This window comes from Uranotaenia lowii, chromosome 1, assembly GCF_029784155.1.
Source record: "Uranotaenia lowii strain MFRU-FL chromosome 1, ASM2978415v1, whole genome shotgun sequence".
Taxonomy (NCBI): domain Eukaryota; kingdom Metazoa; phylum Arthropoda; class Insecta; order Diptera; family Culicidae; genus Uranotaenia; species Uranotaenia lowii.
In genome coordinates, this window is record NC_073691.1 from 112,672,847 (window position 1) to 112,817,025 (window position 144,179).

The 144,179-nt window shown below is 37.2% G+C and overlaps 8 protein-coding genes and 6 long non-coding RNA genes across 23 annotated transcripts in view; 8 read left to right on the forward strand and 6 right to left on the reverse strand.

The window, feature by feature from the left end:
* Positions 1-15,192: 15,192 nt before the first annotated feature.
* Positions 15,193-18,209, reverse strand: LOC129757734 (uncharacterized). Of its 5 annotated transcripts, none has more exons than XR_008739782.1 (4): positions 17,906-18,209; positions 17,618-17,843; positions 16,520-17,545; positions 15,193-16,458 (listed from the first exon to the last, which is right to left on the reverse strand). It is a non-coding gene; the product is annotated as an uncharacterized LOC129757734 (long non-coding RNA). The 5 variants fall into 5 exon arrangements; XR_008739783.1 differs by having other exon boundaries at positions 15,193-15,722; positions 15,789-17,545; XR_008739781.1 differs by having other exon boundaries at positions 15,193-15,420; positions 15,482-17,545.
* Positions 18,210-30,993: 12,784 nt separating this feature from the next.
* On the reverse strand, positions 30,994-34,824 carry LOC129739044 (protein split ends-like). Its single transcript, XM_055730418.1, has 8 exons — positions 34,636-34,824; positions 33,380-33,422; positions 33,024-33,299; positions 32,548-32,811; positions 32,198-32,485; positions 31,564-32,131; positions 31,208-31,501; positions 30,994-31,150 (listed from the first exon to the last, which is right to left on the reverse strand). Exons 3-6 carry the CDS (start codon positions 33,283-33,285, stop codon positions 31,596-31,598), a joined length of 1,350 nt encoding a protein of 449 aa, XP_055586393.1. The 5' UTR covers positions 33,286-33,299; positions 33,380-33,422; positions 34,636-34,824; the 3' UTR covers positions 30,994-31,150; positions 31,208-31,501; positions 31,564-31,595.
* Positions 34,825-39,176: 4,352 nt separating this feature from the next.
* Positions 39,177-42,431, forward strand: LOC129738915 (uncharacterized). The gene is made up of 4 exons (XR_008735680.1): positions 39,177-39,387; positions 39,769-40,080; positions 40,149-40,393; positions 40,789-42,431. It is a non-coding gene; the product is annotated as an uncharacterized LOC129738915 (long non-coding RNA).
* Positions 42,432-44,743: 2,312 nt separating this feature from the next.
* Positions 44,744-45,748, forward strand: LOC129740326 (uncharacterized). The gene is made up of 2 exons (XM_055731970.1): positions 44,744-44,809; positions 44,872-45,748. Exons 1-2 carry the CDS (start codon positions 44,782-44,784, stop codon positions 45,405-45,407), a joined length of 564 nt encoding a protein of 187 aa, XP_055587945.1. The 5' UTR covers positions 44,744-44,781; the 3' UTR covers positions 45,408-45,748.
* Positions 45,749-53,885: 8,137 nt separating this feature from the next.
* On the forward strand, positions 53,886-54,236 carry LOC129738390 (leucine-rich PPR motif-containing protein, mitochondrial-like). The gene is made up of 2 exons (XM_055729574.1): positions 53,886-53,933; positions 53,996-54,236. Exons 1-2 carry the CDS (start codon positions 53,915-53,917, stop codon positions 54,232-54,234), a joined length of 258 nt encoding a protein of 85 aa, XP_055585549.1. The 5' UTR covers positions 53,886-53,914; the 3' UTR covers positions 54,235-54,236.
* Positions 54,237-57,176: 2,940 nt separating this feature from the next.
* Positions 57,177-57,985, forward strand: LOC129753349 (uncharacterized). The gene is made up of 3 exons (XR_008738926.1): positions 57,177-57,304; positions 57,384-57,568; positions 57,722-57,985. It is a non-coding gene; the product is annotated as an uncharacterized LOC129753349 (long non-coding RNA).
* A 1,526-nt stretch (positions 57,986-59,511) lies between these two features.
* Positions 59,512-59,985, reverse strand: LOC129737816 (uncharacterized). The gene is made up of 2 exons (XM_055728977.1): positions 59,869-59,985; positions 59,512-59,790 (listed from the first exon to the last, which is right to left on the reverse strand). The coding sequence occupies exons 1-2, from the start codon at positions 59,980-59,982 to the stop codon at positions 59,512-59,514; spliced, it is 393 nt and encodes a 130-aa protein (XP_055584952.1). The 5' UTR covers positions 59,983-59,985.
* Positions 59,986-62,000: 2,015 nt separating this feature from the next.
* Positions 62,001-63,576, forward strand: LOC129738861 (RNA-binding protein 34-like). The gene is made up of 3 exons (XM_055730177.1): positions 62,001-62,611; positions 62,665-62,985; positions 63,051-63,576. The coding sequence occupies exons 1-3, from the start codon at positions 62,170-62,172 to the stop codon at positions 63,506-63,508; spliced, it is 1,221 nt and encodes a 406-aa protein (XP_055586152.1). The 5' UTR covers positions 62,001-62,169; the 3' UTR covers positions 63,509-63,576.
* Positions 63,577-63,680: 104 nt separating this feature from the next.
* Positions 63,681-70,797, reverse strand: LOC129738860 (serine/arginine repetitive matrix protein 2-like). Its single transcript, XM_055730176.1, has 6 exons — positions 70,587-70,797; positions 70,444-70,519; positions 70,293-70,388; positions 69,931-70,200; positions 64,178-69,869; positions 63,681-63,981 (listed from the first exon to the last, which is right to left on the reverse strand). The coding sequence occupies exons 2-5, from the start codon at positions 70,493-70,495 to the stop codon at positions 64,195-64,197; spliced, it is 6,093 nt and encodes a 2,030-aa protein (XP_055586151.1). The 5' UTR covers positions 70,496-70,519; positions 70,587-70,797; the 3' UTR covers positions 63,681-63,981; positions 64,178-64,194.
* An 8,412-nt stretch (positions 70,798-79,209) lies between these two features.
* LOC129738864 (uncharacterized) lies at positions 79,210-79,946 on the forward strand. The gene is made up of 2 exons (XM_055730179.1): positions 79,210-79,595; positions 79,659-79,946. The coding sequence occupies exons 1-2, from the start codon at positions 79,494-79,496 to the stop codon at positions 79,875-79,877; spliced, it is 321 nt and encodes a 106-aa protein (XP_055586154.1). The 5' UTR covers positions 79,210-79,493; the 3' UTR covers positions 79,878-79,946.
* Positions 79,947-80,692: 746 nt separating this feature from the next.
* LOC129738870 (uncharacterized) lies at positions 80,693-83,460 on the forward strand. Of its 2 annotated transcripts, XR_008735667.1 has the most exons (4): positions 80,693-80,750; positions 80,835-82,218; positions 82,909-83,059; positions 83,127-83,460. It is a non-coding gene; the product is annotated as an uncharacterized LOC129738870 (long non-coding RNA). The 2 variants fall into 2 exon arrangements; XR_008735666.1 differs by having other exon boundaries at positions 80,835-83,059.
* A 35,773-nt stretch (positions 83,461-119,233) lies between these two features.
* LOC129738865 (uncharacterized) lies at positions 119,234-137,443 on the reverse strand. Of its 5 annotated transcripts, XR_008735660.1 has the most exons (9): positions 137,377-137,443; positions 135,627-137,314; positions 135,459-135,566; positions 133,370-135,400; positions 132,996-133,138; positions 130,334-130,458; positions 130,116-130,264; positions 120,003-120,174; positions 119,234-119,658 (listed from the first exon to the last, which is right to left on the reverse strand). It is a non-coding gene; the product is annotated as an uncharacterized LOC129738865 (long non-coding RNA). The 5 variants fall into 5 exon arrangements; XR_008735659.1 differs by having other exon boundaries at positions 133,370-135,566; XR_008735658.1 differs by having other exon boundaries at positions 135,459-137,314.
* Positions 127,743-129,351, forward strand: LOC129738871 (uncharacterized). Its single transcript, XR_008735668.1, has 5 exons — positions 127,743-128,018; positions 128,270-128,634; positions 128,693-128,933; positions 129,007-129,146; positions 129,209-129,351. It is a non-coding gene; the product is annotated as an uncharacterized LOC129738871 (long non-coding RNA).
* Positions 137,444-137,943: 500 nt separating the features above from the next.
* LOC129738863 (solute carrier family 23 member 2) overlaps positions 137,944-144,179 on the reverse strand; it is a 59,685-nt gene continuing 53,449 nt past the window's right edge. The window contains exon 4 of the mRNA XM_055730178.1: positions 137,944-140,266. Coding sequence (XP_055586153.1) covers positions 140,212-140,266 — 55 coding nt within the window. The 3' untranslated portion in view covers positions 137,944-140,211. The remainder of the gene's footprint in view (positions 140,267-144,179) is intronic.

Genomic DNA, 144,179 nt, shown 5'->3' on the forward strand with positions numbered 1-144,179 from the left:
AGTTTTAGTATTTCTTGTAGCACGGACTCGAACAATTAGTCCGTGCTCAAACCGCGGTGGTTTATTTGGTGTGTTTTTTCGAGTTCGGTCGTTCCCGATTTTTAAAGCGAGCAATAGAAAAAGAAAATAGTTGTTTCTGTTCCGTTTATCGGCTAATGGTGATTCCGTTTGCTGCTCGGGGAACTCGTCCCAGTGAAGCGTCTTGTAAACATCCGGTGTGGACAAAGTTTTTGCATGCTCCGTTCAAGGCTGTACATTCGCCTGAGGCTTACCCCACAAAACAGCGTCCAGAATGATCACGTTTAGTTGGAATCCGGATCGGGAGAATCTTCAGAAAACTAGTGAGGAACCGGTGAAAGTTCTGGTGCTCCCACGTCCCAAAGATTCGAGCCGACACTGCTCCTTGTTGCAATTGAATTTATATTTTACTTTAATAGTCCCTAAACTGATATGATATGAGCAACAAGGCAACAACTTCTTTTAAATAACCCATCCCACACTAAAGCAACACTACCGTGTAAGAACATTGAACAGGCTTACGCAAGAAAGAGACCCATGCAGAAAATATTTAGCGGAAAATGGGTAGAAAGAATGCCACTTATGGATGGAAAAAAGTAAGCGTGTATGGGAAGAACTGTCAACGAGGATTCCCGCGTGGCGAGAACAACAAAAAAATCTAACCGCGCAGTGACCACGTTGAAAGCGCGCGGAGTGCACTGTTCGGACTTCTCCGGGGAAACGGATTCCGTCTCGTCCGAATCAATCAAGAGCAAGATCTGGAATTCAGTTCAGGAGGACGGAAGGTCGACTCAAATACAGAGAGTCGAACTCCAGCCCGGCACACAAGCGACCTCGCAAGCAACGTGGCACCACGGAGCACCCCTGTCGGAAGGCCAGCAAAGGAACGGTCGGAAGGAATAAAAGCCACCAAGTACCACAGGCAACTTCAGTCGGAAGACCACCAGAACGGGCGGAAGGAAGCAAAAGCTCGAATAAGGGTCGCTTTGCGGCCTCTTTTTTCTTCCGCTATCTGTGCTGGCACCATCAGCACCACAGGCCTTTCATCGACAAGTGCGACGACCGACAGTACCAGCTACGGCCAGCGAGACGCGACGGAGTCGCGTGAGCCATACGGTGTCGGGAGGGCGCTAGCAGCGCAACAGGTGCTCCGAAAAGGAGTGTGGCAACCGGCAGTATCGGCGAGAGACGCGGAAGGCAAAAAATATCATCCGAAAGAGGCGCTAGCGGTGCGAGAGGTGCGCCAAAATCGAACGTGGTAACCGGTAGGATCGGTTACGCTCGGCAAGCAGACGCGACAAGGTTGCCTGAGGCGAGGCATTGTCCGAAAGAGGAGCCAGCAGCACAACAGGTGCGCCAAAATCGAGCGTGGTGCTCGGCAGCGCCGATTACGCTCGGCAAGCAGACGCGGCAGTCGCGTGAGGCAAGGCATAGTCCGGAAGAGGCGCCAGCAGCACGACAGGTGCGCCAAAATTGTGCGCTGCGACCGGCAGCACCAGCTACTCTCAGGTGAGAGGCGACGAAGCGTCCGGAAGAGGCGCTATCAGTAACAAGGCGCGCTTCAGGATCAAGTGTGGGGGCCAGCAGCTTCGCTTGCACTCGAGCAAGATCCGACAGAGTCGCGTGAGGCGAAACAGTGTCAGAAGAGGCACTATCGGAATCAACACCATCGAACGCTGGGCTCAGCCATTTCTGTTGCGCTCCGACGAGGCGCGACAGGGTCGCGTGTGGCGGCCTCCGCCTCCTACGGAGGAGCAGCACTAGTGGAGGATCGCGCAAGCATGAGGCGACGCTGCGAGACGAGCGACAGGTCCCGGGTGATAACCCCAACGAAGCGTAAGTGAAAGCCTAATGACACACATGTTCTAGCTGGGAAAAGGGGGTTTGAAAATGTTGCCAAAATAGAAAATTTAGCTCAAATTTTGAATTGTTTATTTATGTGGCACCGACCACAATCTGCTTCCATTACAAATGGCGCCCAACTAAAAACGAACCGTATTATTTTGTTCGTTTAATTTAATAAATATCATTAAATGTTATGATGATATTGTGATGATTATTATTACAGTTGAATTGTAAAAGCAACTGTTAGGTTTATTTTGATTTTCGCTCAAGTTTTTGTATCGTATCAAGTTGTTATTTTAATCTGTAAGTCCACTGAAAATATCTGGTTTTTGATCCAAATAAATGATGATGAATAAACAAATTGAGTTGTATCATCTTAATGATGAGGAGATGGAATATGAATTGGCCTTGCGCCATGTTACGAATCTAGCCCCATGCTCTAGAAGAGCTAGGGTGGTCAAGTTAAAAGCCCTTGTCCAAGAGGACACCCTTAGAGACACCATTTATGTTAATTCAGAACACGTAATGTCGCCGGAGTTGAACATCGAGGTCTGCCAGAGGGCAGTTGTAGAATTGAGGAATCATGTTGATTTAGCCACGCAGAATAGAAACGCCGATCAAATGGCTTGCGCGAAATCGAGATTGCTTCATTACCGGCAAAGATTATCACTGATTCCAGTGGTCGCGAGTTTAGAGGAAACGCGTAGGGTCGTGTGCGAGCTTGTAGAGACGCTGCTAGCTCAGATAGAGTGCGTGAACAGTGCAGTCAATATGGTGCTAAGTGAAACAGAAAACACTAGCCTTTCAACTAGTGTCCCAACCATCCAGGCAGAGAACAGTAGCAGTAGGGATGCCTGCGATGCGTTGACGATTCCACCGAGGCCACAAGCAGCCGGAAATGATGAAGGAGCACGAGCACGGATGCAAGAGGCGGATGTTGAGCCGTCTTCTCTTCCGTTCCAAGGAGGCAGACAAGGACAGAGGGACTCGGAGGAAGTAATCATCCGGAGGTCGGGTAGTTCGGCTGGTCTAGCTGCTGTGAACGTTCTGGACGAACTGCGGTTCGACATTCAACAACGACAAAGGAGGCAGCAGCAGTTGAACGACAGCTTTACAAACCGAAGTGGTAGCAACTACGACAGGCGGATGCAGAAGGCGATTCACAATTGGCCTTTCAAGTTCCGAGGCGAAAAGGACACCACGTCCCTCAACATTTTCCTAGACCGAGTGGAGACGTTTGCCAGATCAGAGGGAATCGACGATCAGACACTTCTGGCTTCCATAAAGCACCTGTTGCTTGAAGACGCACTCGACTGGTACTCCAGAGCACTTGCCCAACGTCGCCTGTATTCCTGGCAAGCATTCAAGCAAGAAATTCGACGGGAGTTTCTGCCAAGCGGGTATGCTCAGATCCTGAGGCTGGAAGCCAGCTTCCGTTTTCAAGGTGCCAACGAAACGTTCGATAAGTTCTTCCGCGACATCTCTACACTATTCCGCTTCATCGATCCACCACTTACGGAAGAGGAGAAGTTGTTCATAGTCAAGAAAAATATGAACATGGATTATGCAACAATAGTAACAGCCGCTCAGCCAAAGACACTGATGGACCTGGTCAACGTCTGCAGCAACTTCGACGAAACAAGGCTCTTACTGAACCAGCAGCGCAGAATTCCAATTCCGCACAACCACTTACTAGAACCAAACTTCGCAACACCAGCAACAACAAGTCGACCTCAGCAACACCAGCAGCAGCGGTTCGGGAGATTGCAAGCAGTAGAGGCGGACGAGCAGTTGTACGGAGCCACCTCATACTCAGCACCATCGCATAGGCTTCCAATACAACAGCCACGCCTCAACAGAGTTTATACGGTGGAGAACGAGAGCCAGCAAGGTGCGGCTTCAACGTCAGCTATCCAAACTGAAGCAGATCTAGTGGATTCAGAAGAAGCAAACGGTTTGCAAGGGGACTTTAACCAGCTGTACGAGCAAGTTTGTGCCATGAAGCTTCAACTGGAGCGCAGATCGAATCGTTTCAATACAGGACTACAGCAGCAGCACTCTGTACAACGACCGGAACAGCGTCAACAACCGCCTACAACTTCGGCAGGTCAGAGCAATTTGGTGAATCGGCAAGGCAGTCAAGCGGAGAACTATCGAATACAACATCCGTTGCAACAGCAAGCTAAATGGGCGCCGCGGCAGCAGCTTCAACAACAGCAGCAGCCTCAACAGCAGCAGCTTCAACAACAGCAGCCTCAACGGCAATTCCAACAGCACTATCAACCACAGCTCCAGAACCAGCAGCTTCAGCAAGCAGGCAGCAATATGTACGATCTAGATCCTGTTCAGCATGCAGCGTACCGTCCAGCGCTTTGCTGGAACTGCGATGAGGAGGGGCATAGGTTTCCGGATTGCACAAAGGCACAAGCAATTCTCTTTTGCTACAGATGCGGTCGAAAAGGTTACACGTTACGCAGCTGTCTTGTTTGTAACAGTGAAGCGGAAAACGCCGCAGCGAGGAGGTGGTAGATGGAGGGCCAGATTCTTCGCAACACAGCTATCAACCTTCAATACCTCCCAATTTACAAGACATCAACTCTATCATTATCAATCCCGGACATGACAACCGTCCACACGCCGTTCTGGACGTTCTTGGAAAGAAAGTTACAGCTTTGTTGGACAGTGGAGCGAACTGTTCGTTGCTAGGTGGTAGTAAAGCACAAATTGTGGAAGAGCTTGGACTACGAAAAGAAGCACTGAACGGTGGGATCAAAACAGCGGATGGAACACCACACAAAATAAACCACTTCACTCGTCTACCGATATCATATAACAATCGAAATGAAATATTACCAGTCCTTCTTGTGCCGAGTCTGCCAGACTGCGCCATCATGGGCATGAACTTTTGGCAAACGTTCGGAGTCAAAGCAGTATGCTGTTCAATGATTACTGAGCAAGAACTTGAAGCAGAGCCGATGAAGGAACTATCGGTAGAACAACGCCAGATACTGAATGAGACAATCAAGCTATTTCCGAAAGCCGAGGAAGGGAAATTGGGAAGAACGGAGCTTTATGAACACCGTATAGATGTGGGCAAAGCCATGCCACGGAAGCAGCGATATTACCCAATGTCCCAATATGTCCTGGAGGAGGTCAACCGCGAAGTAGACAGAATGATCTCGTTGGATGTGATCGAGGAGGCAGTTTTTTCGCCGTGGAACAACCCTCTGGTGGCAGTCAAGAAGAAAAACGGGAGTTACCGCGTCTGCTTGGATGCAAGGCATCTTAACTCCATTATGGTCAACGAGGGCTACCCAATCCCACAAATTTCATCGATTATCAACAATCTGGGAGGCTGTTCATTCATATCGTCGATAGATCTCAAAGATGCCTTTTGGCAAATGCCCCTTCATGAGGAATCAAGGCCACTGACGGCATTTACAGTACCTTCCCGAGGGCACTTTCAATTCAAAGTGGTCCCTTTTGGGCTGTGCACAGCCAGCCAAGGACTGGCGAGGATTATGACTCACTTGTTTGCGGATATGGAGCCGTACGTTTTCCATTATTTGGACGACATCATCATATGTTCTAAATCGTTTGAGGAACACATTACAGTTCTTAGAGAAGTTGCGGCAAGACTACATCGAGCTAAGCTCACTATCTCGGCCGAAAAGTCCAAGTTTTGTCGGCAGCAAATCAAATATCTGGGATACATTCTCAGCGAAGGAGGTTGGAAGGTGGATGACGAGAAAGTAGAGTGTATTGTAAAATTCCCCGTACCAACAACCAGGAAGGAAGTACAACGGTTTCTGGGAATGTGTGGGTGGTACCGTCGTTTCATCTCCGATTTCTCCCGTATTGCAGCTCCCATCACCGAGCTTACGAAGACCAAAACGAAGTTTCGTTGGACAACAGCAGCCGAGGAAGCTTTTCTCAAACTTAAGTCGGCCCTTGTAACAGCTCCAGTCTTAGCCATGCCAGACTACACGAAGCCATTTTCTATTTCTTGCGATGCCAGCGATATGGCAATTGGAGCCGTGTTGACGCAGACAATCGACGGTGACGAGCACCCAATCTGCTACTTTTCACAAAAACTTTCTTCAGCGGAAAGGAAATACACCGTAACTGAAAAGGAATGCCTGGCCGTAATACGAGCAATTGAAAAGTTTCGTGGCTACGTCGAAGGAGTACGCTTTGTGGTCTACTGTGACCATTCCGCCCTCAGTTACCTGAAGACCTTGAAGAATCCAACGGCCCTCATGAGCAGGTGGTTGTTGAGGCTCAACGCGTTTGATTTTGAGATACGATACAGGAAAGGCAGCTGTAATATCGTTCCAGACGCACTGTCCAGGATAGTTTGTTCATTGGTCTTCTCAATCACGCAGGTACACGATCCGTGGTACAGAAACCTCATCAGGCAGGTGCAGAATCAAGGCGGAAAATATCCGGACTTCCGAATAGCGAATGAAGAACTCTACAAAAATTGCCAGGTCAAAGACGAGACGGGCGTTATCAGTCATCGATGGAAGAAGGTCGTTCCAGAGGAAGAGCGAGCAGAATTGATCCGTCGTTTTCACGATTCGCCTTCAGCCGCGCACTTAGGTTTCTACAAAACATGGCACAAACTTCAACAACACTATTATTGGCCGAAGATGCAGGACCTAGTCGCTCGTTACGTGAAGGCTTGCGCTACGTGCAAAGCCAGCAAAGCTCCCAACAAACAAATGATGCCTCAGATGGGGAAACTCAAGCCAGCAAGGGTACCATGGGAGTTAATATCCATCGACTTCGTCGGACCGCTCACCAGATCCAAGAAGGGCAACACAGTTCTTCTGGTCATCGTCGACTGGGTCACCAAATACGTCATTGCCCACCCGATGCGGGCAGCCGATTCAACCAAGATGGTCGAGTTTCTCGAGGAAAAGGTTTTCCTGAAATTCTCCAGGCCGAGGATAGTACTGTCAGATAACGGGAAGCAGTTCGAGTCACAAGTCTTTCGAGCGCTGCTTAGCCGTCACAACATCATCCATATGAAGACAGCATTCTACGCACCGCAGGTCAACAACGCCGAGCGGGTGAACAGAGTTCTCATTACATGTATTCGTTCTTTGCTGGAAGAAGATCACCGCGAATGGGACAAGAACCTGGCAGCCATTACCGCCGCTATTAACAGTGCGAAGCACGAATCCACCGGGGTCAGCCCACACTTCGCCAACTTCGGTCGGGAACTTTTGCTGCACACGGATCTCTACACTCAGCAAGACTTAAACGTGTCAGATGATCCAAAGGTCGCGCAGGAGATGAGGTTATCCACGATCAACAGGATTCACAAGTTCATCCAGCAGCGAATCAAGAAGAACCATGAGAGAACGAAGGAACGCTACGATCTACGGAAGCGCACGGTCTCGTTCCAACCGGGCGAGCTAGTATGGCGTCGTTCGTTTGTACTATCGTCGAAGGCGGACCACATAAACAAGAAGCTGGATCCGAAGTTCATCGCTGCCATCGTGAAGGAGAAACTGGGAGCGAATTTGTATGTTCTAGAGGATGTCGTCACAGGAAAGCGTGGGCGCTACCATGCGAAGGACATCAAACCCGATTAATATTCAAGCTATGTAAGCAACAACGCTGACCACAAGCTCTCTCGGAGCACAAAACACGAAATGGAGAAGGCTGTAGGACCAACATCATCTTTGAAACCTCGCCCCCAACAACTCGGAGTAAATTATGCAGAACTCTTCCATTCGAATAACTCAATGAAGCACAGCTGATGCTATTTCGTCGCTAGGACACCGACGAACACGACGAAGTAGGCGTTTATGAAGGAGGCAACGGCCTTGCGCGGATCCAGCGTCGGCTGAATGGACTCTGAGAACTCTGCCAGGAAGTTCGTCAGAATTTGGAGAGGGCTGGTAACCTTGCGTGGGATTGCCGCCACTCATTGTCCAGAATGCAATCCTGTCATCTTGAAGCAGCGTAGCAGCGCTGGGGATAGTAGCACTGATGAGCCACCGTAGCCAGGCGCTACACACCATCGCAGAGAACCCATCCAGGTTCGGGATATTGGAATGTTCGGAAAGTCAAGTACAGCAGCTCCAAACACCACGTCGCTGCAATTGAAAGGATTGTCAGGACATCAAGAAGAGGATTCAGCACCATAGAATACAGTTATGCGAAGAAGTTGTGAGGAGTAGACATCATGACGGCCGCTACTACCATATCGACTCTCTCTCGCTAACTGTCAAAAGCCACACGCCCATAATCCAGCTATGACCGCTACCCAAGGTAGTCAACAAGAGCCTCTCGAGGTCAAAACACGCCAGTCGTTACTACCACAAACAGGAGATCATCCACCAACCTCAAAAATCTCCGAATCAATCCAAAAACCATCAGCTATGACCACAGCCAAAGCCTGTCAACCAAGCGCAACAGCGCAGGAAATACCGTTAGGCCGATCGGGAAAAATCGTGCATCTGGAAAACGCAGTGAGCAATATCTCTCATCTACCTCCTCGTGAGTACAGTAACAAGTCTAGCTATGTCCGCTACCCAAGGTTGCCAACAAAAGCATCGCCGATGCGAAAAACACGTTCATCGTCAGCACCACAACCATCTGCTTTGCTCGACGACTCCGGAAGATGGGCCCGTCTGAGGGAGCTCATTCGCAGCAGCAGCAACATCCGATTTTGTCCCACAAACACGAACCCTGCTTATTCAGCACAGTATCAACAGGACGAATCAGGAAAACGCCCAGGGTAGCTTGAAAGAGGTTGCAAGATTCCTGCTGACTTTCTCCTAGTCCGGAGGACCATAGCTGACCAGGCTTCCCAGAAATAAGAAAACCGAACAAGTACATCCACAAGGAACTCCCGATTAAGACCTAAGACCTCACGATTAAGACTACCCGATCAAGACTACCCGATTAAGACTACCCGATCAAGACTACCAGATCAAGACCATCTTCAATCAACTATGACAACTCCCGATTAAGATTTCCCGATCAAGACTATCTTCAACCAACCATGTCAACTCCCGATTAAGACTTCCCGATCAAGAACATCTTCAACCAACCATGTCAACTTCCGATTACGACTTCCCGATCTAGACGAAATTCTCAAAAGCTATCTACCAACTTTGTCAAGACCACAAGCTATGAGATCACCATCTACCACGGTCCACACCCTAAAATACGCGCGGAACCACAAATTACCCTTGCCTGAAATGGTGCCGACAGTTCAACTGTCCGATTCAGACTTGACCACAAATCACCAACCTCACAAAATGATACAAAATGGATCATGCACAGTTGTCAAGGGGGTTGCCAAGGAAACATCAAAAGGAACGCGATCTGGAGGCGCGGTATAACCTCTATTCCGGGCCCTTGGTAATTAAGAGGATTAAATCCCTCTTTTCCTTAGACTTCTGTTGCTTTTAGTATAAACCAGTTAAGTTCCCACCTAAATTTCGTTTGTTAAGTTCTATTTGTAAGATCTAGGTTATTATCTCTATCAATAACCATTTGATTTTGGATTTTCGTATGCTGCTGAGGTGGATGTTATTAAGTGGATTGTTTTAAGGATTCGAAGGAGTTTCTTTCTGCCAGATATACTGGTAATGATCGACACATTTGCCATAACTTGTTGGCCTAAATTTTGTTGGATTCTGCCAAGATTCGTTGGCGTAGAGATATAGTTTATTGTTTCTGTCCTTAGTCTTCGAAGATACTCACCACTGCAGGGTGACATTAGTACGAGGTTTCCTCGACACAGCAGTCGATTTCCATGTCTCCTTCGAATTCCTAGTGGCGTGATTATGAATTTTTCATGGATCCTGATCATGATCCATGAACAATTCTACCAAAGCAGCAATGTTGTGTTGCAATTGAATTTATATTTTACTTTAATAGTCCCTAAACTGATATGATATGAGCAACAAGGCAACAACTTCTTTTAAATAACCCATCCCACACTAAAGCAACACTACCGTGTAAGAACATTGAACAGGCTTACGCAAGAAAGAGACCCATGCAGAAAATATTTAGCGGAAAATGGGTAGAAAGAATGCCACTTATGGATGGAAAAAAGTAAGCGTGTATGGGAAGAACTGTCAACGAGGATTCCCGCGTGGCGAGAACAACAAAAAAATCTAACCGCGCAGTGACCACGTTGAAAGCGCGCGGAGTGCACTGTTCGGACTTCTCCGGGGAAACGGATTCCGTCTCGTCCGAATCAATCAAGAGCAAGATCTGGAATTCAGTTCAGGAGGACGGAAGGTCGACTCAAATACAGAGAGTCGAACTCCAGCCCGGCACACAAGCGACCTCGCAAGCAACGTGGCACCACGGAGCACCCCTGTCGGAAGGCCAGCAAAGGAACGGTCGGAAGGAATAAAAGCCACCAAGTACCACAGGCAACTTCAGTCGGAAGACCACCAGAACGGGCGGAAGGAAGCAAAAGCTCGAATAAGGGTCGCTTTGCGGCCTCTTTTTTCTTCCGCTATCTGTGCTGGCACCATCAGCACCACAGGCCTTTCATCGACAAGTGCGACGACCGACAGTACCAGCTACGGCCAGCGAGACGCGACGGAGTCGCGTGAGCCATACGGTGTCGGGAGGGCGCTAGCAGCGCAACAGGTGCTCCGAAAAGGAGTGTGGCAACCGGCAGTATCGGCGAGAGACGCGGAAGGCAAAAAATATCATCCGAAAGAGGCGCTAGCGGTGCGAGAGGTGCGCCAAAATCGAACGTGGTAACCGGTAGGATCGGTTACGCTCGGCAAGCAGACGCGACAAGGTTGCCTGAGGCGAGGCATTGTCCGAAAGAGGAGCCAGCAGCACAACAGGTGCGCCAAAATCGAGCGTGGTGCTCGGCAGCGCCGATTACGCTCGGCAAGCAGACGCGGCAGTCGCGTGAGGCAAGGCATAGTCCGGAAGAGGCGCCAGCAGCACGACAGGTGCGCCAAAATTGTGCGCTGCGACCGGCAGCACCAGCTACTCTCAGGTGAGAGGCGACGAAGCGTCCGGAAGAGGCGCTATCAGTAACAAGGCGCGCTTCAGGATCAAGTGTGGGGGCCAGCAGCTTCGCTTGCACTCGAGCAAGATCCGACAGAGTCGCGTGAGGCGAAACAGTGTCAGAAGAGGCACTATCGGAATCAACACCATCGAACGCTGGGCTCAGCCATTTCTGTTGCGCTCCGACGAGGCGCGACAGGGTCGCGTGTGGCGGCCTCCGCCTCCTACGGAGGAGCAGCACTAGTGGAGGATCGCGCAAGCATGAGGCGACGCTGCGAGACGAGCGACAGGTCCCGGGTGATAACCCCAACGAAGCGTAAGTGAAAGCCTAATGACACACATGTTCTAGCTGGGAAAAGGGGGTTTGAAAATGTTGCCAAAATAGAAAATTTAGCTCAAATTTTGAATTGTTTATTTATGTGGCACCGACCACAATCTGCTTCCATTACATCCTCCAGGCTGACTCCGATCCGGCTAACATCAGGATCGATGCCACCGTCGCTGCCGCTATCACTAAATAGTACAGCCGCTGCTTCAAATTATGCGTAATAATCGCTGCAGAACCAAGATAAGACACAATACTTTGCTGACTTGATCGGTAAGAAAACATTTTCATTTAAAATAAAATTGATTTTAACTAAACTTTACTTTTCAGCTAAGGATGAAATAGGTCCAAACGAAAGGACACGACATTAAGTGGAAAGTTAAGCAATTCTTGACTAACGATTCCAAAAATTGTACTTGGTTGAAGTTGGCGGAGGTGCGTTACGAAATGGCGTTTACCACAATCGGAAGTATCTCGTTCTTATATGGAGTTGGTAAGTAATTTTAAAGGGTATATATCAATCCCGCAATGCCCTCCGTAAAACTCAAATGGGCACAGGGATATTTTTTCGCAGTTGGCAGTTACCAACACATTATCTCGTTTTCGAACGACCAAAATCCTATAAATTTGAAAGAAATCATTCTAAGATGTCGTGATCTCAGCTATTCAAGCATCTTTTACAGCACAACCCGCATCACCGTTTCACAAAACTACATCTAAAGTGACACAAATCATCACAACGATTTTTTTTCCTCGATCAACCGAACTACTTCCATCTGCTACAACATTAGTTTTCAGAATGACTCTTTCAACTTCCAACAGCACACATGCAAATTCTGAATCAATCATCCGTGTGGTGAAGCGAGACGAAATCATTCATACAGCTCATCTGTCTCCCTTTTTCCATTCGGCCTACCACAGTTTATGCCATTGACTCGTATAAGGCATTTCCCCACTTGTCAAACGAACAGCTGATTTCTCATGTTTACATTTTCTCGGCATATCGTGGTAGGGTAAGCATAACAACAACATTAAGCATGTTCAATGACCATATAGTAACGAAATAAAATTTGCAATGCAATTGTAGCTGTTTTGCAAGCACACCTTGGTGAGGAGAATATAAACTCTTTATTTTTTTAATTGTAAATTCATAACAAGTTGAGACATGAAGGTATGTTGATGATTTTAATTAAAACAGTTTTTAAAAGAAAGCAATGAACAGTGCTTATCGTCAAAGATCAAAATGGCGACCAGTTGGTGTTTACATTTTTCATAACAAAAACAAAAAGCTATCCTACCACAATCTGTCTCAGGAAATACTCTACACTCTAATTCACCTTGACTCAGATTTGAAGGAAAACAATTCAAAATTCGTCAAAACTGGGAAAACTCAAATTTTGATTAGAGCAGTACAATTCAGATTTGAATAATGGTGGTTTTCGCGCATTTTGAGTTGTTTTCATTCGGGCACGCATAGATGCCGTTTTAATGGTCTGAACGAAAACTACTCAGAATTTTATGGAATTTTCGAGCAGAAATAAATCTAATTTTCGATTTCAATATCAAACCGAGTCATTTGCGGGATGAGCACCATTTATTTTCCTAAATTATATAACCTACCTACATTTACAATTTTATCTGTTGGTTGCAATTTTTTGTCTCCTGCAATCAGTATCCGGCAAACAAAGTTGTTTATATAAGCTGGCCGCGTCTTTTAGAAATTGGTCGTCCTCTTTCGACGGATCCATCGATCTGGTTTCCGAGCGTTTCTGCAACGTAGATGATGAACACAAAGCATTAACGTGTCGGCTGCTGACTCTTCTTCGGGGTTTTCAGTTCGGGAGGATGGATCTTGAAGCGGCATCCGCACACGGCACACCATGGTGTTGCTGAAATAAAAAAAAAACGGATTAAAACTATTCGTACTTAATAAAAATGATTATTTTAATTACTTTCTTGAATCATGGGGAAAGTTTGGCTGGAGTCACTGGGGCGGCTGGTAGCCTCTGTTTGTTAGTGCCTGCTGTCGTTGGTTATAGCTGCTGATAATGGGATCAAAATATATAAAAACAAATCAATCAAACAAATTTTCGAATTTTACCCGTCGCCCCGTCAAACCAATGAATTTTGTTTTCAACCGCTCTGAGTTGTTTTCATCTGTTTGTGCTCGAAAAAGTGTGCGTCTTAGCTAAGTCACAGAATTTGGAACTCACTAGATGAAAACAACTCAAAATTTTGAAGGTTTTAAACTCAGTTGTTTTCATCTTCATACATGATGCGACTCCTGAACGGAAACAAATCAGTCTCTGAATAAATCAAAATTACCGTGTATTCTGTTTTTACACACTAAATCTCAATGAACTATCTTACATTTTTCTTACACTACCATTATTTCATACACACTTTTTTCTACACTATACTATTATTTCCTACATAAGAGTCAACTATATTTTTCAGGTTATTTCTCTGATTGCTGTGGCTGATGTTGGGTGTATTAACAGCTTTGGTGGAATGGAAGTTGGGTAAGTCACTATCAATATGTTTTTATTCTTTTTATTTTATTGATCGATACACTGCACTTGAGACCAAATGCAAATTGATGCTGTTTCCTACACAGAAAATTCCATTAAGAATTTGGAAATTGTTTTTCCTTTTTTTTCAATCATATATGGAGGTTTGTTTGTTAATATTGTTTTCCCTTATACTAATGAAAATTGTGTTATCCAACAAGTATTCAGATCACAGTGTAGTGGATGTGACTTTCTTTATGTTAAATTTGGTTCACTAATGATCTTTGATTAAAAAATACCCAGTTGTAGAAAAACCTTCACACCAGTTAAAGAATATGTGTGCTTGATGTTTCTTTCTACATTTGATATCATAAACCATAAGTTAAGGTTAAGAATATAGTTCCGAAATCATTATGCTATCTATATGCATATATTTTGCACTAGCGACAAATAATCGACAACATTTTGTTTGTAATTTGGAGAAAAAATTGTTTAACGAGTTAATTTAAGAATGATGACGGAAGGACCTGAGACTCATCTTCGTAAAGGGGGCGGTTCTCATCTCAAATGATAAATTATCAATTTAAGATTTGAATCTCATTTTGGAATTTAAATCTGAATTTATCCAAGAATAACCGATGTCTAAAATATGCATTTGAAATTCGTACCTGGTTGAGTTTGAAAAAGGTATTTTAATAACGAAAATTATGATTCTATTCATGAATTCTGAGTTTTTAATATTTATTGTTTTATTGTTTTAAAAACCATCTGACATAGTTGTCTTAATGATATACTTAATTTAAGGTTAATTTAATTGTATTGATTGTATTGATGTCAACCATGTTAAATATTTTGATGTAATTTTTTTTTCAACTATACTTCCTTTTTATTTTCAGCTTTCATCAGCGAATGCGAACTTCAAGAGAGTATGTTTTGCTCGAAGCACGGATTCGGTCGCGCTGAACATTTGGGTGACAAAAATTGCATGAAAATAAACTAAAAAAATATTTCTTGGCTGTACTGCTACATATATTCAAGTCACAATCCCTCTAAAAATGCAAATCAACGAATAAATTAAAAATTTTAATTTTACTTAATTCCTAGTAATTTTTGGGGGTAAAAATATTTTTGCTAAAAATTTTAGCAAACAAAGATTTCATTTACTGAAAAATTAGTAAAAACTTAGTCCAGACACTTTTGTCTATTTTGCTAAAATTTAAGTAATTTCTTTTTGCTAATTTCATTGCTAACTTTTTAGCTGGTCAAATTTGAGCAAAATTTTGCTAAATTCCGGCCTCAGAAATTTTGTGTGTACACACAAAATTTTCGAGGCCGGAATTTAGCAAAATTTTGCTCAAATTTGACCAGCTAAGTACTTAGCAATCAATTTAGCAATTTTTTATTACTCAAATTTTAGCAAAATAGAAAAAAGTGTCCGAACTAAATTTTTACCAATTTTTCAGTAAATAGAAATATTGTTTGCTAAAATAGTAGTATTTTTTGTTTTTCTTCAAGATTGCTGGAATTTGAGTAAAATTAAAGATTTCATTATTTTGAATATGGATTCCCTTTTTCTAATAAAAAGTAATTGAGAATTTGTTCCTGTTTGTTTAGATTTTCTTTTTTATTTTCAAACGTGTAGAGATGACTTTTTTCTTCAGGAGGTTCCTTGCTACCAACCATTACATTAAATTGCCGAGATGGATCAATTTATTCCTGCAAAAATAATAAGAAGTTTTTAGTTTCCTTTTTCCCCTTCCAAACTAAGAAAGCAAACCTGAATAAATACACCTGTCTTTCGCCCCACGATAGGACAGCCTTTTTGTGCTTGAGGCCGATGCTACTGATTCCACTTAACTTAGTACTCGAGGGTAGGTTTGGGTGTCAACTGAAAGAGGTGCCTGAGAAATCACGCAAATTTCCGAACGTCTGTTTGTATGGTGCAACTCCACAATGTTAGCTACTTTTTTTTCCGTATGTCCATGGATTTGGGGATGATTATTTTTCGAGCCATCTGGCTGAAAAATAAGTTTTGTTTCAAATTTCAGTTATTATTTTCCGTAAAATGTGTGGTAAAAACTTACCGATCAAAATTTGAAGAATATTTTTCACCCCGGTCGAACAAAACAATTGAAATCTTGGCGCTGATTCAGTTGCTTCAACTGTATCAATCTTCCGGATGAAGGACGTTGTTGAAAGCAACATGAATACGTCCTAGAACTTCCATGTCCTGGAATCGCCATCCGATGTCTGAATGTGATAGCTGAGATCCAACCAGTACTTTTGTTGTTCGATGTTCAACGAGATTAGCAGGCAGAGGGTCACACTCGAATCTATACATCCGGAATATAGTACATATTTTCCGTAATCAGATGTTTCGAGAAGAAGCCGTGGCAGTTGATTGCATCAGGAGAATTTTTTGAGGTCGGTTACAGCAAAGGGCAATCAAACTTGATTTCATCCGGACTATCTTCCGTGTGGTAGTGGCTGAGATATACATCATCGAATCAGATAGACGTTTTATGTTGTCGTAGCAACCTTATGGGATAGTTCAGATTCCGCATAGAACTGGAGTAGCTTTTCGGTAGTTATGTCTTTCTCTTTCCCTTTTTCTAATAAAAAGTAATTGAGAATTTGTTCCTGTTTGTTTAGATTTTCTTTTTTATTTTCAAACGTGTAGAGATGACTTTTTTCTTCAGGAGGTTCCTTGCTACCAACCATTACATTAAATTGCCGAGATGGATCAATTTATTCCTGCAAAAATAATAAGAAGTTTTTAGTTTCCTTTTTCCCCTTCCAAACTAAGAAAGCAAACCTGAATAAATACACCTGTCTTTCGCCCCACGATAGGACAGCCTTTTTGTGCTTGAGGCCGATGCTACTGATTCCACTTAACTTAGTACTCGAGGGTAGGTTTGGGTGTCAACTGAAAGAGGTGCCTGAGAAATCACGCAAATTTCCGAACGTCTGTTTGTATGGTGCAACTCCACAATGTTAGCTACTTTTTTTTCCGTATGTCCATGGATTTGGGGATGATTATTTTTCGAGCCATCTACCTACCTACCTAAGGGTCCAGCGCCGATTAACCGGCGCATAGGGCTGAGATAAAAGATCTCCACTGCTGGCGATCCGGAGCCAGCGTCTTCACTTGCTGCCAGCCAAGGTTCTCGTCAACTGTGCGGATTTCAGCGGCTAGACTTCGCCGCCACGAGCCATCTGGCTGAAAAATAAGTTTTGTTTCAAATTTCAGTTATTATTTTCCGTAAAATGTGTGGTAAAAACTTACCGATCAAAATTTGAAGAATATTTTTCACCCCGGTCGAACAAAACAATTGAAATCTTGGCGCTGATTCAGTTGCTTCAACTGTATCAATCTTCCGGATGAAGGACGTTGTTGAAAGCAACATGAATACGTCCTAGAACTTCCATGTCCTGGAATCGCCATCCGATGTCTGAATGTGATAGCTGAGATCCAACCAGTACTTTTGTTGTTCGATGTTCAACGAGATTAGCAGGCAGAGGGTCACACTCGAATCTATACATCCGGAATATAGTACATATTTTCCGTAATCAGATGTTTCGAGAAGAAGCCGTGGCAGTTGATTGCATCAGGAGAATTTTTTGAGGTCGGTTACAGCAAAGGGCAATCAAACTTGATTTCATCCGGACTATCTTCCGTGTGGTAGTGGCTGAGATATACATCATCGAATCAGATAGACGTTTTATGTTGTCGTAGCAACCTTATGGGATAGTTCAGATTCCGCATAGAACTGGAGTAGCTTTTCGGTAGTTATGTCTTTCCATGTTACTACCAGTCGAAAGAACTTACTGTGCATGATATCTAAAATATGAGAGAAAGTAAAAGTTAAATAATATTGTTAGTTTCGGAAGAACATATGAAACTGATACATACCACCAGGAGCTTTATCCTTTTGGTAAGTCTTCCTGCTGCTTGGATTACCTGCTGGCTGAAGAATCCAACTCGGTTGTCCCCTATTGCCCTGGCCAATGGACATTTGCGTCGATATTGTGGCATTTTTGAACGAAAATGTCTGTTCGTGAAACGCTATTTTATGGTTTCTGAACGGGGAAGATTCCGGCCCGGCCGACAGCTTTTTTGAACGAACTGCCGTTAAATGCTGTTGAGGGTACACAAAGTTAATTAACCGTTATACTTTCTTCATTCTTTTTAAGCACTTACCAAATAAATTCCAAATTGTTTTAAATCAAAACAAAATTTTCTACTCGCATCGCAAACAATTAAAAATTTGATGACAAGTTCATGCACGCCTGTGTCGCAGAACTCAAATTCTAGTTATAATTTTTTTTTGCTAAAATTGAGAAAATTATACGTTGGTTTGAGTCCATACTAGCGGTTTTGGTACCAAGATATTAGCAAATGGTTTTTTTTCCTGAAATTGAGCAAAATTCACAACAAAATGGAAAAGTGCTAACTCAAAAGTAAAAAAATATTTTTGCTAACGGAAAGTAACAACGAATTTTTGCTAAGTGGAGCCCCGAAAGTTTTGTGTGCACACAAAATTTTCGAGGCCGGAAATTAGCAAAATTTTGCTCAAATTTGACCAGCTAGAAATTTAGCAATCAATTTAGCAATATTTTTTTACTAAAATGTTAGCAAATATGGGAAAAAGTTAGCCGCCGGAATTTTTTACTGAAATTTTAGCAAAAACCGGTGATAAAGATCGTGCAGGATTTGTGCCCTCAAGATTTATTATTTTTCATCTGGAAACACATGGAAAGTATCATATTTTCAATTAAATACAAAAATTATGTGACTTTCATATTATTATTCTTTTATTTTTTCGGAATTTACACTTTACACTTTTTTGTCACTTAGATACATTTCGATAACTTTCCAGCGGGGAACGGGTTATTTACATTTTCGGGTGGTTACATCTACGGCCAACAGGAACCATCGAAGTTGCATTCGGTCAGGACTTGACAACCTTCCCGTACATTCGCGTTTATGAAGTACCGCCACTGCTGGCAGCAGCAACCTGGTCGAAAAAAAAAGAATTCAACACTTTACAACCGAAAAATCTTCTATTTTCCGAATGTAATGTTCTTACCTGTATGCTTCCGTTGTCGATTCGGCCACCATTTTGTTGTTCACTTGGCCACTAAAGGTACCGCCGGTATCAAACTTCCAAGTAGCACTGACTTTTTTTCTTAGCGGCGGCAAAAACGGATGCTGCCAAAAAAAGAAAGCGGCCAACAAACTTAGTTTTTACTAAAATCAAGCAAAATTCCCTTTTTGCTATCGTGTTAGTAAAACGAGTCCAATTGCTAATCGAAAGTAATCGACTATTTTTGCTAAGTGGAGGCTCAGAAATTTTGTGTGTGTACACACAAAATTTTCGAGGCCGAAAATTAGCAAAATTTTGTTCAAATTTGACCAGCTAAAAACTTAGCAATCAATTTAGCAATTTTTTTTTACCAAAATTTCAGCAAAATACAAAAAGTGTCCCGACTGAATGTTTACTAATTTTCTAGTAAAAATAATTATATGTTTGCTAAAGTTTTAGCAAAAAAAAATCCCTCAAAAATTACTAAAATTTTAGTAAATTTGAAATTTTGAATTATTTGTTGATTGCTTTCATTAAAAAGAAAAAAATGCAAAATGTATACTTGATTGGTAGTTTTATTTGACATCTGATAGTAACAGATCAAGACGGTAATTTTTTTAACCGCAAAACTGCTCAGGTGACATCCAAAGAAAAGTTTTATCCGATCTTTAGAATGAAGTTCGCTTCCGCTGAACAAAACTGAAAATAAAATAAGTAAAAAAGAAACTGTAACAATGTTCATGGTTGGGAATATTTCCGATCATAAAGTCTGCTTCATTTAATATTGGAACAAACTCTTTTGCTCATTGTGGCGCTCCTAGTGGACGGATTTGGAAACTTTTTTCACCCACGTGTCGGGAAATTCATTACCTTTCACCATGTATTTATGTCATAACACCAAACGATAGCATTTTGTAAACAACCGCCATGGAAGCCGAACGGAGAGATCAAATTGTGCACAGTTTTCTTACGAGTACGAGTACGAGAATTTCTTCGAAACAGCAATGAATAATTTTTTTAATTTTTTTTTATGAAAGAGTAAAGAAAATGCTACATTTGTATGAAAAACAAATTATGAATTCGTTAATAAATGACTGAACTACACGCAATTGTTTGTGTTCCAATATTAAATGAAGCAGACTTTACATCCGTCGAACTTGGTCAGCACTTGGTCGTACAGCTTTCGAGCACGGATTCTGGCCACATTGTTCTGCTTCAGCGTCCGATTTGGCTGTTTGCTGGCTCGGAATGACCTTATTCCTTCCCGGAGACGAATTCGTCGCACCGTACTGTGAGCGGCCTGGAACTTATTGGCCAAATCGCGGTCTGAAAGATTGGGATTCCTCTTGACGGCCTTGATGACTTTCCCACGCAGTTTCCGGTCGACAGTTCCACTCCGACGCTTCGAATGCGGCTTCCGAGCCGTCGTCAATGTTTCCTTGTACTGCTTGATAACACGCCATACGGTATTTCTGGGCATTTTAAGCTGTTTAGCTAGCTTCGATGCCGACAACAATGGATTTTCAAGAAAACTGTGCACAATTTGATCTCTCAGTTCGGCTTCCATGGCGGTTGTTTACAAAATGCTATCGTTTGGTGTTATGACATAAATACATGGTGAAAAATAATGAATTTCCCGACACGTGGGTGAAAAAAGTTTCCAAATCCGTCCACTAGGAGCGCCACAATGAGCAAAAGAATTTGTTCCAATATTAAATGAAGCAGACTTTACAAGAACAATTATTCAACATAAATAGGCTCAGATTTATTATTAACATTTTCTTTTTCTCTGTTTCATAAATTAAAAAAAAATTAATTAATATTTTAAAATTAGATTAAGGTCAATTGAATAGTAATACAAATAACTTCTTGAGTCACTCATCTCGTAAGTGTAACCTTGAACAACCCAAAAATAAAACACAATAAACATATCACAAAATTGTTAAAACTGAGCTTTGTCAATTCCGTCACCGGAATCCAGCCACAGGAATTAAAAAATCTAGTTAAAAAAATCTTCAAATGTATTCTTTCAAATCGATTTCTTTTAAATGAAAATATAAATGTGCTTACCACACGCTGTCAGCTCTACCTGCGCCCTGGCCCCTGGTCGTCGATAACAACGATCCGCCGACCGGAACCAGTAAAAATTGTTGACCTGCAAATGAAGGAAACATAAAATAAAAATCATAATCTGATTATAGGCATTAGATTTTTTTTACCATATTTTCGGGATTGTGGGACTGATACGGGATTGCGAATCGATTTCCGGAAAAGAGCGTGAATGTTATCCAGCTACCACAGTCCCAGAAGCCACTCATTTCTTTGCGAGTCGTCGAAATTTTAGAATCCTGGAGGTGTTGTTCGCTTCTTTGGTCTCGATGGGCAAACTCTGAAAATGAAATTTGAAATAATTACCAAACAAAGTAGATTATTTTTGACTCCCTCGAATGCTTACCTTCCCCAACAAGGTGGGGCGAGACAACATCTTCGCATCTTCCGGCCGTTGTTAGAATACAATCTACCAGCCGGTTGTGGAACCTCCTCTCGAAACTAGACAAAATTAGGTTCCAACCGGTCCAAGTATATTCCAAAAAAATGTATCATCAGGAGGATCAGTCCTCCGGACAGGGAACATAAGTTTTAACCTGAAAAACTAAAATGAAGTTTGTTAAAACTTTGATTGTGTGACGCAAGTTGGGCCAACGTGGCCCTAGCGGTCACACAACAGGGACAACTTCAAAGAAAGAAAAAAAACATGATTGTTTATACAAAAAGCAGGGGGAAATAGATTATTCTTCCTGAGCGGTTCATATTGATACTTACCAACTCTTTTCCGTTTTCGGAATAATACTTCATCCACGCCAAGCAAAAGTTGATTAATCCAGGCTTCGAAGCGGATGCTATCGGACGCGGGCGGAACACAGCTCCGGTTGAATGAATGAAGCTTTTTTGGCTACAAGCTCCCGGGCACGAAGAGATTTTAGCAGTTTCAAACTTGCGGACCGTCGCTTAGATCAAACGGAGATTTCCTCTGGGTAGCGAGCAATCCGATAAAAACCTCCGAAAAATGACGTAGCACTGCTGTTGACAATCCGTGCACCCATTTAACTTCTTTGGGGAAAATTGCTAAAAATCGAAATACATACCAAATTAGTAACCTTTTACGTTCAGAAACAATTTTATTCACTTCCAATTTCTTAAATTACCGATCAAAATCGGGAAAATACACAGTAATTTTTCACTTTTTGTTAGACCCCGAAAAAAACAAAACACAAACATCTAAAAAAACGGCCATGGTTCGAGTATTAACTACCCTTAATACTAAGTTGACAGCAAATGGGTATTTTTTACTCAAATAGAGCAAAAGTCATGACAATTTGAGAAAATGCTAACTCGGAAGTAAAAAAGAAATTTTGCTAACAGAAAGTAAGGGTGTATTTTTGCTAAGATCAGCCTCGAAAGTTTTGTGTGTATAAGAATTCGTGCTTCATGGAACTCACCTACGTGAATTTTTAGTAAGTTCAACGCTGTGTATTTGTAAAAGGTACTGGGAATATGTTTAGTATCGGAATGAAATAAATGTCGCTGTTTTCCTTTGTATTTTCGTTTTGTTTATTATGATTAAAATAAAAACAAATTCAATTGAGAATAAACTTTATTTTCACCAAATTTAATCACTGTTACTACACTTCACCTCAATTTCTACAGCTCGCTTGGTTTGTCGAATCCTGCAAAAATTCAAAAGAATACTTTAATTAAAAAATAATTATTGAAATAAAAAAATAAATTACCTTAGTTGCGTTCATATGATCTGTTGAACATCTATTCTGGACAGTCCAACAATAATCGATCGTCACCAGGTTCAAAGAAAGATAAGTTGTATTGCTATAAGGGGATAAAAATCGAAAATTAATTCATGATAATCATAAGCATCATTACCACTTACCAAGAAGACAAAGCTGAATCAAATACAGGTGTATCAGTCATCAGACACTTTTTGGAGCAGCTATAACGAAATCAGTTGGCTGACAATTCCCTTTCCTAATAAGAATTTCCAGCCACACGCTTAAGACAAATGCAGAAAACGGATTTAAATCATCAACTTAGACTTTACGTGAAACGCATGTGTCAGTTATGTGAAAGTAAAGTAGTTATTACCAGGGCTTCCGTTACACACTGTGTTTACTAAAAACACACGTAGAATCAATATTATGCAGCAAAATCTTAGTTTACGTGAAAAATCCCATAGAAATAATTTCTTTATTATTTTGGGTGTAAGTTCTTGTACGTTTATGCGTGGATTTACATAGACAACTACCAACACAAGGTCTAACTTGGTCAATGTTATGCCTAATGTTTCAAACTTTTCTGTTGTAGTTAAATTCAGTCTAGTAAAGTGGAATTGATCACGCAAATAAATTCCAACTCCTCCATAAGAATCTTCACGTGGTGCTAAAATATTATGATATCCTGAAATGGAATATCGTTTTGTTGTAAGATGGTTTGGATCTATACCCATATCTCTGTTAAAAGTACGGCTTCAAATTTATTAGTATTTAGTTCGTGGATGAGTTCATTTTTGTTTTTTGATAAACTTTGAATGTTTGATTGTAGAATTTTAAATTTTTTATCCATGTTTGTGTTTGTTTATGTGCCATCACTATGGCTTTCAGCAATGTTTTTCATCTCCCCAACAATGCTGGATGTAATCTCTTCTCCTGCTATGCCGTGATTCTGAAGAATCTGCAATATTTTGGATTATACCTGCGATCATGACTTCGTAGTTTTGTTTTAACACTGATTGTGATTGTATTTCATGTCTAAGTTTTTCTGCTTCCGAAGTGCGATGATTATTTACAGTCCTTATTGTGTTCTTCCTCTTCTTCCTCAAGCCTCCTCTTTTTCAAAAAATCTCGTCTAGATAACCCTAACAAGCTAGCTACTCCAGCTTCTTCTTCTACTGTTTCGTTTGATTTATTTTTTCAACTATTTTTGAATATTTTGTTGTGTTTTTGGTAATTTGGTTTTGTGATTAGAGTAGGTTCACTATTTTTTTTTTGTTGATCGGCCCTGAGTCCCCCCCCTGAGCAAATGTTTCCGGTAGCACAGGGTATTCTTCTGCATTCCTGAGTACATCAAATTGGTTGATTGTTGGGATGTTGAAGTATTCTTTCGCCTCTTGATATGTCATGTTTCGTCTTGCCATGAGTATTTGCGTTTCCGACTCCTTTTTCCTACGGGGACAATTCCTGTCCGTCGTAATGTGGCCCTCTTGTTTACAATGGAAGCAATATGATTTCCTTGAGCAAGGCTCGTGGTCTTCTGCTGTTTCGGCAGTGCAATTCTTACATCTTAGTACGGAACTCTTACAGTTTTTAGACATATGTTGTACCTAAGACATTTAAAACAGATAACGGGACGTGGTTCGACTCGATTAATCACAGAAAACATACGTACAAACCTTGGCAATACATTGCTCCTGAACACTATACCTACAGACAAAATTTTCGAGGCCAGAATTTAGCAAAATTTTGCTCAAATTTGACCAGCTAGAAACTTAGCAATCAATTTAGCAATATTTTTTTACTAAAATTTTAGCAAACAAAAAAAAAGTTAGCCGCCGCAGTTTTTACTCAAATTTCTAGCAAAAACCGGAGAAAAAGATTTCCCGGATCCGTAATTTCATGTTTCTTTATTTTTTCTCTGGAGAATCAGGGGAATGTTTGAATATTGAATGGAAAACACAAATTTCATTCACTTGAAATTTATTTTTCATATTTTTTAATATTTTTTCACACTTTTCGTAAAACGTAAGTTCCGATCATGGGAACGCACCTACTGGCGAGCGAAATGCCATTCCATCTTCGTCAAAGAAAGCACCGGGATGTTTTCCGGATGCAGCTTGTTGAAATTCCAGTTGTCGGACTGTTGCGGGTTTCATGCTGCAGTTTGAACCTGGAAGAAAAAAACAAACACACAAATTAGAAATTAAGAAGTTGGAGTATCTAAATACTTCAAGATCGGACCTTACCTGTAAGCATCCGGTGTCGATTCAGCTACCAATTAGTCGTGGAGTTGGCCACCACAAGAACCACCAGCAACGAACATCCGGAACCGCACTTAATCGCGACAGCTTTTTATTTTTCTCCCAACTGGCTCGGCGGCTGGTGTCTGTGAACAAAGCGGCTGAAAAACCTTCGTTTTGCTAAAATCAAGTAAAATGACCTTTTTTATTACTAAAATCAGGTAAATTTAGCTTTTTGCTAACTCAACAGAAAAAAAATATTTTTGCTAACGGAAAGTAACAGCGAAATTTTGCTAAGTGGAGCCCCGAAAGTTTTGTGTGTACACACACAAAATTTTCGAGGCCAGAATTTAGCAAAATTTTGCTCAAATTTGACCAGCTAGAAATTTAGCAATCAATTTAGCAATATTTTTTCACTAAAATTTTAGCAAACCAGAGAAAAAGTTAGCCGCCGCAATTTTTACTCAAATTTCTAGCAAAATCCGAAGAAAAAAACCGCCCTGAATTTTTATTTACAAAATTTATAATTTTTCCTTTAGAAACGCAGGGAGTTTATCAAATTTAAAATAAAAAAAACACTGATGCTTTCACCTTTTACTTTAATTTATTTTCTGGATTTACACTTGTCCACCAGCGTTGTGAAAACTTTTTCGAACTTTGCCAATAATTACTTTTTTCTGGCGCCTGGATCGGGTTGTTCCGGATGTGGGTAGGTTGACCGTTCGTTTCCGGATGTTTCCATCGTCGACCAACATTAAGCATGTTCCTTTTTCGGAGACTTGGCAACCTCTTAGGTGAATCCCCGGCTTTGGTGTTGTATTCGCTGGGAGCGCCATCCTGGTAAAAATGGAAAATTTACATATGAAAAACTTAAAAAGTTTGTTTGCGTCTAGATTGGTCTTTACCTGTTTGCTTTCCAGTATAGATCCGCTTGGTCGTCGTCCGCTTGGTCATCAAAATCACCGCTGGCACCGAATTTCTGTAACCGAACTTATGTTTTCTTTTAGACGGTAAAGGCGACTGTTATTCAAAAGAAAAGCGGCCAGAAAAATCAGTTTTTACTCAAATCAAGCAAATTTAGCTTTTTGCTAACTCTAAAGTAAAAAAATAGTTTTGCTAACGGGAAGTAACAGCGAATTTTTGCTAAGTGGAGCCCCGAAAGTTTTGTGTGCACACAAAATTTTCGAGGCCGGAATTTAGCAAAATTTTGCTCAAATTTGACCAGCTAAAAACTTAGCAACCAATTTAGCAATATTTTTTAACTAAAGTTTTAGTAAACGAGAACAAAGTTAGCCGCCGCAGTTTTTGCTCAAATTTCTAGCAAAAACCGGAGAAAAAGATTGTCCGGATCCGTAATTTCATGTTTTATTTTTTCTCTGGAGAATCAGGGGAATGTTTGATTATTGACTAGAATACACAAATCATTAAACTTTTAGTTTATTTTTCATACTTTTTTCGTGACATTATTAAACACTTTTTTGTAAAATGTAATTAAATTAGTACCGTTCTGGAAATGTACCTTCCGGCAAGGGAAATGCCAAGTTTCTGACCTTAACTAACGAATTCGCCGGATGCAACCCTCAAAATTTCCGGACAGTTGCTAAAACCTGTCGTTTTCGCTGCCAGTTGTAACCTGTTAGAAAAAAACAAGAAATTTTCAATTTAAAAATCCAAAATTTGCGCTTTATATGATCGGCCCTTACCTGTCCGAATCCGGTGTCGATTTGGCTATCATTTTGTCGTTTACTTAGCCACAACGAGAACCGTCAGCATCGAACTCCGGAACCGCACTTAATCGCGTCAAGTTGTTATTTTATTGATCAACCGGCGGCGGCTGCTGTCCATAAACAAAGCGGCTAGAAAAATTTTGTTTTGCTCAAATCAAGTAAAATGAACCTTTTTATTGCTAAAATCAAGTAAATTGAACTTTTTGCTAACTCAACAGTAAAAAAAATATTTTTGCTAAGGGAAAGTAACAGCCAAATTTTGCTAAGTGGAGCCCCGAAAGTTTTGTGTGTACTCTGTTGGTTTTGATTCTTTCTTCGTTGAATTTCCTTGTCATTCTAAACACAGATTCCACTTTGACATCACTTATCACGTTCTCGAAAATTTCATTTATTTCCAATTCTATTGGAATATCACAAAGAACACCCGTTACGGTGACGAATTTTTTAGGAATGTAAGCTTTATAACCTTTTAGATGTAAACTTTGACAGTCAGCTAGTCTGTTGGCATCCTTCATGTTTCCAACATATACAGTAGCTTTGTTACGTCCGGTCTTTTTAATATCGTCGATACATTTGTCAAATCGTATTTGGTTAAGTAGTTTCCCGAATAACAAAATATTGTAACCAAACAGTTACTATAATAGTTAAAAAACTATTTGAAAAAGCGTAAAAAAACTTTTAGAAAACGATAAGTGACATCGTAAAAAACATTCCACTTATTGTGAATTCCAAAACGACGGTCTGTGGAATATGGCGTTAAGTTATGTTACTGTTTAAAACTGTTAAAACATTCATATGGAAGAACTGTTTTGTAAAAGGTAGATATAACGTCCAAACAACGCTCGCGGAAAACGTATTCTGGTTATAAAACTGTTTTCGTTACAGTTTTTTTTAAAGTTCTCTTGTAACCGAACATTTCCAGTAATAGGTATAACACGATTTGACAAAACGTTTCTTCCTACGTTTAATCGAATCATACGGGAACATGACACGCACACATGTGCAAATTTCCCTACAGGGTTTTCGGATCTTATTTTTATGAAGTCATTTTTGTTTGATAAAATAAATTTATTTAATTATAATTCACTTACATTGTTATTCAATTGGGTACAAACGGCTATGAAATCACCCGCCCATAAATTGTGAGTGATTGCCAGCCAACAACGGTCCCATCCTACAATGGGTGCAGCGAATTGAAGCCATAATTGTTAATGCGCTACCTGGAGCCTTCGTTTTCGCCATCCAATGTGATGTATGTGCGCTGAAACTAGGTTTCCAATCGGCTTCAAACTCACCTGTAAGGAATAACAAGCGGCAACAATCGCCAAAGACGGTTCTATCCGGTCATACAGCGAAAAAGTGCTATCCGTAGCACGGAGTAAAACTCTGAGGGCTCCGGTAGCATAATCTGAAACACATGAAACGGGATCATCAGATTTGTTTCTTACAAGAGTTTTATTTTCACTCACCTGGTACAACAATAATGTCCTCGGGTTTCGCATCCTTTCCCGTTTGAATGATACCCCGGCGAGATGATTGCTCCTGCTCCAGCAACAGGTTAAGGAAGAATCGAATTTCTACGAATAGAAAAAAAAATCCTCCCGAGGCAGCAAAACAAATGGAACACATGCTAACTTGCTTCAGTGGTGCCAGGTTCAATGTTTTATCGATATTTGTACAAATATGAGAAGCGAAATTTTAATGTAAATATAACAGATGATTATGCGTAGTAGTAACAGAATGTAATGATAACCTTAATAATCTTTAATTCAATTAAGAAATTCTGATTAAAGTTTTGAATCGCAAATGCCTCACACAATGCAAACGCAAATTGGATGTTTCGTTGTCGCCTGTTTGTATCTACCAGCCAATACACAAAACAACCAAAGTTCGTGTAATATTTTATTTTATTTATTGCGACTGATGTTTGATGAAATATATTGGAACCACATAAATAAAGTTGCTTAGGCCGCATTTTACAAAAAATTACAAATGAACTAAAAAAGTAATACACGCTTATAATTTTAATGAATGATGTCATTTAAAGCGTTCTTAAGAGTACGCCTAAAATTAGAACTATATAAACTATGTTAGGTAAGATGTAATATAAAGAGCGTATGTATGAGTCGAATCAGAAAAGAAAATAATTTTTAAAATATATGTACATAATTATGTGTACCGATTTTAACACAAAACCATTTGGCATCTCTGACAGGCGTTTTGTTCATTTTTGATAGAAGGAATGAACGGTATGGGTAACGGTTCAAGATAATTTTTACGATTAAAGAATATTTGACGGAAACCGTTCCTACCATTCTATCACCTTTCCAGATACTATATCACTCATTCATATGAACGTTCAAGTTTTGTTTTTATCGTTGTCAAGGTAAAGTTCAACATAATTTAAGAGGAGAAATCACCGTGAATTTGTTTTATGAAATGAATTTGCGGCTTTATCGGTGAGGGTTAAAGAATTGAAATGAAAGACGGATAGAAGATCAGAAGAAAATTCTAAGGTGGTGAAAAGAGCGAAGAGCATTTGAAATAGAAGCTTGACCACATACTAAATTCTTTGTCCCACACCAATTAGAATTTTCTTCTGATCTTCTATCCGTCTTTCATTTCAATTCTTTAACCCTCACCGATAAAGCCGCAAGTTCAACATAATAGTTACGTTTACAGAGACAATCACTTTTCATGGAGCCGTAGATGTATCGTTTAGACTGTTTAAGATATAGTTTTTTGGTATGCGGGTTTTCTATTTGTAATCTATTGACGTATTTTCTGTTGTCTAAGTCAGTATTTTCTATGATTACTCTGTAAGGTCTACTATCGTCGTCACAATAACTTAATCTTTGGTATATTCTCTTTGATTCTGGTTTGTTTCGATTTACTTGCTCTGGTTGTTCATTTGGTTTATTGGAATTATCTACCATCTCTTGGTCGTCTGGGATATGCTTTGGTTTGAGGTTAACATTTTCACCTGTAACCGCTGCCCCCACAGGAGCAGTTTTGTTTATGTTCATACCACTCAATACAATATATTTTTTAACAGCACGCTTATAAATATGATGACGAACAAAAGATAGTACGGATCAAAATTGGTTAATTCTAGTAATAAATAGCACAGTCACAGCTTAAATCTACTAAAATTGGCAACACACGTCTAGTCAGTTCAAAACCGCTGAGTCAAGTCCACTTGCACTTCGACCGTCGCATCCAAACAAACATTTTGTTTTTCGAATCTCTCTGAGTTGTTTTCATCTATTTTGCACGAAAAAGTGTGCGACTTTGCTAAGTCCCAGGATTTGGAACCCGCTAGATGAAAACAACTCAGAATTTTGAAGGATTTGAATTCAGTTGTTTTTATCCTCATACATGGTGCGATCCCTGAACCGAAATTTGCCGCAGCCCGTGGCGTAGAGGATAGCCTTGAAGTCTTCTAAGCCAGCGGGCATGAGATCGAATCCCGGTCACGGCATACATAGTACACTTTCTTTGGATTGGTAGTTTTAGCATTTGTAAGATGCTAACCATCATATCCTCGAAAGATGTACGCTTAGAGTTAAGAAAAAGGAATCTCTTCGAGGAAACATCAAGTTTCATTGAGATCCTGTATGTGTTTGTGTTCGTTTAAAAAAAAAAATATTCAGTCTCTGAATAATCTAAAATTACCGGGTGGAATATGAACTGGCCATCCGCGGAGTAAAGTATGCTAGTGGTAAATCTAGAGATGTAAAAAGAAGAAAATTACGAAACTTACTAAAAGACCAGAGTAACAATTTTAGCTTTATTACGGTCAGCAAAATTTCGTTTGGACTATAACATTAATCTTCATAAAAAGCTGAAGCGCATTCTATAACATCACCTGGACTCTAATAAAGCCAAAATTAGGCTATTTGGCCCTACCCTAGAAACGTCATCATGACATATCATTGTTGGTCATCAATGTTGGTCACCAAAGCTATTATTAAACATGTTAGGAATTTTTGTTTTTTTTCGATTCTGTGAGTTCTCGGAGTTTTATTTTTATTTTTTCCAGCAATCATGAAGGTTGATGAATGATGATTGCATTATTGAGATATGATCTGATAAAATTAATAGCCAAAATACCAATGTGTTAATCATATAATGAGCATCTTTTCTACTGCCATTCAAGATTTTAGGTAAAATGTTTATGAAATAGTACACTGCAAAAAATCCACATATTGGGGATATGTGTTTGCCTTATAGATTTTTGCAATGTGACTCCCATTTGAAAATAACGTGTCCCCACATATAGAAAACAAAATTATGACTTCTATATGCGTCACATAAAGGTTATAAAATTCCACACATAAATATTATTAGCTCACATTGCACTCAAACATCTGCCTACATCTAGGCGTTTACTTGCATGCCGACTCGAAGGCGTTTTATTTCGTTCGAACTAGTTTTTCGGAGGGAAATTATAAAAATTTGAGATGTTTGCTATCGAAACATTTATTGTCAATAAAAAAAATATAAAAATACTAAGCCTAATACGTACATGAATCTGGAACGTTTATTCCTGGTCGACCCGTTTGTTCAACATATCGACGGTTTTGTTCGTCACCAGACTCCTGATTCTGCAAAAAAAAAACATTTTCAAGGATGCTAAAAACTCATCAGAACGATCAATTTACCTTCAATATTATCCAGCTGACATCCTTGCACATCAACTTTTTCTTCGTGGTGGCCACTTTGAACACATGGAAATTTTCAAAGACGAAAATCATAGAATGTATGTGTCCATATCATATAAACTTCATATTTCGAACATGAAATTTATGTGTGGCATATGATGTTTATATGAAGTATATGAAATATAAGCGTATGCAGATTATTAGGGTACGTAGGGTACCGCACTCCAAGAAACGGGAATAAGCGACTACGAGAAGACGGCCAACGAGACAAGGAAAACCCTCAGATTACGACACCTATTTAAAACAAGGGAATGAATTTATTGCGAATAATTGGTCGAATGAAATTTGTTTCATACTTTCAATTTATTCAAATAGATTTTCTTCAAAGTCATGTAAAATCTTCTCGAGCTTTTGAATTTTTCTCCGCAGATTTTTTAACCCCGGCGTTACTTTTTCTTTGAACTTTCGGTTTCACACCAACAGCAGAACTGGCCACGCCAGTCTCCATCGTAATGTTAGCAACTTTCTCCATCGAAGTGTTGGCAACTTTCTTTTGAGTAGCTTTAGGTTTTTTAGCTGACCCTTTCTTAACAGATGTTGTTCCTGTAGTCTGTCCTAGCACATCCGGCGCAGTCGGAGAGTTAAGGCGATAAGCATTGTCCGCCATGTTGAAGTTGTCCACCATCATACTAGGTTCATTTTTCTGCTGTTGCTTCTGGTTTGCTTTTACCAAATTGCTAATGTCCAGTTTTTCGAAGTGAATTTTTTTGTTTCGATAGATGCGCTGGCCCAAGCGTTTGATCAAATCTGCGGAGAGTGGAGATTTGTAACATACGTAACCCATGTGCTGGTGCGGTATTTGATCCAACGTTATTACTTCTCCGAAGTTTTGGAAGAACATTCGCAAAGCATTGTTACTCATCTCTGAAAAAAATTTTTTTTTTGGAGAATCAATAATTGAAACAATTTTATCCAGATGACAATACTTACTGTTCGGGTCACAGTGCTTTTGGTAAGCAAGTTCAACACGAAGCTTACGATCACGGAAAATGTATTCATTCATATCCTTTGCAGCTTTGGCTTCTGCACGTCGACTAAATCTCACGTAGCAGCAAACGTAGCTTAGCTCCAGATACTCATTGTCGGTCAGTATCAATGATCCGTCTGTCGTTTCTAGCGTTATGTTCAAAATTTGACCAAAAGTTTTAAAATGATCACGAAGCTCAGTCTTTGAGACACGCGGTTCAACATTATCCACACGAATACTGTTTTCCTTTTCTAAAACAACAAAAAAACTACTGATTCATAAGTTCAATTTAACACTGTAGTGAAATTCTTACCATACTGGAAGCCCATCTCAACTATTTTGCCTATAAACTTGCCATCTTTAGATTCGCACGCTTGTTGAGCTTCCGCTTTTTTGCTGAACTTTATTACAGCCACAATCGGACTGTATGGTGAGATGTGTTGTCGGCCAACAATAGTTTCACCAGTACGCGTTCTCAGCTGTATCGCACCGATTCTACCATACCGATCAAACAAGGTTTTAATTTCGGACTTTTTAGAGCCCGCAGTCAGGTTGCTGACAAAAATACTTCGCTTCACTGAAACCGTAAAACATATGATCCATCTGATAGTGAAAATAAAATTCAAATATATTTAAGAAAAAAATTCTGATGACCGTTGAGCTGGAATATAGACATTCCTCATCCACTGGTATCGACAAAAGACGTTTCATGATGGTATTCGCTTAATTGCCATCAAGTTGAGCTTTCCAACAACCTATAGGTATGATTTTATTCAAATGAATGCTTACTTTGCCGCAGAAAATGTTCATCCCCTTCGCATGGTTCTCCATTGAAAAAGTACGTAGATGCAGAATGAGTTTTACCCGATTTATTGCCATTGCCATCTGCCGCCGTTACAGTTGCGTAGGTGAAGTAGTAGAAACTTTTGGCACCTTTATTTTTAATATTTACCTTACGGATCCTGTTCAACACTTTTTGTCGCGTTTGGCGACGCCTGATGGCCGCATTTTGCTGAAGCCCTTTGTCAGTACTAGATGTTACCATTTCCATGTTGTTGGCTATGGCTGTTAGAGGATACAGAATATGAATATCGCCATTTTATCTGTTTGAAACAATGTTATTTTAAAAAAATCAAAAAACTTACCAACAATCGCGAATGGCGGCGAGAAGTGTAAATATATTATACCGTACACGCTAATTTTTTTATAACCATTTTTGATTCAAAAATAACCATTTTAAGCCTTTTTCCTCAAAACTGCCAATATGGTTATTTTACAACATTTTTTCTAGTTTCTATTTCAACCATATTTCTAGTTCTCAAGTGATAACCACAAAATGGTTCAAATTTTTGGTGTTTCATCGCCATTTTGAAAGAGCAGCCGAACGCGTTTTTTTTTAAATTTTTGTGAGTGAACAAAAATAGCTGCTGAAAGGTAATAGATTTCATAAAGAAATAACTTATTCGATCCAAACCTAACAATTAACCAAATGTAATTTCAGATCACCAAATGAGCGCTCTGTTTCCAGCTCAAAGATCCAGCCGGAAGATGCAAAATATTGTGACGGAGAAGTCCATGCTCCCGGTTATTGTTCCGGCAAACAAGGAATCGATTTCTTTTTCTTTTGCACAAGATGATGGTCAAGATGGATCGTATATAAAAGTACTACATTCAAAAGTAGGTCTGGTTTTTTTGGAGAAAATTATTGACTTCCTAGGATTGAAAAGGTTGGTAAATTTATGTAAATCTTAAATGTTGAATTCTAAAAAACTTTCACTAACTTTCAGCTATTCCAACTTACCACCACATTTTGCCGACGCATCGTATCGTATTCATCTGACCAGTGAAATTCCGGGTTTGACCGTTTCTGATTGCGTGTTTTGGCTGATAGAAGCAACCGGGCAAATCCGGAAACATCCAAGGGGCGAGTTTTTATCTATCCTTGACCATCAATCTTATTATCAGATAAGCCATCAATTGGGCTGCAAGCTGCCAGCAGGGCTAGGAAACGGTTCAGGCAAGGAAAAGTGAACAGTAATTACCTTTTTCTTTGAAAATTTGTTCATGAAAAATGTTAAAAAAAAGATCTACAGTAAACATGCATGTAAAACAAAAAAGAAAATATAAAACAAAATTGAAAACTCGCATTTTTTTCTAAATTTTTGTCTCTAATTATGAAAATTTCACATTTGCTATTCTGCTTTTCATATTACGGTTCAAAAATAACCATTTTTAAATTTCTACGGTTATCTTCCTTGCGGTTGAAAAATAACCATATTTCTACTTCTCCCCGAAAAGTCATTTTATGGGTTCTCATAGAGAACTCATAAAATGGCATTTCCCGGGAAAAGGTCAAAAATGGTTATTTTTGAATCGTAAATGGTTTAATAGTTTCTAGCGTGTATTTGTTTATGCCGAGTGTTGCACTGGTGCACCACTAGGTGCTGTCAAACTGTTTGTTTATTCGGACGGTGTTGCACTGGTTTTGACCTGTCGGAGTTCTGCTTACGGACGGTGGCCCACCGATAATTTTGCCAGTGTTGCGAGAGAGCGTGTGAGTGAGTGAGGTAGCAATACACTGGCGACGATTTGTGTTTGTTTTTGTCGGGTACGGTGGAGCCAGGGTGAGCCAGGGGAGCACTGATCGAGGGGAGAAAACAAATACGGTATTAGAGTATCAGTACCGGTAAGTGCTATCCCAGGTGTTAACCTGGGACACATTTTCGGTCTTATTTTAGCTTTAGCAGCTCATTTGCGCACCGGTAAGTGCTAAACTGGTTTCCATTTTTGTAACTGGTGGCGCATCGATAGGTGTTGTTGTTTGTTGTTATTTTCTTTTGTAAATTTTCCCTAGACACTTTAGCACCTGTCAAATCAGGAGCTGGTCGGTATTCATATTTGACTCCTGGCTCGCTTTTTTAACACCCAGGAGCAAGATAACCCTGGTTTGAAACCTGGCGGTGCGCCGTCGAAGTGTCAAAATTGAGTGTTATTATAGCTTTGACACCTGACCGCTGCTGATACTCTTAAGCCTAGTCCACACTAGGCAACATGAACTGCGATATTTGTTATGAGACGAACTTTGTTGTCTGTTGTTGTTGTTGGAAACCTGAGACGGTCTCAGTGTCTCCCGAAGAAAATGGGAGACGCTGAGACCGTCTCGAGACGAACCGTCTCCTAGTGTGGACTAGGCTTTAGAGTATCAGCAGCGGTCAGGTGCTAAAGCTATAATAACACTCCATTTTGACACTTCGACGGCGCACCGCCAGGTTTCAAACCAGGTGTTATCTTGCTCCTGGGTGTTAAAAAAGCGAGCCAGGAGTCAAATATGAATACCGACCAGCTCCTGATTTGACAGGTGCTAAAGTGTCTAGGGAAAATTTACAAAAGAAAATAGCAACAAACAACAACAAAACCTATCGGTGCGCCATCAGTGGCAAAAATGGAAACAAGTTTAGAACTTATCGGTGCGCAAATGAGCTGCTAAAGCTAAAATAAGACTTAGAATGTGTCCTGGGTTAACACCTGGGATAGCACTTACCGGTACTGCCCGAATAGCCAAGACCATGGTATTAATATGACAAAACATTCATTTTCAATTTAACAATAAACTTCATCGTATTATCTAAATATTTATCAACCGGTTTTAATCTTGAAAGTACCATAATTTAGAAAATAACCGTTAAGTATATCGTTAATTCAAAATATTTCATAGTTGACATTTCTACCAGAAGCATGGTTGCACAGTTCTTTTCTTGCGATTTTTATTGTTACAATGTATTTTAAGGTAAAATTAAAATCCAAACCATACGAAAATTGATAAATTTTTTGCTTTTTTGCACTTTTACGCTTTTCCGTGTGAACAAAATTTTTGGCGCTAATATAAACAAACGCTTTTTTCAGCAATTTTTTGTGATTTTCGTGGCCGGAATCAGTTAATCCGGAAAAGTTCGGATAGGAAGGCGATGTCTTCAACATGCTGTGATGATGGTGAGTACCTTCTTGTATTGTTTTGTTCAATGATTTGTAGGATGAAAGAAATTTCTTTTATTCCAGAAGCTCCGAAGAAAACGGTTAAGTTCCCCAGCTCCAGCTTTAGGTCAGGCCCACATACAATGGTTGAGCTGGACAGGTCAGACGTCCGACGCAAACCCGTATCGCACGGATTGGTGGTCTGGTGGACTGGTGAGAAGAAATCTAGCCGGAAATGGATGTAGAAAAGAAGCCTCAAGAGCCGCCGGTGTTAAAGTGTAAATGGTTCGATAGTTTCCATATAGCTTTCAAAAAGTGACTATACTTTTCAACAAAAGGTACTTTAAACTTGAATAAAAAATTAAGCAAACCATGTTTTCTTTATTTTAATAAGAAATATAAATTGGAAAGAAAAAAAAACCAATGAAAACAATAATTCAAACTATGAAATTTCACGGTCCCGAAATTATTATAAATTATGAATTAACCTGAAAGTTCATGATCGTTGAACGATTAAAATTCAAGGGAAAACTATGAATTTTAATGTTCCGTCGAAAAAAATGGAAGTTGTAAAGACAATCAACTTTATCGTTTTGTGTTTCAAAATGTATGGATAAAAGTTGATTTTTTCATTGTTAAGTTGCTTAACAACCCCCTTTTTTCATGGTAAATTTTGCCAATACCATTAATTTCACTGTGGAAAAATATGAATTTAACAGTACAATCATGGTTTCATGTACCATGATTCGCATAGTGCCAACCATAAAATTCGTGGTTGTGTGATAATGAAATTCATGGTTTCTTCACAATGTTTTTCTATTCGGGTGATGCTCTTATACCGTATTTTTTTCACCTGGAGGCAAACTAGAGGCAACCTAGGTTCGCTCTAACTGCTGTCATCGTGCTCATTTATTGCTCGAGAGGCAACCTAGGTTCGCTCGAAAAACGGACGGAGTCGCCCTGAGAAGAAAGTCAGTTTTGCGAGAAGTTCACCAATACTCTCAACGTTGTTGTCAAAACATTAAACAGCTGTTTTAGGCTGAAAGCAAAACAGTTGAAATGATGAACGGGAAAATAATGATTGCCGCGATTTTGAACCTCTCAGCCAAGCAAAATCGTACTATCTGCTGTCCAGTGCAATCCGGACACGAAAAAAGGCAATCCGGATGTGAAGAACCGAGTGAAGAAATCCAGAAGGGAGAACGAAATGACAGCTGCATGTAAACATTGCGCTCGTTCTCACGCACACCTACGTATGGAATAACTCGAAACCCGAAAATCGTTTTTTTATTTTGACGGTTCCAGCGCCAAATCCGGAATAAAAAAAAATACGCCATTAGAAAGGGTAGAACTCCGACAGATTTTACCGCACTGATTTGACCAAGGTTCTTAGATACACTAGGTTCTCTGACTTTCACAGTAAGTAGGCGAGGAGTGAGCCGGGCTCTCAATGAGTTTGTTTATTTTTTGCTCAGCTTTTCTGTGGTTTGTTGGTAAACAAACTTCATGAGTTCCGTATAGTTGCATAGCCTATATAGCCAAAATGGCTGAATCGGGAATTTGTTATTCGGAAACACCTCCTGAATATATACCCACCTTGGATTTGACACACTGAACCAGGGGTGTCAGGTGTCCTGATTTATCAGGATTTGTCCTGATTTTCAAGAGACGGTCCTGATTTTTAAAAAACGCTTGAATTGTCCTGATTTTTGAAAAATGGCCCTCAAAATGTCCTGATTTGTCCTAATTTTTTAAAAATATCCTAAATATAACTAAATTAATTGTCAAATTATGAGAACATCAAACAAATCTTAAATAAAATAGTTTAACCAGTTAAACTAATGAGATTCTTTGATTCAAATGACATTTAAATGAGGTTTTTCGATATTAACTGCAGGCCAGCCAAGGTTATTCTCGCTTCAGTTGCATAATTCGAGGCGTCTTCATCACCTATATTTCGCCTTTAGTTATGCAATCTAAGCAGCACTGCATTTTGTTTTCATCAATTTGGTGGTGTCCTGAAAAATCCTGATTTTTTCTTCGCGGTGTCCTGATTTTTGACAAAACGACCTGGCACCTCTGCACTGAACCCAAATTCACTCTTAAAATACATATGATTTTTCACTTAAAAACAAGGATCCAGTGATTTTCTTCCATTCAAGTGCGATATTTCACCACTGACCATGCATACTGACTGGACACTCGATTTCGTTTTCTGGATAATTTTTCCAACAGTACGCAATGTCGATTCCAGAGTGCGCATCGATCGATTTGAAGAAATGCTCTCCCAGTTAGGAAATGCCTCCCAACTTTAAAAATAAAACACGCAATTTCTAAGACAAAATCGGGCTAAACAGGACCATTTTTCCTACAGGGCATTTTTTGTCAAATTTTTCAGGTTCGCCACCTGCCGTCGGTGTTGCGAACCTGCAAAATCTGACAACAAAAAATTAGACAGAAAATGGTTGAATTTTTGTTCTAAGTGTCATGTCAGTGTGGTCAGTGATTTCACTTGGCAGTCACTTAAATTTCAAGTGAATTCATCCACATTCACTTAAGTCGTCACTTGAATTTGAAGTGAGGGAAAATATTCACTTCCCCATCACTTGAATTTCAAGTGAATGTCGGGTTGTAATTGTGTTTATTTTCAGAGTTCAAAATGGCAAATTCTAGAGGGCAGCGTTTAAAGCTTATGCTGGATTTGGTTTTCCCCAATTCTTGTTGCAATTGAATTTTATTTTTAAGTTAATAGTCCCTAAACTGATACGATACGAGCAATTGGCATTATTAACTCAATAAAAACCCATCCCCACGTCGAATATAATCAGCGTGTATGGAAAATTAAACCAATACTAGACAAAAAATGCCAAGCGTGCAGGTTTGGGTTCAAGGCACCCAATTCGGGGAAAAGTAAACGGAGACAGGAACCGTCATGTTACAATATTTTCGTATTCGGGCGTGCAACAAAGGTTGTCAAAAATTGCCACGCGGAAAAAAGGAGTCATCGGCAAGACAGTGTGCGCTTCGGTTGTCGCTTAAACACGCAGGCGGCGGTATTTTCTTGTGGCGCGACGATTCTCCACACAAAAGGCAGATTCCGTGCTCTTAAATCGCGTTCTAGTTCGGTCGATCGGTTACGATTATCCCCCCGAAAGATACATCCCGAATAGCAAAGACCATGGTATTAATATAACCGAACAATGATTTTCAATTTAACAATAAGCTTCATCGTAATATCTCAATAATTTTCAACCGCTTTTAATTTTGAAACCACCATCATTTTTAACGTCACCGTGAAGTATATCGTCAATTCTAAATATTTCATAGTTGTCTTAAATATCAAAAGCACGGTATTGTTATAATTTTCTTGTGATTTTTATTGTGACTGTGTACTTCATGGTAAAATTAAAATCCAAACCAAAACGAACGTTGGTAAACTTTATTATTTTTTACATACTTTTAATTTTGCGTGTAGAGATTTATTTTGGTGGGAAAGTGCGCCATTTTCGCGTCTTTGTTTTCGAAAGAAATTTATAAAATTGCCGGTTATCTCTACTTCAAGATTTGAAACATTCTGTAACTGGGATTCCCTGGCCCGGGTGGACCATCATCCGTCGATTCTGTGCGGAGATTTCGATAACGCGATAACTGTGGTGCGCTGACGTTTAACGGCCCTCTTCTGACGGATCTGATGTTGACTATCCGGATAATCTGCGGTGGCCATCCTCTGGAAATCTTCCATCCGCCTCACCAGAAGCTGTTGAAACATGCCGCCATGGTGGTGGTTCCCATTCAGCCATCGACGACGATGGCTGGAATGGTATCCGTCGAGAGAGATTCCCCGTCGATTCAAGATCTATTCAAGGATGTTAAGGTACTTATTTGTTTGTAACTAGCCTAATTTAAAAATTATTCTTGACATTTATTATTTGCAAAATATAGGCTGCCGCACGCACAGGCAAGCGACCAACAATTTCTGGTGGTTGGTGCTTCGCTGACTACCCATCACCTACGCCGTCACCGAAGTCGAACAGGAAATCAGATTGAATTGCCTGGAAGCCACGCTACAGATCTTTAAGAAACCCTAAATCGGAGGCAATATTGGCCTTATTTAGGAACCAACAGAGCGGTGTAGCTTCCGGTACAACCTGTCCGGGATACTCACAATGGTGACGATTTAAAAGTTGGTAAGTCGGTCTCGACCCCTATTGAGTTTATTATATGGACTGAATTTTAACGACGAAAGAATTTTTAAAAGATATTTAAAATGATAGACTTAAGTCTGCTATCTAAATTAAGATATCTGAATAATCAAATTTAAAACCGCTCTGAATCTAAAATCTATGACTTGAAATTTAATCGGCGGTCTGTATTCTGATTTTAGCCCTGATCCTGAATCTGAATTTTGAAATCTAAATCTATCTGAAATCTTAAATTTCAATCATAATCTGAAATATGTTATCCGAATTCGAATTTGCAATGGTTATCTGCATTCTGGAATTTCGAATATAATTCTTAAATAATAAATCTCATATTTCTGTCTAAAATCTCAACTTATCGGAAATCTCTCGTTTACTTGCAGCTTCCACATCTGAAACGGGACGGGACACAGCATTGCTGAAGGGCATCACCTCCATCGAGTACCAAGCAAATTCTTTCTCGACCAAGTGCAAATAACTTGAGGCGCTCAGCGTTGAACTGACCGACTAAGGTGGCTGCCCGAACTTCAAACCAAAGGCCTGTATCTTTGAGTACAACTTGCTTTGAAATACTCGGGCTCGGGATTGTTCATCGTTGCAGGTGACTCTGAAAAAGTCGGCGGTCGAAACAGCTGTCAAATTAAAAGTTTCAATGGGCTAAATCACCTATACCACAATATTATAAAATAAAATAAAACTATTTTGAATTCCTTTTTTAATCAACCAGGTTGTTAAAGTTATTTCTTGTTTTAAGGAATAATATTCTTGATTAGTCGTGCTTTAAATAAACGTTTATCAAGTTTAGTTAAAAGCATAACTATCATGAATAAAATTCCTTAAAATTAGTAATAACTTTAGCAATCTATTCCAATCAATAAGAATATAAATTATTCATGGTAAACCATGAAATTCTATGGTTAAAACAATATGTATATACCATAGAAAAACCTTGATTTCCATCTTCGTTTTAACAATCGAAATAAACGGATTTTCATGGTTTTACCATGAAAAACTGAAAGCTGTTTTAACCATGAACTTTATATTTTTGGGCTTCCCAATGTATGGAAAATCGCCATTTTTTTCATGGTCACGCTGCATAACAATACCCCTTTTTCATGGTTATTTTCGCCAAAACAGTGAAATGTATGGTCGGAAACTATGAATTCCAATGTGTGTTCACGGTATCGTGGACGATAATAAGCATTGTGTAGACCATAAAATTTATGGTTTGTGAATCGAATCGACGGATGATGGTCCACCCGGGCCAGGGAATCCCAGTTACAGAATGTTTCAAATCTTGAAGTAGAGATAACCGGCAATTTTATAAATTTCTTTCGAAAACAAAGACGCGAAAATGGCGCACTTTCCCACCAAAATAAATCTCTACACGCAAAATTAAAAGTATGTAAAAAATAATAAAGTTTACCAACGTTCGTTTTGGTTTGGATTTTAATTTTACCATGAAGTACACAGTCACAATAAAAATCACAAGAAAATTATAACAATACCGTGCTTTTGATATTTAAGACAACTATGAAATATTTAGAATTGACGATATACTTCACGGTGACGTTAAAAATGATGGTGGTTTCAAAATTAAAAGCGGTTGAAAATTATTGAGATATTACGATGAAGCTTATTGTTAAATTGAAAATCATTGTTCGGTTATATTAATACCATGGTCTTTGCTATTCGGAAGTTTAGTCGAGTTTGCTGTGCCGTCTTCAAAATTGTAGATGTCGCACTAGTCGCGTTTGTTTACATGCATCCTGGGTCGTCCCTAGCAGCGGCAACGTTCATTTTCCATTGAAACCGCTTGATTTTGTTTCGGCATCCTTGGATGCAATTCAACTGACGAAATACCATTTTAAAAGGGCACATAATCAAATGTGATGCAAAAAAGAAAAATGAATAACTTTATAACTAAATTTTGAAATAGTTGTCAATGAAATTAGTAATTTTATTTCAATCTTTTTGTGTTCCATTCTCGGTTCCAAATTAATAAAATTTCTGTTTATAGCAAAGATTACAAAATGGCCATCTTTCATCCGAATCCGTTGTGTTTTTGTAACAAGGCGTCACCACCCGCATACTAAAAAACTATATCTCAAACAGTATATACGATTCATCTACAGCTTCAGAAAAAGTGATTTTCAGTGTAAACGTAGCTGTTCTATTAAACTTTACTTCGACGAAAAATTTGAACGATAAAAACGAAACATGAACCTTTATGTGAAAAAGTGATGGTATCTGTAAAGGTGATAGAATGGTATGAACGATTTCCTTTATTTTTTCTGTAATCGTAAAAATGATCTCTAACCGTTAACCCTACCGTTCATGACTGATGACAAACTTGCGTCAAAAAAGAGCGAAACGCTGGTCAGGGATGCCAGGTAGTTTTGCAAAACATCAATGCGTACTTATGAGAATATCTCTTATATTTTTTTGTATGTTCTGATACGACTCTGTAGAGTTTCGAAGACATTAATTTATCTTGGAGATATGCACATACATAAAGAAACTATAGTAAACAAAGAAGCGCAATCTGATCCCTTTTGAAATAATGGGCTTGCAACCCTGCTGTAGGCACAGATAACAGATAGCGAGCCCCGAACAAAAATGTGTTGAAAACGTGTGTGAGAATACCAACCTAAGTTTCAAACCAATTTGTAAGTGGACTAACATCCATAAGATGTCGCTACCAGTACAAAACTTTTTTTTTTTCATTTTTTCGACACGCTTAGAAATGAATACTCATCGCTTATCTTAAAGGGGTGCCAGTACAATATATGACAGTAACACATTTTTTGGTGCAATTATTTTAAAAACATCATGATTTTAAAAAAATTCAAATCATATTCCATATGCCTTGTTGTATCAATACTGGCGTTGAATTGAAAGTTGAATTCCAAGTTTTGGAGTATGGGCTGGGATTTTACTATCGGTAAATAGTTTTCTAGAACGGAAAATGTGAACATAAATGTTATGATTGTTAATTATGGGTCGATATTCCGGTTGATGTTACCTGAGATCGATAGAAGAGGACTTGTAAATCATGATTAATAATAACTTTATTCATTTCTACTGATTACTTATCCTGAGTTACAAGTCCTCATGTATCAATCTCAGGTAACATCAACCGGGATATCGACCCATAATTTACAATTATTACAATAATGTTCACATTTTCTGTTCTAGAAAACTATTTACCGATAGTAAAATCCCAGCCCATACTTCAAAACTTGGCATTCAACTTTCAATTCAACTTTCAATTCAGCGCCAATATTGATAGAACAATATGGGGCATATGCTGAGACATATGACAGCGATTAAAATATGATTGGAAACTGCTTTGCATTTTTTTTTAAATCATGATGTTTTTCAATTTTTTTACATGAAACATGTGTTACTGTAATATATTGCACACTCCTTTTTAAGATAAGCTGTAAGTATTAATTTATAAGCGTGTTGAAAAAAGGAAAAAAATAAGTGTACTAGTAGCGACATCTTATGGATGTTAGTCCATTTACGAATTGGTTTGAATCTGAGGTTGGTAATCTCACACACGTCTTGAGCTCCAGCCCGAACTCTGTTCTCTGTGCTGTAGGGCTGCCTTTAAGACTGCTAGGTTTTGCTCGATTGGAATGACACTGACAGAAAATCAAAAATTCCAATCGTGACATTTCGTCTCTTTGTTTACTATACACGGAGAAAAAAGACGGTAGTTGTTCCAATTATTTCAGCTTGTTATACCAATAATCGAAATGCAGTTGATTTTTTCGCATTCAACTGCTTTTATAATAGATTCAACTACAAACTTCTAATTGTCCTTACGCAATCAACTATCAATATAATGCGTTCAACTGTATGATTTATTTTATGCATTCAACTATAAATACAATAGATTCAACTACAAACTGCTGATTGACCTTATGCAATCAACTATGAATATAATAGATTCAATTGTAATGGTATAATTGATTCAATTGTAATGGTATAATTGATTCAACTGTAGATATGATAAATTCAACTACAATTGTATGATTGACTATAGGCATTCAACTATAAATATAATAGATTCAACTGTAGTGGTATAATTGATTCAACTGTAAATATGATAGATTCAACTGTAGTGGTATAATTGATTCAATTATATTATAATAGATTGAACTACAAATGTATGATTGATTCTAGGTTTTTAATCATAAATATAGTAAATGAAACTTGATTGTTATGATAGATTCTAGAATCTAGAATTTACAATAAATATATTTGGTTTAACTGGCATTAATGTTTACATTTTTCTCTTGCCGCCATTTCAGTTATTTGCATTCGCGGCGGGAGGTGACAAAATTTTTTTTTTTGCCGTACCAGAAATGCATCTTGCAGATTCGGATACGGGTGGTAATTAATATTAAACGTTAAAATGTTTTTGTCCAAAATCATCCGAATTGTTGTAATTTCAGGTAACATGCGGGAAGCAGACGGAAGAAATACTGGAGCAGCTAGAGGTTCAAGAATGATTTCTCCGGAACAAAATTCCTCTTCATCGACTTATGAATCGTCAGCTCCGGCCATCATCGGAACAACCACAGACTACTCGCCGAACCCAAAGCCACCGTTAGCACTCGAAAAGGATACGAACAGCACAGCCAGCAGCTACATTCCAGCATTCACAGTTACTGTACTCGAGAATTCCCAGCCCTCTCAGCTGACTTCGATTTGCCCATCTGTTGGCCCCGTAGAATCAACCGTGACTGCAACCGTTCATCAAGCTTCGCTACCAGCTGCGGCCATCATTATTGGAAGGCAAGTTTCCGGTAGTTCTACCGAAGGCAACATGCCATACAGTGGCAACGGGGGATCCGGTTTCCGTAGCTCCTTTAATGGACGCGTTCCATTCGCTCGTATGCTTTCCAGCAACCCTAGCAGTGATCGGCGCTCCGGGAATGCCGGTGCTGAAATCTATCCTATTTCGGCATCTTCGTCGATTGCCAGCTAGTGGATCCAAAATAATCCAACTGAAGAAGAAGGTTTTGGTGCAGCTCGCGCTTCGGTGATTTTAACTACCATCACCATCATCATCAATTCCAGAATCACCAGCCACGGTTCTCGAATAATCATGGTTATGATGGTAATTTTATGGAGGTGATGGAGGTTTAAGTTTGTTTACATATTAAAATGATAAATTTATTTTAAGAAATACAATGTTCCTACTCTTGCTAGCTTTTATTTCGGAACCAAAATTAAAGGTTCTGAGCCTAGTAAAAACCTATAAAACTTCCGAAATCTAACTTTTTTTAATTGTATACATGAAATAAATCATATAAAATAAACTTTTAATTCTATAATACACAATAATTGAATCGACTACAAATATAATTGAATCAACTGTTTTTGTATAATTAAATTTACTATATATATAATTGAATCAATCATACAATCAAAGTTGAATCTATCATATTAATGGTAGAATGAAGAAATTCAATCATACATATGTAGTAGAATCTATTATATTTATAGTTGAGTGCGCAAAATCAATCACATCGGTATAATTGAATCTATTATATGCATTGTTGGACACAAAAAAGCAATCCGAAAATCAATTGTATATATAATTGAAAGTTTGATATTTATAGTTAGCCGAGAATTAATCAGAAATATGATTGAATAAAAGTGGGTTATTGTTAAAAATACTATACTTTTTTCTCCGTGTAGGCTCGTTACACATACACCATACTAAACGAGGTTTTTTGCGAATCCATCTGGACTTAATAACAATTTTAGTTAAATTGTTATTTTTGTATGAATAGGACGCGTCTTGAGCAACCTTATTCAACATTAGTCGCAACAAATACAATTTCCTACATAATCCTATTATTCTTCATCTTATGTAAGGTAAAACAACGAGTGGTTATTTGAAATCAAGCATTCTTATTTGCATCAATAACTCATTGATGTTTCTAAAACATTCTTAAATTACTACCCATAATCAACCTGATCATCTAAAATATTATAATATTAAAAGTTATATATTTTAAATTTCGCATCCCAATAACTGTAGGTACAAATATTGATAAAACATTGAACCTGGCACCACTGACGCAGACGTTTAATCAGAGTGCCTCCAGTAGGGTGGGTGCATACTGAGGAAAAGTAGGCAAGGGGTACTAAAAGTTTCTCATTGGTGGGGGGTGGAGACGGTGCGCTTTTTGACAGCGAATTGTTCGCCTACCATGCCTACGATTACGATTGCCTGTCACAAGGGTCACAAGATGGACGATTCCGTGCATTGGTATAAGAACACACCTAGCTTTACCCGCCTTGCGTTTAATTTTTTGGTTGTCAACAAACGTGAAGCAGGAAGAAGAAGACGAAGCACGAAAAAATCGGTGTGGTCTTCAGCGGTGTCATATATACAGATTTTTCTGTATTATACAGATTTTTCAACGTCAATACAGATAAGATACAGATACAGATTTTTATACAGATTTTTAAACATTGATACAGATTTATACAGATTTTTTTGAAAAAAATCTAAATCAATTGTTGATTAACCGTATTTATGGACTAATTCAGTTGAATCTTTTCAAATCTTTCCAATTGCAGTATATACCGCAAATGCTTGCAACAGCACAAATAATTAATCCAGACCTTTAACTTCTACAAGTGAGCTTTGTGACGACTATAACCATCTACTTATCATTTATTCTAGGTTAGTAGGAGCTTCTATAGTCTCTTTTTTCCAGCAGCATAACTTAATTGTTTTAACGGCGAATAATAGCCCCCCTAACAGAGTACGCGAATTTTGATAATAAAATCAGTATAAAATCTCTTCTCCTTAAGTTTGATATCTATAAAGTAGGGTGGTATTTAAGATTATCACTTTAAGAGAGTTTTAAAAATAAAATAGATTGAGAATCATATAAAAATTCTAATTTCAATAAGGTTTGAATCAGTCAGTTTTTAAATGCGAAACTATATAACTGAATAAAGTAGGAGAATACCTTAAAAAAACAAATTCATGTCTTACACGATATGCAGTTAATTTTTTTAAACCAGCCCACTTATTTAAACGAGTTTTAGTTCATACAGGAACAAACATTCGAAATTTAATTTCATATTTCATTACGATAACAAAAAGGATTGGTCTTCATGGTCCATATACTGATTTGAAATTAACTCATTAATAAAAATTTATCAACTGAACTTGAAATTAAACGTGTTACATCTCGACAAGCTTTTGTTATAGGTATTTATAGTTTTTGAGTAAGGTACACCGGGGTAAGTGTGGACGCGGGGTAAGTGTGGACGATGGCTATAAAAACAATACTGTGCACTATTTTTTCAAACTTTTGATGCAGAATGTTCAATTTACTTGTAATCTATCCAATAACTGTGAAAAAGATACGATTCAGACAATAACGGTTGTTTACAGCGACTTTTTCGGAATTTTCTATTTTCAACTACGATGTCGAGTTGATGTGCATCTTTTTCAATTGCAAATTTCTCCTAAACTAGCTGGCTCTCGATGAAAAACTCTACATTGAAACAATCCTTACATTCCAAACAACCAGTTAGGAAAAGAAACGGCGGTTAAAAATTAAGAAAAAAGAGTTTGTTTACAAAAAACTAAAATTTTGTCTCCAACCCCTACCTGGGGTAAGTGTGGACGGCTTTAAAAAGACCTGATGTTTACACATTTTTTCAATTTTCTGTCTTTCATCCTTTATGAGTTGTATTATTTAGCTATATTAACATTCGGATCATGAAAATTTGAGTAAAGTACTTATTTGTTCTGTCCCAAGTAACCAATAAGCCTTGATAAATGGCCCTAAGTTGGCATTATAGCTGGATATAGAAAAGTCCTAGCTGAGCCAAATAGCTCTACATTCCTTTCAAGGGCTGATTGAAAGCCACTTTTGGCCTGCAATTCGACTGATATACGACGGCCTATGGGGAAATGTCAAAAAAATTTGCCAGTGGGTACAACCCACTGGTTAAAAAAAAAAAATAAAAATTTGTTTATGTTTTCTGTCTTTTTTCCCCCTTATTCGTTTCCTTTTTCTCCCTCACCCCTTTTTTCAAGTCGACAATTTTTTTTTGAAGATTGAAACATTACGGAAGAAGCGAGGAATCGAACTCAGAACTTTTCCGACCTTTCACTTGTTAGCGCCTCTGCTCAATCGTCAATCGAGACAACGCAAGAATAGGGGAAAATTTTGCCAATTTAAGCGAACTGGATATCATTTCCCTCGTTCGAAATTGAATGTTCCGGAATGAATAAAAAATGCAGTTTTGATTTTTCGTTAGAGATATATTTGTTAATCATCTACTGTGAAGTAGGTTAATACTTTTATTCTGCGCACTTATTTTCACTTTGCTCAAGTTTTTTTTAAGTATGGACACTGGACAGCAAATACCTGGTTAATAGAATCGGACCAGCTGTTTCCAGATGCCAGATGCAGGTTAGGACAGTTTAAGCGAAACCGTTCAAGATCCTTTCGCGCCTGTTGTTCCATCATGATGCCGACAATCCAAATTGCTGAAAAGGATAGATGGATTCAAAATTCAACATTATCAGGCTTTGATATTATTCTAACCAAAATACTTACATTTCTTCGCCCTCGTAGAGCAGCAACGATCCAAAGTAAACAAATTTCTAGTTTTTTTTTTCTTTTCTTCAAATGACGTTTAACCCACTAGCTATCATTTGCAGGGTTTGGAAGCCCTGAAGCACTGTTACGAACCTATATACGAATTATTTCCATGCTTGCTCCCACCAGTGCTTATTGGCACTTGATAAAGTCTTGTAGGGCTTACAGGCACTCGAGTGCTTTAATTCTCCCATTATTCGGCTTATCATAGTGCTTAATGGTTTGTTGGGGTGTTTTTGATGAAATCGGATCTCGTGTGTTGTAACATAAATTACACACTATAATTATATATCATGAACTTTTTCAAAATTTTGGACGGTTCGAGCAATAAAGTAACGTATTCAACCAAGAAAACACAAATTTTTTGAAAATTTCCTGAGAAATCAAAGGGAAAATCTACCGTCCACACTTACCCCATAAAGCGGGGTAAGTGAAGACACCAGCCGTCCATAACGATTTGCGTGATAACTTTTTTCGCTTTGCTTCTATCGAGCTCATCTCTTCACCTTTTTTAAAAATATGTTCTGCATCACATTGATCGTCAATTTATCAAAATTGCTCCACTGCTGATTTTTTAATGATTTTTTAAAGTTGAACTATACGAAAACCCGTCCACACTTACCCCGGTGTACCTTAATTTTTTAAAGTGCAACATCAGGCGTGATGTTTATAAGACGAAATTTTTCGAAGTTCTAAATGTGGTAAGGATCTATAAATTGGCTCTAAATTTTTTATCGATAACACATGGCAGAAACCTTCAAGCAATATAAGCTCTTATTTTAGATAGGAATACTAAGAATAGGTTAAAAAATGCATTCAATAAACTTATACGCTGGCTAAACTACATGTCAAAAATAAAAAAAAAACATCGATTTTCCCGAGAAAAGCGAGTAAATTTGACTTCGGAGGAAACAGTGATAAAAGTTTCCGTTTTGTCATTTTTATTCCAATTCCACAAAAATGGAAATTTTGACCTAAATTTAATGAACAAAGTACAATCTTTCATTTTTCTTGAGGCATGAGTAAACACGTTTTGTAGATTTCGGCAAAGTTGGGGAATAAGTTAAATAGAAACTTCAATATCAAATTCCCGAAGACTTTTTTTTTAATGATCCCGAATAGAAAAACATTGTGAAGAAACCATGAATTTCATTATCACACAACCACGAATTTTATGGTTGGCACTATGCGAATCATGGTACATGAAACCATGATTGTACTGTTAAATTCATATTTTTCCACAGTGAAATTAATGGTATTGGCAAAATTTACCATGAAAAAAGGGGGTTGTTAAGCAACTTAACAATGAAAAAATCAACTTTTATCCATACATTTTGAAACACAAAACGATAAAGTTGATTGTCTTTACAACTTCCATTTTTTTCGACGGAACATTAAAATTCATAGTTTTCCCTTGAATTTTAATCGTTCAACGATCATGAACTTTCAGGTTAATTCATAATTTATAATAATTTCGGGACCGTGAAATTTCATAGTTTGAATTATTGTTTTCATTGGTTTTTTTTTCTTTCAAATTTATATTTCTTATTAAAATAAAGAAAACATGGTTTGCTTAATTTTTTATTCAAGTTTAAAGTACCTTTTGTTGAAAAGTATAGTCACTTTTTGAAAGCTATATGGAAACTATCGAACCATTTACACTTTAACACCGGCGGCTCTTGAGGCTTCTTTTCCACAACCATTTCCGGCTAGATTTCTTCTCACCAGTCCACCAGACCACCAATCCGTGCGATACGGGTTTGCGTCGGACGTCTGACCTGTCCAGCTCAACCATTGTATGTGGGCCTGACCTAAAGCTGGAGCTGGGGAACTTAACCGTTTTCTTCGGAGCTTCTGGAATAAAAGAAATTTCTTTCATCCTACAAATCATTGAACAAAACAATACAAGAAGGTACTCACCATCATCACAGCATGTTGAAGACATCGCCTTCCTATCCGAACTTTTCCGGATTAACTGATTCCGGCCACGAAAATCACAAAAAATTGCTGAAAAAAGCGTTTGTTTATATTAGCGCCAAAAATTTTGTTCACACGGAAAAGCGTAAAAGTGCAAAAAAGCAAAAAATTTATCAATTTTCGTATGGTTTGGATTTTAATTTTACCTTAAAATACATTGTAACAATAAAAATCGCAAGAAAAGAACTGTGCAACCATGCTTCTGGTAGAAATGTCAACTATGAAATATTTTGAATTAACGATATACTTAACGGTTATTTTCTAAATTATGGTACTTTCAAGATTAAAACCGGTTGATAAATATTTAGATAATACGATGAAGTTTATTGTTAAATTGAAAATGAATGTTTTGTCATATTAATACCATGGTCTTGGCTATTCGGGATGTCAGAAATAAACTGCTGGTCAAAAGTTTGGGATCACTTCCTCAAAAACATGAAAATTTTGATCGCTCATATCTCAGCCATCTTTTTATATATTGGAATTCTTTTGAACATATTCAAGAGATCGTGAGCTAAACCTTCTTTGTATGTATTTAACAAAATGTTAATATTGAATTTATATGACTAAAATTTAGCTTAAAGTTGGGACATTTTTCAAAAACCAAACTTAAAATTTCAAAATTCGAGTTGCATATGAATTCTTTTTCCGTACTTATTAAAAAAAACATTTGTTTAATTTTGTGCGAAAAATTTGCAATGTTCTTAAAATATATAAAATAGCTACTCAAGTCATCGTCCAAAAGTTTGGGATCACCCCGTAGTATGGTGTAACGGCCAGAAGTTTAAGATCAGTCTTCTAAAACATGCACTCTTAGTTCGCGTATCTTATAACGCGTATCTCTGTTATCAAACAATGTACTGTTCATCTGGTAAGCTGATTTGGAAGCTAATGAGTTGAACCTGTTTTAAGGATATTTATTTGAAAAATTTTTGAAGACTAACTTCCCAAGCAACCAAAAGTCGCGTTTTTACTTAACTCCGAACTCCGAAGTTCACATTTGGCTGAAAAAATGTATTACGGGAACTTCAGGTGACTCTTGTCGCGTAAAAGTTACTCAGGAACTTCCATCGCCCTTTGAAAGGTTAAACTATCGATAACGGAACTTCTAAGCGCTTTTAATGGAACTTCTTTCAAGAAGGTCGATAACGTTCGCGTAACATTCTAAAGCGCACCATTAAGATACTTGAAGGTGTTTCAAAGAACCTATATGGGAATTCTAAGCGACATGTCAAAAATGTTTTTCAAGAAGGTCGATAACGTTCGCTTAACATTCTAAAGCGCACCATTAAGGTACTTGAAGGTGTTTTAAAGAACCTATATGGGAATTCTAAGCGACATGTCAAAAATGTCTGTCAATTTCTTGTCATGGTATTTGTTTTGTTTATATCTGTACTGATATGTACAAATGGAATTCAAGATTTTATCGAATTTTTCTTATAAATGTTAAATAAGATATTCGAATAAATTTTTGATGATGCGAATTTGTGTTATGATTCATATTGTGTACTGAAAGTCCTTTGAACGAAATAAGGTACCTTCTATTGACCAACCCACTCAATCATCTCAAATGACATTAAGTTTAAATACTTATTATTACAGTGGCAATTAGCTATTGCTGGATTGGTCGAGAGGCTGGTGAGTTTCATTACAACCTAGAGAGCAGCGGTTCAATTCTCTAGGCTACACGCCAGCTCCAGCTTTTGTAATCAAAACAATATAATTAAAATCAATGAGATAAAATATGATAGACCGGCAACCTAGCAATCTGACATGTGGTTGTCAGAGCAATCTGTCAGTCGGATTTTTTTTTTCGGCGCGTAGAAGTTGCTTGACATTCTCTTAGAAGCTGAATAGCGTTCTCTACAGCCACCTAAACGAACTTGAAAGTAGCTTTAAGAACTTAAATTTTGGGCTGATTAGCATTCTCTTCAGACACAAACGAGAGCTGATTAAGCTTCTATGGAACCTTTTTAAGGGAATTCTGGTTGCTTGGGTTCTTTAGAACTTTAGCTTGTTTTGACCATAACTTAGTTGACTCTCAAGTTATTGCAGATTGCAGGTTGCGGCCAACAAAATTGCATTTGTTCATCTGGTGTGAGTGAATTAGCCTTTAATAATAATCTTCATATCTAACAAAAAAAAAAACTAACATTTTATCACTCTACATTTAGTTCAAATAATGTAATAAATTTGAATTTTAAAATAATGAATACGTTAGAAACATTAAAACTGATATCCATATTGCATATTAAGCAATAATCTAACATAGAAATCAATAATAGCACTTTTTTGTGGTTTAAGTTCAAATACAGATAAATACAGATTTTTTCATGAGGCCGATACAGATTTTTTTAAAAACCATCTGACAACCCTGGTGGTCTTCTCGTATTTCATAATTCTATCATGGCATCGATATTGCGGTCCAGTAAATTTGTGCGCTATTTCGTCGGATTCGCACAGAACTTAGTTTTCAACACAGTCCGGGAGACGGAACTAAGTTTTGTTCAGCAGTCGCAATGTTTGTGCGGCAGTTCTGTGAGGTAAGTTCAGACAATTTCTCCATTGATGTGGGTGCCGGTTTGCGGCACGCAGTGCAGTGATGTACAAGTTCATGTTACGCAACAGATTCTATCTGTAATTGATTTTCTGCTCATTTCTCTACTGTGTGTTTAATTGCACTAGTTTTTAAAATAAAGTGTAAATATTTTGCCTTTTCAGCGTTCCGTTAGTTCCAGTCAGGAACTAGACCGATCTTTGAAGCGGCTGGATGAAGATGTAAAACGCCCTGGAAGAATTTCAAGCCGAGATCTGGAAGATGTTCTAGAGGAAATGAGAATTAACCGTTTCGCTTCCAGCGCTCAATCTTAACTGCATGGTTATTCGTTGTTGCGGTATGTTAAACGTGGTTTCATAAGAATTACCTTAGCAGAAAATTTTGGATTTCTCATTGCAGGTAACCTAGTTCCAGAAGAGCTTCCCGAGGTGCGTATAGCTCTGGTTCAGGAGATATGGAAAACGTTGAACAGCTTGAACGTAGCAATGGACATTTCCCACTACAACGCCCTTCTTCGGGTGTATTTGGATAATGAGCACTCCTTCTCGCCAACGGAATTTCTGGCGGATCTGCAACCCAAGGGCGTTGAACCGAACCAGGTCACCTATCAGCGATTAACTTCGCGCTACTGCCAATAAGGAGCAACCAAGATCCTGGAATTCCTGCGAGAGAAGCAGCTTCCAGTTAATAAATACGTTTTCAACGCTGCGTTAGGACTGCGTTGGTTATATTAAACGATATTCAATAAAATGTTGCAATTAGAAAACAATTTCCATTTTTATCCGAAAATTTCCCATGTACATTAAAAATATTGCGTTTGTGTGCGTGCACTTTTTACGAACGATTCCTTAAACGGTTTGAATAATGTTGGAATAAAGTAAAGTCATATCGTTACACAACCATTGACGTAAGCGTTTAGGAATGAGAGCTCCTCGAAAAAAACTATAACGATGACAATCCGATGATCTAAATACATTTTCAGCAATCGGTTTTTAAACCTAACATGGACTGCATGTAGAACAGTTCCTCCATACAAGTGCTTTAACGGTTATTAACAATTACATAACCTAACGACATATTAAAAATACTGTGAATTTGGAATTCACGATTAAACTAATGTATTTCACGGTTTGAATAATCGTTTGCTAAACGTTTTTTTACGCTTCATCAAATCATCGCTTTACTATTAAGGAAACCGTTTGGTTACAATCCTCATTTATGCGGGGTACAGATAAAATTTCGACAAGTTCATTTCAAAAAAAGAATAGTTCGTAGCATCAAATAAGAAGATTGCAGAAATGAACTTTTCAATAGTTTTATTGGCAGATTAGAAGTTAATGCCGATGTGTTAAAGGTGTGCACAATAACCGAGTTGGAGGTAAAAATTGTAGAACAAAATCATCAAAGTATAAACTAGCATACTATTATGATATCATAATGAATCGAACTCTGACACGGGTTTCAAATGATGCACGGGATGTTTTTAGAGGATTAGCCGTACACATTTTGGATCAAGATGCTTTATATAACCATCGAAACTTGTTGTTGAAATTAAGTGTTGATTTTTATTTGAAGTTTCGGATGGAGTCCTTCGCTAAGCACATAATGATTCTAAAGAATCTCTTCGAAAAAAACTAACAAAGTTAATATTGTTTAGAAATGAATAAAATCTAGAGTTTGTTTTGATTAGGTCGTATGAACCACCTGAGGTGTTTCGAGTAAATAGCTGCTGAAGTTTTACAACACATTTTTAATCCTACTTTTTAAAATATTGCTCAGAATTGTCTGAAAATTTTGTATGAAATTTAAAAATTGATGCGAAACATGCTAGTGTATACAAAAAATAGTTTAATTAAGTTGTTCGTATAATAATGCACTTACAACCTTTTGCATTACGTGTTTGGCGTAAACGTCGTTTTGAAAGTAGATAAAATGTATCTCAAAATTCGATTTGTTTTATCTTAAACTTCGCTTATCCCTGCTCCCTAGCTCCAATTACGTAATTTCTAACATAATATTACTTTTTTAAAAAGTGGCTTCATTATTGGCGAGTGATTTTGGAGGATTCTTCATATGTGACAATTTTCCAAACACCTCAAAAAAGAACAAAATCGAAAGAGGACTTACGTTTGAATCCTTGGGGTGTTGTCCGGATCCCTGCGGGTGATATGCGCTCTACAAAATCTTCGTATGAATTGCACAACAATTGTATAGAGCGGGCTTTGTCCAAATCTCTACCCGCTTCCAGCGAAGCTATCTTTTCTTCATGACTGCAACATCCTAAAATCGGTGCTGCAAGGAACTGTCCATCAGGTTTCCATCCGGATGTAAATTGCTTACCATAACTCTAACCGTTCAATTGCGAAAACTTTTCCGAATCTGGTTGCCACTGCGGTAACAAAATATCTTGTTAAAATTTGTTTAGCCATGAAACTATCGTTCATTTAACTTACCCAGCATGAAAATGGAACCATTCATCCTCCTAAAATACCTAGAACCACCATTGGTAACTAATTTCATTGATAATTTCAAACTTCTAACACTCATCGAAGTATTTTCTGATGAAAATGCATTATGTCGCAAGAACCAACACGCCGAGCTATTTTTTGCGACCTTTGTTTTGCACGCTAATTCAGTGCAGTTCAAAAAGTCGCAAAAACCAAATTGCACTCGAAAATGAGAAAGTCATCATGCGTCCTAATTTCAAATCATTGTGTAAAAGTTATTTTATGACAAATTGAAACCAATTTTTTACCAAAGATAAAATACATGTTTCTGAATCGTTTGCAGCAAATAACTCAATTATGTTTATATTGGTTCATACGACCTAATCAAAACAAACTCTAGAAATGTTGTTTTTAAACTTTACTATGCAATAAACCAATTACAAGGATTTTTTAATTTGCTTGTGTATTTCATAAATAAAAGCCATTTGAAACGCTGACTTTTTTGACCATATAAAGCATTTCCCGACTTGTCAACCGAACAGCTGATTTCTCATGTTTACAATTTTCGGCACCTGGTGGTAGGGTAAAAAAAAACAACAACACTACGCATGTTCAATGGCGGGATAGTAACGAAACTAAATTGGGGGTGCAAATGTTATGCATAACCATGGTAATGCAAAATTCTTAATTTTTTAAACTACCTAATATTAAATAATTGTAGACATGAAATACTTTGAAGATAATGTTGATGTTATGAAATGTTAATTTGAAAAAATAATTTCTTTTGAAGAAATAATTGAACAGTGCAAATCTCTGAAGTTCAAAATGGCGACCGGTTGGTGTTAACATTTTTCAAAACAAAAACAAAAAGCTACCCCCGAATAGCAAAGACCGTGGTATTAATTATAATCGAACAATGATATTCAATATAACAATAAACATCATCGTTATTTCTCAATACTTATCAACCGCTTTTTATTTTGAAATCACCATAATATTTAAAGTCACCGTGAAGTTTATCGTTAATTTAAAATATTTCATAGTTGTCGAAAATACCAAAAGCACGGTATCACAATAATTTTCCTGTGATTTTTATTGTTACTGTGCACTTCATGGTAAAATTGAGATCCAAACCAAAACGAACGTAGGTAAACTTTTGCTTTTTCTACCTATTCTCAATTCTTCGTGTAGCCATTTTCGAAAATAAACAACAATTATTGCGGTAAATTTTCTCTGCAGGCAAGAGGACCTATCTGGGATGGTGAGTATACCTTTTTAAAGTGTTTGTCTTTTTAAGGAACCGTATTTTGCACATAAGTATATTCAATTTATTTTTCTAGGTTCCCAAGGCTATATCGCTTGTGCTAATGGTAAAATTACCACCCGATCGGCGGAAATGGAAGTAGAAAACAAGCCGTCGGAAAGGTGCTGTGCTTTGACCCTCAATAGGATGGACTCAGAGGATGATCACTGGAAAAAGATCCGTATCAAGCGGTTGATATCGCGGAGTCCGGGAGGATCTATCGTAAGTATTCTTTTTTAGTTTTTCTTATCGGAGCAAGCAAAAATGATGCATAAATACTTAGTACCGTGCGAATGAAATTACGCTCGAAATCCATTTTCATAGAATAGTTTTTCTCCGTTTTATCATATCATTCGTTTCCTATTTTTTTTGCAGGCTGGTGGATTCTGTGCATGAAAAGCAGCTTCCGGGCAACCATGACGTCCACGAATTTTGGCGTCACGCACCACTCGCAGCAGGTCGGTCGGAGCTGCTCTCAAAGCCAATCAGGAAACCATCAGCTAACGAGACCGTCGTCATGAACGAGCTCAAGCATCGGGAGTAAGCCTGAAAATAAATGTTACAGCAGGCGTAGCCCAGATTCCGATCACTGTGCAAGCTTTTTTTAAAATTGTGAAAAACAGTTATGTGAAAATTTGTTAAAAGGAAGAAAATGAAAGTGCTTTACAACATTAATAAAATGTGTTCTTTTGAATAAGTGCATTTTTTTAATAAGTGACTTGCAATAGAAATTAGTTAATCAGTTTGTTAAAGTTATTCCTTTTTGGGGAATATTATTCTTGATTGGTCGTGTTTTGTAGTAAACACGTAGTAAGCACGACTAAAGAAGTATAATATTTCTCAAAACAAGGAATAACTTTAACAAACTGATTAATTTTGATTGAATTATTTCGAAAAAAACAAAATAAAATATCATGATAATATCGTGATTTTCATCATTGTTGAAACGATGAAAATACAATCAATTACAATAAATTTCACGGTTCCCATTAGAAAAACCGGAAGCTGTAATAACCATGAACTAAATTGTTTTGTGATTTCAAATGTATGGAAAAAAGTTGATTTTTTCATGGTTAAGTTGCTTAACAACCCCCTTTTTTCATGGTAATTTTTGCCAAAACCATGGATTTCATTGTCAAAAACGATGAATTTCACAGTACATTCAAGGTTTCAGAACCATGATATATTTTGTAAGTACCATTTTATACATGGTAGAGTGAAAATGAAAATCATGGTTTTTTCACCTTACTTTTCTATTCGGGCCCTACCATCATCTGTCTCAGGAAATGCTCTATTATCGTGTTTTTCTTAAAACATCAACTCCTTTTCCGATTAATAGGTTATTCTTAATCATTGTTCTTAAAAACTTTTTTTTTTCAATAAAAAATACATTTTTGAAACCTTTAATTGTCGAACATTTCATTATCCACCCTTTCGATATGTTTGTTGAGTGAAAATGAGATTTTGACAGAACCAGAGAACCAGAAAAACTGGCACACGCGATTAGTATGGGAAACGTCAAGTTGCCAGGGGGTTGATTATATGCAAGGACAACTTCAAGTGTAGATGTATGTGTGACAGATTTCAATTTCAGAGCTAAAAACTCACAAATACTAAGAACTTCGACTGTTGAACTGTCAGTTAACTGTCATATATTCACGCTTAAGAAAAGTCAGGTAGACTAATAATTGACTGGGCTCCTTTTTCATGTAAAGCCCTTGTACCCTTTATAGTGTATATACACAGCATGTACGTCAAACAGAGGTGAAAATTAGTAATGCCGATTCATTGAATCGTCGAACGAGATCGGTTACGGCAGAAAGAGTTCTACCCGCTTAATAATAATTCTACTAGGGCTACTAGAATTCTAGTAGCAGTTCTAGTAGAATTCTAGTAGAATTTCTGCCTGCAGCCAGGTAGAAAATGGCCCAACCAATTCTACTTGGAATGAATTTTGCGATCCAGAATGACAGTTTAAATGAACGGCGACCATGTGTGCATGTGTGAGTGAACGGAAGGCCACGTGTACATGTGTGTGTGTGAAGGCAAAACCTGTACTACCGCCAATGCAATTTTCAAAAAAAAATTTAAATCAAAATTTCTTAAATTTAAAGACATTTGTTTATTTTCATTTTATGAACTCATCAACAGTAATCACTTTTTAACTAATAATGTATATAACATTCTGCGAGCGTAGTCCCTCCGACGGCTGCACACGTAGCACCGAAAATTCCAATGAAGTTTGCCGCCTGCACCGCCTCTATTTCAATTTTTCCTACCACTGGATGGGGGGCTCCGTAAACTTCGCCAGTCGGTCCAATATCCGACGGCATCCCGAGCATCTTGGAAAGTCGACGAATGTTTAATCCGGAGCATTGTGAGCTACACATGCGGTCCTCACTGGTGACTATTTCGATCGAATGCTGAGGGCTTTTCACGGAATCCTGTACATGATAAATAAACAAAAAGGTTTTTTTTAAGTAAAAAGCCACACTGTACTGTGTTTTAATGTATCCTCTTACCTGATTTTTAAGAAATCCAAGAGAGCTGTAGCTCAGCGGCCATGCTAGCAAAAGACTAAATTTTTCATGCGTTTGCAGGAAAAAAACATGAACAAGATGAACAATCAGAAGCATGGTTCATCTTGTTTGAATAGCATACGCATGAACAACACTAAGTGTAAATGTATGCGTGACAGATTTCAATTTCAGAGTTAAAAACTCACAAATACTAAGAATTTCGACCATTGAACCACTGACCATACTGACTGGACACTCGATTTCGTTTTCTGGATAATTTTTCCAGAAAAAAAAACAAAAAAAAAATCATTTTTCCAACAGTACGCAATGTCGATTCCAGAGTGCGCATCGATCGATTTGAAGAAATGCTATCCCAGTTAGGAAATGCCACCCAACTTTAAAAATAAAACACGCAATTTCTACGATAAAATCGGGCTAAACAGGACCATTTTTCCTACAGGGCATTTTTTGTCAAATTTTTCAGATTCGCCACCTGCCGTCGGTATTGCGAACCTGCAAAAGCTGACAACAAAAAATTAGACAGAAAATGGTTGAATTTTTGTTCTAAGAGTCAAGTCAGTGTGGTCAGTGATTGAACGGTCAGTTAACTGCCATAAATACACGTTTAAAAAAAGTCAGGTAGAATAATAATTGACTGGGTATATTCTGAATGACAAGTTAAAAAACTACCCTTTATTTAGTAAGCCAGCTTTTCTAAATAATGTGTAAAATTGACTCGATGAAATGACACTTTTTTGACAGATCTCGGCAGTTCGCAATAATGGGTCAATTTTACAAGTTTAAGGTGTTGCGCCAAATGAGTGTGTAATATTACCCCGACAAAATGACCCGTTTTTTGACAGATGAGGATGACGGTGGTTCGTAAGAGCAAAAGTCCAATGGTGTTGGGAAAAAGTGGTAGGAATTTTGACGTCTGTAGCACAGATGGGAATTTTTCTATCGTGAAATATAGACCAAAAAGGTTGGCCGTCCACCGGTGTGATAGAATACGAAGGTATTAAATTGAAAGCAACCAGCGATGCCAAGAGAATTTGCTTTTCAGTAATTTTACTGACTTTTTTTATTTTGAATTCACCGTTTGAAAATTGAAATCAAATTCATTTTACTTGATCATTAACTCGAAATAGTAGCATAGTAGTGCCAATATGAAAATTTTATAATTTACGTGTATGAATAAGTATTGTTTAAGTTATAATGCATCCCAATATTAAACTGCAGAATTAGGAGTTTTGTATTGGAGGGCATTTGATTACACGAGTTGATAAAGTTTTTGAACTCTTTCTAAAACTTTCATTTTCAAAGTGATAATTAAATAAGTGACAAATAAAAAGTATAGATATTTCAGACACAAGCTGAATTTTACTTCCGATACGACGCCTTGCGTTTGATATGATTGACACTTGTCGAATCAACAGCGAGGGTTCCGTTTTCTAAAGATGATGGATCCATTAAAGACGGCGTTCCGAACTTGTTACCGGACATTCCGACGGAATATCTTTTTCAAATAAAAAAGCGAAACAATTTCCTACTCCCGAAAACCGCTCAAACAAAACATACAAACAGAATTTATTTATTCACCCAGCTATCTGGCATCTCTGCGCCTCAAAATGTATTCGATTGGCAAGGGCATGAAAAAAATTGGCTGTAAGTTTTAAAGAGTTGATTAACTTCATTGCAATTCGTATCAATTTAAGTGATAAAAGATTAAAAAAAAAGAAAATATCACTTTATGTTTAAATCCTGAAATTGCTCAATTTCCTTTATTTTCCCCTCAACTGAGGTTTTGAGCATAAGATAGATGGCAGCACCGAAGCGTTTCATGCACGAATACTGTATTGCAACGCCGACTATATCACTCGGTTCGGTGTTGCAAAACATCGTGTTTTTATATCACCCTCGGCCAAAAAGTGTTATACGATACAAATTTTGCAGCGCGAAACTGTTCGAATATCAGGTTTTCCCAACACCGGTGTACGACAAATGTGTTGTGATGTGTTGTAAACCTTCGAAATTTCTATCTCCATCTGAACCAGTGAACTTGCTCTAATAATATGGGTCAATTTTACAACGACCGAATTTTACACGACCTCCGAGTCAAACCAACCCAAAAAATTAGTTTTTTAGATTAGCGTGCAAAGTTCTACGCCATGGCGCACGTGTTGAGCGTTTATTTTGAAGGGTTTTGATTTTGATTCTTGTTAAAAATATTCAATCTTCTCGTTTAGTTGCAGGTATTTCCCTGAGCTTTTTTACTGCATACAGATTTCTCGATACTTGTTCAAAATGGGCAAGAAATCTAAAGATAGTAAAAAGAAACAGCATAATGAGGATAGTGCTTGTTTAGTGGGTCCTGTGGAAAATACTCTGTTGAAATTATCGAAAAAGTCCAAAAAAATTAAGAAGAATAAACAACCGGTAAAAACGACAGATTCGAAAACCCTCGAGAAGGCACTTCCGGAAAACGTAGTAGAAAATGCAGCTGAACCTAAAGTTAAAAAAAGCAAAAAAAAGAAAAATAAAGTACTCGCACTATCTCAGGAGAATAAAGAATCCATAACAGAGTCGATAGAAAATGTTCCAGATGTTCTTTTGAGTGAGAAGTCGCGAAAGAAAATTCTACCAGCAGATGAAGCCGTGGTGACCTCGGAAAGTGAAAGTTATAGCGAAACCGAAAACGAGAAGGAAACAAAGGGCCAGGAACCGCCGAAAGAGAAGCGATTTACAGGTTTGCTTTTTTACGCGACAATAGTTTGTTCACCTTCAACTATACAATTTCAGGACCAGAGCATTCGATTTTTATTGGCAATCTACCAAATACAGCAAAAAAGTCTTCAATGAAAGCTTTGTTCAAACCGTACGGTCGTATTCTAACAATTCGTTTTCGAACCAACGACGGGGTTGCAATGTTTAAGAAGAAAGACCGCAAGGAAGCAAAAGCCCTCAACTGTTACGTGCGTTTCGAGACGAAAGAAATGGCAGAGGCAGCGTGTTTTGAGAATGGAAAACTAGTAGACGGAAACCGCATCCGAGTAATGCTTCATTCGCAGAAACAGTACGGCCATGCTAATTCGACCGTGTTTGTGGGCAACATAAACAGAAGTATGACATGTGTGTTCTGATTATGCCTCAGAATATCTATAACTTTGCTTACATTTTATTTGCAGAAACCACCGACAATGAATTGTACGACTTTTTCAGTAGCGTTGGAGAGCTGGAATACGTTCGTCAGATTGCCGATAGAGGCATAGGATATGTTTGCTTTAAAAAAGGTGTTTCCATCGCCAAGGCATTAAAACTGAATCAGCAGCTTTTGAACGGTCGTCCACTGCGGATTATGAAGGTCGACCCCAACCATCAGTCCCAGCGGCGTAACAAAAAGGGTCATCTTGTGAGCAAGAATAGATTGCCACCTAGCGCCGGCGGTAATTCCAAAAAATCGATTCAGCAAAAGGTCTCGAGCGATAAAAAATCCGTGCCAAATCCTGATAATTTTCACGGCACACTATCAAAGGACAAAAATGGGAAAAAACAAAAGGACAAAAAGTTTAGCATATCCGAGAAGAAGAAGAAATTATTGGCAAGGAAGTTAACCGCAGCCGGGACACCTAGAACTACTTTGTAAAAAGAATATCTAGTTTTTTTTTGTATTTTACTGGAAAAAAATACAACTATCCTTCCTAACATTTTCAATTCCTGATATTTATTTCTGAGAAAATAAGTGCAGATTGGAAAACCGACTTTAAGTGAAGTAACCACATCTACTTCAACTGGAGATAAATGAAAATACAGAAACATTATGATTTTATATTTATTTAACGATACAAACAGTATTCACCACATTCATCGTTTGTAATTTTATCGATGTGAGTCTTAAAATAAAAAGACTATCCATTTAGATTCGTTCCTTTGAGGTTGACTCATCAAAAACCAAAACTATGTGTCTATAAACAAATTAAACTTACTAACACGTCTCTCTAAATAAGCTTTGTTTATAAACCACACTGGGTTCTTTACTTTCATCATAGGAGGTACAATTGCTGCATCCAATGTTATAATGTAAATTTTTCTTCCAGTACGATCCTTCATCCTTGAAATCTGCAAGTAGACGAAAGGAAAAACACGAAATTTAATTGCCATTTGATTTACAAATTAAATTGTAATCCAGTTGCGAATTATGGATTTTAAATTATACCATATCTGAACAAGGAAATTTTAATGATGCTTCATTAGACAATCATACTTTTCGGTGTTTTTTCTATACAAAGGGGGTTAACGGCAATAGAAAACTCACCAACTCGAAGCAATCAATTACATCCAACTGCTCCTGTTTCCTCCACCTCGATGCCATCTTCCATTTCCGCGTTGGTTGAAATTGCCACCAAACTGTTGCTGGAACATGTGCATAACCCGTTGCTCGTAATCCGATGGCTGCTGTTGTGAGTCGTCGAAATTGTCGTCATAATTTTGAAAGTTGTTTTCATAGCTGTTCCGCTGTTGATTTTGTCCGGGTTGGTTGAACGCAGGATCAACACGACGGAAATTATCCCAATCCTGTTGTGACAGTATTTTGTTCCTGTCATTGTAGATATCGGCTTCGTCATTCCGACGTGGATCACGTTGATACTGCTGGTGCTGCGGTCGTTGTCTTCCCCGACCTCTGCCACACCCGCGACCTCCACGCTGTCGAGGATCCCTCGGTGGGAACTGTTGCTGCATCGATGCACTGTCGACCATGACGTTGTGTTGCTGATAGTTTCTTGTCTCTTCAGGAGGAACCAAAGTTAACATGGGTTCGTTCACGATTGGTTCATTTGGCATGGGAACTCGTTGCCTATTTTGTATTCGGTTGTGAATTTGTTCCATAATTTCATTAGTAGAGGGAAAGTTTGGAAGGGACTGTGAAGATAATTGAACTTGTGGGGGTTTTGATATTCGCGTTACAATGGGATCAACTGTTTGCGATGGTATGTTCTGCGCATCGGAATATTTGTATTGGCCAATCAAGGGTTCTGAAGAAACCGTTGGAAAAAGAGGATTGCTTAAATTGGGCGGAGGTTTCGTGAAATCATGTACCGCTGCAGCAATTTGACCCATTGCAGGATTATTCCAATCAAGTCTCGCCTGGAAAGGAGGCTGTGGTAGTTGCGAAATATTGAAGGTCGCATCAGATGGTGGTGGTGGAGGTGGATCACAAGGAGGTGGTGGTGGTGGGGCATCAACTGGTAGTGGTGGTATAGAAGGGACAACTGGGAGCAATGGTGGCATTATTGGCATTGACGGTGTTATTGGTGCAGAAGCCGATTGCACCAAAGCAGCATTGATGACTACCGACGAAGACTGTTTCACACACAGCGTTGAATCGTCGCCGCCAAACAAAGTTTCGTTAGTTGACCCTTTTTCAATAATTGGCATTGTTTTCTTTTCAGGTTGTTTATCGTTCTGAAGCCTTATCTGGGTAAGTAACTTCTGACGAGCCAGTTTCATTTCTTCCAATTTCTTCAGTCGTTCAGCACGTTGCTTCAAGTGTTCCATTACACTTCTAGTTTCTTTAGAACCAGTTGATGGAATGCTTTCTTTAGGTGGATCATTGAGCGGAACGTTCAATTCGGGCAATATTTGAATGTTTTCAGACAACTTATTTTTTTCAGCCGACGATGGAACATCCGAAGTATTGATACCTGTATTCGGCTCGACGGTCGACTCAAATATTTCAGATTTGATTTTTATTTTTGGAATTGTACTGAATTGTTGCTGTGGTGGAGGAGATGGATTTCGAGTTGTTGATTCTGAAAGATCGTGTTTATTTTTATTTCGTATTGGATTCGCAAAATCACATTCTTCTTCGGAACTGATCGCATCGAAAGCATCCGTAGGGCTATATGCATTTAAATCTGGAGGTTGAGACATAACCGAATATTGATCTTCATTTTGTTTCTTACAAATTTGAGGCTCAGATTCAGTTGGCGACAATTCCCGTTGACTTTTTAGAGGTGATTGCGACCGGTCAAATGATGTAAATGAGTTTTGAGGCGAATTTGATCTTCTCTCAGACAAAATCGTAGATTGATTCATCGGTGCTACATTCCTTGTTGCATCTGGTTTGGGAGGTGAATTAGATCGATGAACATTAAATCGATCAAGCGGTGATCTAGATCGTTCTCTGACGATAGAACGATTTTGCGTTAAATGCGATCGTCTGTCGTGAGATCTTGAAAAGCGATTCAATTGTGCCGATCGTGAACTACCTTTAGGAGATCTTTTGAAACTATCCAAACGAGCAACTGGAGATCTGGAACTTATTTCGATCGACGATGGCGGCGTATTGCGTCCAAACGGATTATCATAAATAGGAATTGCCCAGGGATTGTTTTGCCCGGGAGAATGAGCCCTAGATAACCTCTCACCTGATACTGATCTTCGTCCCGATGGTGATCTCGATTTCGATCGAAACTCTGTCACCAGCTTAGACCTATCTTTTGAGTAAGACCGGTTCCGAGAATATCGTTCCCTGCTACTCGAACGACTTTTTCTTTCACGATGTTTCCAGAGTACCACAGGAGATTTACTCCTACTTGTGCGGGGAATTTTGGATCTATCAACTCTTTCTCTGCCAACAGGACTTCTAGATACACGCCGTTTTTCAAAACTTGGCCGTCTCCTCATTTCCGGTGATCTTGATCTACTAGGTTGACGACCGAACCGACGAGGAGGAGTGTTTCTACTGCCTCTTCTCCTTACTGAAAATTGTTTAAACGTAGGCGATTGATTTCGTCTTTCATTGTGAGAGCTCACTCTCGGAGATGCACTTCGTTTCCTTTTTTGTTCCGGAAATCCTAGGCGTTCTCGGACATCTCTTACAAAAGGTTCATCATCCCAAACAGCATTATCACAAATAGTGTTTCGGATTGGTTTCTCCATTTGTTCCGCTTCAAGATCCCACAGGTCACCGGAATCAATCGTTTCTTGACGTCTGTTTGATCTCGTTGGTGAAGATTTTTTATTGTTTTTGCTATAAAAGTCCGTACGATTCCTGTCATGCTCTTCTACAGGATTCATTCTGCGGCTATCACCAGAAATATCATTGCTATCAGACTGCCAAGGGTTTGATATTTTTCTACAGTCGGGATCTGAGTTTTTTATTTCTTTATCGTTTCGCCAAGGTGTTTTTGGAGACCAGCACTCATCATCGTCAATCAATGTACGTTTTGAAGGTTCTTCTCTTCTATCAGACATCACATTAATTCGTTCTGGTTTGAAACTTTTTTGGAAAGACACACTAGCTTCACTCCCACTGTATTGGTTTTCCGGTCGGTGCTTGTGACGATCTGAAGAAAATTCGTTCTCTTCAATTTGCTTATTATTGAAAAATACCGATGGTGGTTTTTCCCAAATCTCTGGAACTTTTTTAGGGATATCCCAAATATCATGAAAACTAAGTCTTCTAGCTTTTGGAGCAGGTATTTCGGTGTCAGAATCTTTCTGCGCAGTTGCCTCGTCTAAATCTTGCTGGACGTCCGGGGGTGGCGAATCGCACGGATCATCTAACGAAGGATCAAAAACATCCGGCGATGGTTGACGCTGTGGTTTTGGTCGTTCTTTGAATTTGGGTCTATTCTCTCGGATACCTTTGGCGCGGAACCGGTCATTTTCTAAACGTTTTGAACGCTCCTGATTTAAAAATGTGGAATCGGTTTGTTCCAGGCAGCCCAACGCGCTACGATTCTTTTCTTCTGCTTCAGGTTTTACCGTTTTCTTGGGGATTCGAAAACTGGTATTGAGATGTTGCGTTTTAAGAGTTATCGGCAACTCTGGTGCCGAAATATGATGTTTTTTATGTTGACTGCTTTCGAATTTTGATTTCAGTTTTGCCTGTGTTTTTAACTTTGAACCAGAGGGCAAAAATTTACTGTCAATCCTATCAAAATTCAATTTATGCGGTTTTTCAGAAGAACTTATATTGGTTTTTTTCATTGTATTCTCCGAGGGTGTTTTTAGCTTTTTACTGGTAGATGAACTGAACTTTGGACGAGTTCTAACCACTGAAATTCTATTTATTGTATGAGTGTTCAAACGCAATAGTTTGACAATAACTTTTGGGAGCAAATCTAAATATAACAGATTTCCGCTATGAACTTTTTCCTTTAAAATGTTGACACTGCCATTATCCAAAGTAGCGTACAAACGTTGAGAGACAGTAGGACTTTTAATGCTTGGGCAAACATTCTGAGGCTGCTGTTCCAATTCTACTGGCAGATCCATTACCAATCGATTTTCTTCATCCGAAAAGTAATCAGTAGTAAATGTTGCAATCTCTACTGTATTGACAATTTCGAGCTGAGATCCACTAGGTTCAACTATCGAATTTTCTTCCACCTCAATCGTATTGTCAATTTTTGCCATTGTCGGAACAGGTTGAGGTGTAGCTTTATCCAAAATCAGATCTGTTGATGGATCTGCTACTTGCTCGATTGGTGTGGATCCACTTTTCTGATGTGTATTTTGTAGCGTTTCTGCGTTCGCTTCGAGTTGTTCAGCTTTTTTGAATAACTTTTGTGGCTGTTTACTTTCGTTATGTTTGGTTTTGTTTGTTTCAATTCCTTTATTTTTCCCACTGATTGTATTGACAATGCATTCTTTATAATTCGACTTTTCGGAGTCAATTAATATAGTAGAACAGGCCTTTGTTTTTGTCTTGTTTCGTTTTTCATGTTTGCTGTTTTGTTCTGAGAACACTTTTTTCAACTCTTTCGGGTTTCGTTTTTCTAACAGAATAAATGGAATTTTTCCAAATCGATTAAGCTGATTTGCGTGACACGGATCGTTGAGGGGCAGATCTCTATTTATTTTTGATATAGCTAACGTTCCACTTCTGCTCTGTTTACCACTTTGAAGCGCACAGCTGTCAGCTTTCTCGTGTTTTTCTAACATTTTTGATTTATACTCTGGTTCCTCGAGCACTTTTGATATTGATAAAGAACTTTTATGAACCTCAATAAAGTTCTTTTTTATTTGTTTTTTATCAACCTTCAACTCACTTTGATGCGTAGTATATAATTTATTTTCGGCGAGCTTCTTCTTATGTTTCAACTCTGCTGATTGAATTTTCTTATCGTTAGATTTTCTTGTGTCACTCAATGATACAATGTTGCTTGATTCATGACTATCGTGATGCCCCTTGGCTTTATGTTTCTTTTTTTCTTTGAATTCAGGCTCATTTGATGTTTTTGGATCCGTTTTTTTCAGCGTTTCCGGTTTTAATGGTAGGTTTTGCTTTTTGAAATAATCTACCGATAAATTTGCTTTAACATGTTCCAATACATGCACTTTTGTTTTGCTCTTACTCAATTCTATTTCATCCCATTCAGCTTTAAGATCTTCCGTTGCGGGATATTTTTTTAACAGTACTTTACACGAAGGTAATTCAGAAAGTTTTATCCAATTTCTCGATAAACCGAAAATACCGGCTGAAAACTTGTCTATTGAAATGTTAGACTTATATTGTTCGAATGCTTTCTTTTCGATTGCTGCCACATCCGCATCGTTCAGGGAAGAATCGTCTTCAGTAACTATTATCTCCTCATTGCCAACCTCCAATAACGGCTTATTTTCCAGAAGTTCGGCCGCTTTTTCCCTTTCCCCCTCTTCTAAATACTCATCTAAACTATCCATGTCGAGCAATTGCACAAAGTTATGTATTTGACCTTCTTCTTCCTCGTCGTCGGCGTCCGTGTTCCCTAAACTTTGTCCACACAACAACAGATCCGCTGCGTCTTGGTCTATCTGTTCCAACAAATCAAGCGGAGTTGTGCTGCGTTCTAACGTACGTATCGTTACGGGGTATTCGTCCAGATAGTCGCACTGGCTTGCAGCATCAGCCGACGATTTATCTTCGAATAAAATGTAACTCGCAGTTGTTGTCTTTAGAATGAAGTTTATATTGCCAAAAACAGACAGTTGGTCATAGATAGCTTCCTCCGATTTAGCTGTAAGTTAAGATACTTATGTTAGAAATAATTGTAAGGCTAAAAACAAAAATAGACTTACCCTGAAATCCGTTAAGTTGTATAATATTACTACGATTGTATAGTAACTTTTCACTGCTTTTCATGAGCAAAACACGCTTTCCGTTCAGCGAGAGTGCGTTCACCACCTTGGAGCGGGAAGCCGATTCCGTCGAATCAAATTGAGCCACACACACTGTGGTTGTTAGCGATCGACTGGTAACTTTCTTTAGCTTAACGATGGTAGCAAAACCGTAAAAGAAACTTTTGAGATCGCTTTCAGTTACATCTTCGGGACAATTTCCGACGATAACTAAAATTATAGTATTGACGTTTTTGATTAAATGAATCAACATTTATCTATGTTAGTTATTATAACTACTCGGTTATAAATATACTACATACCTGACTCGTCCGGAGCAAGATCTTGTAGCTGGTATTCGATATCTGTTACCAACCGATCGAATTGGTAACTTCCAGTTTTGTTCTTCAAATCAGATTCTTTAAGTATCAGAAATCAATCAAAGCTAGCAAATAAACAAACCAAATAACTTACCGGTACTCCCGGAGGGAACTGGTTCGATGCAGGTTTCCTTATGTTTCGCCATTAGATTTTATTTTTAATCCGAATTCTAGAGCACAGAACGGAAAGAACATCTATCAGATGAAGAGCAAGTCGACATTGTAACCTATTCTTACCTGACCACGTAGATTGCATAATAACAACTGAATTAACAGCACCTAAATTCACCAGAAATCGTTTAGAAAACTGAATTAGAGGAAAATTGCGATGAAATCGCTAAAATTTGAGAAATAGCAAAATATTTTTCTTGCAAACCGAATGGTGTTGAGAAAATTTTCTTCTTCTTCTTCTTCTTCTCTTCTGGTGCTGCACGGAAAAATCACACGCTAGAAATCATTAAACCATTCACGATTCAAAAATAACCATTTTTGACTTTTTCCCACACAGCAAGAAAAATTCGTGTAATTTTAGATTGAAAACGATGCACGAAAACGGAACATCGTTTTCAATCTAAATTTACATCATCGTTACATTGAGGCGTGTAAATTTAGACCAAAAACGATGCACGAAAAGAGAACAGCTTATTGTCGTGTAAAAATACACAGCGATGTAAAATTTTATATTTTTTTCTCTATATTTGCAGTTTTTATGAAATATTCAAGTCTTATGTCAATGAAATACACTATATTACTATTATTAAACATTTATTTTTTAAACAAAAAACATCAATAGTAATGGAACAAAGTACACCCACCATCACGAGCACCGCCAGACTGAGGCAATGTTGTACACGAACATATATTGCGTATTTAGAGAAAAATTGGATTCTCGCAACGGTAGTTAGACCCGAAATTTGACAACCGTAATTTGACAGCTCTGCTGATGGGTTGCATTTTCGTCAGTGTAGCCGAGAAACACTAAAGCAAATCATCATACAATATGTAAATCGTTTTTTGAAGATGCACTATATTATTATTTGAATGAATAAATCGACTTCTCGGCGAGTTTTGAATATTATTAGATATCGATAAGAGTCGGTTACTTTAAAACATCTATGACATCTATGTTTCAAATAACATTCGTTGTACTGTATATTATGCGATAATGTTGAATGTTTGTGTCAATTCATTCAAATTTAGGATTTCAAGTTTAGTTTCTATTCAATATTTCTATCGCGCACTTAATTTAACTTGTTGGACTTCCAACGAAGAAAAAATATGCTTGTACTAGATTATTGGAAGTATTTGTGTTGTCAGTTCCCAAGCAATGCACAATATTTGTTTGAGTCGAATGGCGATTTGCAACAAAGCTGTTTGAAGTTATTGGCTTTTACTTAATATTTAAATAATTAATCACGGTTTCAGGATTTTTTATCATGAAACAATTTTTGAATAAACATGATAAAAATACTACGCAATCTTTAAGGTTGCATGCCAGCAATATTTTTCAGTGTTTTTTTGTTGGGGATTTTCATCCTCAAGGATAATTTATCGCTCAAGATTTTTCAATCGTTATTTGCGGATGAAAATCATTAAAAACAGCAACTTAGAGCTGACAAATGTAATTTAACTACTTTTTGGCATTTTTACTGAAACTAAACTCTGGAAGAAGTTTTTGACAATTTGTTCCGAACACAAAAATTCGCAAAAGATTCAAAGTTTGAAAGAACAATTTCTTATATTGTATGTTAATCCTTCGATTTTATGTATAAAGATGCGGAGAAAAACCATTCGAAATAAGCTTTGCTTTCTTTCTTTTTTTACCTTCTGATTGAAGTTTCAAATAAAGTTTACCAAAGTTCTTCAAATAGGTAAACGATGTTCCAATCAGAACGTTACCATGTGCAGTAATCATTTTAAATGGTTTGAAATGTTGCTGAAAAATCATGATTGATTCTGAAACATGATGTTTGTCTTATACCGTATTTGTTTTCTCCCCTCGATCAGTGTTCCACCGTACCCGACAAAAACAAACACAAATCGTCGCCAGTGTATTGCTACCTCACTCACTCACACGCTCTCTCGCAACACTGGCAAAATTATCGGTGGGCCACCGTCCGTAAACAGAACTCCGACAGGTCAAAACCAGTGCAACACCGTCCGAATAAACAAACAGTTTGACAGCACCTAGTGGTGCACCAGTGCAACACTCGGCATAAACAAATACGGTATTAGTAAAAAACGCATGAAAGTGTTCTGAAGATTTATTCCAGTTTCAAAGTTCGGTTTTCATGTTTGACGTTTGCGGTAGTGCTTCTTCTTCTTCACGAAGAGTTGAGAAAATCCAAAATAAGTCTGAAAGAGCAATACATCCTGTTGATATTATATTCCAATCGGTCGGCGTTACTGGGGGACCAAAGCACGCAGAAAAAAGACGGGGGGTCGGTACAACAAAACGTTTTTTTATTTTATTTTGCATATTTTGCATTTTATTAATGCATATATTTCATTACTTTTCATGAAAAAATCGATTGGAAATAATAACAAAATTTTGTTATTTTTGCACACTCATTTTTTATTACTTGAAATCGGAATTTGGTCTGTTTTCAAACGGAAACCTAGTTTTTTTTTTAATAAACGTGTAGTTGAAAAAAAAATATAAACATAGGTTGAAAATTGGAAAAAAGATAAAAATCGAGAAAGTTTTGCTTCATCATGATCATCAAACACACCATGGCGAAAACTTCCATTGAGGGTGAAGGCCAGCAGCAGCGGTGGAATCGCGGCCGAGAGTTGGAATCTGCGAAAGAACCGGCTGGAATTGGAAGGTAAGTTCTTTCTATACCTTTGAAAAATCTCATGTTTCTTTACTATAGATTATAATCAACTTTTATTTTGTTTTTGAACATGGCAGAATTTGAGACCCTTTGTTGAGTGGCAACCAACGACAGTTGCTGTGCACGGCCATTATCATGAACAAGTGAATGTGGACTTTAATCAGCAGCAGCAACACCGGATGGGCTGTTGACCAGTGCGTAGTTTTGGAGGAGATGCCGCTGCTGCTGTTGTTTGACGAGGATGACACGATTTCAGAGAAAATTAAAGTAAGAAAAATTAGAAGCAAGATTGAAAAATAAATTGACTGAATAAAAAATGTATTCTAAACATATTGAAAAGATCCGAAAACCAAAAAAATTATTGAAAGAAAAACTAAATTATTTCAAATCATAAACCCATTATTTTATACCTGATCTTTTTCGCTGTTTCGAACCTCACATTTTTTTTTAGTTTTTACCCAAATTTTTTTTGTTATTTTGACAAGAATGGTGGATCATTTTCAAAAAGGGTGTATTTCGTTTTCAATCAAACGATAACTTTAAATTAAATCGATAATTGTTGTCAGAGTTACCAGGAATATATTTGTGCATTTTCCCAACCAAAAATTTTATTATTTTCGTTCAAAATCTTATTGTATCTAAAATAAATTTTTCTGCGTGAGGGAATACCTTTCCGCACTGTCATGGTCCGGATTCACACGTCATCAGCCGGGTCAGGGTGTGTTTTTGTTAACAAAGGCCTTGGATCGTTCAGGCAAATTTCTCTCCAGACAATCTTATCGGATCTCTGCCACTCAGCCGACGCTGTAATCGAGACATAAGGTGGTATGAAAAACCCCTAGCAATTGCTTTTGCTAAACTAAATCGAGCATTCGAGCAGTCGCAGAAAGCAATTGCTTCGGTTGATATGAATAAAGTTTTTTCTGACAGCTGTTTTCTCAGTCAGGAGCTTTTACTTTTAGAACAAGCTGTTCGGTATGAATAAAGCCCAAATCTGAAGCAATCGCTCGAGAAATCTCCTAGCAATTACTTTATTTTCTAAGCATGCTTGGTAGCAGACTTTTCCAATAAACAAATTCTTCAACAACGTCATGAATTTATAAAATTAGCAATATTACATTTCAATACAATTTAAAAAGGCATTTTCAACATAGATAAAGAACAGTCGAAGTGATAACCCAACTTTTTTCATATTCCTGTCGTTGTATGAAATGATTCGTCTAAGATGAAACAAAACAAATCAATTAGTAAATATTTCAAATTAAAAAAATCCGGCTACAGTGGAAGAAGTCCCAATCGGCTTGAAGTTGGAAGAAAGTTGTAATAATTTAAAACATAATTCAGATCTCCCAAATTTATATGATTTTTTTTATAATTCTAAGATTAAAAAAAAACATCTAAGTTAAGATGCGCGCCTATTGCCTATTTTTTTATATATCGGATTATCCCGATCCGAAAACGTGTGGGAGAGCTTATGATAAATGTTAAAAAGCTAGGCCATTTTTATTTGACAATATTTAATTTTCTTTAAACATCAACATACGAGCGTGTATTGACTTAAATTTTTCCGATCGTTCTTACACCCACCACCCGCACCGTCGATTTCATGGCTATTTTAGCCGTACTTTTCAATTTGTTGATCGTCTTCTTTCATTTTACTTTAGAAAATTTCAGATTCTGCTGGTTGGATAGCTCTTTTTTTCGAAGCAAAAGCTATGTTCTAAGACTTTAGTACACATCTGCTAAGCAAACGTTTATTCATACCAAACTAAGCAAATGCTTTGGGCTTTTGCTTTGCTTGATTTCGAGCAAAGTAAAAGCTACCGAAGCAATTGCTAAACCTTATTCATACCACTAATAAGGTGGTATGAAAAACCCCTAGCAATTGCTTTTGCTAAACTAAATCGAGCATTCGAGCAGTCGCAGAAAGCAATTGCTTCGGTTGGTATGAATAAAGTTTTTTCTGACAGCTGTTTTCTCAGTCAGGAGTTTTTACTTTTAGAACAAGCTAGTTCGGTATGAATAAAGCCCAAATCTGAAGCAATCGCTCGAGGAATCTCCTAGCAATTACTTTATTTTCTAAGCATGCTTGGTAGCAGACTTTTCCAATAAACAAATTCTTCAACAACGTCATGAATTTATAAAATTAGCAATATTACACTGCAATACAATTTAAAAAGGCATTTTCAACATAGATAAAGAACAGTCGAAGTGATAACCCAACTTTTTTCATATTCCTGTTGTTGTATGAAATGATTCGTCTAAGATGAAACAAAACAAATCAATTAGTAAATATTTCAAATAAAAAAAATTCCGGCTACAGTGGAAGAAGTCCCAATCGGCTTGAAGTTGGAAGAAAGTTGTAATAATTTTAAACATAATTCAGATCTCCCAAATTTATATGATTTTTTTATAATTCAAAGATTAAAAAAAACATCTAAGTTAAGGTGCACGCCTATTGCCTATTTTTTTTATATATCGGATTATCCCGATCCGAAAACGTGTGGGAGAGCTTATGATAAATGTTAAAAAGCTAGGCCAATTTTTGTTTGACAATATTCAATTTTCCTTAAACATCAACATGCGAGCATGTATTGACTTAAATTTTTCCGATCGTTCTTACACCCACCACCCGCACCGTCGATTTCATGGCTATTTTAGCCGTACTTTTCAATTTTTTGATCGTCTTCTTTCATTTTACTTTAGAAAATTTCAGATTCTGCTGGTTGGATAGCTCTTTTTACGAAGCAAAAGCTATGTTCTAAGACTTTAGTACACATCTGCTAAGCAAACGTTTATTCATACCAAACTAAGCAAATGCTTTGGGCTTTTGCTTTGCTTGATTTCGAGCAAAGTAAAAGCTACCGAAGCAATTGCTAAACCTTATTCATACCACTAATAACCACCTTGAGCACCATTGGATGATATGCCAACTTTTTCCCTCAGGCTGTTGTTTTGGTCGATTGCTCGTTTCAATTCCTCGAGCAACTTCTTTTTGGATAACTTCCTGCAATTGGAAGAAATTGAAATTTTAGAATTAATCATATTCATCAATTTGACTGCGACGGTCAAATTAGGATCCACGCACCATTAATTTTTTTGCGTACTATTTAAAACGCACCAATACCACTGATGAACTGATGTACAAGCTAAGCCTTGAAACGTGTGTAAAGTTCCAACGGCCGTTTTCAATCAATTTTATGTGTTTTGGTTGAGCCACCAGATGTCTCCAAGGGCACCAGAGAGAACTGTCAAGAAGAAAGTGAAATGTAAACAAAACAAAATAACAAACTATTAGTCAGTTATGAATATGTCGAATTACTATTTGCCGAGTTTTGAGCAAATTGATGATAAAGATTCGCAACACATTTATGATTGACGTAATGAAATTTTTTAGCATTAAGCTTTTTTCTAATTGTTTCAAACTAGCACTAAACACAAAATAGAAACAGATATGATACAAGAAAATGCTCGCACAGAAAAGCCTAGAGTAGGTATTATTTCATGAGATTGTTAATTTTAAACTCAACTGGATAAAATAACTGGTTCGACTAGCTTGTCCGAAGTTCTTAGTTAGTCTTTTTTGGTAAAAAGAATGAAGGTAAAATGAACCAGACAAATTTACCCAAGTAACCATAAGCACTAAAACATAGCCCTTAATCAACACTATATTCCCATATATAACTCTGTATTAATGCTTGTTTTGCACTATATGCGTATATAATGCAGATTTAATGCTGAAAAGGCGAAATAGCGGGCTGATTAAATGCTATCACAACATAGCCTTTAATAAGCATTACAAATGCTGAATTAGTGCACCATCAAAACGTCATTTTTCGCAAGCCATATAAAAGCATTAACAATGCATACTTAAGGCACCTTTTGTTTACTTAATTATTATTTTTTTTGAATAATTAAAATGAACAAAAATCAAAAGAATAACTAATTATTATCAACAACATCAATCAACATGCTGAATGGAGAATTATGCCTGCTTAATGAATTCTTCTATGAAATAAGAAGTGAATATAATTGACATATGGATTACATTTGATGAGTCTCGAACCGAGGATCCCGCAGCAGCCTTTATCTTTCCTTGCGCCTTTACCATTTCGACCACTCTTGATGCTGATAAGGTGGGTGAAAAAAACCCGTACTTCAAGTACTGTCCGGGTCACACCACTCTTAATGCTTGTTAACTTTGTAGAGTAGCCCAAGTAACAATTTAAGTTTTATAAGAAACTGAAAGAGCGCTACAATACTTCGCTATAAAACAACGTTTAGTTATTTAAACCCCATTAAAACATTTATAAAAAACCTATAAGTGTAAAAAGGCCCACCTACAGGAGGTTCTGAAGTAAATATTATAAGTGCCTTATACAACCATATGGATTCAAAAGGGCTTTGCCGAAGGCCGGTTCAAGATAATCTATTCTAGTGACAGATGATAAAATCATTCATGAAAAAATATTTCTGAGAAAGGTTTTTAAATTGCATTTATCAAAATAAAATAATCCGACTCAGTTAAAAAAAATGTTTTTCTCAACTACGACTCATCAAAAATAACAAATTATCTCAATTGTTTTTTAGATTTCCTAATGAATAAAGTTACTGCGCTTTTAATTTTATCGGGTAATATTTCGAAATACTTTTAAATAATCTGCGCTCTCTTGTGATTATTCAAAATAAGAGACCTAATTTAATATTTTTTTAAATATTTAATGCATCCAATTTATTTCATCATTTTTATTTAGTTTACTTTATCAGTATTTGGTCTAAAATTTTGTTAAAATAACTTTATTTCTAGTAATTTGTGGTAATTGACAATGCAAACAATCATATTCGACGAGATTTTCATAAAAAATCTCATTATTTCATCAGAAAGTGGCCATTTTTTTTTAAACCCTTTTAGCTTGAAAAAATCATTTATAAGTCAATGTTTTCTGTACGAATACCATTTGAGGAGCAATTCTTCTTTCAAAAAACTATTTTACCCTTTATAAAACCAAAAGATCTTTTCCCGGATCTTTATAAGTGTTTTTAATCCAGTGCAGCTGTCAGTGCAAAATAACAACAAAACAAAAAAAAATCATTCGCTTCATCCAGGGATGCCAGGTGTTGAGGATAAAAAATCTGGGCAATTTTGAAAAAAAGTCTGTGTGTGTCTGTGCACAAGGAAGATTGAAATTTTGATACTGAATAACAATTTTTTTGATGCGTGTGAGCGGGGAGGGGGGCCATGCCGAAAAAAAAGTTTATGAATGATCATAGTACATGAAAAATAACAAGTAGGTCATTGCGCTTAACCTCACTCGAAAGCTCTGTGTATGTACACAGCATGCTTGCATATCAACAAAAATAGTTATGAAAATTTGTCAGTTTTATATGGAATAGCAATCAAAATTATTAATTTATCCGTCGATAGCCATTCGATTCTTTTGAGAAGGGCTTCAGATTAAAGATTGATTCTTCAGGCTCACCGGAAACTATTTTATGCATTGGATTTTCGGATCTGAACCATGAGTAATGAGCATTCAAAAGAAGTTTTCATCGTTTTCCCTCTTTTTTTGAAAGCAAGCAATGTAATATTTTCTTCTATCTATGTCAAACATTTGATAAATGATCGTAAATACTTCGTATATCTGTGATGAAAAGTCAAATTGTTTGAATTTTTATCCAAATCACAAAGGAAAAAGGCCACACAAGGTAAAAAATATCATCAAATTTTAGTTTTTAATCGAGAAAAAGCCCATTGCATATTTCATTTAGCGGTGTTGAAAAGCCAAATATTGTTCGTTGCATTAAAATGCATCAGTGCATATTTTTCTCATAATTTTATTTCTTGTCAATTTCAAGAAAAATATGATTTTTTGATAAATTCCATTTATTTGCCAGTTTTTTTTCATAACTATTTTTCGGGGCCTCTTACCAATACGTTGAAAAAGAGCGGAATGGCCTACTTTGTATATTTCAAAGTACTATGATGAATGATTGGTTTCATGAATACAAGCGAGATTTACAGTCTAATCTAGCACTTACGGATCAAATCCGATACATGAATATTGATTTCATCACTCAATTTCAAAAGTCTGTAAAATCTGGGCACTCTCAGCAAAAATCTGGGCAAAATCTGTGTCTGACCAATATCTGGACGAAGGGTCAAAAGTCTTGGTTTTACAGACAAATCTGGGCACCTGGCAACCCAGGCTTCATCAAACGAAAAAGGCTGCCGCAAATTTAGCCAAGGCTCGATATCCTGTTTTCTGTGCCCGATTCGACGTTGAAATATTCGATAAAATCTACGAGAATGATCCGAAATTCGTGGAATGCTGTTGCCGATCGGGACCGCTTTCATTCGGAACCAGAGCAAAGGCTGCACGGGAAAACCGCAGCATCTGTGATTACCCAGGTAAAAAGTATTTAATGCTTTTCATATTGAATATGAAAAAAATAATAGCTGTCCAATTTCCAGGTTCGCCGGGAATATGATTTTTGGGACACAGTTGACTGTCTTTGGATAAAAAACGACTTCCCAAACCGGGTGAAAGGATACTACGTGGAACGTGCCAAAAACAGTAGTAGGTATTTGATTTTTAGTGACCGAAACCGAGCACTACTGACCACTCGGTGTTTGAACCTCGAAGGTTCCGATACCGGTGAACCGACGAAAACAATGCAGGAAGCGCGATAGGGACAAGAAACAGATGCAACAAAGAAAAAGTATCATTTAAGCTTGTGCTGGATTGTAGTGAGAATTCGTTTGTGAACAATATAAATTTATAGATTGTAAAATGTGTTTTATTCAACTATCTTCTAGAGAAATATTTTTTATTCGGTTTACTATTATCGATAGAATCTAGCGAAACAATTGATAGAAATCTTCGGGTATGCAATGCAACAAGATAGTAACTATCGAAATAATGAATTGTTAGATTTTTAGGGATTTCATTTCTACCGAAATGTAGCATAAACATCATTCCGAATTGTATTCCGGGGGCTCGAAGTTGGGATTTAAGAACACTGTGCTTCTTTTCGGTGGAGTTTTTGCAATTACTTTCAAATGAATGGCCCGGCGAGTAACGGCTACCGCAAACTTGGCACAACGGTTTTATCCTTCCCTGTCGCGGTCTTATCTCTTCCTGCGTAACATCCGATCCTGTGGGGTATTATTGATTGTTCAATTGTTGCTAGCGGCCAGCTAAGTGAAAATTTTTGTTGCTGCCATTGTTGTTTACATTTGCGTCGGTTTTCAAGTGTCATTCTTAATTGGGTATTTTTCAAGTCCTTTTTGACTTATTTTTATTCCGGTCCTACACGGTAATTTTAAATTATTCAGAGACTGCTTTGTTTCGATTCAGGTGTCGCACCATGTATGAAGATGAAAACGACTGAGTGAAAAACCTTCAAAATTCTGAGTTGTTTTCATCTAGCGAGTTCCAAATCCTGGGACTTAGCAAAGACTCACACTTTTTCGAGCAAAATAGATAAAAACAACTCAGAGAGATTCAAAACACAAAATGATTGTCGGTATGCGACGCTCGGAGTGGTTGACGAAAAAATAATGGTGAGTATAAATAAAATATTTAGAATTCAAATAATAATAATGTGATTTTAAATGGAAATTCAACTAATTAATCTTTTCTTATAGGAATCGCTACGGTAGTCGGATAAAATTTCATGTTACGAAACTCGAGGTTCTCCGGAACACTAATGGCAGGGGCTGTAGCATCAAATGTTAGACACCGGCAATCTACCTGATGTAGTAGCAGGACTATGGCGAGCATTAACTAACATAGGAAGATCCGATGCGAGCAGTGGCCGTCTGTTAAATTTAAACGAACATCTCGCCCTGGTCATAAAGTTGAACATTAATAGTGAGACTGGAAGTGGAAACAGAGAAACTTCTCCGTTCAAGGAAACTGGGAGTTGCAGATGAAGTAACAACACTGAACTAAATCTGGCTATAAAGAATATCGGAAATTCCAATGCTCTTGCACTACTAGAAAATCCAATACTTTTTACCAGTACTAGAAAAAATTTATTCTATTGAAATGGTTGAAGGATTGATTTCATTGGAAATTCCGATAAATGCAGTAGTGTGGCAAGTTGATATGATTTATTATTTTTGCAGATGAAATGAAACGGTATCGTGGGGTCCAATGAAACTTACTAATGTTTATTTAGCTAAAAATTTGTTTTGCTTTATTTTACTTACTTTCCTTAAATTTAGTTTTTTTAATTAATATATATACCGCATCCTCCATATCATGCACTTTTGGATGTTCGCCGTACTTTCAATACAGCTGGTGTTTCTTCCTGTGTTGTATCGCTCATTGCCGTGTGGTGGTATCCATAAAATATGGTTAATGGACTTTTGTTCTGGAATGTATTTTAACACTATTACTTTTCCTTCAAAATAATTAAACTAATATGAACTTACCGACGAAATATGTACATCCTGACGTATTGCGATGTCAAAAAAAAGTCCTCTCATCGAGCGCTATGTTTTGATTGAGCCACACGAAGCTGCGAATATAGTTTTCCCCTCACATAGATCGTCTTCTTCTTGAGCTGGAGAAAAAATTTCATCGAGCGAAATTAAATAAAATAAATCCTGCTATTTCCGCATTTATGGATTCTGGAATAAAAATAATGACAATATTTCATTGCATTGCAGATCAAAATAAACTACTTACCAGTATTTTGGATTGAGCTTTGAAAATGAACAATGATTAATTTACGAACGAATAATCTTCCTTTTTAGAATCGATATTATTTAAATGGTTTAAATTTGATAAAAGTTATTGGATCTTCTTATGCATTTTACTACGGGTGACTGCCTTATAAAATTTATTGGATCTTTTAGCAGTTTCAGACGGATTTTTATCAACCAAAACCAAGTGCTAGAATCTATTGGATTTTCTTTTACTTTTCATTAGAAATGCTATTATCTTTTATCAAGACCCTAATTTATAGAAGTTATTGGATTGACCCGATATATTATATAGCCCGATTTTGTTCAGTGAATCACGGTAAGTACACTTTTTAGTTACTTACATAATTTTTTTTTTCAGGGATTTTCATCCTGTTGGATGATTCATCCCATTACTTACATAAATGATTTTATAAACGACAAAGGGAAAACTTGTCTATGGCTGGACAACATAAATATTTCCAAAACGCATTATTCCAATAATGTTTGACACCATAAAAGATAGTAAATAGTGGGCTAATATGGTTATCTGATCTGCAAAATTTAACCAATATTAGACGTTGAAAGATTTTGGCTAGTACATATTACGATAATGATCGCCCAAATATTCCTAAATTTTTGTGCCATTTGTGCAAACATTGATTGATCAAGTTATTTTTGTGACCATTCATCACTTTTGGATTTGATTGATAACTATTTTATTTCGTACTGCAGTGTCCTTATCGTAATATTGTTACTCTTCAAATCAGTGGAGGAAAATATAATAACAAAAAATATAATGTTTGGAGGTACATGACTCAAATCTTTAATTGTCCGGTAGTAGACAAGTTCCCCCTATATTCATAAAATATTTAGATATTAATTAATGTTATTTCAAATGAAGAGATAAAAAAAAAAAAACAAATTTATCCTTTTTTTCTATAGAAAGGAATATATAGGAATCATAACGAAAGCTGGAAAAATTTAAGTTTGTTTTGTTTTTTGTTCTATTTATTTTGTTCCCCTCTAGGTTAATTTCCAACGGATGCGGCGCAGCTTTTCGCCACTGGGATCGGTGGAAGTTCCGGCTGAACAGCAGATGCCTTTAGGACTGAGAATGTATTTGAGAACGAAGAAAATGCTGGTTGCTGATCATCCACTACGACGATAAAAGGCAACGGGTAAGATTTTAAAATTCACGAGTTTTGTTTATTTTCAGCCATACTCAATCTAGCTTTTCCTATACAGGTACATTCCAGTCGGATGCCGCAGGGGAATCTTGTTCCTATCCGCAGCAATCCTCAATCGATTAGCACGAAGAACAGCCAGGATCGGTACTACCGGAAGGTTAGGCAGATTACACGGTACATGAACAGTCGTGATAAAAGTACCGATAGAGAAGTAGACAATACCGTACGCTCCCTTGTACCAGTGCTTGTACATCATCGAATATTTTGTCGAATTGTCAGGAGTCAGAAATATGCTATACTCGTCAACATCAGAATATGGTATATGCTTGTTGTCACACATCAAATAAGGTGAAAAATTTACGACGGGAAATAAACTTATTTTCTGACTTTTTTTTAATTAATTTTGTTTCATTCGAAATTTCAATTTATTTCTCAAAAATTTATAAACCCTTTCGAAACCGTGTCAAATTTTAAAAATTCTGAGTTGTTTTGGCTCAGACCGTTAAGACGCACCTTAAAAATGCCTGATTGAAAATAACTCAGAATTCGCGAAAACCCCTACTATTCATTTCTGAGTTGTGCCGTTCTAATCAAATTTTGAGTTTTCCCAGTTTTGGCGCATTTTGAATTGTTTTCCTTCAAATCTGAGTCAAGGAGAATTAGAGTGTAGAGCAAGGTTTTGATATTGCTTTAAAGCGGCCTACAAAACCATTATACACACGGTTAAAAAAATATCCAAGATTTTGGGCGAGCACTTATAATGAGGTCATATAATGGTTGTGTAGTTATCCTGAAGACAGTTTATATAACGATCTTATCGAAATACGCTTCACAGCCATAAACACTTATTCAATCCCTTTAGAAAACTTCCTTTTTTTGTAATAAAACCATTATGGATTTAAATTGTTGCTTGGGTAGCTCTATATGTGTATATAGTGCTATCATTAGTGCTAATTTTCTTTATTGCTTCCATGCATTAATAATGCTTATATAAAACTAAAAAGCATTATGAATGTTGATATAATGCCAACTTGCATTAGAAATGTTGATTTCATGCTAACTTGCATTAGAAATGTTGATTTAATGCTGATTCAGGGTTTTGGCTTAATGCTTATGGTTACTTGGGTACCTTGTGAATATATTGAAGCCGTCCATTCTGCTACGATGTTAATTTATTAATTTTTGAGATCATATACGATTGTGCTCTTCCAGGAATGAGGTACTTTAAAAGTTTATTCGGCTTGTTTCAATGATAGCATTTGAAATTTTGCACTGGTTTCTGGAATATTAAAATTTAAGCTTGTACCACTGATAACTGATGTACAAGCACTGATAACTGATGTACAAGCTCGAACAAAAAATCTTCAAAAACTTGTGTAAAATTTCCAGTGCTCTCTTTTAAAGAAGCCGTTAAAAAGTGACGAAAAACAGTGCCATCTATTGCTTGATTTGTAACTTTTGAACGGCGCAACAGATGGCACTGTTTCTAGATGGCTCTTTTGCAAGTAAGAATTTTTCGAGAGGGCGAAATGGTGTTTGAAATCATTAATAAATAAATTTAAATACAATTAGATAAATTGCTCTATGTATATAATTAGATGAACTAAGAATAAATTTCAGCTGAGAAAAATGGCATCATTATAATATTGTCACTAGAGAGACTGACGAAATGACAAATATACAAGTTTGAATTATAAAATTCCAGAAACGTATTCATAATTTCAAATGCTATCATTTAAACAAGCCGAATCAACTTTTGAAGTACCTGATTCTTGGAAGAGCGCAATTGTATATGATCTCAAAAATTAATAAACTAACATCGTAGAAAAATGGACGGCTTCAATATATTCACAGCAAGGTAAATTCATCTGGTCCATTTTACCACGATTCTTTTTACTATAGAGGCTAACTAACAACTTTGAACAAGCCAGACGAACCAGTTATTTTATCCAGTTGAGCTTAAAATTAACAATCCAACGAAGAAATACAGATTCTAGGCTTCTCTGAGCGGGCATTTTCACGCATTATATCTGTTTATTTATTTATTTATTTTTTTATTTACATAGTATCTGTTTATATTAAGTGCTTCATGCTAGTTTGAAGCAATTCGAAAAACAGCGTTAAGCGTAAAATTTTGATCAAAAATGTGTAACGAATCTTCAACATCAATTTGATCGAAACTCGTCAAATAGATACGACCTTTTCATAATTGACTAAAAGTTTGTTGTTTTGTTTTGTTTACATTTCATTTTCTTCTTGACAGTTCTCTCTGGTGTCCTTGGAGATATCTGGTGGCTCAACCAAAAAACATAAAATTGATTCAAAACGGTCGTCGGGACTTTACACACTTTTCAAGGCTTAGCTTGTACATCAGTTATCAGTGCTTGTACATCTGTTTGTTATTTCGGCAGTCCCTGCGTAGTGAAAAAACTATGATGATGCTATTTTCCTAAGCAAAAAATTATTCGTGGTTAATCTAATTGTATAGAATAATTCTTCGTATAGTATTTAAATTTATTCATTTTTGAATTTAAATACCATTGCGTCTTTTCGAAAAATTGTTACACGCTCTTTTTTTTTAACTCAAAATTAAGTATGACCGAGGTTCAAAACATAGTTCGATTCTATGAACTTAAAGTTAAGTACTCTTTTTTCCTCCTTGCGATGGATCAAAACGGAGTTCGAACTGCGAACTCAAAATTGATCCCTATTTTTCCTTCGGCGAGGGATCAAAGCTGAGTTCGACCTTATGAACTAAAAATTGAACTCTCTTTGTTGGACTGAAAACACTTAGCGAGTTCAGTCCGAACCGGAACAGCAACCAACGAACACGTCGCAAAATTATGTCGTTCCGGAACAATTACCGGAAGACTATGAAGGAACTTCATAATGAAATGCATGTTCACCGTGTCAGCGTAAAATTCTGTCCGTCATTGTCATCATATGGTGAGCGGCTTGGAATGTCCGGAAACTTCCGGATGTTGTTTACTTCCCGTGGGAAGTAACATCCGGAAGTTTTCTTTGACCGGGAATGTCAAAACTTTCCACCGCTCTGTAATTACAATGCAATGTACCGGAACAGCCACATCCGGGTACAACAAATTTTAATCATCCTTTAATTCCCTGAAAATCAGCTACCCTCGAAAAAAAAAGGATAAATCCGAGTTCGGCTGCCGAACTTAGTTTTGAGTATGCCTATCAGAACTTAGTTTTGCTATTGCCCAGTCAAACTCAAAGTTGAGGGAAGCCACCGAAGTGCTGTTTTGAACCAAAAATACTTAATTTTGAGTTTAAAAAAAAGAGCGTGTACATCTAAAAAAAACTATCTAGAAACAGTGCCATCTATTGCGCCGTTCAAAATTTAGCAATCTAGCAATAGATGGCACTGTTTTTCGTCATTTTTTAACGGCTTCTTTAAAATAGAGCACTGGAAATTTTACACAAGTTTCAGAAGATTTTTTGTTCGAGCTTGTACATCTGTTCATCTGTGCCAATACTTTTTTTTTGCGTTTCGCACCTTTTTTTTTTGCGACTGTCAATGCGAACCTAACCCACCGCTTTTTAGGAGCAGCTGCGCCATTGTCGTGTTCCTTGCCGTCTTCCGTTTTTGCGTCCATCGGGTTGGTTGGTTTCGGAAATGTTCCTGGTTTTCGTCTGCTTTCTCCTAGAGTCGAAACAGAGCGCTCGGTAACTCCCACTAAACTCTTTCACAAAATGTGAGAGCTTACCGAACGACCTATCTCGGCTCTAGGAGAAAACTTGTTCTCCTCGTTCTTGTTGTTGTTGTGTTTGCTCTGCTTGCTCTGCACTGCTGGTGTGTCCGTATTCTTCCACTATGCGTAAACGAATGAGCAATATTCTTTTTTTTTTTTTCAAGTTTAATGTTTTTTATTTCCAGTATTTTCAGTTTTATCTGCTAATTTTACATGTTAAGTGGTAAGCCAGAAAGGCCCGTCAGCTTTATTTTATCTAATCATACTAAACATCTGTATTAGTTTTATTTTAGGGTGTCCAAACAAATTTGAAATTTCTCTTGCACGAAGAGTATTAGAGTTTCAATTTAATTAATTTGATAACCTACCTAACTACTACTATAAATTCTTAAGACTAAACTAGCAGATCATTTATGATCTGATGACTGGATCTAGCGCATGACTCTCTAAATCTAGACAGGACTATTGATTTCCGTTCTCCCAAAATCTGAAGATTAGCTAGTTGGTGGATTTCAGAGTTTCTAGTTCTTGGGGGACTGTTTAGAATCATTCGAAGGAAGTTATTCTGGATGATTTGCAGCCTAGAATGGTGGGTATTAGCGCATGTCTCCCAGACTGGCAACGCATACTCGATTAAGGGAAGGATTATTTGCTTGTAGACTGCAAGTCTATTTTTAAGGGTAAGGGAAGATTTTCTGTTTATAAGGGGATAAAGAGATCGTTTCATGATTGTACATTTTGTAGATATTTTATCTACATGGGATCTGAATAGCAATTTGCTGTCAAGGGTTAGACCTAGGTAAACTACTTCACTCGACCATTCAATGGGAGTGTTGGCAAGATGAATTTTTAAATGACCAGGTGGAACAAGCCGAGGTGATTTTGAGTGTGGAAATAAGATAGTTTGTGTGTTTGGCCGCGTTGATACAAATCTTCCAGCTGTTATAGTAGTTGGATAGAAAATCTAGACCTTCTTGTAGTTTTCGTGTCAGAGCTCGAATCACTCGACCCTTATAGATGATGGCTGTATCATCTGCAAACATAGATATTATGCCACCACCCGGAAGGGGAGGAACGTCTGAGGTGTAGATATTAAAAAGGATAGGTCCTAGGAGGCTTCCTTGTGGAACTCCTGCATCTACGATGAATGTTTCAGATTGAGAGCCGCTCAAGAAGACCTGAAACTTTCTATCCGCAAGATAGTTTTTAATTATTTTCACGATGTAGATGGGGAAGTTGGATTGGTGCAGCTTATATACAAGACCATCATGCCAAACATTATCGAACGCCTTTTCGATATCCAGAAAGGCCATGGCAGATGTTTTTGATACGGACTTGTTCCGCCTTAAGATGTTAGTAACCCTAAGCAACTGATGGACTGTGGAATAACCTTTTCTAAATCCGAACTGTTCTGGGAGAAATATGTTATTCTGGTTTGAGAACTCAAGAATACGGTTAAGAATCAGCTTTTCAAATAACTTCGAGATGGAGGACAGTAAACTGATGGGTCGATAGCTTTTAGCACTTGTGGGGTCTTTGCCGGGCTTATGGATTGGTATAATTTTTGCTAGCTTCCAACGAGATGGGAAATAACCAAGCTCAAGGCATTTGTTGAAGACCATACTTAGGTGAGCAAAGAATGTCGTACTCAAATTTTTCAACTCCAGGTTGAAAACACCATCAAAACCAGGGGCTTTCATATTTTTTGCTACTTTGATTGAAGCTATCACCTCATCAGCAGATATTCTTGACTCTACAGGGATTTCTACGGGAGTATCAGCGACGCTAGACATTACCATTTGAACGGCAGACTCGTGCGGACTGATTATGGCACGGCCTAAATTGTGGGAAGCTACGAAATGTTGGCCAAGAGCGTTGGCTTTTTCGACAGGGGTTAGTAAAATCGTAGAGTTTTGGTTGGGAGAGGAAAGGGGAGGGATAGGTCTAGGTTTGTTTTTCAAAATCTTAGTCATCTTCCAAAATGGTTTGCTGTAATCTGGGAGAGAGCGAAGGTGGTTTGCAAAATCTCGATTTCGTTGTTCCATGATTCTGACTTGAATAATTTTTTTGAGACGGTTCATGTTAGTCTTCAGATGAGGGAGACCAGAACGTTGATATTGACGACGATATATATTACGGAGCCGGATGAGATATTTAGTAGACCTGTCTAAATTTAAAGAGTTACTCACCAATCTGGAGGCTGGCACATGTTGATCCCGGGCTGCAGATATCGCTTCGTCGATTTCTTGTAGGCACTGGTCGATGTCTTCAGATGATTGCGGCTGGGTGTGGTAGTTTATGTAGGAGTCAACGCACAGTTGAAATTGGACCCAATCAGTACGATGATAATTCCGTCGCAGGATTTGATGTCGGTTCACGAGGGAGCCCACTTTCGCCACCACTGGGTAGTGGTCAGAGCTTAGGTCTTGGATGGTCATAGGATCGGAAACGTTCCTCATGTTGGTGATGAAGATGTCGATGGTTGAGTGGATCCCGGAGCGACTCAATCGGGTGGGAGAATCAGGACTCAGGATTATGTTATGACCTTCCTCAAGAACTTGTTGGACGATGGTTCCGTTGCTATTCCGTCGAGTATTACCCCAGGATTGGTGCTTTGCGTTGAGGTCACCAGCAATAATGTATTGCCCACGTCGTCGAGATAGTTTCATGATGTCTTGGCGAAATGCTGCAGCCGATCCGTCGTGAATGGTTGATTGCTTGGGGCAATAAGCTGCGATGATGGTGATTGGGCCGACCGCAGTGTCAATTTCAACTCCTATCGCTTCGATGATTCCAAGCCCAAAGCTGGGCAACAGCCGACAGTTAATGTTGCACCGCAAAATGATGGCAACACCTCCGCCCCCCGATTGGTTGCGATCCATCCTGGCAATGTGGAAACCAGGGATGTAGAGATTCACATCAGGTTTGAGGTGAGTTTCTGTGATGGCAGCGATGTCTATTTTTTGGTTTTCAAGGAAATCGGCGAGCTCTAGGGTTTTGTTCTTGATTGAACAAGCATTCCAGTTGAGGATGTTGATGCTTTCTTCAGGGCCCATATTGACTCATGAAGTTTAGCAACACTCTAGTTGCGGCTTGGATTTGCTGTTCCTTAGATCGGCATTGGCTGAGTCCTTTGTACATTGCTTGGACAAATTCCATCATCTGGTCTGGAGAAAAAAGAGTGTCATCAGCAGAGGGAAAGGTCGAGGAACCTGAGTTTCCCCAGGTTGACGGGGGAACTTGAAGCGCTGATGGTTCTGCGGCAGCGTTGGTTATTCGATGTTGTGCAGAGAAGGTTGATTGTAGGTTTTTTCTAGGTTGGTTCAGCTGGAGGGGTGGTAGATTCGGCACGTTGTACCGAAGAGGAGGGAAATTTTCCTCTGTGTTTGGCGGGGGGGAGTTTCGACGACGATTGTGACTATTCTGATTCCTGGTGGACGCTTTTCTCCTGATTTCAATAAATTCAGCTCTTTTGGGACAGGCACGGTTGAACCCTTCGTGATTAGCCCCACAGTTGGCGCACTTCGGTTCTGATGTTTCGACCATTTGTTCACAGCTCGATATTTCATGCGCACCGGCACATCTGCCGCAGCGGGGATTCATGTGGCAGTTCCTCGTCCCGTGACCGAAGGAAAGGCATTTTACACATTGCGTGACGTCGCGTTTCTTAGGGTGGTAAGACTCCCACTCAACAATAATGTTGAAGAGAGCTCGCACTTTGCGGAGGTCGTTCATTTTAATGGAACCTTTCTCAAGATGGGCCAGATACAGCAGGTCTCGATGATTTCCTGTTTCAGCACGTTTCATGGGGAACACTTTGATCGGCTTGAGGTTTAGGTGTTTCAGCTCCATCACGATGTCTTCCGGTTTAATTTCTGGCAGTCCTCGAATAACGACCTTCAATGGCTTGTTTCCCGGGGAGTCATGGGTAAAGTACTCGAGCTGCTTGGTTTTGAGATACTGTCGGGTTTTGTTAAAGTCGTCTTCAGTCGAACAAACTATTTTGGTGCCCACGCTGCAAAGTTTGAATAAGGGATGGATATGAGAAGCTGCGAGCTCGTTCCGGAGGGAGGCGATCTCTTTATTAGTTGTGAAAAGCGGCGGTACTTTCGCCTTTTTCAGAATAATCTGATCGGGAGCGGCTTGTACCGGAAGAGAGGCAAAACTGTTTCTGGCCAACAGTCTGGCATTGTGGTCCGATGGGCAGGAATCTTCTTCACTTCGAGGTCGTTTTGAACCACTGGATTGAGAGCTACTTTCAGCTGGGCGGCGGCTTGAGGCAGGTGCTTTTTTGATGCGCGTCATTTCAGCGGCAACTGGTGGCGACGGGTTAAAAGCGAAATTTTGCAGCTTATTTTTAATACTAGCCACCTCTAGAAGGTGGCCAAGCGACGAAGAAACAATACTAGGACCCGAAATCGCGATACGTACTTTCGAGCTTTACAATTGAAAAAACGCGGGAAAGAAAATAATCCGAAAGAAAACTGCAATCTATTTGCAACGGGAAAACACGTCTGTTCTGCTCGAGAGGCAAACACTTCATGACCAATGAGCAATATTCGAAATCGCCTCTGTATTTATACCTTCTTAGTCCCCTAGCGCACCTAGTCTGGCGCTGGACTTGACGTTTCTCATTCTTTGGTACACCCATAAAATTTATTTTTTGTGTTTTCTGCAAAGCATAACTTTTCGTTTATTTTCTTATTTTCTTTTTATTTTCTATGAAATGTGTTAGGAAAACCGAAACACTTTTTTTTTCATTTCTTTCGCATAAACGGAATAAATGAAACAATTTATTATTATTTTTTTTTTAACATTTATTTTATTTCTCTAACTTCTTTATCCATACTACAAATTGAAGATCCTAAAACAGATTTGATAAAGTTTTTCTCATGGATGTACTGCCTCCATAGTATGGCAACCCTAACTTTTGTTGTATTCCATAAAATTATAGTATACATAGATTTTTATAAAACTTCAGCTTTGTCGTACGTAAATTATTACTTTCTAGCAGTTTCAATGGAATTATACGGAAATATTGCCCAAAAAACAGAAATTTTGTTCAAAACATAAATAGGCGCATTTAGCCAGCACGGTTTGAGGTTCGGCATTTTAGACAACACTTACAATAAAATCGTTTTCTTGGAAACAGAAGGAAATTTTAACATAAAAATTACTCCATTGTATAGAAAACAGATGCCTGCACACGTGTATATAGTTTTTGTACACATATTCAATGTGATATTTGATTAAATCAGTGTTCTGCTTAATAGGCGCATATAGCCCGCTCCTCCCCTATATACAAAGTGTCGGTATGTTTAGTGTTAAGTAAGTGACAAATGAAAAGTATAGATATTTCAGACACAAGCTGAATTTTACTCCCGATACGACGCCTTCCCGCATACTAAAAAACTATATCTCAAACAGTATATACGATTCATCTACAGCTTCAGAAAAAGTGATTTTTAGTGTAAACGTAGCTGTTCTATTAAACTTTACTTCGACGAAAAATTTGAACGATAAAAACGAAACATGGACCTTTAAGTAAAAAAGTGATGGTATCTGTAAAGGTGATAGAATGGTATGAACGATTTCCTTAAATTTTTCTGTAATCGTAAAAATTATCTCGAACCGTTAACCTTACCTTCAAACTTAAACTTCAAACGCCGGTCAGAGATGCCAGGTAGTTTTACAAAACATCAGTCAGTGGTTATGAGAATATCTCTCTTAAAATAGCTTTATGAAATTAAGTACGATTACGAGTGATTCTTTGCAAATCCATCTGCACTTAATTACAATTTTATTTAATTTGTGATCCCTAAAACATTCTTAAATTACATACTACAATCATCCTGATCAGATTAAATATTTACCTTTAAATTTTGCATCTCAATATCTAAACAAATATTGATAAAACATTGAACCTGGCACCACTGATGTAGACTTTGTTTTGGTTGTCAAACGTGAAGCACACGGAAAAATTGAGTTATTCATAAATTGTGTTGCGATTATACCTCCAACATAACTAATCGGTTGTTGTTCAAAATTTGTATATCCTCAATTCAATTTTGGGTAATTTTGGGCTGCCGATATGCAAAAGTAAACTAAAATTTCATTATGCAGCTCTGTATAAAAAGTTGCTGTTGTTGGAATTATGTTGGAAAGGGATGCCCAAGCAAACTGGAAAAGCTTTTTGATGGTTGCGTTGGGAATATTATTTAAAGTGAAGGATTTATTTGTAAACATTCTTTGTTCATCGCCAAAAAAAAATAGTGAACTAATTGTAAATCAATTCTTTGTATGCAAGATGATAAGTTCGTACGTGTTGAAAATATTGTGCTCCGGAAATTGGTAAGTAAATATAAACTCCTTTTCTTCCGTCTTCCGATAGGAAAAAACATTCCCGACCTTCCAGAATTTAATTTGTTTTTGTTTTTTTAATCCATCAAGGCGTGGAAGGAGATCACCGGAAAGTAAAACATTGAGAATGGAAAGTGATGTGGTCGTTCCCAGACAGAAATCGAAAACCATCGAATCGGATTAAGGATGAAACAAAAATAGGAGCAGTCGGAAGGGTTTTTGGTAAGGTATTCTATGTATAGTCAGGGATCATTAATTTAAGGTCTTTTTTGTATCATTCATATGCTATTTTTTTTATCCGAACCCATGGATATGTGACATAGGAGGATTATGTCTTTCAACAGAAAGCTAGAAGGGCACCGCCGGAAGACAATACCGACCTGGTTCTGGTTTCTGTGAGTTTTTATTATTCAGTTGTATTGTTGTCTGTTTACTGTTGGTTGAATCGCAGCTATTTAAATCCAAATACCGTTTAGTTTACCTATAAACAAATCTCATTTTAGAAATTGGCCAAGATACCTTTTCGGAATCGGAAGAAGCTGCCAAAAGTTCTGGAAAAATGCGAAGAACGGATCCGCGCTAGCTCAAACCACCAAACAAATCGAATCCTGTAACGTGTCATAAATAACACTCCAATCCATTGGTTAGATCCTATTTATGGCGATGCAGCTCGAAGGATCGATGGCAGCCTTACCATCGGCTCTTGGGAAAACAAGTGAGAAATAAGCAGGTATTGATCTTTCTTGGTAACTATTACTTTTGCTTTAATCATCGTCATTAATCATATTTTGTGTTTATATGTGGTTTTATTTCTCTGATCACAATTTAATTTAATCAACAGGTGAAATTTATCTGCACTACGAATAATATAAATGTTTCCGAAAGAAAACCTCGATGAGATCGGAAAGACCCTTAGTACTCCTACCAGGTCTGGATCCCGTTCTATATGGACTATGGCGAGAAGCCGGCGGCTTACTTTTAAATGGTATGTTTTTGGAATTAAAATCTGATGAACAATCCATGAGTAATTTTTTTTTTGTTTTTTTTTTTAGTGGCTCTGCAATGTAATGCTCTAGTAATAGAGTGGCACTGCAGAATATTTTCCCTCTGGACACGTTCCTAGCTCCTTCCTAGCGGTGTCGTCGGTAAGGAACCGGTGCAGAGCCCTCGTCTATCAGCCTTCCAGTAAAACTCGCACATTAGCTTTCATGCGCCGAGTGATCACATACGGAGCACCTTCCGTGTGGAACGCGAGGATGGTCATATGTTTGATAGTTTCATTTCGCATTCAAATCATGTATATTGTTGCCTATCATGATGTATTTATATAAAATAAAGATTTATTTTTCGAAAAGAGCCTTTTTTCTAGAAATTTCTTTAATTTTACTTTTCTACACAAATTTTGAAAATGCATGGGCATCCCCATGTCAAAATATACAGAATTGACTAACTGGCTGAAAGCTTTCGAATGTATAAAAGCTTTTTGCTCACGCTCTGCGTAAAGCGCCCAAACATAAAACTAAGTGGAGACAGTTATCTTAAAACTGTATGGATTTTTATACAGAATAGAGTAACTTTGGTTACCGTGCACGAAAAAATCGGTGTGGTCTTCTCGGTGGTCTTCGGTTCAGCAAATTTGTCTGCTATCTCGCCGGATTCGCGCGGAACATAATTTTCAACACAGTCCGGGAGACGGACATTCTTGTTTGAGCCGCCGTAGCGCATGGACGTAACTGGTCATTTTCGTAAAAGCGTTAACAGAAACAAGATCCGAAGTTTAAAGTTATTTATTCGAAGCCCTGGGAAAACAATTATACATATTGTTATTGGCCATTTAGAATGAGTGTAGCTGCTGGTGCCCCGTCAGGGGCGCCGAAAGATAGTGATTTGCAAAATGGCGAACAAAGACTGAAACATGTGAACAAAGATGGCGGAAAGAGATCTTTTGAGAAGTGCCTGTACACACATAGTGACAATGGCCCGTACAAAGTGGTAGTGGAAAGAACGGAAGAAGAAAAGGAAAAAGAAAAGGAAAAAGAGGAAGATGGAAAGGAAGAAGGAAAATCAGTTGGAATTAATAAAATTAGCGTCGGTATGGTTTTGAAACAGAACGGTTTCACAAAATCCATTTTAGATATCCGGAAGATTGGTCGGTCTAAGGTTTTGGTGTATGTAGAAGATTGGAAAGAAGCCAACAGGTTGGTAAATTGTCGGAATTTGTCATTGAAGCGTTATACGGCATATATCCCGAAAAGTTTTGTTACCGTTAAGGGTGTGATTAGTGGCATACCAGAAGATATTGATGTAGCGGAATTGAAAAATGAAATAGAAACAACCAAGGAGTTAGTTGAAGTTTTTCAAATGTATCGCGTGGTCAATAAAAAAAAGGTACCAATTAAAAAGGTAGGTGTCATTTTCCGTTCAAATAAGCTCCCAGATACGGTGAGAATTTATGCAGTAAATATGAGAGTAGAAGCTTACATAAACCGAGCCGTCATGTGCTACTCTTGCTTGCGATATGGGCACATTGCAGATAACTGCAAAGGTAAGAAAAGGTGCAATAATTGCGGCAACATGGAAGGAGAAAATCACGACTTGGAAAATTGTATCAACCAGACTAAATGCGTCCACTGTAAAGATAACCATAGAGCATCCGACCCAAAATGCCCTGAACGAAATAAGCAGACGGCCATTAAGAAATTGATGGCATGCCAAAACCTGACTTACCAGGAGGCTAAAGACGAGTTTAGGTTGGAAACGCGAAACGGTTTCGATGTGCTTTCCAATATTAAAGATTTCCCAAGTATATATGAAAGCTTTGCGACGGTGACTGCCAAAAACGTTAAGACCATACCCAAATTACAAACAAAATCTAGGAAAGTTCTGACGATAGGGGAGAATAACAAACAGAAGTCTAGGACGAATATCGAACACTCAACGCAAAATAGCGAAAACATCACTGACGAAACAAATAAAGATCTTTTCCAATCCAAGAAAAGGAAAACAACAGCTGTACAAGAAAGAGATGAAGACGATAGTGAACAACAGATGCCCGTACAACAATATGTTGAACTACGCAGACGGTGGGAAGAACAAATGAAAAGTTTGGCAAACCATAAGGATCTACTGCAAACAGTAATGAGCAAATCATTTGCTGTGATTTCACATGTGATAGCTACAAACAGAGAGGATGGACACCTGGTTATGGCAGAGGTTTTAAAAGAGATGGGTAATGTACTAAGACATAAAGACCAAGTGGTCTCATATCAATCTCAAAATGATGACGTCAATTCGAATCATACAACATAATGTACAAAGTCTTAATAAAAACAAAATTGAACTCTCACATGAGCTCAATGAAAAAAAATACGATGCGGTGTTACTTTCAGAAATCTGGTCGAATCAAGATCAAGGACATTCACTAAATATAACAGGATATCATAAAATTTTAAAACCACGACTTTCTACGACTACGGGTGGTGGTGTTGGAATTTATTTGAGGGATGTTTATAATTTTAAAATGCACAATCTTAGTTCGAATGATCAATTCGAAATAATTGGAATAGAAATACCTAGCAAGGGATTGAATATAATATCGACTTATGTTAACCCAAGAATTTCGAACAACGACCTAGAAACAGGCATGAACAAGCTACTTGAGGAGTCAAAAAATATGAAAGGGCTTATTATAGGAGGCGATTTCAACGCACATAATATTAGCTGGGGTTGTAACAACACAAACAGAAAGGGGAAAATAGTATATGATCTCATAAGCACAACCAATTTGTTGATACTGAATGATGGTAACAAGACATACATACCGACTTCCTTGAACTTCTCACCTAGTGCCATTGATTTGACAATGTGCTCTCCGGACATATTCAATGGTCTCGTATGGAAGGTATTGGATCACAGTTTAGGAGGATCGGCACATATGATCATTGAAATAGAAATTAAACTGAAATCTTCCAAAAAACAAAGGCGTGCTATAAATTTCAAAAACCTAAACACTGACATAGCTACAATCGGACCAGATGATTTCAATAATTTAGAAGATCTGGAATCATTAGTCACGACAACTATAAATAGTAACAGTTACACAAGCTCTTTAACCCCAAAATACTATTGGAATCAAGAATTAAATGATTTATATAAAAACAAACAGTTGTGCAGAAAAATGTATAATAGCCTTTCAAATGAAACCCATCTGTTAGCTATGTTAAAAGCGAATGCGATGTTCCTCAGAGCAAAAAGACTCCTAATAAAAGAAAAGTTATGCGAAATCACCAAAGACATAGATCCCAGGAACTCAAGAGCGAATTGGAAATTAATCAAAAACTTGAAATATCACCACAACGACACAACTAAAAACAATGAAATACTAACATCCACAGAAAAGACTGAAGTATTTTTAAACTATAATTTCGGACCACCACAACCATGCCTGGTCACAGTTGAACCGAACATCCAATTAGAAGAACCGCGACAGCTTCTATCACTAGCATCGTGGAATCAAATAATTCAAAAGAAAAAAGCCCGATGTGCTCCAGGTACTGATAGAATAACCTATGAAATACTACGTTGTTTCGACTGGAAAGTGAAAGAAAAAATAGTGAGAAATATGAACTCGTACTTCAATAAAGGCACCTTACCAGATCATTTAAAAACAATTAAAGTGGTACCCATCCTAAAGCCAGGGAAGGATCCCAGTAAACCTGAGTCTTATCGACCAATATCCTTGCTGTCGACGATAACAAAATCTACAAATACAGCTGTATTAAAATTAATACAACAACATAGCGAAAAAAATGGTTTACTTCCAAACCTATCATTCGGATTTAGGTCAGGAAGATCAACAGAGGATTGTTTAGCGTATGTAGTCAATCACATAATGGAAGGTAAAAGGAAAAAAATGATCAACATAGCTGTTTTCTTCGACTTTAGTAACGCCTTCAACGCTGTCAGTGTTGAAAAGCTTAACACAATACTTACAGAAATGAATTTCCCCTCGGATATTAAAGTATGGGTCAGAAACTTTCTCAATAACAGAAAATTAACAATAACAACTGATAAGGGTCTGGTCACAACGACAATATCAACAGGACTACCACAAGGTGATGTTATGTCACCAACTCTGTTCAACCTGTACACGTCAGGACTTCATAACACCGATCCAGAAGATGAAGAAGTAGTAACTGTACAGTATGCTGACGATTTCGTCAAAATCGTTAGGGGAAAAACCCTGAAAGAAGCTAAAGATAAAGCACAACATGCTATTAACAGGTTCGCAGATAGGAGTGCATCGATTAATCTGCACCTTAACGCAAGCAAGACGAAAGCAATCGTATTCACCTCGAAAAATGTAGATCTGGGCCTAACGGTTATGGGATCATCAATAGAGAATGTACGAAACTATAAATATTTGGGAGTACACGTGGACCAAAAGCTCAATTTTGGTGCTCACGTTAGAGAACTGAAATCGAAAATAAAAGATCGCCAGAATATGCTAAAGATAATCGGAAGCATAAAGAAGGGGGCTACTCCTAAAGTGATGATCCACTTCCATAAGGCACTTTATGGCAGCTATTTAGCTTATGGTAGCGCTATATACGGGGATACACCAAAAACCTATCAAGAAATGCTAGCAATATCCAGCAGACAATGCCAAAGAATAGCCACAGGATGCTCTAGGACCACACCTATAAACACCCTTGCGGCTCTTGCAAATGAAGAACCATTAAACCTTAAAAGACAATTCTATGCAATGAAGAAGATAACGCAACACTTCAAGAAGAAAGATGCTATCGCACAGCAGCTTGACGCACTTCAACCGGATGAAAATGCACAAACATCGAAATGTTACTCATTCATGGAAAAGGTTTACTTGACCAACTCACAGACGGTGAAAAACGTATACGAGAATTATGACATGGAGGAAATTCCGACAATTGATATAAGACCCATTATACACGGAATTCCAATAAATAAGAAAAAAATGAGCACACCAACAATGAGACAAATCACCTTAGACTATTTAAACAAGGAATACCGACATCTGAATCAAATCTTCACCGACGCTTCAAAGACAACAGCTGGTTGTGGAGTTGGTGTCTACATTAAGGAACCGGAAACAATGATCAGTTTACGGATCGATCAATCAACCAGCATTATGACGGCGGAGCTACTGGCTATTCAAATAGCCTTGAAGGAAATCTTGAACTCAGAAGAAGACAGAAAAGTCATACTCACCGATTCTCAAGCAGCATGCCAACTATTACTATCTTGTCAGATAGATAAAAAATGGGATTCCTTGACGGGCGAGATTTGTCACGACTTGCATCAAACTAAAACCATCCTTCAATGGATACCGGGGCATGTCGGCATTTCAGGGAATGAACATGCCGATCGCCTAGCTAAAGCAGGAGTAGAATCCAACGCAGTATTGATCAACAAGCTTCTATGGACTGATGTCATCAGGAACTACAAGCAGGAATTGGCAAATGCCACTAACCAATGGTACAAAGATATAGTTTTGCAAAACAATAAGGGCAGGAAATTCTTCGAACTGTTTCCCGAATTTCCCAGTAGACCTTGGTTTTGGTATACAGAGCTGGATGGTGAAGAAACTCGGATGCTGAATAGAGTTCTTGCTGGCCATGATTATTCAGACTACTGGCTGTCTAAAATGAAAATAATGAATAATGAAAACTGTGAACTATGCCAGAAAAAGAACACTACAGAACATGCCCTTCTGGAATGCATTAAATACAACCATATACGAAACTATTTCGACTGGGAAAACTTTCGTAAACTTGACGAACTTGTCATAAAAAATCAAACCGGAGAAATTGAGCTAGAAAAATTGAAACAAATTTTAAAATTTGTAAGAATGACAAAGTTACAAGTTTGACAGCAACTGCCAAACAAGCGTAACTAAGGCGTCAAACGACAAAAAAAAAGAGCACTGGCGATATGAGGCTTCGCTCCTCAGGCCATCAAACTGAAAAACCAACAACAACAACAAGTTTTTTCAGCATTGCGACTGCTGTGAGGTAAGTTCGGGAAAATTTTCCAGTTATGTGGGTGCCGGTTTGCGGCACGTAGTGATGTGCAAGTGAATGTTTACGCAACAGACTTATCTGTAATAGATTTGTCTGCTCATTTTTATACTGAGTGTTTAATTGCACTGTTTTTAAAAGTGTATTTTTTTTCCTTTTCAGCGGTTATTCTACATCTGCCGCTAGTTCCAGTCAGGGACTAGACCAATCTTTGAAGCGGCTGGATTAAGGTGTGAAACGCTCTGGAAGAATTTTAAGCCGAGATCTGAAAGATTTTCCGGAGGAAATCCGTATTAACCGTTCCGCTTCCAGCGCTCAATCTTCACTGGTTATATTCGTTGTTGCGGTATGTTAAACGCGGTGTCTTAAGAATCACCTTAAAAAAAAAAGAATTAAAATTCTCATTGCAGGCCACCTAGTTCCAGAAAGCCTTCCCGAGGTGCGTACAGTTCTGGTTCAGGAGTAATGGAAAAAAAACAGCTTGAACGCAGCAATGGACATTTCCCACTACAACGCCCTTCTTCGGGTGTATATGGATAATGAGAATTCCTTCTCGCCAACGGAATTTCTGGCGGATTTGCAGGCCAAGAGCGTTGAACCGAATCGGGTCACCTATCAGCGATTTATTTCGCGCTACTGCCAAGAGGGAGCAAACAAGACTCTGGAATTCTTGCGAGAGAATCAGCTTCCAGTAATTGGCAGCGTTTTCAACGCTGCGCCAGGACAATTTGTTTTTCGCCACGTATCGATATAGAGCGGCGCTAAAAAACGATATGCAATAAAATGTTGCAATTAAAAAACATTTTTCATTTTTATCCGAAAATCTCCCATGTACATTAAAAATTTTACGTTTGTGTGCGTGCTCTTTTTATGAACGATTCCTATAACGGTTTGAATAATGTTGGAATAAAGTAAAGTCAAATCGTTATACACAACCATTGACGTAAGTGTTTTGGAATGAGAGCTCCTCGAAAAAAACTATAACGATGACAATCCGATGATCTAAATACATATTCAGCAATCGGTTTTTAAACCTAACATGGACTGCATGTAGAACAGTTCGTCCATACAAGTGTTTTAACGGTTATAAACAATTACATAACCTAACGACATATTAAAAATACTGTGAATTTGGAATTCACGATTAAACTAATGTATTTGACGGTTTGAATAATCGTTTGCTAAACGTTTTCTTACGCTTCATCAAATCATCGCTTTACTATTAAGGAAACCGTTTGTTTACAATCCTCATTTATGCGGGTTACGTTTGATATGATTGACACTTGTCGAATCAACAGCGAGGGTTCCGTTTTCTAAAGATGATGGATCCATTAAAGACGGCGTTCCGAACTTGTTACCGGACATTCCGAAGGAATATCTTTTTCAAATAAAAAAGCGAAACAATTTCCTACTCCCGAAAAACGCTCAAACAAAACATACAAACAGAATTTATTTATTCACCCAGCTATCTGGCATCTCTGCGCCTCAAAATGTATTCGATTGGCAAGGGCATGAAAAAAATTGGCTGTAAGTTTTAAAGAGTTGATTAACTTCATTGCAATTCGTATCAATTTAAGTGATAAAAGATTCAAAAAAAAAAAGAAAATATCACTTTATGTTTAAATCCTGAAATTGCACAATTTCCTTTATTTTCCCCTCAACTGAGGTTTTGAGCATAAGATAGATGGCAGCACCTAAGCGTTTCATGCACGAATACTGTATTGCAACGCCGACTCTATCACTCGGTTCGGTGTTGCAAAATATCGTGTTTTTCTATCACCCTCAGCCAAAAAGTGTTATACGATACAAATTTTGCAGCGCGAAACTGTTCGAATATCAGATTTTCCCAACACCGGTGTACGGCAAATGTGTTGTGATGTGTTGTAAACCTTCGAAATTTCCAACTCCATCTCAACCAGTGAACTTGCTCTTAAGCCCGGTTTAAAGTTCTTGTGAACAGAGGTGCCAGGTCGTTTTGTCAAAAATCAGGACACCGCGAAGAAAAAATCAGGATTTTTCAGGACACCGCCCAATTGGTGAAAACAAAATGCAGATCTGCTTAGATTGCATAACTAAAGGCGAAATATAGGTGCTGAAGACGCCTCGAATTATGCAACTAAATCGAGAATTACCTTGACTGGCCTGTAGTTAATATCGAAAAACCTCATTTAAATGTCATTTGAATCAAAGAATCTCATTGGTTTAACTGGTTCAACTATTTTATTTAAGATTTGTTTGATGTTCTCATCATTTAACAATAAATTTAGTTATGATTAGGATATTTTTTGAAAATCAGGACAAATCAGGACATTTTAAGGGCTATTTTTAAAAAATCAGGACAATCCAAGCGTTTTTGAAAAATCAGGACGGTCTCTCGAAAATCAGGACAAATCCTGATAAATCAGGACACCTGACACCCCTGCTTGTGAACTCGAACTCGAACGTGAATGTGAACTCACCACAGTGAAAAAATATTCCACAGTGAAATGTCAAATCGGTCAAATCTTCAAAATTAGTAAGAGGTTTGTTCAACTGCGGGTAGAAATAGGTTTCGATCGGAAAATGACAGATCATTCAACCAATGTTTTGATCGATACTTGTCGAACCAATGCTCAAATTTAAATTCAAATTTCTCAAAAAAACATATTGTTCTTCTTCAAAACATATTCAGCTTTGAAAACGATTGATTTAATCAAACAATCCCAAAGTTCTTATCTTTGAATACAATGAATTTAAATTAAATTTTATGACTTTAAAGTACTCCTAAAAAGTATTTATCGATCAAGGAGTAACGAGCTTTAGCGATTCGTTTCTTTTGAAAAACTTATTGAAAGGACGTTATGAATATAACTTCTACAAGATAGCCATTTTTTGTTCTTGATTAAAAATTGACAAACAAAAATTTCAAAATTACTTTTAATCAGTGAAACAATTGAAAAGGTTTTTATTTAATTAAAATGCATCAGTACTCTTTTGTTTGTTAATTTTTCTGCTTTTCAGTTCTCCTTAAAACACATTATTTTTGAATGATTTCATAAATTTTCATAATTATTTCCATACCTTTTCTGAAACACACATTTGAACAAAGCGGAATCTATTTTTTTTTTATTTCAATGGAATCTGGCCATTCGATGATCTTCATTTACATTTATTCGTTGAGAAGCTCTTCCAACAGGTACATTTATTCGTCAAGAAACTCTTCCAACAGGTGCAATTAAATGATGCCCAAGCGGGTTTTAAAGTTAAAAAAAAAATATCATATGCGTTTCATTTCAAACTCGTAGTATTTTAAGCATTTAATTGCCTTCAAATGTGCTTACAAATTAAAAAAAAACTAATTTTTTATGAAGCAAAAATTTTTCCGTCATCGGTGAAATTTTTTTCAGAATGCACATTGCCATTCGGACGTGAAAATGAACGCGGAATTTATATTCACCACTCTTGTTAGTTTTCCGTTTTCACGTTCGCTCAGTGCGTTTACACTTCGAGCGGAATGTCAGTGAACGCGGAAAAAATATTCCGCAGTGAAAATCGGGGGAATTGAAATAAAATTAATATTAAAGGGCTTTGAACAAGGAAATCAGTTCAAAAATAATCGTTCAACCATTCCGCATCTATTCCACCTAGTTTCGCAGCCATGAAATGCAGCATAGTCGAGTTTTTGAAGAATATAAGTTTTTTCATTTTCACGTTCGAAAGAACTGTAAATGCACCTTTACACGGAAGCGGGAATCACGTCAAACTGTGGTTCAGAGCAACAATGTTATGCGTGTTTTTCTGAGAGGAAATTTGAACATCGTAAATTGCATTAAGTTGAAAACATTACATTCAACTTTAGTTTTTTGCAGTAATATTTTACATAAAAATCAGTGGTGTTTTTTTGTGACAATTTAAGACGGGGCTACGCGGGCCGCATTGACCAAGGCCGCGGGCCGCATGCGGCCCGCAAACCCCCAGTTTGACATGCCTGCCGTAGACGAAGCTACGAAATGAATAACGCTCGAAAACTTAAAATTTGAGTTTCTTTATAAATCTTGCAACATTTTTACCCACATTTCCCCATAACATTTTCATTCAAATTCTATTACACTTTCGGCATCCTCCATGAAGGCGCTGCAGCGCATTGAGTGGCCACGATGCTTTTCATCCTCCGCCTTGATTTGGGCAAACCTCCTCTCGCCGCCTTCGGCTTCATGCCACAGATGGTTTTATCGATGTCTCCGTTGGTGTGACGAACGCAGATGCAGTCGCAAGGTGTAGTCGAAACTGCCGATGATAATGAATGGCCAATGCCACAGTTTATTTATTTATTTATTTATTTATTGCAAACAGATACATAAAATTAATACATTTTAGTTAGTACTCCAATGGCTTCGCCGTTTAAGGAGTTGTTATTGATCTTTAATTCTATAATCTATGATCTAATCAATAATAAAGCGATAAAAAAAAATATGTACACAAATTATGAAATTAAACTCAGCATGGAAAATAACTTAAAACTAAATGAACAATAACATAAATTCAAATATATACATGATGCAGGTTAATTTTGATGTAATGAAAAAATATTGCACGATTTTAAAAGTGTTGATGATACATTGGAATTAAGAAGAAATTGCTTTATAGAATTTTTGAAATGACCATAATTGCGAAACGGACCACACTTTTCATCAAGAAAGTTAAAAAGTTGTACGCCTCTGAAGGCTAAAGAACGTTCTCCAATAGATGTACTGACCGAAGGGCGGGTTAACATATTTCTATTACGGGTTAAGTATTGATGATTGGTACGATCAAAATATACATTGCAGTGTGTGCTATTTGTAATGCTCAGATAAATAAAACAACAAATTTGAAATATGTACAGGCCTCTTACAGGAATTAAGTTATTATTTACATGGTAAAGTTCAGCAGAACGACTGCGGTATGGCAGCTCCCGCATAAATAATGATCATAACCAAACGTTTCCTGAAGAAGTCAAACGACGATTTTATGAAGCGTAAAAAAACGTTTAACAAACGGTTATTGACAATGTAAAATACATTGGTTTAATCGTCAATTTTGATTTGATGTTATTTTAAATATGTCGTTAGGTTATGTAACTGTTAAAAACTGTTAAGGCACTTATATGGAAGAACCGTTCTTCAAACAGTTTAGATATCGTCCAATAATCGATCATGGAAACCATAATTTGATATTCAAACTGTACATGTTAAAGTAATTCTTGAAGTTGTTTTGTAAAAAGATTCTTACAGTAAAAGTCGTAACACGATTTGTTAAAATGATCTTCCAACGTAATGCATACGTTTTCCGGAACCGTACGTGAATAACACGCATACATATAAACAAATTTTGGAGTTTTCGGATTTAAAAAAACTAAAAGTTCTCGCGTAATCATTTTATTTACATAATCACATTATCTTATTGCATACCTTATAAATTAGAAATACTGATATTTATTCCTCCATTAGGCGTAGTTTGTCCGGTTCTGATATCTTCCACAATTATTTTGCCTGTGCCGAAATTGTGAAGCAGCTAGCTGCCTTAGCCTGAAAGAAAAAATAAAATTGTTTTTATATTTATATTCTTTCGAACGTGAAAATGAAAATACTTATATTCTTCAAAAACTCGACTATGCTGCATTTCATGGCTGCGAAACTAGGTGGAATAGATGCGGAATGGTTGAATGAATATTTTTGAACTGATTTCCTTGTTCAAAACCTTTTAACATTGGTTTTATTTCAATTCCCCCGATTTTCACTGCGGAATATTTTTTCCGCGTTCACTGACATTCCGCTCGAAGTGTAAACGCACTGAGCGAACGTGAAAAAGGAAAACGAACAAGAGTGGTGAATATAAATTCCGCGTTCATTTTCACGTCCGAATGGGAATGTGCATTCTGAAAAAAATTTCACCGATGACGGAAAAATTTTGTTGCTCCATAAAAATTAGTTTTTAAATTGCAGGCACATTAGAAGGCAATGAAAGACTTAAAAATACTACGAGTTTGAAATGAGTCGCATTAGATTTTTTTTCTCATGTTAAAAACTCACTTGGGCATCATTTAATTATACCTGTTGGGAGAGTTTCTCAACGAATAAATGTAAACAAGAACCATGCGAATGGCCAGAGTCCATAAAAAAAGTAGAATCAGCTCTGTTCAAATGTGTGCTTCAGAAAAGGTATGGAAATAATTTGAAAACTCTTCAAAATTTTCAAAAATAATGATTTTAAAAAGAACTGAAAAGCAGCAAAATCACAACCAAAAGTAAACCGATGCATTTGAATTTCATTAAAAACTTTTCGATAGTTTCATTTTATGTAAAAAGTAATTTTGATAACCTTTTTTTAACAAATTTTTAATCAAGAACAAAAAGAATGGCTATTTTGCATAAGTTATTCATCACGTGTTTTCAATAAGTTTTTCAAAAGAAACAAATCTCTTAAGCTAGTTACTCTTTGATAGATAAATACTTTTTGAGAGTACTCAAAATTCAAATTTAAATTCATTGTATTCATGGATAAAGACTTTTGGATTATTTTTTTTATATCAATCGTTTTCAAAGATGAATATGGCTTGAAGAAGAATAGGTTTTATTTTTGGTTCTTTATATATTTCTTAAGAAATTTGAATTTAAATTTGAACACCGGTTCGACTATTATCGATCAAAACATTGGTTGAATGATCTATCATTTACCGATCGAAACCAGTTTCGGTCTGTCATTGAACAAACTTGTTGCTAATTTGGGAGATTTGACCGATTTGACATTTCACTGCGGAATATTTTTTCACTGTGGTGAGTTCACGTTCACGTTCGAGTTCGAGTTCACAAGAACTGTAAACCGGGCTTAAGATGCTTTCACTAACTTTGTTTTTGCTACCTTAGTTTCGTTGAAAAGGTGCAAAAACAATTATCTTTTTCACCTACCTGTTACAAAAAACAGCCCGATGCTCCTTGCCGCTGTGTTGAAAATTTTACAGCATCGCGCCGCCATAATCGTCTTCCGGCTATTTGATTTTATTTTCCTTAGACGTAATTTATCGGAAGATTGACACCGGTGTTCCGAATTCTCCGAAATTAGCCCTAGAAACGCCAATTGTTTTCCGTCGAGAAGAAAAAAAATACCGCGACGGACTGCGACAACAGAAAACATGGCTGGCGTGGAGAAGGGCAGAAAACAATCAGTGGTGCCAAGTGAAAAGATTTTTCAAAAACACGATATTTAATATTTTGTCATTAAGATTGTTTGAATCATTATTTATATTGTTAATGATACATGAGTTAAAGTAGAGTAAAGTAAAAGCAAGTATTGAGAGGAATTTAAAATGACTGAGAAAAAATGATTTGATCATAATCTTTTTTAGAGTGAAGTCTGTCACGTCAATAATATAGACTTAAATTTCAGATACAGATGCCCGACCTCAATCAAATACTGCTTAAAACATTTTCGAATTATGCAAGGAGACTTTCACAACCCACGTGGAAAACTAGAGATGGAAAAGAGTTTTCAAAATTTTCACATTTGTCAACGAAATTGGGAAAAGGGATTTCAGCAATGTTTTTGTAAACATATTTACTTCATAAATATGTTGGCATCTCGGTATCTCAGTTAGTTTTTCCGAGTTTTGTGTCGTTGAATGTACATACATAGTCGCATAAGAATAAAAAAAAATTGAAGATCATAAACTTCAACTGATTTTTTGCAAAATCATATGGCATCTCTGATCCGCATTTCGGTCATTTTTGACAGACCGCATCAACGCTATGGGTAACGGTTCGCAATCATTTTTACGATTAGAGAAAAATTTAAGTAAATCGTGCATACCATTCGTTCACCTTTCCAGATAGCATCACTTTTTCACATGAACGTTCATGTTTCGTTTTTAACGTTGTCGAAGTAGTTGAATATAACAGTTACTTTTACAGAAACAATCACAATTTCTGGAGCTGTAGCCCAAGCAACCAAAAGTTCGGATAACATTCCTCTATCAGGTTTAATCAGCTTAATCGAGTATGCTAATACAACTTCTTTTCAGCTCAATTTTTAAGTAGTTAAACGAACTTTAAAGTTGAAAAAAAGTTCGCATAAATCGCCAAACAGCTTCTAACCAGCTTCAGAATCCACTTTATAAGCAGCATAAAAAATCGAAAAAATTACTCTTCCGCTCCTTCAATTGCCTTCTCAAGTCTGCTATTTTGATTCATATTAATCAACTATATTTGTTACTAACTCACATTACATTTAAAAAACATGTTCTTACCAAGCCTCGAACCCGAGCTCACCGCTTGAAAGTTGAGATCCATACTTGTTGCCCTATATGAACATCATGAGTAGGCAACGATTTTACTCGATGTGATGATTTTCTTTAAAACGACTTTCAGGTTCTTTATTTCTACTTAATTCCCACTTTCAAGCTGTTAAAAAGTTCTTCCGGAACTTAATGTGTACTTCATATAGTTGTTTCCCAAGTAACGATGTGTTTATTTTTGCAAACACGTGTTGAAGTTCGAAAAAAGTAGATTTTAGCCTTTAAATCTACTTCAAAGTTTCTATAATACGAAGTTGCTTTTGAACGCCCGTTGGGACTAATTAAAAACTTTCAAGTTTACAAAATAGTACAACAGAGACTTTTTACGAACTATTGAGCTGTACAAAAAGACTTGCAACCCTTTGATAGCTACTTGATTTAAAAAAAAAAAATGAGAAGTACGTAACAAGTAGATTGTTTTTCTTCATATAAACTTTAAAGTTCCCAAAAAAGTAGAAACAGAAACCAAAACAGTACTTTAAAGCTTTTTTTGAGTATTGGCTGAACTTGATAAAGAATGAAGTTCCATGGACCTCGAAAAAGCATTTTGAACAGCAAAAAAGTTCCACAGAACTTTTGTACAGCTATATATGAACTTATTAGTTCGTTCCTTAAGTGATATTCGAACTTTTGGTTGCTTGGGAGATGTATCGTTTAGACTGTTTGAGCTATAGTTTTTTGGTATGCGGGAGATTATTGATAAGACGTAGGATTTTATTTTGTGCTACTTGAAGTTTATTAATTCGAGTATTACAAGCATTGCCCCAAGAAGAAATTAGGTACATTAATAAAGACTGAAAAAGTGAATGATAAATTATATGAAGAATATTAGACGGAATCCTATGTTTGACTTTACAAACTAAACCTGTTACTTTGTTAAGTTTTTGTAATGAGTTATCGATATGTAAGTTCCAATTCAATCAGCCATCTAAAATAACTCCTAAATATTTACAGTTAGTTACAACTTTCAAACTAGTAAAACAGATTTAGTAAGAGTTAAGGGCTAAGGGATTAGAATTTTGCCGTTGAGAAGTTTTGAAAGCTATTATGTTTGATTTAAGGATGTTTGTCTACGGACTTAAGGACATAGACACTAATATTATCATGACCTGGACTATAGTGTGATTGCAAAATGATTTAATTAGGGAGGATATTTCTATTTCATCTGTAGGTGAGAGGAAAAATGTGCTGGCAGAACTGGGTAGAGTATTATACTTGTTAATTGTATCATTACTATTTAAGATAATTTTGGATGCCATATTTTTGTCGATGGTTGAAAAATAACTATTGAAATTATTAGCTATGGATTGTTTGTCTGAGATAATTTGCATATTGTTGTCATGAAGTTCATGTACTAATGTGATGGAATTCGAACGACCTAGAACTTCGTTGATTGTATTCCACGTTTGCTTAGAATTTCGGGAATTGGCAAATTTGTTTTCATAATATTTATTCCTTAAGGTTTGAGAATAAAGTTTGATTCTATATTTTCAAGATCACGTATTTTACTATCAATTTCATTAACAAATCTTCCCAATCTTAACAGTTTTCTTTTTTTATTTCTCAAATTCCTATTAGATTTTATTAATGTAAGAAGTTGATCGGTCATCCATGGGTTGATCTTGTATTCATGAGATTTAATTTGAACTTGTTCTGTGCATTCGGCTAAAGTTGTAGTTAATGTATTGTGAAAGTAATTATAAAAATTATCAGGATTATAAAAGGTACCAATATATGATGGAGAGAAACGCATGGTAAGAAGTTGATTGAGTCTCGGAAAATCTGTTTTATGTCTAAATTTAGGCGTATTTTGATGTCTTTTGATGTTATACGGAAAATGAGTTAGGATAAAATTATGATCGCTTCCGGAGAAAAATATTGTATCATTTAATATGGGATATTGCTCGAAACTGTTAAAAAGAACATGGTCAAGAAGGGCGTTACTATTTGGACGTGTTGTAAAGGAATTAGAAACAAAGAAACCAAAAGATGAGATTAAACTATAGTAGTCGTGAGCTTTGCTTGAAATACTCGACACGTCAACATTCATATCACCTGCTATTATGTGAGGTGCACAATTATGCGTAAATAAATTATTTTCCAAATGTTCCAAGAATTTTTGAAAATTCTGCGAATCATGTGGAGGTCTGTAGTAAGCTGAAAGTGTTAGACATTGAGAGTTTTCAAAAGATATTTTAACTTGAATGAAATTAAAACTGGAGCCATTACAAACGTGTTCATTGCATTCAATCAATTTAAAACTTAAACCATTCAGAACATATAATGTTAAGCCCCCTCCAGAACCAGAACCTCTACACGAAAATACTCCTTCGTATCCATTGAATTTGTATAGCTGTTTAATACTGTCATTAATCCAAATTTCACTGATAACTATTGGGTCCGGTTCGCAATTAAGTTTAGTTATTTCAAATTTTAAAGAATCAAAACGATCTATGTTCAAAATGCTTCGCGCGTTAATTTGAAGAACAGATAAAAACTTAGATTTATCCAGGTTACAAATATGATCATCAACACTATTAAAGTATTTATTGTTTTGCAAAGCCAAATTAAAATCTGAATCGTTAAACAACCTGAAGTAGTGCTCTGTGGCATTCATGTGTTAATTGAAATTCAAGAACTAATAAAAATTAATAGATTTAGAAATATATACAAAAGTTAAAAACTAAAGTAAAATAAAATAAATTAAGTTACGAAACAATGTCCTCCTGGATGGTGGCCTCCGGTTTCTGCTGTTGTGTCACAAGTAGAAATTCTATTTCTTCAACGTCAGGTACGTCACGAATTCGGAATCTCTTTTTGGTTTCAGGATGAGAAATCCAAGTGGATCCTTGGTAGATCCACGGCCTTTGCAATCCCAATTTGATAAGCTCCCTAACTTTGGAATGGAGCTTACGTTTTTCGAAGGTTAGGTTGTCCTGCACAATGATGGCCTTGTTTTTCGACGAAATGCCCAGCTGCTGAGGGGACAACTCTTTACCAACACTTTTGACTGCTTTCATGAACCGTACCTTTTCTTCCAAATGGTTGAATTTCACCAACACAATGTCTGTTTGGTCCGATTTCAAAATAATTGGCCGAACCACTTCAACACCCTGTTGGAAATCAATTCCAATTCGATCACCAATTTTTTTGCACAGTTCAAAGTGATGCTTCGGATGCTGCAACTTCACACCTTTGATGACGACTTCTTTCTTCAGTCTCTCCTGCTTAAGATCCTGAATTTCCTGTTTCAGTACCCGGTTTTCTGCAGCTATTTCATCCACTCGATGTGTTAGTTTAAGCACGGTTTTCAGCAGTTCCTTGTTGAGTTTCTCCAATTCATCAAGTTTCTGCAACTTTTCGGAAATTTCCTTCAGTTGGGCACACACATTAGGACTTCCTCCACCTTTGCTGTCGGTAGATTTCCTTTTGGCCTGCTGGTCCGTTTTGCTAGCTTTGCCCTGTCCAGTGGTTTCACTAGCACCTGCCATGGTATCACTGTCAGCGAAATGTTTTGAAAAGCGATCTTCCGGCGTCAATCAAAAACGGATGTGATAGATCGCAGAATCTTCAGCACACACAGGCTCTTCACAACTTTAGAAGCAAAATGAACCGAAAATCACACATAAAAACCATATATTTTTCAGTTTTTTTCAATTTTATTTGAATTTGAAAAAACAAACGTGCGCGATTCAAGCAGTGTTGCCGAGTGAGTTGATTCAATGATAGCAGGTGCAGTCGAAAAGTGTGGTCGCAACTGCCGATGATAGTAAGTGGCCAAATGCCACGGTTGATGCGAAGACCGGAGATGCAGTCGATAAGTGCAGTCTCGACCATGATGCCTCTAGATATGGTGGTCTCTCTTTGGCAAAAAGTAGACGAGGGTTGGATGCGGAGGAGGAGCCGGAATTTGACAGCTGGCTGTTCGGCTGGCTGCTGGCTGGCTGGGATGCCAGGTGCTTTGATTTTTTGTAAAACACTAAGTTTTGCCAATCACCAAGATATTTCTTAGAGAAAGATTTCGCCTTGATTTTTGCAAATATAATTCATAGAATCGAAACAAAATCTTCCGGCTGAGCTCCGGGCTGGTAAGCAAAGCTGGAAGACGTTGTACCTATAAACGACGGTGCCAGCTTTGTCGGTAGCGGTGAGTAACATTAATTTTGCATTACTTATGACAAATTTATGCTTATTCAACACTTTTTTTCTTTCAAGAGCTATCTAGAAGCAGCAGAAAGTCATCGAATCGGATGGTAACATGGCGAGGCGTTACATTCCATCGTCCGAGAAGCAGCTGGCTCTCCTGCAGGAACATCCGATCTTCATCGAGATGAAGAAGCTGCTTCATGAGGACCCCCGTCTGTTGCCATCGCTGCTCCAGAAGATTCAATCGAGTAATCCGGATCTGATGGATAGCATTTGGGAAAATCAGATGAAGTTTTTGGCACTTTTGAATGATGAGCTGAAATAGGAAAATAGGCGCAACGTTAGGCGCCTGAGCAGCATGACGATAAGTCCGATGAGTGGGTTGGGGAATCAGATCGATCCACTGCAGACTGTTGATTGTCCGGAATGGATTGAGCCCCTGAAGGATTCTGCAGGTGATGCTGTCCAATTGCTAGTCATCCTCAAGTGCAGCAAAGCTCCAGCTCAGCGCTGCTCGTGGGTGGTGGTGAAGGTACATTAACTGAATATGTTAATTGAAAAAGGCTTAAGCAGTATTTACATGATGCAACAGTTATTTGAAAAAAAATTTTCGAACCATAAAATCGTTTATCATTTAATCATGAAAATTATCAATAGCAGAATTTATAGCATTCCTTTAGCAGAACCGATTTACTTTTATTTTCATCTAACACTTTTAGATTGGAGGGAAACAAAATAGCCCTTTAGATAAGGTAACAAGAATAAGGAACAAGCAACATCCGGTTTAGGGTTTTGGTTGTTTGTTCCACCCTTTAAGATCCTTTCTATCATAACGGTCAATGAAAAGTTTTTCTTTTTCGGAACATACGGATAGACCGAACTGTATTGTAATTTTATTATAAAAAAGTGTTTAGAATACAAATTAATTCATTGAATATACTCATATCATTGCTTTTTTTCCGAAAACTCAATTTAAATATAATAAAATAAACTAAACGCCAGTACGGTTTTGAATCTTTTGATCTTTCGTTCACGATTGGCTTGGACACGTACACACTTTTTTGCCATCTGATTTTTTATCTCTAACACCTGGCATCCCTGGACCCCTTTTTTCGTAAACACTACAGCCAGCTGTCAAAACTTTTTTCAATATGGCGGAATGGCGATTTGGCATATGAGATCACCATACTAGAGTCACTGATAACTGATGTACAAGCTAAGCCTTGAAAAGTGTGTAAAGTCCCGACGACCGTTTTGAATCAATTTTATGTTTTTTGGTTGAGCCACCAGATATCTCCAAGGACACCAGAGAGAACTGTCAAGAAGAAAATGAAATGTAAACAAAACAAAACAACAAACTTTTAGTCAATTATGAAAAGGTCGTATCTATTTGACGAGTTTCGATCAAATTGATGTTGAAGATTCGTTACACATTTTTGATCAAAATTTTACGCTTAACGCTGTTTTTCGAATTGCTTCAAACTAGCATGAAGCACTTAATATAAACAGATACTATGTAAATAAAAAAATAAATAAATAAATAAACAGATATAATGCGTGAAAATGCCCGCTCAGAGAAGCCTAGAATCTGTATTTCTTCGTTGGATTGTTAATTTTAAGCTCAACTGGATAAAATAACTGGTTCGTCTGGCTTGTTCAAAGTTGTTAGTTAGCCTCTATAGTAAAAAGAATCGTGGTAAAATGGACCAGATGAATTTACCTTGCTGTGAATATATTGAAGCCGTCCATTTTTCTACGATGTTAGTTTATTAATTTTTGAGATCATATACAATTGCGCTCTTCCAAGAATCAGGTACTTCAAAAGTTGATTCGGCTTGTTTAAATGATAGCATTTGAAATTATGAATACGTTTCTGGAATTTTATAATTCAAACTTGTATATTTGTCATTTCGTCAGTCTCTCTAGTGACAATATTATAATGATGCCATTTTTCTCAGCTGAAATTTATTCTTAGTTCATCTAATTATATACATAGAGCAATTTATCTAATTGTATTTAAATTTATTTATTAATGATTTCAAACACCATTTCGCCCTCTCGAAAAATTCTTACTTGCAAAAGAGCCATCTAGAAACAGTGCCATCTGTTGCGCCGTTCAAAAGTTACAAATCAAGCAATAGATGGCACTGTTTTTCGTCACTTTTTAACGGCTTCTTTAAAAGAGAGCACTGGAAATTTTACACAAGTTTTTGAAGATTTTTTGTTCGAGCTTGTACATCAGTTATCAGTGCTAGAGTTATCATGGTCTCGACTGCCGATCATGATAATTAACCCTTCGACGGAAAAGAGTAGTAGGACCACTAGAAAGATTAGTAGGAATCCTACTTGCCGCCTACTAGCCATCCCATTGTTTTCTAGTGGAAAATGGCCCAACCGATACAGTAGAAATTAATTTTACCGATTCAAAATGACAGCTAACGCACACAAACGCATGCTTGGTTTGGTGTGAATGTATTAGTGCATACGAAAAAATTGCTTGTATGTGTGTGTGTCAGCTCAAAAACGGAATTTTGGGGAGGTCTTATACCGGGATGAAGAAAAAAAAAATCTTATCAATTTTATGTTTAAATTTATTTGAATAATAAAAACGCTCCTCTGGAAGCGGTATCCGTACCGGAGCTTATTATTTAATTTGGCATGCCTGGCCTCATGGGACCACGAATAAACTGCTGCTGTAGATTTCGATGCTGCGAGCGTCAACTATCCGGCGGGTCCTGGCTTCGGCGATGCTCGTTGCTGGAAACCACAGAGAACAGAGTTCGAGCTGGAGCTCAACACGTGTGTTTGAATACCAACCTAAGTTTCAAACCAAATGCGTAAGTGGACTAACATACATAAGATGTCGCTACCGGTACACCTATTTTTGTTTTCATTTTTTCGACACGCTTAGAAATTAATACTCATCGCTTATCTCAAAGAAGGCCAGTGCAATGTATGACAGTAACACAAATTTCGGTGTAATAAATTTTAAAACATCATGATTTTAAAAAAAATGCAAATCATATTTCAATCACAATTGAACGCTGTCAGATGCCCCATATTGTTCAAACAATTTTGGCGCTGAATTGAAAGTTGAATTCTAAGTGTTAAAGTATGTGTTGGGATTTTACTATCAGTTAACAGTTTTCTAGAACAGAAAATGTGAACATAAATGTTATAATTGTAAACTATGACTCGATATGCTGGTTGATGTTACCTGAGATCGATATATGAGGACTTGTAACTCATGTAACTTGTTAGTAATCAGTAGAAATGATTTAAGTTATTTATAAACATGAGTTACAAGATACCATCAACCGGAATACCGACCCATAATTAACAATTATAACATTTATGTTCACATTCTCTGTTATAGAAAACTATTTAATGACAGACATACTTTAAAACTTGGAATTCAACTTTCAATTCAGCGCCAATATTGATTGAACAATATGGGACATATGCTGGTACATATGACAGCGATTAAAGTATGATTGAAATATGATTTGCATTTTTTTTAAAATCAAGATTTTCTTAAAATTTATCACACAAAAGGTTGTGTTACTCTCATACATTGCAATGGCCTCATTTGAGATAAGCTATGAGTATTAATTTCTAAGCGTGTCGAAAAAATGGAAAAATATGTGTACTGGTAGCGACATCTTATGGATGTTAGTCAACTTACGAATTTGGTTTGAAACTTAGGTGGGTATTCTCACACACGATTTCAACAAATTTTTGTTCGGGGCCCGATGTCTGTTCTCTGTGTGGAAACTGAGCTGAGATCCCGTTTCCTCTCCAAGGCCCGCGACTCGCGCTCCGTGTAGGCCTGCTTCTGGAGTTGATGCTCGTACTTGGCGGCCACTGCTGCAGCTGATTTTGGTGCCGCATTTCTCGAAAAGGCCATAGGCTAGTACGTCTCGATCCTAAATCAATGAAAAAATAAATAATTAATCGAAACTGGCATTAATATTAAAAGAACTTACCATTTTTCGACGTGGCACATCCAATTAGCTGCAGGTATGGAAGCAAAATGGTCGTTGAAAATTTTTTTCAGGGCTCCTTGGACAAGAGGAGGATTTTTACATTTTGTATAATATGCATCTAATGTATCTGTATATGTGCAATCGGTACAATCAGCTGATTTGACTTATATGCACGTTGAGATATTAGACCTCAATTTTCAACATCGAACGCAACCCTACGCGCGAAATTTTCGGCTCAACAATGATCCGCATTGATTGGGAAGCTGGGTTGCCAGGTGCCCAGATTTGTCTGTAAAACCAAGACTTTTGACCCTTCGTCCAGATATTGGTCAGACACAGATTTTGCCCAGATTTTTGCTGAGAGTGCTCAGATTTTACAGACTTTCAAAATTGACAGATAAAATCGATATTAATGTATCATATTTGATATGTAAGTGGCAGATTTGACTAAAATCTGGCTTGAATTCTTTGGTATGACCAATCAATCATTAAACATTTTTTTAAAAATAAGATCGGCATGGTACGTGGTAGGAAACAGTGTTTGTTATATAGTTATCAACTTGAAAATAACCCGAACATCATAGCACAAACACCATCCCTCAAACCCCCCCCCCCCCCCCCCCGCACACACGATTCACCAAGTTTTATTCCTTGTTTAGTACCAATTTTGTGATTTTCCGTATGCACACACACACAGACTTTTTTTAAAAATTGCCCAGATTTTTCATCCTAAACACCTGGCATCCCTGTTGGGAAGTGTCCAAATGCCACAGTTGATTCAGCGAACGCCGATGCAGTCGATAAGCAGGATAGCTAGATTCTTTAGGTATGCTACTCCGTTGCTTGCATATGTATTAGTAGGCCAACCAAAAAATAGTTATAGAGATTCCACAAAAATGTATGGATTTTTTTTAAACTATTGGTTTTCTGGAAAAACTACTAATTTTAAAATTCTGCAAAAAATATAAAAATGTTAACCAATGTATTTACAATTCATTAAGCGCTTATGCGGTTGAAAAACATAATTTTTACGTGGATTTTTTATTGAGTTAGAAAATTGCTTTTTGCTAAATTCCTAATAACTGATTGTTTTTAAATTTTGTTTTGTTGGACCTAAAATAAAGTAGCATTCATTACAAGTTGCAACAAGTCATTTTTTAGCATATCTTTACAACTATATTTGCAAAAATGCTTTCCGAAATTCGAATGTTTTTCAGAAATACTGCTAAATTTCCAAAAAAAACTGTCTCGTAGTCAGAATATTGAAAGCATTAGAGCATAACTTTTACTAATTTCAACACATGTTATTTCAAAGAATGCGACTGTATACTTATTTGAACAATAAGACCTTGCAATTTCCCATAAATTGTAATTTTGTTTCAAATCCCATACATATCGTTCGAAATTCCATAACTATTTTTGACCCTGCGTTTACACGGCTCTGTCGATTGAGGTTAAGCGCAATGTTTTACCTTCTTCTCTACCTATCTTGGTCGATAAATACCCAGACAGGAAAAATCGCCCGAAATCGGCCCGATTTTTGTCCGTACACCTGCTCGATCGGTCCGAAATCGTATAAGAAATCGGGCCGAATTTAGTAGAAAATCGTGCGAAAATGAAACAGTTTTTTTTGGAAATTTAGCAGTATTTCTGAAAAACATTCGAATTTCGGAAAGCATTTTTGCAAATATAGTTGTAAAGATATGCTAAAAAATGACTTGTTGCAACTTGTAATGAATGCTACTTTATTTTAGGTCAACAAAACAAAATTTAAAAACAATCAGTTATTAGGAATTTAGCAAAAAGCAATTTTCTAACTCAATAAAAAATCCACGTAAAAATTATGTTTTTCAACCGCATTTTTCGGGCGACGATAAGTTTTTTCAACCAGTTCGAGCAGATCAAATGTCAAAACAAGCAGACCGTTTTCCAACCATATCTGAACGGTTTTCGAACCGTTTCTGGGCCGATTGCCATCGTCCCTCCGAAATAAAGGACCGATTTCGGGCCGAAACCGAACGGTTTTTCGAACCGTTTCTGGGCCGATTGCCATAGCGTCCATCCGAAAAAAACGGCCCGATTTCCGACCGAAACCGAATGATTTTTCGAACCGTTTCCGGGCCGATTGCCAAGCGTCCACCCGAAAAAAAAGAATCGATTTCGGATCGAAACCTAACGGTTTTTTGAGCTGTTTCTGGACCGATTAGCATGGTTGCCATTCATTTAGGTTTTTCGGTTTGTTTACAAAAAGCTAGAGACTTTTATTTCATTTCCCGAATAGAAAAACATTATGAAAAAACCATGAATTTCATTTTCACTCTACCGTGGATTTTATGGTTGTCACCATGAATATCACGGTTCATGAAACCATGAATTCACTGTCAAACTCATTGTTTTCGACCATGGTATTCATGGTTTTGGCCAAAATTACCATGAAAAAAGGGAGTTGTTAAGCAACTTAACAATGAAAAAATCTACTTTTTCCCATACATTTTGAAACACAAAACTATAAAGTTGATGGTCATTATAGCTTCCAGTTTTTCTCAACAAAACGATGGAATTCATTGTTTTACATTGAATTTTCAATGTGTTAATGAAGATGAAAGTCAATGTTATTTATTTACATTAATAATGTTTTGCGATCATGAAATAAAAACGACTTTTTGAATTGCCGCAATACATAGTTATTGTGAATCATTTATTAACATAGAAATCACTTAAAAATATCAAACACTCACAATTATAAAATCACTTATAAATATCTGTATCACTTGATCAATTAATTATGTTCTCGGCTCCATCGCGGATCGTAACTTAAAGGTGAATCCTCACTGCGGGAATTTATCAGCATTTCATTAACCAGGAACTGAGAAGCGCTAGTCTCCCACAAGGTGCTACAGGACAAGTCATTCTTTTTAATTGGTCCTTTAGGCTGCATGTTGCCGCACTTCCGTGTCTTGGCGAAGGGCTTCGGCCCTGGCTACTGCACCCGTGCCGCTCGGTCTCATGCATTGTGACGCTGAAATTGTAAAGAAATGTTTTAAAAAAATGTTTTTAACTAGGATTAGAAATTTAACCACACCGCACCGATTCAAAAACCATACGAAAATATCAAAACATTTAAGTGCAAACTGCTTTCGACTGAATGAGAAAAAATACTTGAGGTGGGCGTCAAAAAAAAGATCCTACACGAAGAATTGGGAATATGTAAAATCCATTAATATTTATTTCAAGACGTTGTTTTAACCGTGAAGTCTTTGGTAACATTCAAATTCACACGAAAAATATTGTATTACCATGGTTCTTGCTATTCGGGTTGTTTTTTATTTTTCCGTTTTTTTCTTCTAATTTATTTTTTGTTACCTCTTCTGCTACAAGACATTGCGATGTCTGGCGCAAGCTTCTTCTGGTTAAGCAATTCGTCCATTTTCAGGTGTTGATTAAATCCTTGGGATGACAACCACATCATGCGAAATCCATCTTCGGGGTACAATGTTGTGAAGAGATGGCTTGAAGGTTGTTCGAGTTTTAAAAACTTGACGCGAATTCGCCATCATCAGAAGGCAACATGAAAAGAAATACAAAAAGACAAGAGAAAAAAGGAAAAGCAAAATAGGATGTTAGTTCATATCATCTATCAATATATAATAAGAAGCCTATCACACTATTAATTTTTTGGTGTAAATTTATGTCAAATTGGATGCACAAAATTGAAGCATCACTTTTGACCTAAAGTTATACAGCGAAAAACAGAAACGCTTGAAGAGCATAATTTCTCAGACATAAATTATATGACGTATTTGACATAATTTTATATTATCGATGGTGTAAACTTAAATCAAATGTGATGCACAAAAGTAAAGCATCTTTTTAAACATAAAATTAGATCATATAAGAACTAATGTTGCGTCGTATACATTTTTGGTGGTATGAGCTTTCGGGGACAAAATTTATAGATTGATACATTTGTTTTGTTTGATTTTCTTTTATTTTTTTAACAGCTTATTCTAGAATACACGGTTTGGAACATTTCTAGGAAATGTAACATTTCTAGGAAATGTTAACAAACTATTTCAATCTAACTGTACAGTTAACAGTTAAGCATACTTTTGCATTTTGCAATGCTAATTGATATTTTTATTTCTTCAAAAAAAATGCTTAATCAATTGGTTCTCAAAAAACAAACTATAGTACCGAGAACCAATTTTGACTGTATCAAAAATCGCTTTCGTTTTTGTGACGAAATATCAATATCAGAGAAGCATGCCGCATATAATGAACTTGAGAAAAGTCTGAAGTTTGTTATATATAACATTTCCAAAGCAATTAATTGATCATCGTGAATTGCCTGTCAATTAGAACAAAATATTTTTGTATCATGTTGCCATAACCCTACGATAGTATATGAAATTGTTAATATTTCCGGTTGGCAAATACCTTTTCAAAGTAACAATTCCATTACTGGAGCCTAATTCACAAAAAAAAACATCTTGATGGTTACAATTTGCTGAACGGTCCTTTTCGAGCAGCGATCTGTGCCCTGGTCAACTCCGCTACTGGTGGCAAAGCAATTTGCGGCCATTGTGCATCCGAATGGGGAGGCGGATTGGGCGGATCGCATGGACCCACTGGGCCCTCTAGATGTAGGCGATACATGGCCGAATGTGGGAGTTGGTTGGGAGAATTTAGATTCACTGGTTCCTCTGGTACTAAAGGCAGACCGCGATTTGGCAGCGGATTGTGCCTCACCGGTGGATTCACTGGAACGTTCGAAAGATTGCGCCCATCTATTTGGTTCGGAACTTGCAGAGGCGGCGACTGGTGAGAAGGCAAAGGATGAGGAACGATCGGTGCATTCGAGTTGCTTGGAATAACTCTGGCTGGATACACCCCGGGATTGCGCAACGGTGTCGTCGATACTTGAGGGGAATAGCTTCCGGATAGCGGAGTAGAATACACCGGATACACGTTCGAATCAAATGTAACTTTTCTTTGTTCCGCGCCGCCAACAAAATGCTGCGGAATGTCATTTGCATCGGGATAGTTGAGTGATTGTTGATTGAGCCCGTAGGTACTCCACAGTTGGCTCCTCTTGATCTGATACTCCTTATCAGCTTTCCGCCTCATCTCCAGCATTTCACGTTCCAACTCGAGCTGTGCCAAGCGCTTTTGCTCCTCGCGCTGCAGCTGTCGCTGGAAATTCCGACGCTGCATCTCTCTCATCATCATCAAATCACGTTCGTGCTGCTCGTCGGCAGCTTTCTACTGCTCTTCATTTTGTTTCCAGCGTGCATCCTTTCGGGCACCGGGATCCAGAAACTGCAAGGCGGAAATGTCCTCCTGAGAACCGCCACACGCATTTTCGACAACTGTTTCGGTTGAACAAGTAGGGCAACTCCATGGTTCGTTGACAATTTCATCCGTAACACCGGCGCAGGAGTAATGAAACCAGCGCGGACAGGTGTCACATTGGACCATATGGTGGTCGGCATGATTCGGCTCCTCACACAGAGCACAATCATATGCGGTGTTCTCGGCGTTAGACTGCTGCTGGAGGTTTTGATCCATAACCTCAATCTGCTCCAGGCTTCTAGCCGAACTCATTTATTTTTGAGTTTTGTTCGGACGAGGAAATAAAAAACCGCTTTTGAAGCAACGTTGATTGTAGCAGTTGTAGCAGAGCATTAAAAGTAGCTCAAACTAAAAAGATTTAATTTATTAGTTAGCGGAAAGTTTTGAGAGATTGTACAACTTACAATAAATGGTTTTCTTCCTCGGACTTGGCCGAACAATCTTGGCTCAATTGGCCTTCTACTAGGCTCGCGGTTTAGATCGATCCGGATCTATAAAACCACGAGTAAGGGTTTCTTCCCCAGCTTTTTGCCCGAAAAATGTGGCACAGTTAGCCTTCTGCTAGGCTCGCGATACAGTAGTGAAATTCTAACTAATCCTCACACGAAAACCTCACTTATTCGCGACAAATTTACTAATTTTATATTAGCGCTTCGGAGCAACAATTTTCTGTTGGATTTCTTCGACTAGTGAAAAAACGTTGTCACCTATCAACCGTCGATTCTGTCACTTTGACAGATGCGGCAAAACTTCGCCGCGCTCACTGGTTCGGCGGCGTCGCTGCTCGATCCAAGGGTGCCAGCGGTGCCAACAATACCGGTATAGAGCATTTCCTGAGACAGATGGTGGTAGGGTAGCATTCTGTTTTTGTTTTGAAAAATGTAAACAACTACTGGTCGCCATTTTGAACTTGGGAGATTACCACTGTTAAATTATTTCTTCAAAAGATATATTTTTTTCAAATTAACATTACATAACATCAACATTACCTTCAAAGTATGTCATGTCTACAATTTTTAAATTTTAGCTAGTTTAAAAAATTAAGAATTTTGCATAACCATTACTATTGCACCTCCAATTTGGTTTCGTTACTATTCGGCCATTGAACATGCGTAGTGTTGTTGTTATTTTTACCCTACCACCAGATGCCGAAAATTGTAAACATGAGAAATCAGCTGTTCGGTTGACAAGTCGGGAAATGCCTTATAATGCAGGGATGTGGCAATCTAGTTCTTCTTTCGAACAAGAATCTTTTTCTTTTTTTCTATCCATCGGGAGAGACGTTTATGGTATTTTCTTCTCAAAGCAGTACGAAGTCTCAAAAGTCAAAATTTCAACCAATGAGAAATCAGAATGATTTATGTGTTAGTGTGCTATCAACCATACTTCTCTAGCATTTGACATTTAGTTCGGGTCCTTATTGACAGCAAAATGTCAGGTTTGTTAGAGCACCTGCAACGGTTCAGGTCTAAATATTGGTTTTAGGTATACCAGTTTTAGCAAAATTTTAAATTTTGGAATCGGCTAAAACACGCGCTCCCCACCGGTGTGATGGCAAATTTAAAACGGGTACACTTTTATTGCAGACACTCAATAATTGAAAAGAAAAAACTCATTTTAAGTGAAAAATTGCTAAGTTTTGAGTTTTACACCGTCTTAATTGTACCAGGATTTCATTAACTTAAAGTCTTTTTAATAAAGTTTGTTCGAAACAAGTAGAAATGGATTGACGATTGAATACCTTTCTTTTTCCAATTGACTTCGACCGATTTCTTCCAGGCCGTAACGAACCCCCATGTCGAGCTTTGTCTATTTTGACTATACCCGCTTAACAAAATGAATGCTTGGAATGCTTGAAAGAATGCTTGGATTCCAAGCATTCTTCAAGCATTCCTCCCATTGAATTCAAGCATTTAATGGCCCAACCGATTCTACTTGAAACAGTTTTCCCGGTTCAGAATGACAGCTCTTGCTGACATTTGTCGAAGCTTGATTGTATTGGTGTGATTTTGGCGTGCTTATGTGTGAGTGCGTTAGTGTATGCGTGCTCTTTCAATATAGTTGCATTGAATAATTTAAAAAAAAAAATTGTTTTGAAAAGCTTTCGTTTTATTCAATTATTTTACTCATCATCTTTTTGTTACACAATTAGTTCACAGTTCTTATTTATATTATTTTCATTCACAATTCACTATGAAAAAAAATCCCAACACACAACTTGCGAGGAGTGACTGATGGCTGCGAGCTCCATGTCGCTTCCGTTCGATAATCTCCGGTTTTTTTCATGATGCTTGAGGTGAAACGTATCCTAGAGGAAACTGTTGCCGCTTATTAGCTCCTCGTAGTCGTCCGGACCAGATGGACAGAGAGAAATTCTTCGCCAAAGTCTCCACCACCATCACTTCTCGAGCCTGATCCTGCGCCTGCATGCGTTTGTCGTTGACCTTTTTTCGATGCTGAAATAGAGATTAAAGAATATTAAATATTATTTATCACTTTTTAACAGCAATAACTTATAAATTACCTCCAACATGAAGCTGCTTTCTAAAAGGCTGTGTACAAAATGGCCGTAGGAATCCAAGTGAATTTTTCAGGCCTGCTAAGATCACCAATACTCACGAATGAAAAGTCGTTGAAATGATCAAACATCTGTTGTACAAAGTTGTTTTGTGTTTTATGCTCATGTATGTGTGCAATCGGTGCAATCAGCTGACTAGACTGATGCACGTTTAGAGTTAAAGATCCAAATTTATGGCATTGAACGCAGCCCTACGCGCGAAATCGTTCGATCAAGGTTTTAAAAGGGCCTGCGGGTAGTTTCAGCTTGCTTCATTGACAACGACCTGACTAGTTTCGACCAAAACTTTGGCTCATTGAACAACTACCAGTTGGCAGAAACCAGTTGAAACCGATTTTTATCTATGATTGAACGAAGCTTAAAAAGCCAAAATGCCTATACGCAGCGAGAAAAAAAGCTTAATTGAAACAAAAAAAAACCTTTTTCTTTTAAAAATTGACTCATTTTGGGGTGTTGATTCCAAATATTAATTTAGTTTACCAGTTCTTGTTTATAGGTAAAAATTCATTAAACATATTTGTGCTTTTGGCTGGGCAAACTAAACAGATTGACAAACATGCTCCTTTTATGTATTCTTAAGTAGAATTTTCATGATTATCACTAATTATCAGTAGTTTGTAATGTAGCAGACGGCTTTTAGCCAGAAATTGAAAGGAATTTTTTCTAAGAATCATGTCAGTTTAGTCAATGTTATCGAACAATATATCATATTTCATGGTTTTTATATTAAAATTGTGAAATATGATGGATTATAAATATTGTTAACAACTTTGTACAAAAACCGGTCATTACACGGATATTCAAATTTTTTAATTTTTTTTTAAAGTTTATTGTTGTTTTGCATTAATTTCATTAGAATGTTTCTGTTATTGAAAATGAAAGTTCATATAACGTTTGAACTCGAGAAACGCTGACTGGGCTCACTAATTCGTTGAGGCCAAAAGCTATTTATTGAAATATGAAGTCAAGAATAGTTTTACATAAATTATTTATAAATGATACATGGTTTTTGTTAACATGTTTTCTCAATTTGTGTTACGTATTGACCGGTTTTGGCGAGAAAAAACATTCAAATAACTTCTCAAAAAGAAACAATTATTACACCCAATGCTACCCAAACATGTGTGAAAATAATCATCATTGGCTAAAATTTTCTCAGCGTGAGCCCCAAACGTCTAAATCGGTCTGTCGAATATTTTGAAATCCTGTTCCAAATTTGCTTGAATTTGGAACAAAGGCGTATAACTGTTGGGAATTTTGAAATCGATAACTGTGCTAAAACAGCAATTTACGCCACCGGTGCCAGCCGAAATGTTTTAGCGTGGTCGAAAACCGTGTTTTGCACCTACCGTTGGGACAGCCCTTAGAGCACCTGCAACGGTTCAGGTCTAAATATTGGTTTTAGGTATACCAGTTTTAGCAAAATTTTAAATTTTGGAATCGGCTAAAACACGCGCTCCCCACCGGTGTGATAGCAAATTTAAAACGGGTACACTTTTCTTGCAGACACTCAATAATTGAGAAGAAAAAACTCATCTTAATTGAAAAATTGCTAAGTTTTGAGTTTTACATCGTCATTATTCTATCAGGATTTCATTAACTTAAAGTCTTTTTGATGAAGTTTGTTCGAAACAAGTTGATATGGATTGACGATTGAATGCCTTTATTTTTTCCAATTGACTTCGACCGATTTCTTCCAGGCCGTAACGAAACCCCCCGTCGAGCTGGATCGGTTTTGACTATTTTGATTAGCTTCAACTTGCTTCATTGACAACAACCTGACTAGTTCCGACCAAAACATTGGCTCATTGAACAACTACCAGTTGGCAGAAACCAGTTGAAACCGATTTTTATCTATGATTGAACGAAGCTTAAAAAACCAAAATGACTATATGCAGCGAGAAAAAAAGGTTAATTCAAACAAAAAAAAACATTTTTCGTTTAAAAATTGACTCATTTTGAGGAGCTGATTCCAAATATAACTTTAGTTTACCAGTTCTTGATTATAGGTAAAAATTCATTAAGCATATTTGTGCTTTTGTTTGGGCAAACTAAACAGATTGGCAAACATGCTCCTTTTAAGAATACTTAAGTAAAGTTTTCATGATTATCAGTAGTTTGTAATGTAGCAGTCAGCTTTTTTATTCAGAAATTGAAAGAAATTTTTTTTTAGAATCGTGTCAGGTTTCACGGTTTTTATATTAAAGCCGTGAAATTATTTATTTATTTATTTTTTATTTACATAGTATTCCGTCTCACGACATAACTTGACGAACATAATTCCTGCCGCCGTGAAATACACGCAGAAAAATATATTTTAAAAACAATAAGATTTCGGTCGAAAATAATAAAAATTTTGGTTGGGAAAATGCACAAATATATTTTCGATAACTTTGACTGAAAATATCGATTTAATTTAAACTTATCGTTTGATTGGAAATGAAATACACCCTTTTTAAAAATTAATCAAAATTTCTATCGAAATAAATATTTTTTTGGGTAAAACGAATAATGCATTTTGGGATCAAGAGAATAAATACCCAGTTCAAAATAACAACAGTTTCAAGGTTCGAAATAGATGATTTAAAAGCAATTAAAATGAAAGCAGAAAATTTTGGTTTCAAGTTCATTTTAATAGTTTAAGGGATTTTTGGAATTTATGAAAAACATCGAAATTAACACTTTGTAATTTTATTTATTTCGTCGTTTTGCATTTATTCTTCTTGGAACTGCTAGGTACATGCATGAAAAAGATGAGCTCACTCATATTGCCTGCTTCAGGAGAGAACCGTTCTGCGCAGTGGAATGGCTACCCAGCCAACATGAAATCGTAAAAGAAATCATCGTCCAACTCGTATATGGATGCAACTGAAATCAGAATCGTAAATGAGTGTACATAACATTCGACCATATCGTATATTCATCGTGGAAGATGTTAAAATCGAATAAATTAGGATTTTATTACGATATGTTGGATGAAGTCGTATTGAGTACGACCGATGCGAAATGAAATCTTACAACAATCGCAAAATATTTCTTAAGAAGCATCTTATCCATACATAAACAACTTATGAATTAAAATCGTTATTGAGTACAAAGAGATTCGTAAAAAGTAACACAAAAGCGTCGGTCATCAGGTCACTTTAAATACTGTTAACTATCATCGTATAAAATGGAAATTGAATGCCACTTAATCATGTAACGAATGTAGTGATTTTTCGTACAACCATCATCGCAAAAATCCCCTCTTGGAGTCGTATGCGAGTATACTGATTTTGAAATGAACCAAAAAAAATCATTACTTAAGTGTTTCTGATTAGTGCATGGCTTCCTCTCATAATTTAACTGTTCGATTTCGATCAGTGTACGTACTGTCTCAAACAAACATATAAACAGAAAAACAAACAGAACAGCAATCGGCGGATAACAAGGGGATAAATTGCTGCGGAGTAAAGCCTAGTCCACACTAGGCAACTCGGACTGCGATTTCGGTTGCTCAGACTTTGTTTTTGTTTACATTTGATGCTGTCTCGTCTCAAGTCTCCCGACAGATATGGGAGACCTTCAGCAACCAAGATGTAAACATAAACAAGTCTCAGCAACCGGAATCGCAGTTCAAGTTGCCGAGTGTGGACTAGGCTTAAGTTTTTGCGATTTTATTTATTTTGAAAATATTTAAATTTTCTCTTCCTACTAGCAGGTTTCCCGTTACTATCGTCCGGCAGAAAAAAAAACAGGGAATGCTCCAACACAATAAGCAGCTGGATTGGAGCAGGTTGATTGAGCTCTTGAACCGCCCAAAGAAGCTGCGCGAAGAGTCAGGCAACTGGAGGGGAACGCAAAATGCTCAGCGAGTCATCGCCTGCGGGGGTTGTTCCTGCACTGGATACGATTCCGACAACAGCGAAGGCCAGTTTCCCTGTTTATGATTTGCGACGGTTTATCGTTTTTTTTTTCGGAGAAAAATGTTACTGAGGCCAATCGCTTCTTTCCACGCCTCCTCCAGCTCGACAATGGGTAACATTAAGTTTGAGACAAGTTCGCGAAAAACAAAAACTCATCAAGGTAAGAATGGAACTTTTTTATAATAAGTTTTAACTAATATCTTATGAATTTATCGTAGCATCTCGCCTGTTACTGGAATTGGTAGCTCGTACCGTCTCCCATGGTGTGCTGAGACGATACAAAATTATTTGTCGCTACGGTCTAAAGAAGATTCTGGCGAATAAGAACCGGATGCGTAACACAGAAAAAACTATCCGTGATGAAACCGAGGATCTCTAAACATTCCGCCGTGCATGCAAAAAATAAATAGTTTACTCGAGCGATGTCTGCAAGGCCGATGGAAGCTACAAATCTGTATGGTAAGTTACCAAACACTCTATATATTAGATTATATATTAAATATTTGATTATATTATTTTTGTTTATATTCAGATGTTATTTTAGACCCGCAGATAAAAAGCAGATTTCTAGAGAAGCTGGTCCGCAGCTCAGAAAGGAAACAGGAAATGTTCATCTCCTAACAGGTCAACTAATTCAAGGGGCCATCGCGATATCACCTATAGGTGAACTCGGTATGTAATTAAATAAATGATGAAGTCGTTCCATAATTTTAATATCAAAAATCATCTTTCAGATTGTCCCGACACAATTTTGTCAAGGCATTTATCTCCGTTCTTTTTCGATCACCTCTATCATCAAATATATCCGAAATTGGGCGATGTGCTGAAAATTGAGCCGAAATTGGTATGGTGAGATAGAAAAATATCATTTTTGTTGTGAGCAATCTTTATTATTAAGAATTTTACTAATATTTATATTCATGCATTCATGAAATTATTCAATAAATAACTGAAATTTTATCCCGATTTTTTTTATTCGAAATCGTATTTCATTCCAAATATGAGACGTAACATGCTACATAAAAAGGGGGTTTTATGGTTAAAATCGTACAAGAGTATAACGAACCTCTTATTAGGTGTTGTATAAATCGCAAAACGATTATCAAATTGTCTCACATCGTACAAGGGTTTACCTCACCTCCTATAGAGTACGACTTAAGTTGTCATTTTATGATCAAATCTCTGAACATCGTACAAGACTGCAGCACACCTCGCTTAAAGGGAAACTTAAATTGTCAATCGAAGTTCAAATCTCTGATCATCGTATAAGATTGCACCACACCTCGCATAAAGGGTGACATAAATCGCCAATCGATCGGCAGATCGCTTCAAGTCGTAAAGGGTTGCAGAACACATCGTATAAAGTGTGATTGAAACTGTCAATCATCCCATCATCGTAAATGTGTATTAATCGCCTCGTTTAATGTAGCGTTAAAGATACTGCCAATGCTACATAAAGTAACAAAGTGTTTCGATCATCGTTTTAACATCGTATTTAATGTTGTCGAAGTCGTTAATCAGAAAATAACGCGAACATGTACGTATATCGCCTCCACTTTTGGTAGGTATAAGCTTTTTTTTAGCGTCATATACGATGATTATTGTCGACGTAGAAGTACGTATATCTTTTGATATACCTACCAAAATGTTGGCTGGGTAGTGTGCGATCTCCGAGCTGGCTAGTCCAATGCTGTCCAACGCATCTTTTTAAGCCAGACTCCGGCCAGCAATGGTACGCTTCCAGCCGCCTTGTTCTTCTCTACCGGTGAGAATTAACGGCGATGGCAAACCTGGGGGCGAAAAGTAAATTGTTTTTTAACTTAATTCACGAACAGCAAAAACTACTAGATTTAATTTACCTGGAATTCTGCTGCCTTCTGGAAAAAAGATTCCACAAACCCCTTTGTGGTAATGGTAGGAACTTCCTGCAAAGATGGGGAATGCAATAATCCCACATTTGAGGGCCCGTCTGCCGTTCATCTTTCTGAAAATGAATGTGTAATATAAAATTGAAATCTTTATTTACGTTAAAATTACAAACATCTTACCGTAACCGAAGTATACGGTTCCTTCAGGAATGCGGACCAAACCTCCAGTACCATTCCTCTTTGAATTTGAAAAAAAAACAAACAATTTTCCCGCGCACTATTTTTTTCTTTTTTAACTTTACGTTTTAAATTCACACGGTAATAAAACAAACTTTATTTCGTTTTGAAACCAACCAGATTTCAAATGAAAGTAATGAAAAATCTGAGTGTATGAATAACAATATTTTTCTTTTATTTGAATTCAGCTTTTTTGTGAAAACTATCGAAAAATCTGCATTGATAGTATAAAATTAAACAACAAAACGTTTTGTCGAAACCAACCCCCGTTCTTTTTCTGCGTGTATGATATATTGTTCGTGTAGATTATAAATATTGTTAACAACTTTTGACAAAAATCGGTCATTACACTGATATTCAAATTTAAAAAAAAATTTCAAGTTTATTGTTGTTTGCGTTTATTTCATTAGGATGCTTCTGTTAATTTCCTTTTCTTATTCATATAACGTTTGAACTCGAGAAACGCTGACTGGGCTCACTATAGTTCGTTGAGGCCAAAAGCTATTTATTAAAATATAAAGTCAAGAATAGTATGACATAAATTTTTTATACTTGATACGGTTTTTTGTTAACATGTTTTCTCAATTTGTGTTACGTATTGACCGGTTTTGGCGGGAAAAAACATTCAAATAATTTCTCAAAAAGAAACAATATTACACCCAATGCTACCCAAACATGTGTGAAAATAATCATCATTGGCTAAAATTTTCTCACCGTGAACTAAATCGGTCTGTCGTATATTTTGAAATCCTGTTCCAAATTTGCATGAATTTGGAACAAAGGCGTATAACTGTTGGGAATTTTGAAATCGATAACTGTGCTAAAACAGCAATTTACGCCACCGGTGCCAGCCGGATTGTTTTAGCGTGGTCGAAAACCGTGTTTTGCATCTACCGTTGGGACAGCCCTTATGGGCCCATAAAATCGCGGGCCCGTAATTTTGATGGTTGTCAAATTCAATGACAAAGGATAGGGATGCCATCTCCCTGGTATAATGAGATCAAATTGCAAAGATTAATATGAAGTACTGAAATCAGTGAAATCCTTTCGAGCTGTATTGTTGCAGGCTTGCAGGTAATAAAAATTAATTCATTAGATACCGCAATCAGTGCATCTGTTTCAACTGTTACAGCAGTGGGACTGTCTCCAGACTCCTCTTACGAGCGTCAGCTATGTCACTGTTCCGAATCTACCAATTTTTAATGGCACGCAAGAAGTAATCTCGATGGATGTCCGTAAGAATGCATTCGGAATTGAAGAGAAACTCAATTATCAAGGAAAGAGGTGATACTACACGTTCTTGTTCCGGAACACCATACGGTCGCTAAATCGAGAATTCAGAGCGAACGGTCCTATTTAACGCCTATATTTCTGAATTCCTCCTGCACTCATGTTCGGCTATAAAGTTGCTCAAAACCATACACTTTCATTTTTATCACTAGCGATGATTATTTCAAATTTCTTCCAACCAACACAAAGTTCTTTGCATGTTCATATACCGACAAAACCATAAAAATAGCGTTGAAAACATTTGTGCGTAACATTTCACGAAATAGTTGCAAGTTTTTTAAAATAACACTACGGAGCAGACATGCAATGCGGTTTGCATATGGTTTGTCAAAGAAAATATGATATTAGGCACACAAATTTACATCATTGAAGTTTTATTTTCAGTTTGGGATCTGATGTATTGTTACGCCCATGTAAGTTAGACGTGGAAAGATGTAAAATTAGATCATATTTGAATATAGATCAAATAAAATTATGTCTCGAAGCGTTTCTGGCTCGTGTAATTTTGAAAATTTTTTGGAGTGAGCTCAAACTTATAATAAATCTAACTTAAATAACGTGATTGATATCGTCTACTTATAAACAGAACAGGAAATTGATGAAGTGGGATTGAAAACTTGAAAATAATTATTGAACCTGTAATTTTTACGCTGTAATTTGTTTTGAACGGTAAAACTACGACAAATGTCATGCTCCTTTTTGTTACAGGACATTTGTTGTAAAATCAAATCATTTTTTATTTAATATTGTAATTGTGCTTTATTGATTTAACGTCAGCCCATCGATATAAAATCATAGTTAGGGTCAAGGAAATACAATTCGATAGTAACAAGTGAATTAATTAGTTCTAGTCTGTACTATTCTATTACTCTCTAAAAAATTATTCTAAAGAGAAAGCTGACTTAAATGAAGAGATAGTGTTTTCTGTCTGATAGGTAGTGCTAAATCAAAACGATTTTTTTTCCATTACTTGTTGAATTTTTTTAAAGGCAACAACTTTCATTTACACGTAATTATCAATATTTTTTTTGTGTTTATAGATTGGATCCACAAGAATTAAAATTTAAATCTTGAAAAAGATCAGTTTAATAAGTAAATAAAAAATAATTGTGACAACGGTACTCACCTTGCTTTCCTTTTTAAGTATAACACCGAAAATTGATGAAAAGTAATCCAAGAGTAATCCACCACCTCTGAGCGTGCCTGGAATCCGGATCTGGATACCGTACCGTGTGGACATTTCCTTGGAATTCGATGGATCGATGTTTTCTATGAGGACGACAACGGGTTAGAAAATTATATCGATAAAACTTGATTATTTAGAACTCAATCAATCAAACATTTTCGAAATTTGTTTCTTGAATTGATCCACAAGAATTAAAATTTCAATCTTGAAAAAGATCATTTTAATAAGTAAATAGTAAATAATTGTGACATTGCTTCCCTTTTGAAGGATCACACCGAAAACTGATTAAAAGTAATCCAAGGGAAGCCACCCACCTTAGAGCGTGACGGGATCCGGATCCGGATACGATGTCCGGGATAGCATTCCACCAGAGCCTGTACAGTGTGGACATTGCTTTGGAAGCTTTGTTTGCATGGTTCGATGTTTTCTATGGGGACAATTAAGGGTTAGAAAATGATATAAATAAAACTTGATTATTTAGAATTCAATCAATCAAACATACCTCGCTTTTTATTAAATTATCGCCGGACAATGGCTTCTTCTACATACCGCTAAAAGCATTTCTGAAAAGAAACAGCGGAAACGGCAGAAACAGAACTGCGACCAATTTTTTTTTTTTTATTTACCTTTAAGTTGCCCGCCACACTCCCCCACACCAAAAAACTCATTTGAGTTCCCTGGAAATGGACGCTTCTGTTCCCAGCATGTCGACAGCACAAAAACAATAACAAACGCGAACAAAACTCGACTCATGCTGGGAACCAATGATTTTTTTAAAACTAGTTGCGAGAGAATGGACGAGAATAAATACGATAATTACGTTACATGTGAATCTGAGTGGATGAAATATCCTTTTAAGAGATTCACTACAAAACAAATATTTACTAGATAAAAAAAGTTAAAAAAAGGTTATACTAAATTAAACTAAGGCTGTCTTAAAAATAGATAAAGGTAAAAACAAAAAAAATTAAAAATAACAAAAACTAATATAATGGATGATGGTTATCAAACTTGAGTTTCTTTGAGATAGAGTATTAATTTGGATTTGAAGGCAAGTCGATTGTTTATAATTTTTATATGGTTTGGCAATGTATTGTATTTAGTAGGTCCAATAAACGATATTCTACATTGACCTAGAGTTGTTGTTGAAATACTGCGTTGAAGGTGACGTGATTGACGAGTGTTATGCAATCGTTCTCCGATGGTAAAGCTAACATTTCTATTCGTTTCTGAATGTAAACAATCAAAAACAAATAATAGGGTTTGCAGATCACACATTTTATTTAGTGGTAGAATATTATGCGATAAATTAGAATAAAGCTGGTTTGTTGGAAAAAGTAAAGGAAGACCAAACATGATTTTCAAGCAACGATTTTGCAATGTTTGAAGGCGTGCAAGTAGAGAAATCGATGCTCGTCCCCATAAAGAAATAAGATAATTAAATATAGAATGAATGAAGGCGTAGTAAAATCTTAATAGAATATGACTCGGTACAAATTGTTTGATTCTCCAGAGGATTCCGCAAAGTGATGAGACCTTACTTTCTAAATACGTAATATGGTTTTTCCAAGATAAGGTTTCATCTATCAAAAGTCCAAGGTATTTGAAATTTGAGACTTTTTCGATTACACAACACAATTCACAACAATCACGCACCAAAACGAAACACGCACCCATATTGCTGCGATTGAAAACTGCCTGTGTTTCGTTTTGTTCATGCAGCACTGCGATAAATATCGTCTGTTTTCGAGCAATCGAGCAGGCGGATGGAAATCGAGCCGATAACCGACCGAATTCTAACCGTTAGAATTCGAGTACCGCCATGTCTGTTTTGCAATCGGCCCGATTGAGCAAACGTTCCTGACAGGGTACGGTCGCAATTGCCGATGATGATACACGCTAGAAATTATTAAACCATTTAGGAATCAAAAATAACCATTTTTGACCTTTTCCCGGGAAATGCCATTTTATGAGTTCTCTATGAGCAGTCATAAAATGACTTCTAGGGGAGAAGTTCGAATATGGTTATTTTTCAACCGAATAAAATTTCTATGGAGATGTTGAAAAATGGTTAAAATTGAACCTCAATTGAAAGAGCCGTTTGTTTCGATGAACGAATTTAATGGAAATTCTGCAATATTTAAGAAAAACGCAGTAATTCGCAATAGTTTATTTTGTATATTGTGATGTACAATTTGTTGGGAGGTTGTGTTCGAGTTCAATTGATGCTGCCATCATCAGATGCATGTCCGGGATTGATTGATTGCGGGAAAATTTTTCTTCGAGGTGCAACCGAACTCTGTTTGAACATCTTTGCGTGCTTGTTGTTCCAATCCAACTGAGCACTAAAAAGCAAAATAAGGTGTTAAATAAAACTAAGAATCCTTTTTTGTTCTAACTTACTTGATGATATTGGAAAACGACAGGGCAAAAAATGATTCCCTAAACTGAATTTTAATGTTTCCGGAAACATACAACGAACGTAGTTTCGGATCCGCCAAATCAGTGGAGCTGAAAAGGAAGCAAATGGTCATGGTTCTACGGTCGATAAAAAATAGTAGAAAGACTTACTGGCAGATTGCTTCATGATGCCTTAAGAGTTGGTCTAGCCTCTTGAGAAAACATAACTCCGGATGCGGGAATTAGGATTTCGGTGTTCGCTGTGCACTCACACGGTATAATTCTGTTTGCTCTTGTCTGCTGGTATACATCCATCCATCCTGAACAGTTCCAAAGGTTGATTCGCCGGGTCGGATCCGGGAAATGCTGCTCGGCACCGGCTCGCCAAGTCTCTATTTGCTAGCTGGGTGGCTTGGCCGGATGATTGATTTCCTCCGACTCCAAACTTCTTTCTTCTGCTCTGTTCTTCGCGTGATTGTTCATGACTTATAAGTCATCTTGTTATACTTTTTCAGAAAACACCACAAAAAAACAAAATTTCGACTATTCAAATAATCGAATACAAAATAGGCCCAACAAATTGAGGTTAAACTTTCAACCATTTTTTGGTTTACGCTCCGAAACTTCGAATATGGTTTAAATTTTAACCATATCGTTTCTTAAAAAATAATCATATTCACAGTTCTACAGCAAAACCCGAAAAATGGTTATTTTTCAACCAAATATGGTTATAAAAAAATGAGCGTGTAAGTGGCCAAATGCCACAGTTGATTACACCACTGCAGGTGCAGTGAGAAATTGCGGCCGGAGCTGTCGATGATGTTGAGTGGCTGCCCTTTGACGGAAAAGATTAGTAGGACCACTAGAAAGATTAGTAGGAATCCTACTAGCCGCCTACTAGCCGTTCCATTGTATAAGGTATTTCCCGACTTGTCAACAGAACAGCTGATTTCTCATGTTTACAATTTTCGGCAGCTGGTGGTAGGGTAAAAATAACAACAACACTACGCATGTTCAATGGTCGGATAGTAACGAAACCAAATTGGCGATGCAAAAGTAATGGTTATGCAAAATACTTAATTTTTTAAACTACCTTAAACTAAATAATTGTAGACATGAAATACTTTGAAGGTAATGTTGATGTTATGTAATGTTAATTTTAAAAAATAATTTCTTTTGAAGAAATAATTGAACAGTGCTAATCTCCCAAGTTCAAAATGGCGACCAGTAGGTGTTTACCTTTTTCAAAACAAAAACAAAAAGCTACCCTACCACCATCTGTCTCAGGAAATGCTCTATTCTAGTGGAAAATGGCCCAACCGATACAGTAGAAATGAATTTTCCCGTTTCAAAGTTGTCACTTGGATGACGTCTGTCATTGTTTGGTAGTATTGGTGAAAGGCATGTGCTTATGTGTGAGTGCATTGAAAGTGTATGCATATGTATTTGTGAGCTTTAAATTGATATGGCATAAATGTTTTCACTTAGAAAAAAAATGCTAAAATTTTATGTTCTCTACAAATATTTTATTGAATTCTTATTATCCCTTTACATAGTATTTCACATATTCACATTGATTCCACACAAAAAATAGCACTTTCTTCTGTTCTGGAACTCTGAAGTCTCTCACTTGGCCGTAATGAAAATGGACGCCGTGCCGGATCCTGTCGAGGTGGTGGCGATCGGGGATCTTTCTTGCTCTCCAGCTAGTACCCAGGTGACTGCGGCTGAAGCGATCAGTATCGGGCCCCAACGAGTGCACCGACATGATGGCCTGAAAGATGCCATGGAACCTTTAAACTGGGAGCGAATAAGTCCAAATTGGACGGGGAAAATCTTCTTAAACGACTAGACGAAGGCTGTAATCAATGAAGAAAATAATTAGTTTACAACAAAGTACAGCATAGTTAAAAAAACTTACCTGTTCCAACCACTTTGGAGCTTTGTCAAACTATCGAGCTATACGGACGCCATTCTTTTTCGAAATGATTTGCATTTCAGATCCAGTGATGGCAAATCCCCATTATTGCACTTTCTAAAAACTGATACTTTTTAAATAGGTTTTAAAGTCAGTTTTTAAAGTTTTGTTGTGAAGTTGATTTATTTTATAAATTTATGAGTTCTATTATTTATTTTTTATATTGAAACAAACATTTTTCATAATAATTAAACTAACCATGAATAATTGTATAAAATGTAAAATTTATCTTTTGATAAATTTCAAGCTTACAAATTTATCATTCATACCAATACATTGGTCGGATGTTATTTATGTTTTAGTACAATTAATAATCCACAGTTAATTTTGATAGATTCATTTAATTTAATAATTTTATTCTTATCATTGATATATTAATATATATACATTCTTCGTAATTTTCTTATTCTATTGTTAAAATTGAAATTTTTATATAGGCGACAAGTCTGTATACACAGAATTGAAGGATCGTAGTTATATCTTAGTGAGATAAAAAATGAGTAAACTGTGTTCAATAATGTGACTCAAGATTAACATTTAGAGTCAATATAAAATTTCATACAACTTTTAAATTTGCTATATTTCTTTAAAAAAAATGTTACTGGAATCACTGCAGCCATGCTTTTTCTGAATCTGGGAAATATGGCCGAAGTCAGCCATGTTTTCGCAGTGAACAAGATGAACGCCAGTGTTGTATATAGGGGCGATTCATCTTGTTTTGTATAATACAAGCATGAACTATAAAATTTATGCTAATATGGGGGACGCAGTGATTTGGCGCCAAAAAATTTTTCACGGTCATCCAATTATACCTAAATTTGACAGTTGTTACGCTGTGAATATTTCGTTCTACAGTTTATGGCAGAGTCTGGGTGGCCACCACAATTGGTACTGATTGGTACTACGTCAGCGGGCGCCCGTCACTTTGCTTTTCACCATTTTATTAATTTATAACAGTGTAAAGTCTTTTCTCAAAACCTTTTCGAGACAAAACCCCCAGATCAACGTTTTGACTGGAAAGTAATAAAAATTGGTCCAACAGTTAACGGTAAACATCAAGTGATCTTAGCTCTCGATGAAAAATCATTGTTTGCTTTATCCAAATCTAAAATGAAAATATTTTATTTATTATCGCGTATCATTGTTGCAATAAAAAACAAAAGTGCTTAAAGCGGTTTAGTTTTTTTTTAATAATCCAAGGTTTAATGAACTTCTTTTGAAACGAGCTACTTAATTATTCTACACAACATGTTGATATTTTTCAGAAAATAAATAAATATAAATCCCTTCCATGGATATTATATCTTTTTTTTTTTCAAATAAAGAAACAGGTAAATGATGATTTACTTAAAAAAAGGCTAGGCACAATTTTTCCGATTGTTTGGATAACGTGCTGCTATAAGCCAATACCTTTCTGATACCTGATACCGACTGGCTTGAACCCACAATCCATTGTATTTCAGTCTTTCGTTCGTTTGATGACCTATCCAACCCTCCCACAAATCCCCTTTAATAGAGTTAAGCTATTTTGAATATTATATCAATGAATAATTATACGTTTATACTCCTCATCTTACCTTGGAACTATTCCAACCAAATAATTTTTTGGAGGGAATAAAAAATGAAATATGTAAACCGATACTTAGCTGAATTTTCTGGATTTTGATGCACGCTACAATTTTTCTAGTTTTTCCCAATCAAGGCAACTATCGTAATCCATCCTCTGCATTTTCTCCATGTGAATACAAATAACATAATGCAAACTTTTTAATTTGGTGCTCCTTTAGTCAACAACTCTGATATTAATTCCCAGCCCAACTTATTCTACAGCTTTTGTTCAGAGCTCAACTAAGAAACGTAAAATCACAGCAGACAATTAACAGTTCCGCTCAAATACATTTCTTACATAGATCACAGCTTCTAAAACTATATGCTCTCATTCATGATCACATTTTTCACAACACCAGATAGTTCGATAAAACGGCGTTCTACAGATGAATATATCTATCACGTTAACACTTTTGACATTACTGATAAAAAAATAGACAACCGAATTTAAATTTACATTGCTTCGTTGAAATTTTGATAATATAAAATTTTTAGCTCCAAAAAACACGTCTTTTTTTTTAATTATATTCTTAATTGGTTAAAAATTAAGAATATAATTTAAAAAAAAAAAGATTCCTCATCCGGGATCATTCAAGATATTCCAGAATCAAGTCATTCAAAAATCTCCATGAAAACTTACACTTACTCACATGAAAGTTATGATTATTTCAAAATACTTTTATCCTATATACAATGTTGAATCTTAATTTCTGAAATTGATTTTGGCTTTACTGCGTTCGAAATTGTTCAATCATAATTTAGAGTTTATAAATCTATCATTTGTTTATTATTTTGTGTCATATGTATCCAAATATGATTTATAGGCTGTAAAAGAGGATGCAATCCACTGTCAAGTGTATTAAATTGGGTTTTTTACACTGTTTGTAACCTTTTTATAACTACAACAGGAACTGTTATTTTCGTATTCGGGATGATTTTTATTTTATTCAAATAATTACAAATTTAATTATTACAGACAATTGATGTAACTTTGTGCTTTTTTATTTTATAAGAACCGATTCTCATGCCTTCAGAATACTTTAAAAATAATTTCATTAGTATCTGTTGGGACATTTCGGAGGAGGAGTGCGACTAACACCGTTACACGTCAATTTTATATAATAGAAGATAAACAGTAATTTTGATGATAAAACCCCGTCAAAGTAAAGCTCAAAGATTCATCTTGTAAGTTGGTAAGAATGGCACGAATCTAGTCCATTTGAATCTGAAATGAGTGAACATTATAATATTAGCGAGATTTAAGTGATGTGCAACATTAGACTGAGTCGATTTGGGGTCATTTTGGAATTTCTCAAACCCTGGGGTCTAAAAAGCTTCGTCTTGGTCTAAAACTCATCCATGATTTTTTGCAAAATTTTTAAGTAACGTTTACATGAGTAAATTTTTTTTTGTATGCTTTATTTAACGAGGGATTAACCTGTTGTTTTCACCCTCAACAAAAGTTTTAAATTAAATTGAAAAGATCACACTGTTTTATGAAACTGATCACTAGTTTTTCCTTTTTGCGGTTGTTCTTCAGTTTTTCTGCGAGGTTGCCTTCGGGTAAATTTTGTCTTTGCTCGTCGAATTTTCTGCATTCTAAAATTATATGTTTCACCGTCAGCTCAGTGCCACATGCTTCGCATATTGGTGATTCTGTTCCCTCCATCAGATGTTTGTGGGTTATCCAAGTGTGGCCGTTCCTTAGCCGGGTAAGGACCTTCTGCTCTCTCTTGTTTTTCACGTCGTTCCATTTCTCCGTTGTCAGTTTAACTTCTTTCAGTTTTATATTCTGCTGGTTGCGCCAGGTTCGATCATGCTGCAGCTTCAGTTCTTTTTTTAACCATTTTAGCGCGTCCGCTTTAGGTATTTTTGTTGTGTGTCTCTCTCCATTTCTGCCCAAGTTGGCAAATCGATCCGCTTCTTCATTTCCGGAAATACCCACGTGACTTGGAATCCAGACCATCGTAACGTTCTTCAGATTTTTGCTGTGTAGTATGTTTTGAATAATCGGGTGTTTGATTCCGGATTCCAAGGCTGTTAACACGCTGGCTGAGTCGGTGTACAAAACGGTGGGAGTATTTGCTAGATCAATAGCTAAATCGATAGCTACAGCTTCTGCCGAAAAAATTGATAGTTTTTCCGGCAGGCTTTTAGAAATGTTTTCTTCTGCTGGAGTGTAGATGCCAAAACCTATTTTTCCACTTGCCAGTGAGCCGTCGGTGTATACTTCTCTCCTGTATTTGTATTTAGTATCTTTTAAGTTAGCGAACAAAGTAACTGCAGATCTTTTGTTTCCACCTGTTTTGAATTGGTGTTTGATTGACCAATCAATAGTGGGTGGTTTTGCGTTCCAGTATTTTACTGTTTCAGTTCGGAGACGAGCGATCGGTGGGATATGGTCGTTTATTGTTTCAGATAATAGACTATTCGCTCTATTTAAAAGAAAATTCTCACTGGCGTTTGCTCTTTCTGCAATCCATATTCCTTTCCTAGCCCAGTTTTCGGTAACACGATGTTCAAAGGGGGCTACTCCATTCTCTACATAGAGAGCTTCTATTGGGGTTGAGCAGAAAGCGCCAGATACTGTTCTGAGCATGTTGTTATAAACCGTTTTGAGTTTCATAATATTGACAGGTTCAAACAACTCCCAACCATAAAATAATTTAGATATGACTGTTGCGAAGCCTATTTTTAATAATGTTTCTCTGCTACCCATGTAAGTAATTATTTTAAGAAAACGGATGCGTGCTGCGCATTCTGTGATAAGCATTTTAATATGATTGTTGGCATTACTTTTTGAATTTAGTTGTACTCCTAAAATTTTTGCTGTTCTCGTTTGTTTTATCTCCGAACCGTTGGCCAATATTTTCTTTAAGCTTGCAAAACGGTGCCTGCCTTTTGTGCCATAGCAGGTATGCAACAGGGAACTTTTTTTGGCGTTTATCACAAAACCATTTCTTTCGGCCCATAATATAACACGGTTTACACGTTTACACTATGTTGTAGTCTTTTCCTGCAGATTGCTAAAAATTTACTCCCACAAATCAGTAAAATATCATCCGCGTAGATTAGCACCGATACGTTTCTTGGTATGAAATTGAATACCTCATTCATCACCAAGATGAACAGTGTAGGTGATAGCACTGATCCTTGAGGTACGCCTGTTTCTTGTGGTCGGTCTGAAGAAAAAGTTCCACCTACGGCTACACAGAAAAATCGGTCCTTTAAAAAGTTTTTTATAACCTGATAGGTTCGATTGCCAACTTTCGCTTTATTCAGTGCCTTCAAGATACCCGGCCTCCATGTGCGGTCGAAAGCCTTGGAAAGATCTAAGGATACTAATTCAGAATGTAGTTTTTCATGTCTGTGTTCGGTAAGGATATCTTTAAGCTGGCTGAAGTGAGAGGTTGTACCTCTGCCACTACGAAATGCGTGATGGTTCGAGTGCATAAGATTGTTTCTTTCTAAATGCTGTTGTAGTCGTCGATTGATAATTCTTTCGTAAATTTTTCCTAGACACGCTGCGCAATTGGCCGGAAACTGTTTAGTTCTCCTTGTTTTGGAATTGGGATGATTATGCTTTTCCTCCATTCTTTTGGGTATTCACCACGTTGCCAAATTTAGTCAAAAACCTCCAGAACAATTTTCTTTGCTTCAGGAGGCATGTTTTTTATCATACTATAGGTGATTTGATCTAAGCCTGTGGATTTACCAGCGCATTTAGAGAGAGCGATATTCAACTCCATTCCAGAGAAATCTACGTCCATACTACTATTTTCAGGGATGGTTGGCGGGGATATGTATTCAGCTAGTGTTTCAGGGTATTCACTTGTAGTAAAACTCTGCTCGAATATTTCCGCTAGGTGATTTGCTATTACTTGGGGGTTATCTGTAAATTCTCCTTCTATCAACATCCTTCTTGTTCGGTTCGATTTTCTCCCTGTGATCCTACCGAACCTTTGCCACATTTCTGAGGCAGACGTACTTGGATTAAATGAGCTGCAAAACTCATTCCATGATTGGTCCTTTCCCTTTTCTATGCCTGTTCTTGCTTCTGCCCTGGCTTTTCGAAAATCTTCGTTTCGCGTTTCCCACTCACTTGCTGTTTTGTTAGTTTTTTGAAGAATTTTCCACTTCTCTTTCCGATTTTGGATTAGTGTGCCAATTTCCTCTGTCCACCATGGAGCATATTTGGAAGCGGTTTTTCCAGTAGTTCGAGGTATTGATCGTTTGGCAGTTTGGAAGATTATTTGGGTGACGTTCTCGATATTTGGATGTGATATGGAGAGAATTTGTTCGCCGATTTCTTGGGAATATTGTTCCCAGTTGGCTTCTTTAAGTTTCCACTTTTTGACAGCAGGAACAGTGGGGCAAGCACTATCCCAGTGATTTTTGAAATGAATTTTCCGCTTCGCAGCGAAATAAATCCGGAGCGAAACCGCGAAATAGGAGTTGAAACCAAACTATCGCCGGAATCGCCGAAGTGAACGCGACCTTCGAGTGAGTTCCTTGTGATTCATCCGAAAGCTCCGAAAGCGGAAGAAACGCCCCTCGGACATCGTACCAGAGCACGATGCCCGAAGGGTGCATACATAGGATGGGATTCGGATCCGAGCTGCGCTGTAACAGTTTTTCGTCGTTTTTTCTTTACTTTTCTGCAGAGCCCATTGAAAATAATTGTGATCGTTTGAATTTAATTATAAATAAACATGAAAAATTTTCAAAATGATTTGACGGTTAATTAAATTGAAAATAAATGTTTTGAAAATTTTAAGTGCATTAAAGTTATTTTTCAAAAGATTGTATTTCAACGACATTCTATATTGAAAAAAGGAATCAAAGTTGCAGTAAATTTATGTTCATAAAAAAATGAAATTTCAAAAATGTTTTTCTAGGAACTTTGCAATAAAAAGTTCAACAGTAAAATTTGTTTGATTTGTCATTTTGAAAATTTTTGCTACATTATACATTATTATTACATTTTCTCTGAATTTATTATCTCTTATTATTGCACACGTTTATTGAAGGAGGAGTTTCGGATTTCAGCATTTTAAAAGCAACTAAGAAAAAAGGAAGGAAAAATTAAAAGATTTTTTTAAATTTATTTTTTATATCAATGGCAAAAAATGAAATAC

Excerpts from the sequence above, each read along its gene's own strand:
- LOC129738864 (XM_055730179.1), top strand. The coding sequence starts at position 79,494 with ATGATCCGAAATTCGTGGAATGCTGTTGCCGATCGGGACCGCTTTCAT. Across the intron at positions 79,596-79,658 it reads CAGCATCTGTGATTACCCAG|GTTCGCCGGGAATATGATTT; the intron begins GTAAAAAGTATT and ends TCCAATTTCCAG.
- LOC129738860 (XM_055730176.1), bottom strand. The coding sequence starts at position 70,495 with ATGGCGAAACATAAGGAAACCTGCATCGAACCAGTTCCCTCCGGGAGT. Across the intron at positions 70,389-70,443 it reads AGTTCCCTCCGGGAGTACCG|AATCTGATTTGAAGAACAAA; the intron begins GTAAGTTATTTG and ends TGATACTTAAAG. Across the intron at positions 70,201-70,292 it reads TCTTGCTCCGGACGAGTCAG|TTATCGTCGGAAATTGTCCC; the intron begins GTATGTAGTATA and ends CTATAATTTTAG.
- LOC129737816 (XM_055728977.1), bottom strand. The coding sequence starts at position 59,982 with ATGCTTCTGATTGTTCATCTTGTTCATGTTTTTTTCCTGCAAACGCAT. Across the intron at positions 59,791-59,868 it reads TTGGATTTCTTAAAAATCAG|GATTCCGTGAAAAGCCCTCA; the intron begins GTAAGAGGATAC and ends TATCATGTACAG.
- LOC129739044 (XM_055730418.1), bottom strand. The coding sequence starts at position 33,285 with ATGGAAATGGTAACATCTAGTACTGACAAAGGGCTTCAGCAAAATGCG. Across the intron at positions 32,812-33,023 it reads TGAACATTTTCTGCGGCAAA|TGAAGCGAAGTATTTTTGTC; the intron begins GTAAGCATTCAT and ends TTACGGTTTCAG. Across the intron at positions 32,486-32,547 it reads TGAGATGGGCTTCCAGTATG|AAAAGGAAAACAGTATTCGT; the intron begins GTAAGAATTTCA and ends TTGTTGTTTTAG.
- LOC129738861 (XM_055730177.1), top strand. The coding sequence starts at position 62,170 with ATGGGCAAGAAATCTAAAGATAGTAAAAAGAAACAGCATAATGAGGAT. Across the intron at positions 62,612-62,664 it reads GAAAGAGAAGCGATTTACAG|GACCAGAGCATTCGATTTTT; the intron begins GTTTGCTTTTTT and ends ATACAATTTCAG. Across the intron at positions 62,986-63,050 it reads TGTGGGCAACATAAACAGAA|AAACCACCGACAATGAATTG; the intron begins GTATGACATGTG and ends TTTTATTTGCAG.
- LOC129740326 (XM_055731970.1), top strand. The coding sequence starts at position 44,782 with ATGCATCTTGCAGATTCGGATACGGGTG. Across the intron at positions 44,810-44,871 it reads TGCAGATTCGGATACGGGTG|GTAACATGCGGGAAGCAGAC; the intron begins GTAATTAATATT and ends TTGTAATTTCAG.